A 121,032-nucleotide genomic window follows, 5' to 3' on the forward strand; every position below is an offset into this window, starting at 1 on the left:
AAATTAAATTTGTTGTGTGTAGGTGTTTTTTTAACGACTATCGGCGAGGAACACAGTAAGAGGTATATTTTCGTCGACTATTTCATTAACATTAAATGTAGTTTATATAGGGAATTGTTATTGGCACTCCAAATTCTTCATTCTACACTCCAAACTTTCTATATTTAGAAAGCAAAATACACTTGTGAAAAGTGTAAAATGAGATTTTTGGAGTGTCAATAACATTTCCCTTTATTTATTTGTTTTTTAGCATTTATGTGATACAATTTATTTGTACACAAACATTTTTGTACGAAGTTAAGTATTAACTTCATGCATTATTTTCATGAAAACTTAGTTTCCCATTTGAGAATTAGTTGGATTTTCCGCAAGTATGCGAAAGCATGACTACGGTCCAATTAATTCTTGAATTGTCCCAATTTTTGGACAGTTTGGGAATGCACAGTTATGTGTCGTAGTTTGCGGTTCACAGATTAAAGTTCGATAAGGAGAAAATTGGTAGCATGTTTGTGTGTTCTTCGAGTGTTGTGTATGTATTTAGTACATATGTATCACACTTGAAGAACTGTAGGGATATGCTGCCAAATTTTTTCAACGTCGAAATCTAATCTGATAGCAGTAAAATACGACATGTACCCGCGCATTCCTGAATGGGATAAGACCCTTACCGGAGGCATAAGGTGGCATGTTATAATTGAAGTGTTTGTAACCATTGTGATTTTGTTTTTTTTTAGTAGGCGATATGGACAAACAATGGATACATAATCTTAACAGATGTGCAGACAAATACTTGGATGGAATAAATCAGTTCATTGATTTTGCAATGGCACACAATCAGGGTTCACCTCTAATCCAGTGTTCGTGTAGGAACTGTAACAATTCAACGGTTGAGTATTATGAAAATGTTCAATACAATTTAGCACAACATGGTATGATGGAGACGTATACCACTTGGAATCATCATGGGGAATGATTAATACCTCCTTCATTTTCACATGTGACCCCATTAGTTAAGGCAGTTGAATCTTATGTTGACCAAACAAACAAATTATGGATATCCTAAATGATGCTTTTCCAGGCATCTCGACCAATTTTTTATTAGGAAGGGGGAGATGACCTCCCTCGAAGCATGGATAGTGGAGCTTTTAAAAATTATGAAAAACTATTAAAAAGTGCCAAACAAGAATTATACTCCGGTTTTCGGTATTGACGGCTATTGTGGAGATGATGCATGGAAAAATAAAATTTCGTATGTCCAATCAGTACTTTGATTAGTTTTTGGGCCTTTTCAAGAGGATGCTTCCAAAAGACAATTGTTTGCCTTAAGATCACAAAAGTGCAAAGAAGGTGTTGAATCGTCTGTGATTGGGCTATGAAAAAATTCATGCGTGTAAAAATAATTGTGTGTTGTTCTATAAGGAGAATGAAACGCTAGATAAATGCCTTATATGCAAAGAGTTGACGTTTAAAATGACAACTCAAAATAGAACGATGAAGATTTCACAAAAGGTTATGCATTATCTTCCAAGAAAGCCCAGGCTTCAGTGTTTGTATATGTTGACGCATACTACTAGTGACATGACATGGCATAAGGATAGACGGGTGGATGATGATTTGATAAGGCATCCAGCTGATGGTGAGGTATGGAAAGAGTTTGATCGTTTATACCCCGATTTTGCACGAGAGCCGTGAAATGTAAGATTGGGGCTGGCCATAGACGGATTTAATCCGTTCAAAGTATTAAACGAAAAACACAACATTTGACCAATCTTCGCAATTCCATACAATTTACTGCCTTAGAAATGCATGAAGAAAGAATATATGATGATGACTATGTTGATAAACAAGGATCCAGGCAAGTCAATCGATATTTATTTGAGGCCATTGGTTGATGAGCTGAAAGATTTGTGGGAAAACGGAGTTCCGACATATAATAAATCAATTGTGTAGATGGTCACCTTGCGAACAACAATGATGTGGACTATAAACGATTTTCCCGCATATGCTATGATGTCAGGGTGGAGTACTAAGGGTTATTTGGCATGCCCAATTTGCAAGGCGGACACACCATCTTCTTGGTACGCCGGAGTTTGTTACCTAGGTCATGGTTGTCGTGGGACCACGAGTGGCATCAGAACGAGACAACATTCTTCGACGGAAAAGATTCAACCAAACCTAGAGAATGGTCCGAAGAAAATATTTTAGCGCCCTTGAATTGTTTGGATTTTGGTTCGTTTGGCAAATCGGTAAATAAGACCTGACCGGACATCTAAACTGGACACAAAAAATAATGTTGTTTAAGCTACCGTACTAGTCCAAATTTGAATTACACCATAACCTTGATGTTATGCATGTTGAGAACATGTTTGATACACTGGTTAGAACTATATTAGACATCGAGGGAAAGACGAAGGACACGATCAAAGCTTGCATCGATTTGGAGCAAATAGGAATAAGGACACATTTTTGGATGACGAGAGAGGGTGAGATAGCCACAAAGTGGCTAGCTTTTTTTTTTTTTCTTTAGTAAAACCGAAGAAGAGGAAAAAGTTTTTAAAGTTTCTATCCTTCGTAAATTTCCAGATTGGTATGCTTCAAATATCGGACGATGTGCAAATGTAGATGGGGGCAAATTTTCTGGGCTTAAGACTCATGATTGTCATGTCACTGCAACGTTTGCTCCTGATTGATATTTGACACCTATTACTAGAAGATGTGGTGAAGCCGATTATATTGTTGGCGAGGTTTTTTTATTCAATTATCTGCTAGGATGTTGTAAAAGTCTGATGTACAATGGTTACACATTGACATTGTCGAAGTCTTATGCAAGTTTGAACAAATATTTCCTCTTTCTTTCTTCACAAGCATGATCCACGTGATGATTCACTTGCCAAATGAGGCATTACTTGTCGGACCCTTCAACTATCAATGGATGTATCCAATCGAAAGGTATAAAGTCCTTAGTCATTAATTAATATGTGATCAATTGACGATTTAACTTATTTGAATCATCAAAATTTTATTGTTGCAAATTACTAGGTAAGTTAAAGAATAGTGTAAGGAACATGACGAAGCCCGAAGGATAAATTGTGGAGGCTTGGGTGGCATTTGAGACAGATACATTTTGTGCTATGTACTTACAAGACGTTGAGATGGTGTTCAATTGACCACACCGTAATATTGACGGTGGTGTGAAAAGGCAAAAACTATCTGTGTTTGCCCAAATCATACAACCATTTGGCGAACTAGTACGAGGCAATTTGTTTACCGGAAGGGACATGCGAGTAACTCATTGGTTTATACTTAACAATTGCGAAAAGATAATTGAGTACCTGGATGAGCATGAAGAATTGATGGAGCGGGAACATCCTTTGCATTTATATGCCATGAAGCACCGTGATCTGTTTCCTCGTTGGTTTTGCGAACAAGCAAGTTATTTAGGTTTTTTTTGTTATTTTTGTCCTAAAATATAATTGCATGTTAGTTGTCTTATAAAACCAACATGTCAGTTTTTTGGTATAAATTAGGTGAAAAAATTGAAGGAAACCAATTATCCCGCGTATTACTAACAAGTGTGGTTCAATTGCTTTACAAAGACCGTTGTCAAGTCATCATTTTTAAGTGTCGTTAGTTCGATACAAACCCTAGTAGGAATGTGAGTGTTAAACGAGATGATGGTTTACTATCGGTGAACACTACAAGATGTTGGTACAGTGAAGACCCATACATTTTGGCAACTATGGCCAAGCAAATTTTCTACATCGATGATCTAAAGGCTGGGAAGGGATGGAAATTTATTCAGAAGATTGATCACAGAGGGGTGTATGATATTCCGAACCAAGATCCTGACAACAACGACGATGATGACAACTTTGCCGACCAACTCCTCAAAACTTCAACAAAAATTGGGGTAGAAACACTTCGGGATACTAATATTGTCCAAGAACCATTTCAAGTAGTTGAAGGTCCTCAAATTGAAATTCTATAGACTCAATTACAATTGATCTTGGAAGTCTCCCAAGATACAATCCACCTGAAGGCGCGGATGATGTTGTTGATGTACCAACAGATGAGGATGAATGGGAGACTGAAAATGATCAAAGTAAAGATAGTGATATTTATTGTACCGAGGATGAGGATTAAGGACTTTTGACTTCTATGCAATGCAATTAAGTGTATTTAATTTTGTGTATATAAACAAATTTTAATTTATTAAATTTGTAATTAGATAAAGGATTAAAAAAAAAAAAACAAATTAAAGTCAATTCAAAGCGACGAACACTAGAAAGTCGTCGCGCATAACATAATAGTGCGACGAAAACAAAAAAATTCGTCACTCAAGGTAGGTTTGAGCAACGCAAGGGATGCATTTGTAGCATTTGGTGGTTTGCGCGACGCGACAAATTCAATTCATCGCGCAAGGTCTTCAAAATTTCTCAAAATCAAAATATGGGGGCTTTTTTTTTTTTTAAATGTTCATTAAACATTGGGCGGCGAATGAGGGTAAATCGTCGCACAATACCATATTGCGCGACGAATGGGATAACTTCGTCGTTACAGGTTCTTCAAAATTTCCAAATTAAAATGTATGTGCCTTTTTTCTTTTTTTTTTCTTTTTTTTTTTAAATGTTCATTAAATATTGCGTGACAAAATATGCTATATTTGTCATGCTTTTTACTTATACATGACGAATGTTTTCCTTTTGTCGCGTATTGATCTCAAATTAACCAAAAATAAGGTGGTTTTTTACAAAATTCATTAAAACTGAGCGACGAATGTGTTTGTCGCGCAAAGTCCTTCACATTATTAGTTCTAGAGAGCCTTTCTTTCTCTCATTTTCTAGAAGCTCTATCTCACTCAAACTCTATCTCCCTCCAATTCTCTCTCTCCCCTTTGAACTCCCCTCGAACTCTCTCTCAACTTTGAGGTAAATTTTTTTTTTCTTCATTTGCTAATTATTTTATATTTATGGTTTTTGTGGATTGATTACATATTAGGGTATTAGGCATTAGGGGTTACAGATTTAGGGATTTGGTCAATTTGGGGATTTAGGGATTTTAGAAATAGGGAATTTAGGGATTTCGAAATTTGGGGAGTAGGGCTTGGGTGGGCATCAGGGGGGGGTGAGGGAGGGTGGGGGTGGGGGTTGGGTTGCGGTGGTGCAGGGATGGGTGGTGCGGGGTAGGGGTTGGGTAGGGTTAAAATTTTAAATTTCATAATTTTTATGCAAATTTCATTTAATTTTCAATTTATTCAAGTTTACTTGTTCATTTGTTAACTTTAAAATTATAGGTTTAGAATTTTAGTTTAATTTTTTAATTTTAGAATTAAGATTTTAGTTGTAGGTATAATATTATTAATGTAGGGTTAAAAAAAAAAGTTTGGACGAAGTAGTTGGGATTGATTTGTTAAATTAGTTAATTTTGTTAACTTAAACATTTATAGGTTTACGTTTTTAATTTAATTATATGATTTTAGGATTAATATTTAGGTTGTAGGTATCAATTTGAAATTTTTTGTATTAATTAACTAATTCTAGGGTTGCTTTTACAAGTTCATAAATTTTGTGTTACTTGTAGAATTATAAGGTTCAATTTTTACTTTTTAAATTTTAGGCTTTTGTATTGATTATATAAATTGGTATTAATAACATAGTTTTAAATGTTGGTTATTCAATTGGATTTTGTAGATGTTGCAGTTGATTAAGCAGCGTAGGTCAGTCAATAGGTCCTTTCCGACACCTCAACCACATATTCACTAGTAGAAAAAATAGCTTGTGCGACCAGATTTTGCGTGATGAAACAATTTTCATTGCCTAAGTGGCACCTACGCGACAAAAAAATATATTCGTCGCGCAAAAATGGCATGATAGAAAAAATAAATAAACTTTATGTGGCGAAAACATTAGTCATGCAAAGTTTCATTGAAGCGGTCAGATAACCCTTCAACCGCTCCCATTTAGTGCGCATTTATAATGCATTTTGCTCAACAAACCACACATTTTGCGCAACAAAAAAAGCGGGAAAAATATTTTGCCGCCAAATGTTTGTGCGACGAAAATTTCTACATATTTGTCATCCCAATTTTCATTGAAATGATCAGATAACCCTTCAACCGCTCCCATTTAGTGCGCATTTATAAGGCATTTTGCTCGACGAACCACACATTTTGCGCGACGAAGTGGTTCATTGCCCAAAGTGTTACAGGTTATATATAAACACAATTTCAGAACCCTACTTTTCAAAGGTTTTGTTTCAAAGGCAAGGGTCGATTCGGTTCCTGATCCAACGAAAAGTTGAGTGGGAGAAAACTCTTGCGAAGGGAAAGGTAAAAAAGAAATTTATTGTTGAATTAGTTGTTTTAATATTTGATATGGTTGAAATCATTTATTACTTTTAAAATTTTGTGGTAGAAAAAGATATGAGGAAAGGTGTGAGATCCCACATCGACCAACGGAGAGGGGGTGATGTACCTTATATGTACATGCCCACCTCCTTTAGCATGAGGCCTTTTGGGGACTCACTGGTTTCGGATTCCATCGAAATTTCGAAGTTAAGCGAGTTCGGGCTAGAGCATTCCTAGGATGGGTGACCCACTAGGAAATTCTCTTGTGAGTTCCCAGAAACAAAATTGTGAAGGTGTGGCCGGGGCCCAAAGTAGACAATATCGTGTTACGGCAGAGTCGAGACTGAGATGTGAGAAAAGGTGTTGCGAATAGAGAGGTACCGTCGTAAGCGAGTGCCTTACTTTGAAGACAAAGGTAGGGTTGATGCGTACGCTGAACTTAAGTTTGATATTGGGGGTTTGGTGTGGAGCCAATGTTCTACCAAGTTTAAGTCTTGGAAAATGGTGCCTGAGGAGTTGAAGAAGTCCATGGTGGGGAGTTATCGGTAAGTTTGTATTAAAAAATGTATAATTATTTTTGTTAAAAAGTATTATTTTTTTAATTACTAATTTATTGTTATTGACATTAATATAGGTTCATTGAATCTGGGTGACCTTTTCAAGATGCATGTCCAAGAGTGGAAGTTCGATGTGCTACAGGATGCGGCGTGTGGAGGAGTTCCTGATGCCGCCACTGATGCTCCGCATGAGGAGGATTGAAGTTTATTTGGATTTTTTTTTTATGAAATAAGATTTATTTGGACGTTATATTTGACTTTAATTAATAAATTTATGTTATATGGATGACTATTAATATTTACATTAGTTATAATATGTATTTAGGATAATAAATTAGTTTTATTAATTATTTTGGTAATGTTTAATTAAGTTTGAGTTTCTTATTTAGATTAAAATAAAAATTTACATTAGTTAAAAAGAAAAAGTAAAAAATGAAATTTTTTTCTTTTTTAAAATATGCATGTTGCGCGACCAACAGAGTATTTGTAGCGCAACTTGTTTACATTAATAAATAATAAAGCAACCGAAAAAAAATAAAATTTAGAGTTGCGCGATGAATAATACATTAGTCGCGCAAATATACTTTGTGCGACAAATAGTTCGTCACGCAAAATCATTCATGCAAAAGTAATCTTGATAATCTAGATTTAGCTACAAAGGCAGAAACTGCTGTAAAACTGCAGAATCTGCCTTTGCACCTCCTCCCCTTTCGTTTTTCTTTAATCCGGCATCTATCACTTTCATTTTCTCTCAATGTCCTCATCTAATATTCCCTCCATCTTCTTCTCCAGGTTGATCGAGCTATCTCGATGTGTCTGGCAAGTGTTTTTTTTTTTTGTTAGGGTAAAAGTATTAATGTAAATTCATACTAACACCATGAAATTCATTGTCTATAGGGATATTGTGTGTGATTAGCGATTGGTGGAGAACGATTTAGAAGGTATTTTCTTTGTTTTATTTAAAAAATATATATATATATATATAATTAATTAAATTATGTTGGAACTATATGTTGTTATGTTTATATTCTGTTGTACAATTAACTGCGTACATCACAACACATATTTGTACGTCACGTGCAAATTAATTAAATTATGTTGGAACTATATGTTGTTATGTTTATATTCTGTTGTGAAATTATATTTATATTATGTGTTAAATTTGCACGTGACGTACAAATATGTGTTGTGATGTACGCAGTTAATTGTAATTAACTTCGTACTTGTTTTTTTTTTTTTAGTAAAACTTAGTTTCCCATTTGACGATTAGTTGGATTTTGCGCATGGATACGAAAGCATGGATTTCGTGCATGGATACGAAAGCCTGACTGCAGTCCAATTGATTCTTGAATTGTCCCATTATTTAGACAGTTTGGGAATGCACAGTTATGATGCGTAGTTTATGCTTGAAGGATTAGGTTTCGGTTGTGAAGATTTCGGTGTCATCTCTATACATTATTCAACTGGCACATAGGTATTTCATATCTACGTCATCCATTTGAAAAATTGTACCTGAGATGCTGCCGAAATTCCTCCACGTTGAAATCTAATTTGATGTAGCCGTAAATTACGTGACATAACTTTGCATTCCCGAATGGGATAGGGCCCTTACCGGAGGCATAAGGTGACAATATCATTTGTATGAAGTTGTTGTGATTGTTGTACTATTATTGTGGTTGCAGGAATTATGGACAAAACGTGGATACAGAACCCGAATAGATGTGCAGACGAATACTTGGTTGGAATCGAGGATTTTATTGACTTTGCACATACACACAACTCAGGTGCAACTAGAATCCATTGTCCATATAGGAGGTGTAACAATATGTTAAGGGACACAATTGAAAATGTTCAGTTTCATTTCGAAAGGAAAGGAATGGTAGAGACCTATAATACTTGGAACCATCATGGGAAACAATTAGACAATGCTTCATCTTCAAATGCCACAAGAGTAGGCAATGTTGAACCTAATGTGGATCCTAATGAACAAGTCATGGATATTATAATGATGCTTTTCCATTTGCATTGACAAACACCAATCATGAAGGGGAAGATGACGTGCCTACACCAATGGACAGTGCAGAGTTCGAACAATATGAAATACTATTAAAAAATATCAACCAAGAGTTATACCCAGGGTGTGAGAGCTTTTTGATTCTCATGGTCATTGTGGAACTAATGCACGGAAAAATAAAGTATCGTTTGTCGAACCAGTGTTTCAATTACTTTTTGGGGCTTTTCAAGATAATGTTTCCAAAGGACAATTGTTTGTCGAAAAACCATAGACATGCGCAAAAGGTGTTGAATGATCTCAGATTGGATTATGAAAAAATTCATGCTTGCAAAAACAATTGTATTTTATTCTACAAAGAGAATAAAGCATTGGATAAATGCCCTGTATGCAATGTGTCGAGGTTCAAAATGACATCTCAGAATAAAATGACTAAGATCCCATAAAAAGTCATACGTTATCTGCCTTTAAAACCTAGGTTGCAGCGATTGTATATGTCAACGCATTCTGCCACCGGCATGAGATGACATAAGGAAAAACGGGTAGACGACAATGTGATGAGGCATCCTGTAGATGGGGAGGCATGGAAAGAGTTTGATTGAACGTTCCCCGAGTTTGCTACTTATCCCCAGAATGTTAGATTGGGACTGGCCACTGACGGATTCATCCGTTCGGGGTTCTAAACTAACACCACAACACTTGGCCGATTTTTGTATTTCCATATAATTTGCCACCTTTGAAATGCATGAAAACAAAGAATACATGATGATGACTCTTTTGATAACTAAGGATCCTGGTGTAGGCACGTATGATAAGTATAATGGGAAGATGTTCACTTTGCGGGCAACAATTATGTGGACTGTGAACGATTTTCCTGCATATGAAATGGTTTCTAGGTGGAGCACTAGGGGTTATATGGCATGCCCTGTATGCAATGATGATGTAACATTTGGTTGGCACACCGGAAAAATTTGTTACCTTGGTCATCAGAGATGGTTGCCATGGGACCACGAGTGGCGGGAAATGGATAAAGAGTTTGACAGGAAAACAGAGCATCACCTTAGACCTAGAGAATGGTCCAGTGATCAGATTTTGGAACAGCTTAACCGTTTGGATTTTGCTCCGTTCGGGCAAACAGTGAGTAGGACCAGACCTTCTGCACATGTGAACTGGACGCATAATTCTATGTTTTTTGAGCTCCCGTATTGGTGGAAACTAAAATTGAGACACAAACTCGACGTTATGCATGTTGAGAAAAATGTATTTGACACATTGGTGGGCATTATTCTAGATATCGAGGACAAGACAGAGGACACGATCAAGGCTCGTCTTGATTTGGAACGAATGGGAATACATAGGGGTTATGGATAAATATCTTGCATTTTTTTTCCATGAAACCGAAAAACAAAAAAAAGTTTTTAAAGTTTTTATCGTCAGTAAAGTTTCTCAATAGGTATGCTTCTAATATCGCACGTTGCGTGAATGTTGACGGAGGTAAATTTATTAGACTAAAGGGCCATGATTTCCATGTGGTTATGCAACGCTTAATTCCTATGGGTATTAGACACCTATTGCCAAAAGATGTAGTGAAGCCAATCATGTTGTTTCCCAACTGACGTCAAGAACGTTGTGAAAAACGGACGTTAATCAGTTGCGCCATGACATTGTCCAAGCTCTCTGCAATTTTGAGGTGATATTTCCTCTAGCTTTCTTTATAAGTATGATTCACGTGATGGTTCACTTGTCGAAAGAGGTATTGCTTGCTGGTGTTATCAACTATCGCTAGATGTACCTCATAGAAAGGTATATAATCTTCATCATTTGTTTATTCATCATTAACTGACGCTTACTAATTTGTATCGTATCATTTTATTTTTGGCAAGCTTCTCGGGGAGTTGAAAAAAAGTGTACGCAACATGGCAAAGCTCGAATGATCAATTATAGAGGAGCCTTGGGTCCAATATGAGTCACTTACATTTTTTGGAATGTATTTAAAAGATGTGGAGACGACTTTCGATCATCCTCAACGAAATAATGACGCTGAGGGGGGTGTGAGAAAGGAGAAACTTTCTGTTTTTGCCCAAAGTGCACGACCCTTTAGAGATCTTGTACGAGGCGAGTTGTTTTCCAAAAATGACATGGAGGTAACATCCATCACATTTGTATGCCAAGAAACACCGTGAATTGTTTTCACAGTGGTTTCTTGATTATGTAAGTTATAAGTGTTTTGTATTTGACATATATATTGTACTACTTATTTTTCTCAAACTAACAGGTGTATGTTTTTGTATAATGTTAGATGAATAAATTGAAAGCATCGAATTCCCCACCTGCAGTAAAGAGTTATATCACTTGGCGTTCAGACCGATTTGCGATAAATTGTTCTCAGGTTACCATGTTAACGGCGTCAAGTTTTTGGGGGACTTCACGAGATGCCAAGTTGTGTACACAAAACAGCGGTGTCCATGTCCCAGGTGAGGACGAAAGTACATACATTGATCTCTATGGCAAACTAACAAGTGTCATGCAATTGCTTTACAAAGACCGATGCCAAGTGATCATGTTTAAGTGTCGTTGGTTTGATACAAACCCAAATAGGAAGGGGAAGTGTTAAAATCGACCATGGCTTATTATATTTGAACACTAACAGAACTTGGTAAGATGACGATCCTTACATTTTGGCAAACATGGCAAAACAAATTGTGTATCTAGATGACCTTAAAGCCGGGAGAGGTTGGAAAGTTTTTCAGAAGATAGATTAGAGGAATGTGTATGCTATACCAGAATAAGACCCTATTGATGACGAAGTCGACAACGTCGCTGACCAACTGTTGGAATCTTCGATAAAAAAATGATGCGAAAACACTTGGAGATACAAATCTTATCCAAGAACCGTTTCAGATACAAGGAATGACTTCAATCGAAATACCGATTCAGTCAATTACAATTGACCTCGGTAGTCTTCCGTGACACGATGTTGCAGTGGGCCCGAACAATGACGGTGACGTACTTATCGAGGAGGGGAATGGAGACTAAAAATGATGATAGCCCTCTCTCACTAAATCTCTGTCACCCTCTCACCCCCTCACACTCTCTCTTCTTCCTCCGACAGCCCTGTCTCTCAGTCAATCTCGGTCACACTCTCTCTCAGAGGTAATGTTTCAATTTACTTAACTCTAGTAAAGTTAGCAATTAGGGTTCTAGAAAATTTTAGGAATTTGTAATTTTAGGATTATTTCATGCTTTGATAATTGCTTTATAATTAGGGTTCTAATCTTCTTTGATTTTTATAATTAATTGCTTTCTGGTTGCTCTAAATCTAATGCTTTGATAATTGCTTGTTAGTTATTTTTATTTATAAAGTATACACATAATCTGTCGAGTGCAAGGTTTTATATATAATCTGTCAAGTGTCAACTATGCCATTAGCTTTGACGCAAACGTGTTCCCAACCACCATTGCAGCCTTGTAGTGAGTGAAAACTGTGAAATTTTCATGTGCTTTACAGGTTTGATCTGCTTGTAGTTTTGCAATTATTATAGCTTTGTTATATGTGTGTATTTATACTCGAAGTTGAATAAGTTACCATGTGTGTATGTATGACGCTGATGAAGAATCTCCCATGATCTCTATTTTTATGATCTCAAGTAGGTCGAACTCTATCTGTAACTTAACCACACAAACGAGAGAGAGAGAGAGAGAGAGAGAGAGAGAGAGAGAGAGAGAGAGAGAGAGTATAATATGATTGGGACTGAGGGAGTTGCTTATGTAAGATATATATACATACAAAGCTTAGTTTGCAGGCTAGAGATCGCAGGGAGCTGAGAGACTGAGAGGATTAGAGGACATTTGTAAATGACCATTTCTTTGTCTTCTAACCCTCTCTCCTGCAGTATTTTGTCCCAAGTCGCATTTAGGCAATACTCTCTGTTGTTTCTCAGTCTCACTATTTCCAAAACTTTTGGAAAAGTTTGAGCCATGGATCATAACTAACTTGATTGTGGTCTGATAATTAACTTCACAACTCAAATGCACATTAAGAACCATTAAAACTCATTTAGTTTGATTTTACCTTAAGCCATCATCACCACTACCAATCTCATCTCTATATTATGGTGATATTAAATTAAAGGGAATTGTTATTGGCACTTCAAAATTCTCATTCTACACTCCAAACTTTCTATATTTAGAAAGAAAAATATACTTATGATGAGTGTAGAATGAGATTTTTGGAGTGTCAATAACACTTCCTAAATTAAATAGGTCTTAACGGGTACACATTAACAACCCAATGACTTAATTTGTCACCTCTACTTTTAGGTTATATCAAATTTTTTTTTTTTTTTTATGAACCATACTGAAAGTTTAACACGCATACAAAGTTTTGAATATATAGTAGTACCACAGCCAGCGTTGTTCTGCAACACGTTAAGCCCCTAAAAATTTTCTCATGAGGGTGAGAACTAGAATTCATTATCAAACGGAAGCACAAAAAAATAATATATATTCAGAAAAAAGAAGATCCAATTGAATATTAAGATATCATCTTAAACACATATATGAAGCAAAATAATGACGATGATGAAGGAAAATTCTATCCCCTTAATTCCTAGGGTCCTATATTCTTAACAATTTAACAATATCAAAGTTTCACCTTTAATTTGCGATTAAAACAATAATTCTCTGCTTAAAGCCAGCAATTAATAAATCATTATATGAAAAAATGCATACATATGATGAGAGGAGCCATAATAATCACTTTAGAGGAGCCATAATAAATCATTATTTTGATCTTCGTTTCGATATTTCCTTCTGAAGTGATTATTTATGGCTCCTCTTCTATTGTTGCCTTACGGAAGCCCTTGTGCTGCAGTCCAAATCCCTTGGCATCCGATCTCTTCATGATCCTCAGCCTCTTGCATGACTCAACAAACATCCTGCAATTAAATGACAAGCATAATTAATCAGATTATGAATTACAAGTTTGATATAGCTAGTTAAGGGGTCCGGCTACAATGGTACATACACTACTAAAAATGAGGGTTAATAGCGAGGGTTGCCTTGGCCACAGATTCTCTTGTGAGCTGTGGCTTTATGCAAGGTTTCAAAAAGCGTTAGGTGTAGCGCCTAGGCGTTTAGGCGGTGGCTTAGACGGTTTTTTTAATTTTAATTAAATTTATTATGTAGTATATAAATACATATTTACTTATATTTAAAGAAATACATAATTATATTAAGATAAATAAATTGTAAAATAGATTGATATATAAATTATAAAGTATTAGACATATCGAAAACATGGGTAACAAACATGTTAGTCAACACTTAAATAATAAATCAATCATCAATTTTTATGTCATTTAGTTTACAAAATATAATCTCTACGTCAACTTCTATGTTTATTTGAGAGTTTGTATGAAAAGTTTTCAACGAATTGGTGATCGTGATTGACTCGCTGCCTACGGTCTCTTGCTCGTGCATGACACGCCAGAGGTATTTATTCCAGACGTGCTAAATTTTCTTTTAAATTTTGTTTTTATTCTCTTTTAGGTCAAAAAGATGATGGTTGAGAGTCTGGTACTAATTTTGCGTTTTTGTGGTGTCTTAGGGCGATTTGTCATGATTTTGGCAACGAAGAGGCAAAGGTAAATGATTTGGGATTTTTTTTGTTTCATTGGGATGTCTAATTTCTTTTGGAAATATGGTTTTCGAATCTGATTATTTCCGTTTCCGTTATTCTTCAGGTTTGAGATGATGAGGGTAGTGAAGAGGGAAGGGATAGTCAGTCGTTAACATACGAAAGCAGGTCTGGCAATTGGACTTGGTTGGATCAAGGATTTCATTTTTGTTTTTGGTTGGAACGAAGGACTTGCCTACATATAAAAGTTTCAACTAAAATGGTGAAACATTCAAAATACAATATATTGCCTTTTTGAAAAATTTAAAAATTATTATTAAATTAAAAAGAGTTTAATTCAACACATTTTAAATTTGGAATGAAATTAAAATTTTAAACTTTAGGAAAAAAAAATAACAAAAACAAAGACCCCAGTTATGGGCGTTGAGACTTGATTAGGAAGAAAAAAAAGTAAGTGGGTGTTTCGTTTTTTTTTTTTGAATAATTTTTTGATAAAATATATATAAATAAATAAAAATCTCATTTTCTAAATCATTTTTTTAGTAAAATTCATGGCCGGATCCTTTCCATTAAATCCACCAAAGCACACAATCTGAGCCTTTGTAATTTGATCCAACGGCTATAAATAGGGGCCCACTTTAATAGTTATAATAACTATAGCCGTTGAATCAAATTTCAAAAGTCCGAACTGTGTGCCTTGATGGAAATGATCGGGAGAGGATCCTTTCCCAAAATTCTTAAATAAAAGCTTAATTAACAATTGCCTAGTTTCTTATGATTGGAAGATGGTATTGTGAAGGACATTTAAAAATAAAAAATAAAAAAAAAGAAATTTACCATTATAAAGATATATCAGATTCATATATACAATATTTAACCGTTAATTTTTAAGCCACCTTCATATATACCATAAAGAAAAATTAATAATTAAAATCAAGTACGCGGGTCCTAATAAGAAAACGATAGTTTTTTTTTTTACGTTTTGATTTCAACTTGGGAATATGTTGTACAAAATTTTGACTTGTGAAATACATTTCACTTCTACGTCCTCTCTAAAATAATGTATTGCCATGACTAGGCCGTACGAAAAGGACAATTTGGTATTATTCTTCCCAACATCATCATAAGAAATGCTTATGTCGGCAGTATGACTATGCGGTCAAAATATAAGAAATTCGAATAATGTGAGAAATCATGGAAAGACGCATATAATTCTGTCTCTAATCTTTACAAGGATAAAAAATTAATAGCATGCATGCCTAATTAGTGCCGGTTTTATGGACCAATTAGTGTTAACCCAATACACTTTACGACTAATACTTGGCAACCAATGTTGATTCTAAACTTATCATGCAATTAGCAAAGAACAAGTCCAGTTGTAATCCAAGATCAACTTTTATTTATGTACTACTTAATGACACTTACTTTTCTAATGTGAGATTCACATTCAACAAAATTCCACATGAAAATATAGTTAGTCTAATAGCTTTACTTAGAGGGGATTTGAAAAGTATCTACAATGGGCTCTTCAAATGAGCTCCTAGCTTAATTTTGGAGAGAATTTGGAAAAGTCATCTCTAATCACACTCACTATTCAATTAGTTGTATTATTACACTTAGTGTACTGAGTGTTCTTGGCACACTGAAAAATTTCTCCTAACCTAGAGTACCGAGCCGTGTTTCAGGCACACTAAAGAAATTTTGTAGGGAGCTCCTAAAGTAACTTTGTAGTCTTTTTAGTTAAAATTTAACTAAATATAGAAAGCATGATTGAAGATGCTATTATCTTTGTGAGCATTGGTTCAATTTAGTTGTCTTATAAGCTCAATTGGATCATGGAAATTTGTATACCCTCCATTAAAAATTATATAGAAAACTCTTCTAATCTTTGTATATGTTTGAATTTAGATTATCCAATTTTGCAGTTCTAATCCTCAATTAATTACAGGTCAACTTAAGTAACCCAGGTCTTGGTGCTGCCTTAGGCATGGTACTTAGAGAGAGAACTGGATACAATTTCATGTTCAATTTCATTAAGCAAGATTTTACATTTTTAATATATAAAAAACACAAGAATTCCTAATAATCCTGCAATTATTGTATTAAGTTCTCAATAACTGTAGCGCGCACTTGTAAACTGTAATTCATAAGTATAAAAAAATAGAAATTATAATTCATGTCATGTCATGTGTTGGGATTTTGGTGTTAAAAAACTTACTCCCAAGGAACGTCTCCCACTAGCATCCAGTCTCCATCTTTGTCTTCATAAATGGGTGCAAATTCACAGTTGTCTGCATCCTTCAACACCTCGCCTGTTATATATACGCGGACAAACTTTTAAGAACATTTCTTTTAATTTTACTTTACATTTGCATTTGTAATTCAAGTGGTAATTTCGGAATATGCATAGATAAAGGTTTGATTAGAAAAACTACTATTTCCTTCAAGTGTTAGTTGTTGTACTTACATATAAATATATAAAGAAAAGATATAACCACAACGTACTCACCGATGCCATAACAACCAAATAACTTCTCCAACGCCAGAGCAAGATCTGCATACTCGTTGTGCATGCTCAAGTCAATTTTACGAAGAAAGGGTGCTCCGTCCATGCTAACTTTGACATACATTTTCGACGTCTCATTCAAGCTATTAATCTTCATTCTGTATGAACACAATGGAGGCCACCCCACAACCTCATTCTTTGTCTGACCATTTTTCGGGTAGTCACCAGATGTGGTACTATACCTGCCATCTCCACCGTCAATCTTTGAAAACGCCCTTTTCTTCTCGTTTTTGTCCACTAAACTTGGACCACTACACAATCCCAACCTCAACTCTGTAATTTCAAGCCCTAAACCTTCTTTGGCCATTTGGGTTTTGAGGGTTTTGAGAAATTCGAATGTGTTACTTTGCTTTTCTGGATCAACTGGACTGGTGAGAAATGGTTTTTTTTTTATACAGTTTTAAATGAATAAAGGCAAGTTCTTATACATGGTGTGAACTATAGAAATATAGGACATGGTGGGAGCAATGACAGGCCAACTGTGCTTAGTTGGTCGGTCACATGAGAGGCAAAAGTGGGGACTATGTGCTTCCCTACAAGCACTAATAAAGGCCGGCACCATAAGTTGGATATGGGGCAGATCCTAAGGCTATTGGTGCTTTGAGATTTGGTGGGATCTGATCTTCACCATCTGATCTGCTCACTTGGAACAGGTCATGTGACTTTCTTAAGTGTGGTCGTGCTTTGCCTAATTCTATCTCATTTTTTTGGGGTTTTATTATAACAGGAGTTGGGATGTAACGTTGCATCATGAAAGATGGGATAATGTTTTTGCAACATACATGTATGGTCATCCCATTCGTCATGCATGCATAAGTATGAATCATGATGGAGAACTAGGGTTATTACGCGCCTATCTGTGAACTCGTACATTGGTACATGCATGAACGATGAATAAAATTTGTTTGTGCATGCATTGGCCAGTACGATGGCATGATGGTACATGCATATGTCTATAGCTGTGCAAGGAGTAACCTTACTAGTAACAAGTGTGAAGCCAAAAATAATTAAGAAAATTATGGAGATAACATGTGGACTTTTGGTTGAAAATGACAAAATTACCCTCAAGGCACACCGGGATTCTCATGCGCATGCAACGAACAATAACAGCTCAATCAAGGAAAAGTCAAAGGTGATCAAAATGGTATTTAGTCAAAACCCTCTCATCACTCCTCATTTCAAAAGGTAACTCCCAATTTTCCTATTTAATTTAGGATTAATTGTCATATTAATTGCAAGATATTATATATTTCACATAATATCTTGCAATTATTCACACAATTTCACCATATATGGCCAGCCACTATTCTCCAAATAGAGCCGGCCACTCCCTTATAAATAGCCTTGTTATTCCACTAAAAAACTGAGTCATTTGCTACCCACAAACTCCAAAACACATTCTTTTCAAAATTCTAACTTTGGCATTGGAAATTCTTCGGCCAAAGCCTTCCCATTTATCGTAGGCGGATGAGGCTTTTGACCTTAATCTTAGATATTATTATTTTGCAGGTGTATTTTCATCAAAGGAAAAAATAGCAGAAATTTTCATCCACAACAAAAGCCAAATTCGAGCTAATTTTTTGATTGCCTCGCTACAGCCGGCAGACACAGCTTATAAACGATGTCTTGTTCATATGTGTTGTAATTATTTGTGTATTTGGGTTGCATTTTTCTTAGTTCCACTTAGCTGACTGCAACCCTATCACTTTGCATTTGTAGCTACATGCCAGTGCTTAGCTTTGCCAGTAAGAGACTATTTGGAGGTGGGGCGGGTTGGGGGTTGGTGGAGCCTATTTCCTAGAACCACTCTTATATAATTAACCTACGTACGTGGTTAGACTGAGCTAAACATATAAATCAGTTATACTATGGTAATGTGTTTGATCGAGGAATTTCCATCACTAGAAAGGAATTTAGGTTAAATTGATCAATGGATAGAGATAACAGATAAAGATACTAAACAAAGGTTTTCTCAATGGCTCCTTTCACATTTATTATAACAAAAAACACATAAAAATAAGCGACCACTTTACAGTTATACTTTTATATATAAGTTATGATCTGGGAACACACATTTTGACACATGTTTTTGTGCTTCCCATTCAATAACTTTTTTAAGGATCCAAATCGTTCAATGATCGATGATTCACCATTCATAGATCATCTTTACAAAAAATTAGACAAATCCAAACCGTTAAGACATTCATTTATAGTGAAGAAAATGGATGAATACGGTTTTGCAAAAAAAAATTAAATTTAGTCCAATGGTCATATGGCTTCGAATTTGGGTGGGCTTTGGTAGAAATAATATTTGAGGGAAGACATAAAAGATAGACGGTTGAATCGTTGAAATATATTGTTACGGAGTGAGCCTCACAAAATCTGAGTCAAAATATGCGTATTCGGTTCCTACTACACACACATATATATAGTTGTATTTTGAAACATAAATGCAAAATGGAAGGATATATAAAATGAAATATGTATTTAGAGTTATTTCATATGAAAAGAAATCCATAGTTAACTTAAGAGTTATATAAAATGATATATGTAAAATAAAACATAACAGAATTGCCGGTAAGACCGTTTAGGGCTGCCTAGAGGTTTCACCGATTTCCTAAACATACATGCCCTAATTTGTCGGGGCATCCGACCTCCGTCAAGAGCTAGCTAGGATGCTTTTTTGAACAGTGATCTTATATATACAAAACCCAAAAGCGAAAGAAAATTTGTTTAGAGTACCATCTATACTGATTACATGCATGTGATACAAGTTACACCTCCCATGTTGATGGTTTATGCAAGTTAAGGACATACAAGAGAACTAATTAAAAGGATATACTGTAGTGATTTGCTTAGCACTTGTATTGTGTGTACATTCCAGCAGTTGTTGCCATAAATTTTTGTGCATGTTATGTGTTGGGAACGAAAGATATATCGTACATATATATGGTAGGAATTGGAAACCAAAGAGTCCAGTAGTTGAACGGGAGTTTGTTCTGTGCTGAACAAAACCAACTTTCAAAAAAAATGCCCTAGCTAGCTAACTAAAGTATTGAACTAACTATCTGGGTAACATGCAGTTGCTAATGCGCATCAATTTGTCTAATTAATTAAGTGGGCACTCATTTATTATGTCCCTAATGCGCTTATTGGGTCCCTGAATGTCCTCCTGTACATTGGCTCTACTATCCTGCAAAGATGCATGCATGAACTTTGAATTGATGTTTAATTATATATTAATTTAATAAATTTTGATTATGTCTCCTTACATAAGATGTTTTTGCTTCTTATTCTCATTAAAACATTGGGTGCTAGCTAGATTGGATTTTGATTTCTGTCCTTAATTCCTAGTAACTATATTAGTGTGAATTTATGGAGGTCATTATATTTGTATCGTTGTAGGTAAATTGATTCACATGTTTTTTCTTTAATGCATATGTTAATATACCAATAATAAGAGTACAATGTACCTAGCTATAATTTTATACATATGTACTATCAAAAACCTGTACCAATAATAATTATATTGATGTATAATACATATATAAGGGTAATGCTATAGGGAGACTAAAGTTGTAAACAAAATAACATGGAAGTTGATGACTGGATTATTACTTAAGTGTTGATAAATGTGCTGATTTCTATTGGTGACAAGTCATTTAGTTTGCATATTTTGTCTACAAATTTAGTATACCATTACCCTATATATAATTATGAGAAGGTAGAAATTTCGTAAAGGGCATTTTAGACTAAATTTGAAGGGTCCTCAAACCGAAGGGCATGTAAGTTGCCATTGACATTCACTCAAAATAATACTTGCCTTTGTGTAACTCCATTAGTTTAAAAATGGCAAGGGTAAGGGCAAGGGCAAGTACTATTCAAAAAAAAATTTTAATTTTTTTTTTTAATTCTTTTATGCTTTGAAAATAAAAAGATTGTTTAAAATATAGAAGATTGTTTATTTTTTTTATGCTTTGAAATAAAACGCTCGTTTATTTATTTATTTATTTATTTTTGCTTTCAAATACAAGACAAAAGCATAGCATTACAACAAACATAATTAATTTACAAAAATAAAAATAAAAAATAAAAAAATAAAAAAAGAATTGGAAAGTGGAAAACAAAAGTAGAAGATTGTAGTGAAAATGAATATTGAGCTGTGAAAGAAAATGAAGAAGATAATTGAGTATCTATGGGACAACAATATAAAAAAAAAAATCCTAATTTTTACTAATTTTTCTGCTTTTTTTTTTATATAATTTTTTTCTATCTTTAATGATTTTTTTAAAAAGGTTTTTTAATGTTGGATTAAACATGACCGTTGATTTTCAAATTGATTTGAAATCAAATGCATCAGATAGCGCCACGTGGCGCAACACTAATATTTATAATTTTTTTTACGGTTGGAAATCCAACAGCTTTAAATGGAGCCACGTGTACCTACCGTTGGAAATATCTGACTGCACTGCTGCAGCAGGGCCCACCTCTGCAGCCTTGTCGGCCACTCTCCCTCAGTCATGTGTGTGTTACACGCGCCTAAAAAATAAAAAAATAAAAAGGGCACTGACGTCAGCTTGCCCGAAGGTAGTAGGTTGTGCTTAAGATGGCTGGGCACTTGGGCTAGTAGTGGTTGACCCACCACTTACCCTTGCTTATTTGGATTGCTAGAGGTGTTTTTAGGTTGGAGGGCAACATTGTTGCTCTTGCCTTCCACCAATTAGTGGAGATGCTCTAAAAACTCAAAAGAAAAAGCAAAGGTCAGCATGACCAATAATTCAACCATATTGACGAATTTGTAGGTGAGATAAGCATGAGAAACATCAAATAACAAAAACACAAAAGAATTTCAATTATGGCAATTAGAAATTAATTCAGTCACTTCAAAAACATGAGAGATTTTGCACACAAAACTGCCAATATAACAAGTAAGGGAACACTCTTTAAATATAAGTAGTATTGACTTAAAAAGAGAAATTGCAAAAGAAATAAATAGTTACCGCTAAAATAGAGGTTCCACAGAAAAACACCACTAAAGACTCAACCCACAAGGAAAAATTTAACACGAAGAAAAGCCACGCTAATATATAGAAAACTCATATCACAAAGTGAATCTCAATCACTTGACAAGCCCACATTACCCAAACAATCTAAACCCTCACACAAAACCATGAGTACCACCGTTGCCACTTGAATGAAGGCCGTCATAGGACCACCCGCATCTAGTCAAGAAACAACTATAAAATCGGGCGGATTTGGGAAGGTTCAGTCTCTAATGATTCAACTTCATAAGTGGGAGAGGTATTAGATTTATAGGGTAAATTTTGGGAGAATGATTAAATTGAAAAGGAATAAATAAGAAGTGATAACTCATATTTAAGCATGGCTTAGGTAAAGACTAAGTCAACACAATTCACCATAATAGACTAGAAAGAGGAAAAGATGGAGTGGAGGGGAGATAGGGAAGGTAGGAGGAAAAGTAAAGGTGCTTCTCCTCTCCCTATGGCAACTTTTTCTCTTGGCTCTCTCTAGAAGCTAGGATTTCTCACGAGAAATTACTATATATATAAGAGCACTCAAGCATTATCATTTAATAACTTCATATGATGCTAACCACTTTTCTCGGTTTGCTCCACAAAATAATCTCTTGATACAAACCATTCATTTTTCGATTCTTATTCATAAATAATCTTTGTAAGACCTCACTCAAATGAGAAATAATTTAACCCTTTAACTATATAATATTTTATTATTTACGAAAACATTGTATACAACTATTTATCAGGGCACATTCAAATAACTCAAAAGCATCACATTTAGTGAACTTTTGCATAGTTGATCTTTTAAGTATAACCTACAAATGATGGGTTCCAATTATGAGAAAAATTGTGGTGTGGAACTAAATGAGTGGTTAGCACCTTATTAAATTATTAATTGGTTAGTGCTTCAAAGATCCTGTATATCGAGGCTAACCAGTTAATAACTTCATACGATGTTAACCCCTTGTCTCGATCTGCTACACAAAGGATTATCGTGATCTTGACCATTCATATTTACCATCATTATTCATTAATCATCCGTGTAAAACTTCACCCAAATTAGATTTAATTTAGCTTTTTTCATTAGGGCCATAAAATTTATTCAACATATTAAGTTCACTAATGATGTGATAATATTTTATTGATTCATATCTTTTACCCCCTCTGACAATCATTTATTCATACCAAAATAAAATTAATAATTGTTGCAGTCGTATTAGATTAGGAATGTGATTGTGTAAATCCTAGTGTATCTAGGAGTATCTTGTATATTCCTATTAGGAGTTGATTACCTATTAAGAGATGTAATCCTAAAAGGGTAATGATTCTACCTATCCTACTACTATAAATAAAGGCATAAGGGGGTGATACAACACACACCTCAGAATTAAATATCTCTCTTTTCACTTGTTGTCGACGGCCCTATCACCCTCTCTGTCCCTTATACAGTTCAGTCAAATAGGCCTACAACACTTTATCAGCACAATATTGCCAGAAGCTAAGGAACTGACGGATCGTAGGAGGAGGCTATCTTCTACAAATTCAAAGGCTTTCAATCGTTTTCTGCCAATCAGGTTCTTCTAAAATAAATTAAGATTAAGATATTTGAAAAAAACCTTGAAGCATGAAAACATTCCCCATGACGCATGAACCCCCTATATTTATATTTTCCTTCCAATTATACATATCGTATATATGTTCATATATTTTGTCAATATATATATAATTGTTCATGCATTACACATTTATACTATGTGGAGTTGTGAGTCAAAGAATCGAAATTAATTTAGAAGCAATTAAGGTTTTCAACCTAGAATTCAAAGAAGAAAAAAAAAAACAAAATTTGGGATTTTTGCGGCACCGACCACTGTCATGACCACCGCGCTGGCCTTAAGCCCAGCTGCGTGGACCACCTTGGGACAGCGTTACCCCAATGCCCTGGACCTTGCGCGCAGTCCTCTAGGCTCGCTACATCTCTTAGACCCAACCAAGCTTCGGCTTGGGTTATCTGCTACGGGGGTTTGTAGCCCCGGTCCAAACCCAACCCACACTCGCATGACAAAAACATGTTGGGCTTGTCCCTGACATGGGCCTGAAGCCCCGACCCGTTTACAACAGCCTCATTGGCTTGGTGGGCTTGTATTTACCACGGCCCACAATACCAGAAGCCAATCCAGATGGATGGGCTTGTCCGTAAGGCCCAAAAACCGAAAGCCAACTCCAGCTGGGGTTTCCTCGCACCCCCACAAGCCTTTGGGCTTGCCCCCCATGCATTGGTCTCAGCCCATAACTTGTTGCTGGGCTTCCCATCACTCGGCCCATGGCCTGAAGCCACGTATTGGGCTGCTCATAACAGTCACCCGAGCCCATTAATCCCTATAAAGCTTTGCCCTACTCACGGCACCCATGCCCATCGTGTTTGGGCTATATTTTTCAAATCCAATGCTAATATTTGGCATTTTAAATAATTTTAACCCGAATGTTATAATTATTTTTGCTTATATGATCGACCCCGAATGGTCTCAAACTTTTGAATTAATTAAAGTGACTAATAATCCACTAATCTGACAATTAATCCAAAATTATTGGCCAGAATCTCACTTTTAGGCAATTAACGATTCATAAATTATTTTGTCTCTTTGAATCTTTGACTATATTTCATAGTCCCGAAACATCACACTTGGGTTCCTGAAGCAATCCATAAATCCACTACACTTTATTGTATATTGTATTATGTATTCTTGTAGGTACCCCTATATATGAACTAAACGTTCATAACTAAATCGAACCTATAGTTTCGAATTTAGTGCCTTTGAAACCCAAAGTTTTCATTCAAAACTTACCACATGAAACCTGTATCTTTCATGCATAAATTAAACCAATACATGTCTATAGAACTCGAATATTCTACAATGTATGTCCATGGCTTTCAATATGACTAATCACGTTTTGTTGTACCCTCTGTTTAGGGACATGTCGAACTTGAACAAGCTCAATTTCATCACTCTGGAAGTCTCTGGAAGAAACTGCCTGAAATGGGTTCAAGACGTGAAGCTCCACCTCACTGCAAAGAGTTTTAAAGCTACCATCGAGGAACTAACTGACGATGCACCCGTTGACGAAGCTCAGAAAGCTACTACCATGATCTTCATCTGAAGACACATCCACGTACCCTCTGGCTTATCCTGGTGGATCGTTTCGATCACCATAAAGACATCTTCTTGCTTGAAGCAAGACACGATTGGCAGCATTTACGCTTCCAAGACTTTTAAGTCTATGAATGAATACAACTCTGAAGTTTGTAGAATCTGATCACTGCTCAAGTTCTGCAACGAGGACTTAACCAAACAGGATCTCCTAGAGAATACCTATTCAACCTTTAATGCCACCAATATTGTCCTGCAACAACAATATAGGACATAGAAGTTCACTAAATTTTCATATTTGATATTTGTTCTACTTCTCACTGAAAAGCAAAATAAGCTATTGATGAAGAATCATCAAGTTCGACCTTATGGCTCGCACGTCGTGCCTAAAGCGCACGCAATAACTTCTAGCAGCCACAACCGACGGAGATCCTATCTTGGTCGTGGGAAAGGGCGGCAAGCCCCACCATGGGCCCAAGGTCCACCAAATAGAGGCCCATCCAAGGGAGGAAATTTGACCCAGAAGCGCCAACCTCTTGCCCCTAAGGCTCCAAACTTCAAAAACAAGGGAAAATCTATCGTTTAATCGGATTCCACTGAATTGGACATGTGTTACCACTGTGGATCAAGACATCATTGGTCATGCATATGCCAAGCTACCTCCGAGGCCATTGCTAAGTATCATTCATGTCGTGAGTCCAACTTTGCGCATGTAGCAATTCCCGAAACTGCTACTACAACTTTAGAGGTTTCAGATTTTCTAGAAGAATAAATTTAGACATGTTTTTAGGGTGTTATACCCTAGTGACCAAACCCACTAGGAGTGGCCAAACCCTCCCCCTATTTTCTAATTTTATGGTTTAATTTTTCAGACAATATTTCTAAGTTTGGAATTATTTGTTTGGTTTGGTTTGTTTTGAACTTTGGATAATTATTTTATGGACATTGTTCTCTCGAATTGATTAATTGAATGAATGGAATTATATTTATGCATGTGACCGATTCAGTTAATTTATTTCTAGGCATGACTAGTGGGGAAGTTAGTTGTCTGGCTGATAGTGCAACTACGCACACCATATTGCGTGAGAAACACTATTTCACTAACTTCATACCTAAGAATGCACCTCTAACAACATTCTCAGACTCATCCAACCTGATAGAAGGATACAGAAAGGCCCGTACAATGTTGTCCAATAGTACTAAATTAACCATTAAAGAGGCACTCCATTCTCCACGTTCTGGAAGAACGCTGCTGAGTTTTAGAGATATTCGAGATAATCAATATCATGTTGAAACCACTGAAGAAAATGGTTTGGAATTTTTTTGTATTACTTCTTACAAATATGGCTAGAAGCATATTCATGAGAAGCTAGAACGTCTCCCGAGTAAGTTGTACATAACAACCATTCAAGCCGTCGAGACACACTATGTGGCCAGCCCTATGGCTGGGTTCCAAGACACTTTACTGCTTTGGCATGATCAAATAGGACACCCCGGAAGAAATATGATGTGCCGTATCCTCAAAGCATCTCATGGGCATCACTTGAAATCTTATCTCGGCTATCCGCTTTGCAAAGCATGTTCCCTGGGGAAGTTAAATACTTAACCCTCAGTTACAAAGATTATTCACGACCCCCCATAAATTTCTTCAGAGGATTCAAATGGATATTTGTGGACCAATCCAACCAACGTGTGGACCATTTAGATACTTCATGATGTTGGTTGATGCATCGACGCGATGGTCACATGTCTGCTTATTGTCCACACGCAATGCTGCATTTGCGAAACTCCTAGCACAAATTATTAAGCTTAAGGCTCACCACCCTGATTATATGATCAAGTCAATTCGACTAGATAATGCTAGAGAGTGTACGTCACAGACCTTTGACGATTATTGCATATCCATTGGGATTGAAGTTAAACATCATGTACCCCATGTTCACACCCAAAATTGCCTGGCAGAAGCTTTCATAAAATGCCTTCAAATGATAGCTCGGACTTTGGTTATGCGAACCAATTTGCCGATATCTGCCTAGGGCCACGCAATATTGCACGCAGCTATGTTAGTCTGCCTGAGGTCCACCGCTACCCAACTTTATTCACCGTTACAATTGGTTACTAGATACGAGCCGGATGTCTTACATTATGTGTGTTTGGGTGCGTAGTTTATGTGCCAATAGCGCCACCACTACGTACCAAAATTGGTCATCAGAGAAAAATGGGAATCTATGTCGGTTATGATTCGCCATCAATTATTCGCTACTTGGAGCCCTTGACAGAAGATCTTTTTACCACACTTTTTGCAGATTGTCACTTCGATGAGACAGTCTTCCTATCGTTAGGGGGAGATAAGATCACTAACGTTCCTGTAGAACACCGCGAATTATCATGGATCACTCCTAATATGTCTTATTTAGATCACCACATACCTCAATCTGAAACTGAAGTGCAACGCATTCTAGATCTTCAGAGCATCGCTCAAAGCATGTCAGATACTTTTACTGATCTAGCGAAGGTGACAATATCACATATACTAGCTGCAAACGCACCTGCAAAGATGGATATATTGATCATACGCCATAACATCGTCGTGGAAGGCTAAACTGTCCTCTAGAGTGGGGTGGCCACACCTCCCACAAGGCAAGGTACAATGGCGGCTAGCCAATCACCTGCTCCTACTCTGAAGCGTGGTAGGCCTCCTGGTTCAAATGATTCATAACCCCGAAAGAGGAAAACGGCACAAACTAGTGATCCTAGTCTGAATCTGACCATTGCTTACTTATCCATTCCAACGCATGAGGTTATTCTAGATTACAGTGATGTTTTAGATGAAACATGTCAATTTCCCGAGAATCGTGAGATTTCAGTCCATTACACAGTATTGGATGAGGTTTGGAATCAAAATAAGATGATTGTCGATGATGCATTCGCATATACCGTTGCTTCCAACATCATGCTTAGCAATGACATTGAACCACGCTCTGTTGATGAATGTCGACGTAGAAATGATTGGTCAAGCTGGAAACAAGCAATCCATGTCAAACTCAATTCGCTCGCAAAATGAAAGGTCTTTGGGCATATAGCTCCTATTCCACCACATGTGAAGCTTGTGGGCTACAAGTGGGTTTTCGTGAGGAAGCATAATGAGAAGAATGAAATAGTGCGATGCAAAGCACGCCTCGTAACTCAAGGCTTCTCTCAATGCCCTGAGATTGATTACGATGAGACGTATTCTTCCGTAATGGACATCATAACGTTTCGCTACCTTATCAGTTTGGTAGTTTCCGAAAAACTGAATATGCAACTTATGGACATGGTAATCGCGTATCTTTATGGGGATCTAGATACGGAAATGTACATGAAAGCTCCAGAATGACTTCCATTGACTGGTTCAAATAGTTTTAGACCACGAAACACTATCTCGATTAGATTGAAAAGGTCACTCTACAAATTGAAGCAATCCAGGCAAATGTGGTATAACCGTCTAAGTGAATATTTGACAAGTCAGGGTTATGTGAACAACGAACTATGCCCATACGTGTTCAAGAAGTCACAGTCCGGATTTGCGATCGTTGTAGTTTATGTTGACGACATGAACCTCATCGGAACTCCCGTAGAGCTTGAAGAAATTACAACGCACTTGAAATCGGAATTTGAAATGAAAGAACTTATGAAAACTCGATATTATCTCGGCCTAGAGATCGAGCATTGTTCGGATGGAATCCTAGTACATCAATCGAACTGCACCCAGAATGTGTTGTGACGTTTTAATGAGCATAAAGTGAAGCGTTCGAGTACTCATATGGTCATTCAAACTCTAGATGCTAAACGAGATCCCTTCCGTCCAAAGAAGGATGAGGAAGAGATTTTGGAGCCTGAAGTTCCATACCTAAGTGTAATTGGTGCTTTATTGTACTTGGCTTAATGCATTAGACTCGACATCTCCTTCCCTATTAATCTTTTAGCTAAATACAGCAATGTGCCTACATGCAGACACTAGAATGGTGTTAAAGACATTTTCCGCTACCTTAAGGGTACGACGGATTTGGGCTTGTTCTACACCCACGAATCCTTGAAATGAACTGTCACCTCCCTCCGTCCTCGGGTTAATTCTCACCTCGTTGGTTACATAGATGTTGGTTATCTGTCTGACCCACATAGGGCATGTTCTCAAACGGGTTATGTCTTTACCGTTTAAGACATCGCTATATCTTGGAGGTCTACCAAGCAAACGCTATTTGCAACTTCTTCAAACCATGCTGAGATTCCGCCCTGCATAAAGCCTCGCAAGAGTGCTTTTGGTTTAGAGCAGTTATGGAACATATTCGAAGCACTAGTGGTCTTTCTTCCGTCATTGACCTTCCTATGATGATTTTTGAAGACAATGCAGCATGTATCGAGCAGTTAAAGAAGGGATACATCAAGGGAGACAACACCAAGCACATAGCGTCGAAGTTCTTTTATTCTCACCAGCAATAATAGCATTAGAACATCGAAGTCAAGCAAATCCATTGCCAAGACAACCTGGCCGATCTCTTCACGAAGTCATTGCTCAAGTCTACTTTTCAAAAACTCGTCTAAGAATCGGTATGCATAAATTATCTGAATTGAATCGCTTGTAGTCTTATTTGTAAGTTATGCCTAACTCAAGGAGAGTATCCTGAAGCATACTCACTTGACCTTAATGTACTCTTTTTCCTACGATTAGGAGCATTTTTTTCACTGGGTTTTTGCTACCTAATGAGGTTTTAACGAGGCACCCATCCTGGGATGATCATACTCTGTTGAGTTCACTACTTTTGTCCTATTTGACGTTTTTTTAGACATTATGCATACTTCTCGCTTTTCTCCTTAGTCTCCGGGTTTTCCCCATGCCTTGAGTTTTACCATAGCGAGGTTTTGTGAGTTTTACTACCAATGCATACTTATGTTTCTTATATTTAAGACTCGCGTTCACCCGTTATGCCGACGACTTCATCAAATGTTCTACCTCATCTACTGAAGATCTGATGCAACGTTTTGTTTGAGTTTTCACACACTCAAGGGAGAGTCCTATCGGATTAGGAATATGATTGTGTAAATCCTAGTGTATCTAGGAGTATCTTGTATATTCCTATTAGAAGTTGATTACCTATTAAGAGATGTAATCCTAAAAGGGTAAGGATTCTACCTATCCTACTACTATAAATAAAGGCATAAAGGGGTGATATAACACACACATCAAAATTAAATCTCTCTTTTCTCTTGTGTTGCCGCCGGCCCCCTCTCCCTCTCTGTCCTTTATACAGTTCAGTCAAACATGCCTACAACAATAATGGCATACATGCTAAGAAATGAATTTTTTTTTTTAAAAAAAAAAAACAAATTAGGTGACGGGAGCTTTACTGATAGTATATTTGGATATTAAATATGTTACCAAGCATCATTGATGATTATATTGGAACATGTAGAGAGAAAAGAAGTGTAAACTTCAAGAAGTATCGCACATGTTGCGAGTAACCAATATTTCTGCAAATATTGAGTCAAAATAGCAAATTTAAATCATCAAATTATCCCTGCAAACTGCAGACAACAATATATCTCCAGAAGATCAATTAAGAATTTGAAATGAGCAGAAAACATGCACAATGAACAGGATTCTCATTCGTTCAATCAACAAGACCTTGCGATGACTCCCCCAAATAATTCACGATAAATAATTGAGTGCTTAGTTAGTAGAAGCTCTATTATCCTAACATCATATGACCATTAGAAAATCTAAATGTTTAAAGTACTGCACATAATTCATGCCTATATATCTTTTGAAAGATTTTGGTAACAGGATGATCAAGTACATAGTTGAGTTTGAAGTCTAATTATGGAATGGTTGTATGGTTGATGTTGGACTAAATCAAAGATAACCTAAACAATTTAATAGTGCATATGACGCATGTGAGTAATTAATAATTGAGATTATGCGAAGAGACACAGACTTAAACCAACACTATTAAAATAAAGCATTGCCCGATCGTTAGGGTTACAATAACTTAACAACAGAAATACATTCTACCACATGCTCATCATTATTAATCATATTTTGTTCAATATTTAGGTAATTATTGATACACCACGAGAGCTAAATACACTGTAAAAATTACTTCCCATACCACAGTAACGACTAACTTATTTTATATAGATAATACCCTTGAGTAAAGTACTTTATGAGGTCACCTGAACAAGTTTTTGTGCTGCAGCTAATCGGAGCATATGCCATGCCATGGCCATAGCCAAAAAACCATAAAACTTACTGGGAGAAACTTCAGATCTTTGAGATTATGGATGTACAATAAATGGTTGAAATAATTAAAAAAGTTCTCATTGTTTGTAGATTGAGAGAAATATTTGCATGTATAAGGATTCTCCTTTGATTTATTTGGTGTTGGATCTTGTGCATATATCATGAAAAAACTTCCCCTTGGGAGTTTTTTTTTTTTTTTTTTTTTTTTTTAATTTTTAATTACAGATAGTCTATACTAAATTAATTTAAATTACAGATAAAAAAAATCAAACTTAAGTGCAAAGACAATAACACGCTGTTCTAGTCAACTTGATTAAACCCAAGTCTACGCTTTGTTTTAGAGTTTAAGTGTTATGCATTTTGAATTAGAGTTGAATACTGAAGATAGATAATTTGCTAATTAAAAACCCAAATGTGGTAGCGCACATCTATTAGAAATGGAAATAATTTTTTACACGCCATTTCATTAGCTTTTCACATCCCTCTTTATTTTTTTTAACACAACCCTCTTTATTTTTTTTTCTATTCAATAAATTAAATGAAAATAATCATCAAGATTAAACAAAATTGTGTAAGAAATTAAAAGGTGTGTGTTTATATTTTTTTTTTTTCATTAGAAATAAACGCATAATTTTTGTTACCGATTCAGGTTAAAGTTTCGGATGAAAGTTCAATTTTATTTATTTTTATTTATTTTTGCTAATGCCCATGTTAGCTTTGAGACTATCTAATGGCTGACTTAAGGATTAAGGCTTGGACAAAATGTAATAGAGTGGTTCCTTGGACGCCCATTTTTTTTTTTTTTTTTTTTTTATCTTTGGACATTCATAAATGTTTTTATTTTAACAATCATTGTATCTCATTGTTAAAGTTACTAAAATACCGAACTAAATCTTAGGAATTAAGACCCCGTTTGGTTTTTTTTTTATTAATTTATTTGTTCATCAAAAACTACTTTACTTTACAGTTAAGCAATAAAAAAGATTTTGATTAAAATAAAATATTGTGCTTATTTTTAAAGCAATGGCCTACAGACAACCGCTTTTAAAAGCAACCTGTAGATAGCTTTTATAAAAAGCAGAGTTGAACCTTCAATGAATATTTTTTTATTTATGTAATACCTTTATAAAAAGTAGAGTTGAACTAGTTGAACCTTCGCTGACATGTTTGCAGTGGAATATAAAATAAATTAGACACAATATTTACAAGGTTCAGCAAGTGTGCCGATGTTCTCAGAACAGCAATAATGGTTTCTCTCTTTACACGAAATAATAGGAATCAAGCCAGTGATTATTTTAAGTAAATCATCATCCATCAAGCCACGGTGTTCTTTGACATCATTGCATATGTAGGAATGAGGCAACCCATATATACTTTGACAATCACTACTTTATTGGTGTTTACACCATTCATCCTTTGGTAAAAGTCCAAGTATAATCTCTAGGATTTTTGGGATTATTTTTGGCTCCACAAATGTCCCAATACCTACTGTGCTGTGTAAAGGAAAGCGTAAGAGGTGTAGAAATCCCAAGTTGAGTAGGCTAGCCAAAAGTTGTTTAGCTTGTGTTTTGGTGGCCTTTGTGCCAGTTTATCAATTGGCTTCAATGTTCTTGAAACTTTTCTTGCTTAAAGCATCTTGCAAAACGTTTATCCATAGAGTTGCGAACTGTTCAGGTGACTTTGATAAAAGTAGGCGATCTTAGCAGGCGTGTCTAGGTCGTGAGTTTTGGCTTGTTGGAGTGTGTTGAGTTCATCGTGAGTAGTTGGATACGCCTGAAAGAGGTTCTGGTCGTGATGATGGGATGTGGGCTTCCGAATTGGTAGGTGATGTTCTATGCATCTGGGTAGTTGTCGCCATGCGTTTAGTTTCGTCCCATTTAGTGAAGTAGTCGGTCACTACGATCATAATGCATATGTCTTCAATAGCAGACACCATTGGTCCCACCAGGTCAATCACCCATTATATGAATGACCAAGGGCTCAAGCGCTTTTATCCAAGCATTGCACCATCCTTGGATGTTTCTCTGTGGACTCCTTTAAGGCCTAGTTAGTGATCAGTTGAGAATCTGAATGGATTGCAAGCTTCTTTACTCCTAAGTCTTTTGCTAGCTGAAGGCCTGCTACTAAAGACTACTTCGTTGTTGGACACTTTAAAGCTTAGAGGGTCATTAGCCTGATTGATGCGGCCAAGAGCTGCGGGGCAGAAGATGACACAGTAGGGACCCGTGGTGCAGGATTAGCATGGTGAAGAACCATAGAGATAAGGTCGACATAGCTATGAGCTTCCGAGCTAGGGTTGGCTTGAGCCAGGTCGTACGCAGCAGGAGGATTTGGGCCACTTGCTCGCAATGATGGGATGTTGGCCGTAGGCTGTTCTAGTATGGAACCGTTTGAGTTATGAAAACAAGATTCACTCTCAATCCCTGGTGGTTTGAGGAACTCTCATGTAGGTTGGCTTGGTGCGTCATTATGGTACTCATTTGCCCTCGAAGCACCGTCAAGCTGAGTTTCCACGTTCATCGAAATGTGAGTAAATCAGCTATACAGTGCCGAAGTGCAAGGCTGGCGCGACTAGGAGCTGCGGTGCAAGTGGATTGGCCAGGACCAAGTCGCAAGGGAAGAGACATTAAGCCACTGTAATAGGTCGGCCCACAAGAGATACAAGCTCATACCTGTGCGAATGAGCTTATGTGGTTGGACCTGCGTTAAAGGCAGCATACCTTAGGCTACTGTAGCTCGTTGGGTCGCCCAAATGGGCCATCTGTGCCTGGGCTTAGGCCATTGGGGGTTGGGCCAAAGGTTGCATGGCTAGCACACAAGTCTATTGCCATTGCTTCTACCTTTGCTGGAGCTAGCGCTTGTTCACTTTAGGCTACACGACTGGGGTTTGGAATGCATAGATGTGAGCTTGGGCTGATGTTGCAGCACTTACTACTACTGTAATGGCGAAGCCTTGTGGCTTGGAAGGTTGGTGCTCCATGTGTCATTGCTGAGCATGCAAGGTTGGATTGCAATGTAAGCTGTAGATGCTATGGCAGTCATGGCTTTTGTCAATGGGTGAAAACCTAAGCACGTAGCGTGTCATTCGTCATGGTTTCAGAATTTCCAACCATTGTACCTTTTCTCCAGGGACTAATCATAGAGCTTTAAAAAAACAGAGACTATGAGTGCTCAAGAAAATCAACGTGGGGCAAATTTCTAAAAGAAATTGCAAAAGCCTTCTTTGAGAATTAAATTGAATTCTCAATGAAAGCACCAATTTGTGGTAGCAAAAATTTGCCGTCTTCAATCTTGACGAATTTGTACCTTTGGCTTTTCTCCACACCATGGGCAAGACCTTCATGAGGTTGTGTTGTGAACTGGACGATATGTTTGCAGGGATGATTTATCTACAACAATCACTAGCAAAGTGGAGGATGTTGTAGATAAATCATCCACCAAGCCATGTTGTTTCTTGACATCATTGCATATGTAGGAATGACGTCACCCATATTACTTTGACATTTACCACTTTGTTAGTGTTTACACCATCATTCTCTGGTAAAATTTCACATGTCATTTTCAGGATTTTTCAAATTATTTTTGCTCCACGATATGATCAAGTTTTTTATATAAAATATTTTACTAGATTTCGGAACTTGCTAAATTTTAGTACCCTTATCAGTGCGCGGGAATTGCAGTATGCAAACAATTCATCATATATATTGTTTTGTGAATTGAGAAACTATAAATATAATCCTAATCTCTGAGACCAGGCAGAGGCAGTAGAACACGAGTTCTAGTAGGTCCTCATCGACACCATTGTTCCCGTGGTTCGAATCAGTGTTGTCTATACAAGGTTATCGGCTGGTCGGCTTTAGATCAGCAGTTTCAGATGCCCCTGCCTCTAATGCTAAGTTGATGACAGCCAAAAAAGAAAATGAAAGGTACCCTTGACAATTACAGGAGGGTCATTTAGCCTACAAGGCCTCATAGCTAATATTTCAACTGCTGGTGTAGTTAAAACTACATTCTACATCAGGAGTTAATAAATATTATGTTATAATATAAACCCTATGTAGTATGTATAATATATATATATATATATGCACTCTGCACGTAACTAGTATATGTTAATAACTGATCAGGAGACCAGCCCAAGACGTAACATATTTCTACTTCTGACAAGAAGTAATGATCATGTAACAAGTGAGGTGATCGTGTATAATACAATATTGTGTATACAAATTATTTGTCCACTTGTCTTGGTATATATTATATATAGTTGACCTGTTCATAGCCCTTAATTTAAAAAGTGAAGTGTTTGATTCCAACCGAGCATATGTTTCCCCTGTGTTATACAAAGCAATATCCTCGCAAAGAGGCAAGCGTGATGGACTTGTCTCCGGGACATAACTGGGTCACATTAGTTTGGGGTTGATAACAGAACAAAACACTGAAGATTTGCCTTCCAGGAGATCGGTAACGCAGTGCTCATCATCTCATGGTGTGCTTTGTGTTTCTTACTTTTGGTTTTAGGTAGGGTTTATTGTACTTCGACATTTGTTTAGTTTTTTCTTGACTTCTATTTTGGTTGCTATATAGTTTTACTTTTTGGTACTTTAGTTATAAGTTTTACAGGAACAAAACAGAAGTATAAGTTTTACAGGAACAAAACAATCCTTCATGTAGTTGGTCGACTACGTACCTAGCTAAAAACTCCTATTTTTCTTTTCATTGCAGTATATATGAACATGTTCTTGGATATCAAGTCTTTTTCTTATTGGTTATAGCAATGATATTCACGATGGTGACAGCCATGACTTGATACGGACCTAGAGCAGCAGTCTAAAAATGATAAAAAATAAATTACTATTTACTAATGAGACCATATCAATTAGTATTAGATAAAAATAAATTATAGACACGAATATCAATCCCAAGTAAAGATCAATTCAAGATCATGAGATGGGCTAGCTGGCTTACTAGCTTTTTCGAAAGTGTAGAATTATCAGAGAAATGGGACGAAGGCCCATTTCCAACCACACTGATATTATCCCCAACTTAATAATTACCACCTGCATAATTCATCAGATGTGGGGAAGGCCTCAGTATTAGTTGGAGTGGGGTTAGATATTTAAACTCTTCTTTTCTCATAGATACAGTCGATGTATGATATTTCAGCATGCCCCCTCACATGAGACACAATTAGTGGGTCACACGTGGGAGATTCACACATCGACAACCACGTGGAGCCAAGGGGACTCACCCTACATGCTTGGCCAAGTGACCCACCCATAACGTAGAAGTACGGGCCCGCTCTCTAGCTCTAATATCATGTAGAATTATCAGAAAGATGGGTCAATAGCGCACTTTCAACAACCTCAATATTGTCCCCAACTTGGTAGTTATCAATTGCACAGTCTGTCAGGTGTGAGGTTTTATCATAAAAGGCATCAGTATTAGTTGGAGTGGAGTTTGGATATTTAAACTATTCTTGTCTCAAAGATACGATCGTTGTGGGATATTTCAAAATATAGTTCTTTGGCATGCAAGGTTTAGTCCTCGCAAGTGTCATCTTCCTTGTTGGTTGGATGTGGGTCCTCCATCACCAAGGAATTATTTTTTATATTTTATGAGTTTGTAATTATGAATTTGCATGTTTCTTCAGGGATGTGTGGCCTCTTGCTCCAACACGAGAATTCGAATGCGGTTTTTCTAGTTAAGGTTCTCTAAGGCCTAAGTTTCGCCTGCTTAGACCATCTCCAACTCTTGGGGATAAAGCTTAAAAATTTAAACCAGAAAATTTTAAGCCATAACTCAGGAATTGTTTTTCTCCTCCAACCCTTATGGCTTAAAATTTTAGCTCGAGATTATTAAATAATGATTTTAGCCTAATTTTTTTGTTTTGGTAACTTTTTTTTAAAATAAAATTTATGTAGATTATCCTAATTTATTTTTATGAACATTTTAATATAAAAATATATAAATTCCGATAAAGTAATTAAAAATCATAAAAATATATAGGTATTTATAAAGTTTTAAGTTAAATTTGAATTAAATAATTTTTTTAAATAATTTTAGAGTTAGATTTAATTTTAGACCGTTAAATCTTTTTTTTACCCTTAGATTTGATCTTATTTGATCATAGTCATTAGATTATAAGTAAAAAAACAAAATAAGGTCTTAAATATGACAGTTTAGTGAGTCCAAAATAATTTAAGTCAGACGTAAATCTAACCAAAGATATATTTTCTCTTCATAACTTATTTTAGCTCAATGGTTGGAGATGGTTTTTGTTGGGGGGGGGGGGGGGGGGGGGGGGGGGGGGTGAGGTGTGTTATATTTTAAGTTTTATCCCATGAATTAGAGATGGTCTTATCCCGTCTTAATCGTTGTTAATGAAGTTTGATTTGATCTTTAACCAAAACCAAAATCTTAAAGTACTTTTGGATGCAACAGGACTGAAGTCGAGAAAATGGAGGTCGACTTGACCTATGGAGCCCTTATTAAGTAATGAACTCTGATGTTCTCTCCTCACAGTACACAAAACATTGAGATACGACGCATTTGGATCACATCTGAATTCTTCGTTGTTGGAGGATGAAAGATATTTGAATTGTGGTTGCAATCGTGAAGACTGTCCATTTGTTTACATACTGCTGATATTATTTTTCCCAGGCCTTAAATGATTCAAGCGTTCAAGCCACCAGGTTGTTATTTAAAAATCAAAATTTACAAAAAAGAAAAAAAAAGAAAAAAAAAGAAAAAAAAAATGCATATTATGTTCTGGACCTCCACATGGTCATTTTGCCCTCAAAACGAAGCAAGTGATCAAACTCTACTCCATCGTTAAGAGTACTGGAGACTGGACTGATCTATTCCGTCTCTAGCAACTGCAGTCAGAGACTCTAGTATGTTGTCCCTCCTACACTCTCATCAAAACTTCATGTTAAGAATGAATCACACATTGATTAGAGGATGAACTTTGAATATACTTATAAGTAGTTGGGCTACTCTCCATATTGTCAATTTGTTTTATGGTGGAACCTCAACTTCTTTCATGGAATCAGAACAGGTTGTCTCACGTGTGAAGCCCAACTACCACACGTGCTCCGCGTCACCTAAATTATGTTGTTCACGTGTTCGGCTTGAAATTTTATCACATGTGGGGGGGGGGGGGGGTATGTTGAAAATGAATCAAATTGGTTTTATGGTAGAACCTCAACTTCTTCATAGTATTAGAGCAGGTTGTCTCACGTGTGTAGCCTAATGACCATACATGCTCCACGTCAGCCAAGTTGTATTGTCCAAGTGTTAAGGCTTGAAAATTCGTCATACGTGAGAGGGCATGTTGAGAATAAATCCACATTGATGAGAGGATAGACCTTGCCATATTATTAATTAGTTTTATGGTAGAACCTCGACTTTCTTCACTCAAATGTCATAGTTGGAAAGCTTTCGACTGTCCAATATTGAGACAATAATGCTCTGATAACAAGTATGATTGTGAATTAGCAATTAGAAGAGAGTAATTTTACACACCTCTTTTTACCCTCCACACACTCCTCTTAATTTTCAGCAGTCAAATCAAATGAACTAAATCGAATCAAAAGATAGGAAAAAAAACTAAGAGTGTGTGAAAAATAAAAAGGAGTGTGTACATAGCACCACCAAAAAAAAATGTCTGGAAATGAAATAACGAAAAACCATATTTTTACACTAAAAAGTCAATCCTGGTACTATTCATTTTACTCTTTATTTTATCCTTATCGTTAAAACTCAAAATTTTCAAAATATTTTCATTAATTTTCCTTTCTGTTTTAAGCTCTCATACCTACACTCCCACCTATTGTAGAAAAAGTTTGAGCACTAACTACTCAAAATATAAATACTCACACTTTGATGACATGTGCTTATATTTAAAGAATCAAACAATGATTCGATTTGTTGGAGGATCCACATGATATATGATTTCATATTTTTATTTTTATTTTTTAATTTGCACCAATTTGAACGCTGTTATACTGTTGGTTGAACTCTAAACTACGAGACAATTCTTCAGTAGATATCTACCGAAATTGTGAAGACATTTCAGTGAAATTTTATTAGAAAGTGAAGACATCTCGACAGATCTCTATTAAATAAATAGAAAAATGTTAAGTTGTCAATTGATTAAAGCATCATATTTTGTAAAGGAACATATGTATAGTCTAAACAAGTTGGAAAAATGTAAAGGGTTCTAATTACTCCTTTTTATTAAGAAATGTGATTAGTTTTTAAATTTTAAAATAAAAGCAGTAATGAAAATTGGAACAATGATGGGGCAGTTTCTTTGGGATTTTTGTATTTATTTATTTAATTTTTACTTTTTAAATAGGGTACATATGTTTACATAGATGTGAGGTTGGTGTACAAAATTGCAAAACTTCTGTTGCATGTAACTACTAATATTGCCCATATTTTTCTTTTTATTCAGTTTTGGTGAGGGAGTTAGAATGCTAATTATTTAGAGTTTTAGTTGACAAACAATAGATAGTTTAGATAATAAAGTTAAAAACTAATGAAAAATAAAAAAATAAATACAATGCGATGCATCACCAGCCAATTCCTTTTATTTTTTGGGTAAATTACACTTTCATACATCAAGTTTGAGGTCTATTTCAATTCCTTACAACATCTTCAAAACATTTCACTTTCATACCTTAAGTACTATTTTATTTCAAAATAATACATCCGTTACATTTTTCATCCATTGATCTGTTAAATGCTGACGTAGCTGCCACATATATGTCACGTGGCTACCAAATGTCTGCCACGTGGTAAATAAAATAATTTTTTAATTTTTTTTTTTAAAAAAAACCTAAATTTTCTTAAAAAAAAAATTGGAAAAAAAAAAAATGAAACCCACTATCCCTCCCCCCCCCCCCCCCCCAAAGCGACCCACGTCCCTATCCCTAATCCAAAACCCAAAAAACCTACTGCAACAGCAAGAAGAAGAAAAAGAAGAAAAGGGAGGAAGAAGAAGGAAAAAAAAAAAAAAAAAAAAACCTACAGCAGCAGGAAGAAGAAGAAGAAGAGGGAGGAAGAAGAAGGAAAAAAAAAACCCCAAACCTAATTCGTCCCCGCCCCCCCTCGCGACCCACCTCCCTCCCCCCAGGCGCCACGCAACCTCCCCCTCGCGGCACCGCGCGACCTTCCTCCCTTCCCCTCCCCCTCGAGTCAGGATCTCGTGATTTTCAGTATGGGTGGGTTTTGAAAATACTTTGAGTTTGAGATAATTTTTGGACTGGTTTTGTGGTAGATCCACCTAATCTCGGGTGGAATTTTTGTGGGTGATGGGGGATTTTTGGGAGAGGTGATGGGGGATGGGACAAAGGGGTGGCTCGGGTGGGACAAACTAGGGCTTCTTGTAGGTTTTTGGGTTCTGGGTTAGGGTCGCTGAAAAGAGGGGGGGGGGGAAGGCATTGGTTTCCTTTTCTTTTTTTTTCTTTTTTTTTTGAGAAAATTCAGGTTTTTCAAAAAAAAAAAAAAAATATTTTATTTGTCACATGGCAAACATTTGGCAGCCACGTCAGTATTTAACAGATCAATGAATGGAAAATGTAACGGAGGTATTATTTTGAAATAAAATAGTACTTAAGGTATAAAAATGAAATGTTTTAAGGATGTTATAAGGAATTGAAATAGACTCCAAACCTGAGGTATGAAAGTGTAATTTACCCTTATTTTTTTAATTAAATGCTTACTTTACTCTTCAATTCATCGAAAAAATTGACAGAATTAACGAAAATGACTATTGTTACTACATGGTACACAATTCGAGGACACGAACAACTATTATTAGAGTTCAATAATCTAAACACATAAAGTAAGCGAGTTGAGTCGGGTCTTGAGCTGGTTCGAGCAGGCTGGACTGAAGCTTGGGCTTTTGACTCGAGAGTCGCCGAGTCGCGACAAGCCCGTGTTGGTGCGATACCTCCAACCAAATCAAGTAAATATCAACCGTCCATCAAAACCAACCACATGATGATATCACCCTCGCTATCCAACGGCGCAAAACCGCTCGCAGTCACTGCCCCCAGCTCATCTCTGACCTCAACGTTTACTCTGTCTCTCTGTATCTGATGAGTTTGCGTGAGCAATGGAGAAAAAAAGCTGACGTTTTATTTTCTCTCTCTCGAGAAAACTGAAAATCCGCGAGAAAATTAAAAGAAAGGCGAAGAAAAAGTGAGCTCTGAAGCTTCTCTTCTGACTGTACTACTCATTGTATCTTTTATATCATGTATATTTGATTGAACCCCTGCAATTTCTTCCTTTTTATATCATCATTTTTGGGTTGTAGGGTTTTGACTTATGTGAAATTTGATTATTTTTTTATTAATTTTGTTTGATCATTAGTGGGTTTTTAAGTTTTAATTCGATTCGATCGATTTGGGACCGTGAATTTTTGGAAGATTTTAATTTTTTATTTAGTGTAATTTAGTGAATTTAGTGAATAGATGAAGTTTTTCAGACATGGGTTTTGCTTCTCAGATTGAAATAAGGCTCTGATTTTCCGGGATTTGATTTATTTTGAGTTTTCACTAAGTGGGTAACTGTGTTTTGATGCTGTTTTGTGCATTGACTTGTGTTGTACTACTGGTTTGAGACCGAAGAATTAGTTGAAAATGTAATGCATATCGGATGAACTTATAATTGTGAATGCTCACCCACTTAGGAAGAAAATTTGAGGCTTTTATTGTGTTTGAGAACAATTCTGTAGTTTTAATCGGACGGGGTATAAGAGGTTTCTTCATTTCCCGCATGTCCGGTTGTACCTTGTTGTTAAATCTTGGTTTTGTTTTTAATGTCTCGTTCTTGTTTGTTTGTCGTGGTGATATCCCTGAAAATTTGGGAGTAATTTAGTAATGTATGAACGTCAACTAGTCATGTGAACCATGTAACCCCCCATCTGATTGGTTGTGTGATGTTGATCATTTTGGTAGGCTGGCATTGCTCATTTTACCAATTATGTGATATTGCAATCCTGTTCTGCTGCATTTAGTTAGCATTGTTCGATTTATGTTTTATAGAAATGATTAAGAGAACTAATCATAGTTCTGATTTTGTTGCAGCTTACAGCCTTGGATATGAGATAGAAATAAATTCTTTGAATCTATCAGTTCCAGACTGTGCCATGTATTGCGAGTAAGAAAGAGGACGACTTTTTTATAAAGTGAAAAATCTAAAAAGTTGAGCAAAATCTATGCATTCTCACCTTCCAATTTGGTTGGTGGAGTTAGATGGATGTTCCCTCTGCAGAACCAAATAGTGACACCCAAGGTGACCAATTTCCTTTGCTACTAGAGCAGATGGAAAGTCATAACAATCGTGTGCACGTAATTGATGTAACAAGGAATGATGATGCTTCATCAAGTACATCTAGTGATGACCAACCTCCTAGAGTGGACATGCCCCAGCATGAAGACAGATCATCAGCAAGTACACATGCCCCCACTTATCAAGCTGCTTCCTCAAACAGATTGAATTCTAGGAATTCCTCATTTATGAGGAGAGGTGATGGGTATAGTCGTCGCCGAAGAAGCCCTTTAAATTCAGGGTTATGGATTGCTGTTGAGCTTGTTGTCACTGTGAGTCAGATTATAGCATCTATTGTTGTTTTGTCACTGTCAACAAATGAAAATCCACAAGCCCCTTTGTTTGCATGGGTTGTGGGTTATGCATCAGGTTGTGTTGCAACACTTCCTGTTCTTTACTGGAGGTTCCGTAACCGCAATAGGGGTTCTGAGCAAGAATCGATTCAATCGCATCAAGGGTCTTCTGAAAGCAGTCCTCCTGAACCAACGTCTTATACAGCTATTTCAATTACACAAGCTTCTGATGAAGAGCACGGTCGCACCTCCGAAACAGTTACAACTAACCCTCAAATTGGAGGACCCTTAAGTGCAAGGTTTTCCATTTCTTTGATCTTCTCATTTTATGTTTAATTGGTGGGTGATGTCTTGCATTTTACTTACTTATATTGTCACCTCACCTGTCAGGTTTCCTAGTGAACATGCTTTTAGGAGAATGAATTTAGTTTAGTTCATTAAGTTGTGTTTGTTCTGATAATTACACACACGTTTCATAACTTTTCAACAATATGTCCCAAACAAGGCAAGTGTTCTCTAAAAGTTGAAATGCACGGGCAGCTAATAAAGATACACAAGACGGCAGAATCACCCAACTCTCTTTTCCTTACAAATATTGGCCACTGTCTAATTGGATAATGAAGAAATAAATGATTAACATTTGAAGAACCTCTTCCATTCGTGTTCTTAACGGACCAAGAAGGTGAAAGACAACATACAGGGCCTCTTCTGTCAAATAGTAATCTTAAGTATTGAGCCTCCTTGAGCAATAATGCAAGCAAGTATTATACCTTGCTAGGAACCTTATGCCTTCCAGACATTGAAGATGGACTGAAAGGGTATATATATGGTTTATCAATTAACCAAGTGATATATGGTACTTGAAGGATGAACTACCTCTCATTTATTCACAACTCAATAATTTTGATAGGGAAAAATGTGTCGTAGTGCATGCTAGATCACCAAGAAGTGGCTTGCATAAAATGTTACATATTAAATTTCAGTTTTGGGTTTCTTGTGCGCTGCAATTGTTGTAATTCTTCTCTAATGGTTTTCCTACTTGGGTTTCTACAATTTTACCGGTTGTCATCCATGCTGACATAAATCAAACTTTTGATAGGCCGTATTAGAAAATTAGTTACTTTGGAGAGTGAAATCACATGGTTTATAATGATCAATTTTTACTTTAGCATATGTACATATGAATTAGACAATAAACTGAAACACGATGACAGCGCTAAGATTTTAAGGCCACTTTACATCAAACAGTTTAAATACTACTTTCTTGTATCTATCTTATCTTCTCTTTATATCTTTCTATGTGTTTTATGCAATTTATAGATGGTGTCATGAAGTGAGGAAGCTCATTCAATTTTGCAGAATTAATGGGTTAGTGGATCATTTCAAGATGGCCTTAGATTGCTTCTTTGCAGTCTGGTTTGTTGTAGGCAATGTGTGGATTTTTGGAGGTCACTCTGTCCCTTCTGATGCTCCTAAACTGTACAGGTGCATCATGTTGCTATATACTGTGTTCAAGTCATCTAACATTTCCTTGGTTTCTTCTTGGTTATCGAGTCATTTAACGTATCCGGTGTTTCTTATAGGTTATGTATAGTGTTCCTTACCTTTAGCTGTATTGGATATGCCATGCCATTCATACTATGTGCAACAATTTGCTGCTGCCTGCCTTGCATCATTTCTGTCCTCGGATTTCGAGAGGATCTTTCTCAGGCTAGAGGAGCCACCGTGGAATCAATTAATGCTCTCCCGACATACAAATTCAAGTTAAAGGAAAATGTGACCAATGATGATCAGGAGGGCAGCCCAGGTAGTGAAGGTGGGCTCTTGGCTGCAGGGACAGAAAAGGAGCGTGAGATATCTGGAGATGATGCGGTGAGTAAGTTCTGTCCCTGCCGAGTTCATGGTCTTGAAATTAAACCATGCTTAATCAAATTTGATTCTCATGTCAACTTTAACGATCAAGTTCAGGAAATTCTACCTAACAGTAAATAAAAAGACATTATACTTATTACTTATCACCTAACTCATGTGATTAGTTATTAAGTTAGGTGGAGGTATCAGATATTCGAACAAATAGAATTTTATTTAATCTTATTATAATATTTACTGTAAACCAAAATATTACAATCAATGATAATGGTTAATTGGCTATAATCACTTTCTTGGTTTGCTTGAAGTAGAGTTATATGGTTGCGTATTGGTTATATATAGCTTTTCGTTTGTTATAGGAAACGAGGCTTTATACATTCCTAAATTTTTGGAAAGTGCAAGTAACAACGAGACCGTTTCCTTCTCTGCAATTGTCATTTGATCGATTTCTTTTCACCTTCCATACGGTGCAGGTTTGTTGTATTTGCTTGGCGAAGTATGCAGATGACGATGAGCTACGGGAGCTACCATGTTTACATGTCTTTCACGTGGAGTGTGTTGACAAATGGTTGAAAATCAATGCATCATGTCCCCTATGCAAAAGCGAGGTCGGAGAGAGTAGCGGTGGCTCGCCATTGGCGAGGGACTCCAGCCAACAGTAGGGTAAGCAAAAGATGAGATCAGTGATGGCCAGGGACTCCAGAATTCAAAATTTTCAAACGTTTAAAACCCAATTCGGGTGGTTCATCCAAGTGCGGAAATTTCCGTATCATTTTACAGAGAGATGCCTTTGGTAGCTGAGACTCGTCTCGGGTTCTATTGCGTGGACTTGCAGTTCAGTATATCTGTAAATTTCATGTATACTATTCAAAATATACCGTGAGTTTCGTACTTTGCCCTCTTATTTTTGTGGTTGGCATCCGTTGCTACGGAGAGAAAAAATTAAAACGTATTCTACCTTCTAGTAGGCATGCCACCTCAGAAGCGTCCTTAAACTAGATCAAAATTCCATTGCGTGCAGGTACCTGTATTCGGCTGTCGGGATTTGAACATGTCAAGATGTCCCGACAGCTGAATATAGGTACCCATAGTTTTCGGTTTTATATTTGAGTTCAAATAGACGTCCATTGGGTATCGAAATTTGGAACATCACCTGGATTTGTAAGAAAATCATATGATAAGATTCATATGTAACACAAGAAAATGGTCCTTTGATCTTAAATCTTGTTGCAAAACAAATGAAAGGAAAAATAGACAATAAACGCGTTGATCTTGAAGTAATATCCATGGCAAAAAATTTGAAATAATCTAGTGTTCATACATAATGAAAGGAAATGGAAATGAAATGGTAAAAGTACAACATTGCTCCTGTGGATCTATTCCGACCGGATCTAAAACCATCGCTAAAAAAAAATGATATTCTGTAGCTCCTGCGACCTATTAGTAAAGCTCAAGCATACAAGCACGTACCAAGAAGCAGACTCAAGACCCTCACAAAAACGCGAGCACATTCAAAATTCAGAAAGAAAAACCAACCATAGAGGCACAATAGAAAGTTGATTATACACATTTCCAAGTAAACCTGATCTTCAAGCAAACCATAACTTTGCACAAAACTGCGGTATAGTTATCTCAAAAAAGCTGGCAATCCGATCTACCCTGCACATACGCTTCTCAACTGCAGCTTGGTTTTGTGATTTGTCAATCAAACACTCTGAATTTGCATGTTTCTCTAGTTAATGTTTCTATTCAGCTTCGTGATTGGACCGTAAGGCCTTTGAATGCCTCTAAGTTTCCATTTACTGCAATGGAATCTGCACTTTGCTCCCCTTCCGTATGGTTCGCCTTTCCATTTTGGTTGTATGGTGAGTTGGGTACGGCAGAGCTGCATTTACCCTCAAAGTATGTTGAGTAAGGGAAATACTCAGCACACCGTGTTTTCCATCCTACAAAAGAAACAAAGTATTAGAGGAGCCCATGTCTTCAACCAGATGAACATTTTATGGATACAAATGAAGTGCTCTAATATACACGCAATACAAAATCTAACTATTTCCAAACCAAAAAGTGTCTTTGTAACATGGATTACTACCAGGGAGAGATTCAAACACAGAAAAACATAAGGTCAAGAGTACAGGTTACAAATTTTTGGAACAAACACTTTTTACTTAAGTGAGACAGACTGGAGCACAATCCAATGCGCCATCTGATACCAAATTACCAATATCTCCCATTTCGTGAGAAGTAACCCAACCCCATGAAAAACTCCTTTAAATATTTTTAGTACAGAGGAACAAAATACTCTTACTCAAAGCAGCTGCAGGGTCACCAAGAATTGTTTCAAGGAGTTTGTTGACTGTAATACAATCTTTGAGTGTCCACTCTCTGACAGGCCCAAGCGCTTCATTTCTAATATGGTAATACATGCAAAGATTTACGATAATTACTTTTAAAGATATGTAAACAGGTAAAACAATTTTCAAAGAAAAAAAAATAAAAGAAATGGAACATGGCATTACTTGGGCACCATATTGTTGGTTGACTCTTCTATTAATTTAATAGCCTCAGATTTCTTGTCAGATTCCAGAGCATATAGCATTTCTGCAACTGCAGCTCTATGCATTAAAGAATCTGAAAAGACGAACAAAGAATGTCATAAGGAAACAATTCAAACAATAATGAGCTCAAGCATTTATCAGTTAAAGTTCAAAATTAATAGTCACCTTGATGTTTCTCCAAGAAATTCTTGTTTGCCTCCACCAAAGACTTATTCTGCAATTGACTATAGAAAGAATAAAAACAGATCTTCGGTAAGTGAATTGAAATTTGTCACACGAGAGAGAGAGAGAGAGAGAGAGAGAGAGAGAGAGAGAGAGAGAGAGAGCAAAGTGCACATTCAAAGAAAACCTGATCATTGGGCGCTCAGCTTCCAAGACACTCCAAATGAGTTTCTCACTATCCGTCACAGGAGCAGGCATTGAACCCACTTTATGGAAGAATTTAATCTGTAACATAAAGTCTTGCAATAAGGGCCTCTGAAACAATCACAACATATATGTACACACACAAACAAGCAAGACACGATGTATGACATACCAAGGAGCGATGTGAGTCTGGGTGTTCAGCATTTAACCTCAGAAGCTGCTTCAAAGCCTACAGCCAAAAGAAAACTTACAAAAATGAGTATAAAATTGTTCTCCAAATCAAACGAATGATTTACCTAAAACAGGTCAATTATCTTCCAAAATCCAAAGTGATTCAACTAGCAATAATGAAATTTCATTCCTGGCAGAATGCACTTTGTTATAGCTGGTAAAGTAACAAGTACAAATTCCAGGTACTCCTATACTCCAGTTATTTGTGACAGATATCTTGGATATTAAATTCAAACTCTTCCAACCATGAAACAAACAGGGAGTTGTTCAAGTAAACAAAAATCAATGAGAAACATCTTGCTCAAAATTACCTGAAAGGCAAGCAAAATCTTCTGCTTCCTCATATTTACTTCAAAAGAAAGTAAGTGCGTCTCCAAGGAGTCAGGTGAGTTCTTCTGAAGCAGCTTCAAGTACTTCGTAGCTTCTAACATCGGATCCTCAACCTGAGCAAATATTTAAGAGTGTAAGAGAGAAATAAAACACTAATTACTATGTAACAGCAGTATATAGCGAAATCTAAAGATGACTGTATAGCAGTTGGAAACATGAAGCTAAGGGGCAAGAAGCAATTGCGAATTAAAAAATAACCTGCAACAACTTCTCCCCATGCGGATCAGGATCGACAGGCTTTACATTTCGTTTCCCAGACTTAGAAACACCACCTGTACTGGATTCTTCATTTTTGCCCTCTGCCTCCTAAACAAATGCTGAGCATTAGGATGGTCAAAATAACAAGGACAACCACACACTATACAAAGAAAATACAATACCTTCTTAGCCCGTGCTTCTGCTTTTCTCTGTTTTTGCCTCAGCTTCTTTTTTTGAGAAGCGGGCAACTTAGACATCTCATCATCTTCTTCCGATGTAGATTTCAAAGGAGAATCATACAACTTCAAATAGCATCTGCATGTCAAATTCAATAACCACAAATATTAACATGGACCTAGAATTAAAGTACTGCATATTATTCTATTTCAAAGTGAATGACAAACTACAAACCAACAAAGTTTATATGGTGTAAATAACAATAAATCTTGGATGAAGCTGTGACATGGAAATAACCTCATTTGCTTAAATTGTATATGAAAAACTACAAACCAATAATTCTACTTCACCTGATTGCACCAACCGCTGCTTTGTGAAAATATGCATGTGAATGCAATCGATCTTGAAATTTAAGCATTTCGACATAGGCACGCAGCGTCATTTTCCTTAAGCAATAAGAATGGAAGTCAAACTGATCTTCTGTAATATCAGCATAATGCTTCTCCACACCTAAAAATTTTTTCAAGGCTCGTCCAAGATCACCTTGGCGGAAATAACTCTCGCCGGAAGCAAGTTCATACCTTCAAAAGGACAAAATATGGAATATTAAGAATTCCCAACCAAAAGTGTTATTTCATGCAAGCAGTAAATGGTCCCAGAAAAAATTGACACAAACCACATGCACTGCATATCATGAAGGTTGTTGTGCTGGTCACCATCTTTTGTGAACAGTACAGCAGTTTTGTCTGCCAAAGGAACCTTGAAAAGGAGGGAAATAAACATGAAAACAAGCTCAGTATTAAGAGAAACTATATAGAAAAGGCCACATAATTCAACAACAATTTCTATGATAAAAATGCATACAAAATATGGCTCCCATATATCGTTTGTTTTGGTACAAGTCTGGCATTATTTGCTTTATTTTAGGTGACTTGGTTAATGGACCCTATGTCCATCCCCCCTTTTGCAATTATGTTCCGTTCTTTCTACAAAAGATTTTCCGATGAACAGAACAAAGAGATTAGTCATAAAAAGTGAGAATTAAAACCTGATCAGCCTGCAGCATACGCTTAACACAGTCACTATTTATATAGCGATCTGCAAGATCCATACATCTAGCTTCATCTGCCAGTGCAGCAGCAGCAGGCAAATCACCAGCATGCTTCAAAACCCGACTCTGTGAACAGGAGACAAGACAGAACTAGTTATTGATACAAACAAATGCTTTCCAACAGTACATGTAAAACATTATTCAATTAAAATAATCCATCACTTTTTTGTGCACATCAAAGACAGAATATGACAAGAAAAACAGTACTACCCAAGGATGCTAATTTGGATAGTTTAAATGAAGGCAATCCTTAACAGTGAACGGATGTTAATACAAAACATAAATAAATAAAAAATACACTAGCAGCCCAAGAATAAAACTTAAAACAGTCTGCATAAGGCCTAGCTTGTAGTCTGGAAAATTGTGGGACCCCAATATAGAGGGGTTAAGAATTTTATTCAAAGCCTTCCAACATATAGGAACCGACCAGATACAGCACCTACAGTTGACCTTTCAATATGGCATGTGTCCGAACTCAGAAGTTATCAAGGCTTTCATCTCACTAATAAATTTTTCTGTTACATGGATCTCATTTTCACCCCACATTCACAACTCAGATTAAAACTCCCAAAGAAACATAAATATGCGTTAACATAATACTAAAATAAACTATCTTGACAACTCAATAGTTTTAACCGATTGCTATGTTTTGCTCGCAAATAGCACAGAGAAATAGAGAATAGGAACACCTCAAAAAACAATTATTTAAAGCCATGGCAGGTAAAATCAAAAGACGGTAATAAACAGCAAAAGAACAGAGACAGATGGCTCAAATCAACCTTTGCAGAATATAAATCAATCACAGTTGGAGTGTGCTCTATGGCCTCATCAATTTTCGATAGAGCCATGTCATATTGACCTCGTCTATCATAATGCTGCATCAGCACAAAATCTATAAGTACATGTGAATTCAAAGCATTAAGAATCAAAGGTGTAGATAGAAGCACCAAAGAGAAAAAAAGGCCATATATTCAAAGAATGACAGTCAACCTGAGCCAATAAAAACAAGGCCCACAAAAGGGTCGAAGGGGGATCCTTCTCTACCCTGCATCCAAGATGAAAAGAAACAGCACATGAGCGTAAACAAATACTAAGAGAACCCCAAGACACAATATACAAAAAAGTGTACACATTAAAAAAACGAATAGGACCAGAAGAGATAATAATATTGAAGGAGTCTAAAACCCATTACACCAAGTTATAGCTTTTCACAGTCAGCTAGGAGGGATTCGACAATAATGATGTAATGCTTAGCCAGATGATATAGTTTATACCTAATTCATAATTTCACATGTAATAATTACAGCAGCATATTACCTCCCAGGGTATCGACCAGTCGTCCTAACTGACTGTTCCAACTCAAGAATAAGTTGTTCCAGAATGTCTGCCTGGATAAGAGTTTCCAAAATAAAAATTTGAACCCAATGAGTTAATAACCCCAAAAATACAATTTCCTTCCCCACAAACTCCTCAAAATTCAAACCAAAATACCAATTGATTAGACTAACCTTTCCAGGGTGATCATACAGAGGAGAAAGATCTGAGAATAACGAAGGAACTCCCTAGAAACATCAAAAAGATCAGTCAACATTTAACTCCAAAAGTTGGGCAGTTGGATAAGAACTGCATGCAAATGACTGTAGCTACCTTAGTCAGGAGAGGCCTGATATAATTATCTGCAGCTTCTCGAAACTTGTCACCTTGTAAGAAATCAAGTGGTATTCTCTGTTTGAAGAAAACAGGAACGTTAAGACAGTAGAGATAAAATAAACATGATATTAAACAAACACCACACCCCAAAATTGGAATAATGTGGGAACGCCAAGATAGTATAAGATAAAATAAAATTTCTAAATGAGGAAAAAAGAATTAGCATTAAAAACATCAATAGAGAGAATGTGTTACCTTAACAGCAGACGACCAACTGTATTTCTGCGCAAGGGATTTGTACAAGGCATCCAAGCGTTCAATTTCATCAAGTGAATACTGGGCATTCTCTGCATACAGCCCAAGACATTTTTGCAGGCCTTGATAATATCTGACCATGAAAAAACAACTAATTAAACTCACCTTAAACAATAGGGACTGTGTAAGAGAAAGATTACATGATACATAGTAATACTTTCAGCCAAAATCCTAGTCAACAATATTAAAAAACCTAAAGCAGAAAAGATGGAACACTATCATGAGATGACCAAGGTCACACACCATTGATTGAGGGCATGTTTATTGGGAAGGAGAAAGGAACCTGTTCAGTATTTACTTTCAATAAAAGAATCTAAAGGCATGTGGGATCCACAAGAACCCACATAAATTAGGGATCTCATTCTCGTTGTTTCACTCCTGTTGGGGTACTTGGGATTGGGAATCATTCCACCAGGAGTCAACGTTATTGTAATACCAACCCCAAGTAACATTCTTCCCTTTAACTTGCTTAATCAATAAAGTTATTGTTCTATGATAGCATAGCATCAGCAATACTAAGGTTCAAAAATAAAATAAAATCCGACTACTGTTCTCAAGAATCTCAACTTAAATTAAGCACATGTCGTTCCTCCCACAAAATTCTTGCACCTCATCCAAATACCTAAAAAGGAATTTAGGACCTGTAAATGGTTTATTAAATGCAAACATGAAAAGTGAAAAATGGACATTACCGATAGTTGTCAGGATTCATGGAAAGCAATACCCTATACAATTCAGCACCTTTTCCTAGGTGACCAAGCTTCACCAAAAGAGAAACCTCTTGTTCTTTATAATCTAACTTATCAACCTAGAAAACAATCAACAAAGAATGGTTACACCCAGAAGCCACTAATATTCAGAGCATGAAATGAAACAGCCCGTATTGACCAGAAAAATTGAAATACACACTTACAATTCTTGACTCTTTCTTGTGTAATTCCTCAAGAGCTCTCTCAATTAAGCTACATTCCTCTAACAATGAAATCTAGAAACATTCACAGACAACAATCAAAAACTTATGAGGCAGCCACCAAAAATAACATTAATTTGCATGAAAGTAGAAAGATCTGGTACCATAACAAGCTAATGGAGTCATGCTGGCAGAATTATGAAGAACTAGGCATGATTATGCAGAAGGAAATTTTCCAAATTTTGAATTATTCCTAGCTTGAGCAATGGCACCATTTATGACATGAACAAAAAAAATAAAAAAAGTTTCCCAAACCACTTTATATGATTTTTAAGAAAGATATATAGAAAGCTTTACTTCAGAAAGGATAATTAAATTGTTCTGGCTATTATTAAAAAGAATGATGATTGAAAGGTTACGACCATCATAAAATATGTTCTTTTGATGATATCGCTACCAGTGAATAGAAAGTCAGTCACTACAAAGTAGAAGTCTTTTTTTTTCCTTGTGGTATAACAGCTCAGTAGTGATCAAAACTTGACCTGACAAACACCAACTTTATCTTCCAATTTCAGCCATTTAAGTTCTTTTGAATCTTTCCATGGCTTATACAAACTCCAAAACATATTCATCAAATACACTTAATATAAAAAGAATTACTTATAAATTATGCTTAAAATAGTTAACTAATTTCAAACCAAATTGATCTAATCATAGTAACTCATTACTTCTGACATGTTAACAGTATAAATATATTTATATTAAAGGGCACGCCTCCTCTCCATTTGTATAGGAAACGAAGAGGTACAATTATTTGATACAGACAGTTTAGTGAACAGATCCCCTATACTGGAAGCACACCCCTCTACAGGACCCAGACAATTCACACATGGACTTACAATTCCAGATCATACAGGTATTCTCCATTTCATACTGCAAACAGAAAGCAGTTGAACCTATAGGAAAAGCATCAATGAAAAATACCTTATATAAAAGCATCTCCCCATGTTCACAACGCTCATTATCTGGAGGATAACCATCTTCTAGAGTGCCTTCATATGCTTCCAGAATTTCAACAGCTTTTAAAGCACTAACAGAAAACAAATAAATTTGTTTAGTGTACTACTCACTGCGAAATTCAAAACATCAAAGGTTATAATCCATACTTTGAATTTAAATGATGGGAAACAGCAAAGCCAATCCAATTCATGCGATGATTTGGTTTCAAAGTCAGAAGTTGCTGCCTTGTCTCAACAAAACCACTCAAATCCCGCATTTGAGCCTGTAACATGATGGGAAAATGCATCAGTAGCTGATTGAAATTTGTATAAATAAATCAAACAAAATAAGCCAAAGTTTGTAGTAGAAAGCACAATAGAAAGAATAAAAATGTAACAAAAGCATCACATCAGTAGCAATAAAACTAGTGACACCAGTAAAATGTGTATGTGAAGCAGAAAAAAACCCTGATGGACTTGAGAATTAACACGAATACACAGAACTTTTACACCCCCGTCCTGAAAAATGTTTGAAGCTGCTGTGAACCTGTAAGGTAGACTCATCTTATAAAGGTATTGACTGGAAGCCTGATACATTACCAAAATCCTAATGCGAGAGATCAAAATATTTTCTTATATAAATTCTCTTTTCTACAAGTCTAATAGATCCCAGGCGACAAGTATAAACCTATTTATAATACATAGATTTACACTTACATATATATATATATATATATATATATATATATATAGAAATTAGCATCTCCATACATTAAAAATAAGCATGTCCTTATTGTCCCACTTCCTACACAACTGCACCAAATTGCAAAGGCGAGGATTTGCATTCCACATAACATACAGGTGGAATTCGTCCTTAATGAAATGTAGCACAATCCCCTTTGGTGGTAAAGTCCAGAGATCCATAAAGAATATTAATTTAGGTAATGACAGATAGCCAAATAATTCATCAACTGTGGACCAACTCTCCAATAGCAGCCAAACCTATGTGTGCTGTTTAGCCACTTCTGACATTGACTTCATTTTGCACCACCCTTGAATTTGCGTCAAAAATGTTCAACACTTTATGCATTACGCTTTCTCCTCACATATAAAAAAACTTATTCATGTTATTCCAAGTTTAATTCAAAGCTTTATTTAGAGCAATGAGGTCACAAGATTTGGAAGCTTTCTCTCCTCTCAGCTATCCCAAACTCAGTCACCTTTTTATAAAACCTTTTGTTAATTCTACACAAGTCTGACTTTATAATAGTCAGTAGTTCCTGCAAATATTTTGGCAAATAAAATCTCAATGAATCTAAACAATCATTATATGGTACCCATAATGCATCCTGTTACTTTTCCAGACATGTATTAACTTCCAATACCGGTATAATGAGAGAAAACAGGAAATATCATCAATTATGCAAAAACACTCTTTGACACATAACATTTCAGTTTCAAATAACAAGACATATGTAGCTATCGATAGGTTGGAAAATGTAAAGTCATGCGCCAATGTCAGACACTGACAAGTTACAATGGCTCTGTTTTATGTTTTTTAGCAACACTATCGTCTTGTTGCATGCAAGTTGATAAGAAGAATTCAACAGAGGCATTTACTTGGTTCTAAGCTTTAAGTGACATCTATGTATACCTGTAGGAGTGACAGATCACGAAGTATTTCAATATTGTCTGGATCTATCCTCAGAGCATTTCTGTAGCATTTTATTGCCTCCCTGTATTCTCTGTCTGACCGATAAAGAAGACCATAAACATGCCAGCAAACATGACTTTTCAGGTCATTCTGGGTAAAGAAAGACATAAAGGTAAGTCACATAAATTACAGAGTAATTAGGAATTATCTGGGAAATAATACTAAAGAGTTGAAACAATATCCTGACCTTCAGTCCTATCCGGACAAGTTCATATGCTTCAGATTTGCGGTCCATGCAATTTAATGTTAACCCCTTCATTGATAATGTTTCTGAAAGGGTAGCATGAGTTCATAAGTTTGATCTTTTATTTTATCAGGGATCGGAAACAGAGTGTTTTTCTAACAAAAAATTTAGTATATTACATTCAAGGTCAATATCAGTCTACCATAGACAAAAACAGTGAGTAAAATCAACTAACAACTCAAGAAACAACCCTTTTTTTTCTTTAAAAAAACAATCATATATATGAATGGTATGAGTGTTCACAAGAAAATCACAGCAAATTTTTTTTTTTTTTTTGGGGCGGGGGGGGGGGGGGGGGGGGGGTGGGGAAGAGGACAAAACGAAACTTTTGGGTGCATAAGTATAATAACATAGCCCCAGTAAAAACAAATATAGCAAAACATAAAAAAAACACACACACACACTAAGCTCATCGCCATCTCCAATATCTTCAGTTTCATGAGCCACATGCTACACAGAAATATCTCATCAAATCCAAACTACAGAATCATCTCTTGAAAACTATATATTTAACAACGGAAAAATACTACACAATCAACAACCTAACTAATGACTTTAATATCACTGGCATCATGCTTTCATTATCAGTCTAATTTTCTGATAAGTGCTAATCATCAGTCTAAAAATAACCATTTGGACAAAAGGGATATGTAAAGTATTTTGATGTTAAGCAATCATCTTTGAGCTCAAGAACTTTAATCATCCCACAGCAGAGTTCGCTAATTCCCATAGAACGCATTGAACAAGTCAATGAGAATGTCTAAATAAAAAGCTCATCTAGTACTGATGAAACTGAGACGTAATATTCGGTGGGGTTACATAAAGCATTGTCGCCAGACTATCAGAGTTACATATACATTTTATGTAAATTGAGCATATTTGAATTAAAACAATAAATCAAAGGAATCAGTAAAAATACAAAACAGATCATTTACTTGGGCCAAAGGATAAGCAATTTTAAATTAAACATAACATTTAGTAAAGGCTGTAAGCATACCTCCATGGTCTGGAAACTTTTTCAATATGGCGTCTGCTGCCTTCAGTCCCTTCTTATATTGTTTAGTTTCATATGATTTCTACAATAATGCAAATAAGTAAAAACAGGTTTAAATTAGTCGTAGCAGAAAGATTTCAAACACTAATGATGTGTGATACATAAATTATAAGAGATATAGATCGCATTGCCAATTATTATCACCATAGTAATATAACAACAAGCTAAAATAACAAAACCCAGCATCATAATCATAGCTCAAGTGGAAAAGTCAGCAGGTAAATAAAAATAATCTGTGCTAATAACTTGGATACTAATTTCAACCAAAACAAAATTTATGTAAAACTTTCTGGATGTATCTCTTTCTTTTACCAAGACAGCTCATATAATGGAAACGAAAAGGTAAAACTATATGAGGATTTTTTGTTACTGTCCACAAAACAAAACCAGAGGTTAAATGTATGGTAGTGCAGTTGTGACTCGTGATAAGGTCAATCTCAGTTAAAGTCTCTGTAAAAGGCTTGCATTCCATGCTAATAATCCGGGATTAGAATCAGCACCACAAGGATAGACAATATTTAACCAACTTTACGTTCACCACAGAGCTTTGGAGTGCACATTTTCTCAATTATGCTTAAGAATGTAGCACCGTGGTGCAACAAATTACCAGAGACGGTAAGTTATTTCAAATAAATTTTTATTTATTGATTTGTTCATAATAATCACTACCCAGTTCAAAATCTCACTTTTCAATCGCTTTCTTCTACTAGAAAACTCAATCTTTTAACCGATGCAGTACCAAAAGTAATAATCTTCACACTCACTAAAACCAAAGAAAACTAATAAAACTTAACCTGGTATCCCTCCCTACCAACGAAAGCCAAACAAATCAGCTACTGCCGGAATTACAGAATACCCCGTAGACTTAACCATTCATTTAGTTCAAAACCCCAAAAATAAATCAGAAATAAACCCAATTACTACACTTTACTGAAGCTCTTTAATTCCTGAGCAAGATAGAATACAGTATACAAGCAAAGCACAGAATCGCACACAAAATCTAGGGTTTTGCTTCCTTTCAACTTCTGCGATTGCGTTAGTGAGAAAAAGTGATCAAACTTGAATCCTAGCGATTATCAGTAAGAGAGAGAGCGGAATCGGAGCTTACGACGATGAGCTTGAAGAGGTTGGCCTCTTTGGGGGGGAGTGACGCTCCCATTGTTGCGGATAAAGAGAAAGGGCCTCACGTCCTAGAGTGCCCGGAGAGGGTTCCGAGAGTGTGGCGTTCGGCGGTGATGAGCTGCGTGCAGAGAAAAAAGAGGAAAATGGGGGCGTTTATCTGCTGCAACCCTACGGTGAAGGAGAAGCGCAGAGAGAATAATATAATAAGACCTCGAAGTTTTTAGGATTTTACTTCTCTTTTTCCTTTTCTTTTTCCTTTTTTTTTTTTTATAATTTTTGGTAGCAGAAGTTTGGGAGTTTCTACAAAAGAAGCTTATGTATTTTGTTTTCTATTTGTTATGGAGTGTGAATAGTACACATGTTATTCACATAGAATTTAGTTGGGTTGCGGGTAATGGAGGATTTCTTTTTTTAAACTCATCATAGGGTTCTCACTTACTGATTATTTCAACTAATTCCTGAAAATCAACAACAAAGCATAAATTAGAACACTAAAATGAGTGAGTTTATTGTTAATAAGAGTTAGGATAGAGTTTGTCTTTCTCGAGTGTCAGACCTGGATGTTGTGGGAAAAATTTGTATGGTGCCTATTTCTCTACAAAATAAATGTGATTGTTTGGTATGAAAACACTCATCTACTGGTGCATTCTCAATTAAGTTGGTGACTTGGATTCAAAGTAATAATAACCAAGAAGTTAAAAGGCAGAAGCTCCTTAAGGAGATATAGAAGTTAATGATACCTCCCAAGGTAAAAATTTTGCATGGCTTCTTACTCATGAAAAACTTCGTACTAGGATGAGATTGAGTAAATTCATTCAGAATATTGACAAATTGTGCCCTATGCGTGGCAATGAGGGTGAGACTCAAAATCACCTTTTTCTTAATAACGAGCACGCTAAAGAAACGTGGAACCTTTCTCCGGTAACTCCTTGGAATAATAATTTGACTCAGTTTATTAATGTGTTATTGGATGGAGCTAATTGGCAATGTTGAATGCAATGGTTTGAGTGATCTTAGTAAAGCTATTTTGAATTATTGGCAAATGTGAAATGATAGAAATAATAAAGTTTTTAGAAGTATGATTCCTAGTCTGGCTAGGAGTGTCTCCATTGCCGCAAGTGTAGGCCTATCTTTTTTTAAGGTTAATTGTAAGAAGATCTCTATGAGTAATCCTTGCCACCAACACCCCATTTGCTAGCCCTCCTCCTCATGGTTATGTGAAATTAAACTTTGATGGGTTGGTTAGTTTGAATCGTCCTGCAGCTGCTATTGGTGTTGGGGCATTGAATCTTGATGGCGCCACCACTTCGGTTGTGGAGGTTGTTGCTTTAAAGGAAAGGCTTGTGTTCGCCAAGCGCAAAGGTGTGAAGAAACTAATGGTGGAAGGGGTTCCAAGCTAGTCATCCAGGTGGTGCAAGATGTTTGGATGCCATATTGGCATCTTAAACCTATCATAGAGGACATCAAATGGTTGGCATATGGATTTCAGCATATCAGTTGGAAGCATATTATAGGGAGACTAATTTTGTGGTGGATGCATTAGCTCATGTGGGCCTCACTGTTGCCAACCCTCATTTTTTGGATTACTGTCTTCCGATTTTGACTATAGGGGCCTTTAATTTTGATTGTATAGGGAACGGTTGTATTAGCGGTTTAAATCCCATATAGATTTGGTTATAATTATTCTTTCCTTACCAGGATTGTATTTACTTGGGAGTATAAGGACTCCTCTCCTCTTTACTACCATAAATAAAGGCACAGTGTAAGGAAATAACATATCTGATACACACAGAGAAATCCCTACACTTTCTCTTGCCGCACCCCTTGCTCTCCTTGTTAGATAAATTGACTGCAACACGTTATTAGCACTTTCCTCCGCTGCGCTAGGAAATCTAACGTGGAATTTTTTGCATCAAAACAACAATGTTTATCTCGATATTTTTGCAGTCATAATAGCATGAACATTCACCATAATGCATCACTTAACTTTACGTTTACAAAATTTAGATTTTGCATATATTGTTGATGCATTACATTCATAATTGTTAAATTATACAATTTGGAAAGTGAAAAAAAAAAATTTAGCATTTCGATGGAAGTCCAGAGAGCAGCGGTGCGACTTCCTGAGTTGAGTCGCGAGACCAAACCACACAACCACAGGCTCCAGGTTTTGCAACCAAGAAACCCAACGTCATCCATGGCGTCCTTGTCATTGACCACCTTTGGTCATTGTCACTGACGACCAGAATGCGTCTTAAGCGATTATCTGACCAAGATTCGTTCGAATCTCATTGGATTTTTCAAAATTCCAATTTGAATTTTCTAGGGTTTTGGTTCTTAAATGTCGAAATTCACCTTTCTCCATTCATATTCATGATCAAAGTTGTATCACAAACTCGCCTCGAGTTTTTTCGACAAAAAAAGGTGCCTTAAGCGGCAACGCATGTTTTCTTCTCCAGCGAGCACACTTAGCAGCTGCTGGGATGTTTTAATGGTCCACTACGTCTTAATTGGGCACCTGGCACCTTGGGCCACAACAACTGAAAAAAAAAAAGCTTTTTTTTCTCTTGGGCTTGCTTATAGCAGCCCACTGTAGCTGCTTTGCTCGGCTCACATTGACACCAGCTTGTGTGGTTACCATGTGCCCCTGCGCTGCATCGCTCTAGGTCCCAGCCCGTGTGGCTACGACACCAGTGCACCGCAAATCACATGATCACTGCCATAATCTTCATTCGAAGACACATTCATAACACACTACAAACCGAGTACCTCGCTAAGGAAGATCCACGAGCTTTATGGGTCACTTTGGCGGATGGTTTCGATCACCAAAGAGACATCTTGTTGCTTAAAGCAAGACACGATTGGCAAGACTTGTGCTTCCAAGAATTTAGGTCTGTGAATGAATACAATTGTGAAGTTTTCTGAATTCGATCATTTCTCAAGTTCTTTAATGAAGACTTGACCAAAGATGATCTTCTGGATAATACCTATTCGACCTTCTCTGTGACCAATATCGTTAGGTAACAACAATATAAAGTTCATAAGTCCACTAAGTTTTCAGATTTGGTCTTTGTTTTACTTCTTGCTGAAAAACAGAATCAACTTTTGATGATTAATCATCAAGCTTGACCTATTGACGTGACCATTGTGCCTCAACCACACAATAGCGAGAATCGACTCCCGAACTACCGTTCTAGGCGTGGTAGGTGCGGCTAGAAGCCGTCCAACCAAGGTCAACAAACCCAAGGCCCATCTAAGGGAGGAAACCAAGCCCATAAGCATTTTAACCTCGTTCTCAAGGCCTCAAACTTCAAGAATAAGGGCAAAGCACCTACACCATGGATGCAGACATATGTCACCGATGTGGTTCAAATGACCATTGATCCCGTGTTTGCGGAGTTCCTCCCAAGGTCGTAGCTAAGTATCATTCTCATTATAAGAAGTTTGAATCAAACTTTACTCAAGCGGAATACAAAGATAGAGGTTTCTGACTTTCAAAATGAAGTTGTCCCAATGGAAGATAGATTCTTAGACATGACAAATTTGGCCAAATTTCTCCCCTTGGGGTCGAATTCCACTATGTGGCTGAATTTTACCCATGCAGCTGCCTTGCACAATCCTGGCCCATAAGAAAAGGTTTAATTTGGCGGAGCCAACAAAGGTAGTCGATTAGAGTGAGTTTGAGCAAATTGGTGGTGTTGGAACGGGGAGGAAAGAAGGCATAGCAGCAATGGAGGTCATAAAAACAGGTAGAGGATTGTGAGGTAGATGTAAGAGAAATATGGCTGAAGCCTTGCGATATATCACTTCTCGAGGTTCATTGATTGAATTACTAATATAATATATAGGGGATACTGACCTTTTTATCAGTAAACCAAGTTAAAATTAACAACTACAGTCACCAAACTATAACTTGCTTTTTGTTTAGGATGCTCACTTTAAGTACAATATTATAAAAAAGGGTAACACTAAGGAGATCAAATTTGCAAATCAAATTATGTGTCATCAATGGAAAATAAAAACGTTAATTAACACTTAAGTAATAATCCAATCATCAACGTCCATATCATTTGGTTTACAAATTTGGTCTTCCTAGCATTACGCTTTAAAAAAAGATTAACAAAATTGAGAAAACACGCAAAATCCCTAATTGCCAAAAATCGCAAAGATTTTGATGTGGGGTTTAAGTGGAGAAGGTGGGGGTGTAGGAATAATATTGGGAAGTAAGTGGGGTGTATTAAGATAAACTTTAATTAAAAAAAGTAAATATGATGTGTATTAAGCACATTAAATGTAGTCAACAAAATATGAGAGGTGTATTTAAAACAAGATGTAGGTTTCCTTGTTCTCAAAGAATTATGTTTACCTATTTGGTATTATTTAATTAGGCTTGTATTTTGTTGTCTACAGAGAAAATCATAAATGTTTGTTGTTTTAAAATTAATCAATAAGCTTATTGCTTGGTTGACCTCATCTTTTATTTTTATTTTTTTAACACATTTACCTTCCTTGGTTCTCTCTCTTTTATTTTATTTTTTATTACAAGTGATATTTTACACTACTCTTCACTAAAGGGACATAAAAGGGTTTGAACTTAGAACGCAGTGGATTTAAGAGGAATCTCCTAACCAAGTTGGAAATGATAATGTGGAAAATCTATATACAGGATGGTGGGTACCTATTTGAATTTTCATCTAAGATTAGCAACATTCAGTATTATAAACTTCTAAACATGCATTTTGGTGATTAATGGCTCGTTTCGAAATGCTTTTAACATGATTGAAACCTTTTTTGGTACAAATGCTTTTGAGTTTTGAGTTCCAAAAGCTCTTGAAGTGCATTTTGAAAGAAGCACCAATTATATGCTTATTGCAGAAAGCACTTACATTTTTACTAAGATTGGTTCCAAAAACACTTTCATTAAAAATGCTTTCAGTCATTTTAAAAACACTTCCTACAACAGCCTAAGTTAACGGTCTTGTGCTTCAACCACACAAGATAATACAAAATCCTTCTAAGCATTTTATGCACGCGTAAGAAAAGATCCATCCCTTAAGAAAAATTTGCGAAAACATTACAGTTATTCATCTACATCAGAGATGGTTTAAACAGCATTAGGGATCTTAGAAGCTACATTATTATATGCATGGTCTATTTCCTCCTCTGTCATCTCAACTGTATCATCGCTGTCGTATCCTGCTGCACCACTGCATATGCCTTCAGTTTTCCCACTGTCCCTCTCTTGTCTTTCCACCTTTGGTTTTTTCTTTGAGGACTCATCACCTAAACCATTAAGTTCTGCCTCGTAAATTTGTTTACAGTCCACAGCCTGTTTGCAGAGATCTTCCTTGAATACTGCCGCAGAGTTACTTCCGGTGCCCTCGAGCTTTGCCAACTCTTCGACTACACGAGGAATGAAATTCCACTGCTCAGTTATTTTCCGGACATCCTGCGAAGTACAAACAAAGTCATCAAACAGAAATTGGATTCGAGGATGAAGCAACATTGTTTTGTCTAGTCACAAATGCCATCATTGAACTTGCAACTGAATAGTGGAGAGCATCAATGGGTATCTGTTGAAGAAATTAAACGATATAGTTTTGTCACTTCTTAATAAGATCAATCATCATGTAACAGGATGACCGCAAATCCTATTTCAACTAGGATGTCATCAAGTTCATGCTCTAACAAGGCTAACAAATCAGTTTCAGGAAATGCAGAAATGCGGAATGTGAGTGTGCCCAGCTTTGAATGATCTAATGATCAAGTCAATTCCCATGGATCCCATATTTAAAGAAAAAAATGGCCCTGTTTAATGGCTTTCCCATTTTCAGTGGATTGAATCGAGCACGGCCCGAATTATGCATACACGAGCGCAAGCTGTCTTTACAAAATAAATGCAGACATAGTGCGCTAAGAAAAGAAAGGTATAAGGAACTTATGATTGGTTTTAATCAAGAAAATATAGGATATTGATCACCATTGTAAAAGTAATATATATTAGAGAGAAAATATACGAAGTATTGGTCACTCTTGTGAAATTAAAAACAATTGTTGTGCATACGGAGATCAAAATTCTTAAAATGTATACCCCATTGATTGTTTCAATATCAGATAATGTGATTCAACAGAGATGTCACTGCCTACAAATGGTGAAGGGAAACAATTTGATACGTGTTTCTGACAGGATCCAAACCCCCAAATTACATGTTCACTTTCCATGTACCTCCGACACAGGGTCTAAATTAGTTTCCTATTCCCTTTCTATTTTCACACGAGTGGGTGGAGGGGGAAGGGACTGAAGTATGCAAGAAAAAAGTTTAGCACTAGTTCAAAGGGACAAAGTGAGTTTCTGTAGGAATACCTGTTTTTGTTCAAGAAATTCTATTGCATCTTGTAAACAAGTTAAAATCCCTTCAGCTGCTATTTGCTTTATCTCATCAGGCTCTGGCTGTAAGAGGTAGAAGAACAGAATAAAGATCAGATTTATCCAGAAGATAAGGTAAGTCTCGTATACAATTGAAAGAGGAAAAGAAATTAATAAATATCCTACACCTCTCAACCACTACTCTATCAGCGGGTCGAGAGAAGACATTATTTCCAAGAGGGACATCTATAAATGACAATTGTGAGTCCGTGAAATTCAGCGGCTGTAAAAACAAACATGTGCTAACACACACACACACACACAAATAGTAGAATGCCAATAACCTTTTCTTCTTGACTCTCCAGCCACGATATTGTCTTATTCAAATCATCAACTGCCCACTTCTTCACTTGAGAAGGAGAAAAGCACTCTTTAACAGTATTAGAAGCTTTTATCTGCTAAATATATACACAAGAAACCGACATTGGTATATTAAATTTCCACTGGCATCAAAACTACTAAAAACTAAAAAAGTAAAATCTGACACGTTTTATCATTAAACTAGTCAAAACATACCTTTGAAGTTGCTGGGGCAGTTGATTTCAATGGTGTTTCTCCATCTTGCTTCTTAGATTTACTAGGTCGGGATACCTTTTTGTCTGCAGACAGTCACTAGAGCATTGATAAGCTATAAATGCAACAACAATACGAATCTAAGACCAAATAGTGACCAACTAAATTATCCTAACTAAGATTTTGAAAAATTAAACTCAACATGAGGTATTAAAACTGTAGTAACAAATTAAAAATAAATTAAATATTAAGACAAGAATACTTTTTGTTGTACAGAATTATCAAACCTAGCAGATATTCTTGCTCGAAAAGTTAGAATTCCACTAAACATTCTTACACCTTGGCTGTTTTGATGGGAAACACTGCTTTTACGCCAGGGTTTTCCAGCATTCATAAGGTAACTTTCAATATCGACAAGCTTCTTTTGGGCGTAACATTCTGATATCCAATCCTAATATGAACAAAATAGACACCTTTAAATAACCACAAAGTATAAATTATCATTCAGAAAACAATTGTGGAAGCATCAGCATTGAGTGTGATTTTTTTTTTTTTTTTTGAAACTAGTGTCTCCGGATCTTTGACCCGACTAATTGCTAGGCCCCCCCCTGCCTGACCCCACAACATTTGGGAAGCAAGAAACTCTAGCAATTGCTAGGTGGGTAACTTGAGGGGTGTCGAACCCCAGACCTCTTGGTAGCAAACCAAGGGCCTGACCATTAGACTAAACACTCTTAGGTGCATTGAGTGTGATTATAGAAAACTAATTTGCTCTTATCTCGTGAAATGGGACTTGTATTTAGCATAAGAGTGCACAAGACAAGCTAATGAATCTATAATAACAGAACTGAGCACTTAGTGACTTTAGTGCAGCTTGCGGAAACAAAGAAGAACCAACAAAACCAGTCAATGGCTGAAGACAAATTATCATTTCGGACAAGATATTAATACGACAGAAATAAATAATCAGTGCATCACATATACCATAGAAGTTTTACTTTAGTTTGGCTTTATGAAATACGAAACAATCTCTTAATTTATTGTAGCCTGCCCTAAATAACAAACCATCTCAATTGACTAAAAAGAATGCATTTCTATACAGAATAAAAAATGCATACGACACACAAGTCAATGGTCTATTTTTGAAAGAAAAATTAGAAACCTTTGAAACTATAGTTCCACAATCTGCCTCAACTTGTCGAAACTTTGGGGTGTTTGGAAATGCACAAACTAAGAGAGTGCAATCTGAACTCCAGTCAGGCTGATATTCCGCTCCCATTTCCAAAGCCTGTGACCGCAAATTGCTGCGCTCAGGATTAACAAACCCAGACAGCACAAACACTACTCCTTCCTGGTCACATATGAGTTATGATATTATCCTCACATTGTCAAGTCAAAAGACAAACAGAACAATGCAGCTTGATAAATCTCATTATTCCACACTATCTAGTACCATGAATTTGGAAAAGTTTGCAGTTCCGGAACTGGATGCAGAAGATTTCTTGATGTCCTTAGAAGGCGTACCCCCGCACCCCCTGGCTACCCTTGGCTTTCCTTCCTCATTGCTTTCTTCACCTTCAGCAGCCCCAGTTAATTTCTTTCCAGGAGACTCACTCTCATTGTCTCTTGAACTAATCCACGAAGGAAGGCTTCGCTTCCCGGCCTTATCAGAACCATTACCCTGGCTGGCTTTCGAATGAGACATTTTTAAAAGCAATTTAAATCCCCAAATTGCTTCCAATCAACAGCTATACAAAATTTACAGCAACCCAGTTAGGCTAATGGAAAAACATCACAGTTTCCACAAGCTCCACCGTGATAATATATATATATATATATATATATATATAGATATATACCTACAATTGGTAGCATGTTCAAGTGATATTTATACAATCACAGGCCAAGAAATATAATTTAAAAAAATTAAAATAACAATTAAGTATAAAAGTTACAATCTTGACAGTTCATGCAGTAAGAGACAGCATCAAATAAATTAGAATTCCCAAATCAAATCAAAATACAGAGAGAGAGGAAATTGGGGGAAAGTAAAAACCCTAGTTGCAGGAAGAGAGTAATTGGAGAACCGTTGGCTTCTCTTTCACTTGGGGGCCCTGCAATTGCTTCCAATTCCGTACAGAAATTGGGTTTTGCTTCGATTTTCCTCAGCTGCTTTCTCCTGCCAACGAGGAGTGGCGTGGCCCAGTGCGAGTGGTGGGCTCTGAGGAGCGCACGGTCAAAACGCATAACTTGAAGGGCACATCTGCAAAATAATAAAGTACAAGAGTTAGAAAAAAGTTCACTGTCCTCTTTTTCGCTGTCCCCTCCCTGTACCATGCTACCGTGGTGACACGTTTGACACTCAAAACGTTTCTATTACGTTAGGACAGGTGTCATCAACGGAAGCAATTGATACGGAGGAGACAGATAAAAGCGGGACACGAGATTTGTACCTCCGATGCAACTCCCGCTCAAGTTCCAAAACGATGTCAGTCTCTCAAAATTTCAAAACTCAAATCCTCCTCGCCTCTTCCGTCTCGCAGACCCCGCGAGAACGACACAGACGGTAAATCGCCTCCGTCGTCGCCCTCCTCTCGCCTCCGTCGTCTCCCTCCTCCTCTCTCCTTCTCTCTGGAATCGATCCATCTTTTCGAAGAGGATAAACAGATCTGAAATGGTGTTTAGGTACGCAACTTCTTTGCCGTTTTGTTTTCTATTTTTGATTAAGGTTTTTTTTTTTTTATTATTATTTTTTTTTATTTTTAATTCCCATTTCTGAAATCAATTCTTGCTATTTCTTCTGGGTATTTGCTGTAATTTGTGTTCACTTAGTATTATAAGTGAAATAAATTGTTAATTTCGACCACAATTACAAGGGTTAAGGGTTTGCTCGGGTTTAAGGATTTGGTAAATTGTTAATTAAGAACTTTGTAGCATTTAGCTGCTTAGTTTGTTTAAAGTTAATTTGTGGTGGAGTGTTATGGTTTTGATTATTGCTGGTATAGCAATATACCATTTAATTAATTACCCAAAACAAGCCCTAAACCCTGTATTTTGTCTCTTCTTCTCTCATAGGGCTCTCCCTTCGGAAAATTGAATTGTGAGAGAGAAAAGATGAACGACGCTTGGAACTCCGATCCAGTGGATCCGCTGCAGGGTTTCACAGGCCTCGCCCTCTTCCACCAGAGCTGCAAGGCTATTCCAGACAGTTCAACTTCCATTCCATTTGATTTCGACCGCGACCTCCAAGCCATCCATTCCCAATTCAACTCCACGGTACTTGCTAACACTGCTCCACTCTCCAAAATATAGATTTGAGTTCAGTTTTTATTTTGGGTGAAAAGTTTTCAGTTTAATTATATTTCTGCTTACTGTGAGTTTATTACTTTCTATCGGGTAAATATTGTTTTCTTTAATTTTCTGAAATTTTGTTGCAATTTTTATTTTTAAATTTATGACCCAGAAAGTATAGGATTAGTAATTTCATTTTTGTTTGGAATCTTGTATATTGTTTTTATTATCTAGTTGGTTGAACTCAGTTTGACTATTTTGATGTGGGTGCTTAATTGAAGCCTATATTTCTGTTGGTTGCTGAGAAAACTAATGGAAAACGTATAAATATACTTTTGGCACTTTGTTTTGAATTAGAATTTGAGAAGCTGAAAATCTGACAGGAGTTTGATTTTCTTTTCGGAGTTTTTGGGATACCTTGGAAAGCTGATAATATTATTTATGTTATTTTATGATTGTTTTTGTTAAAATTCAACAAGCAGACTGAGAACCAATTTAATTTTTATTACTGAACTTATAGCTTAGTATAATGCAAAACTGGTTCTATAAGTATGTTCTCAATGAAATTTTTTGTGTTCAAGTTTCGTCTCAAATGAGGTCTTTCTGTATCTGATCTCTTGCACAATGGAATTCTATCAGTGGGTGGAAAGCATTCGTAGTTAATTCTTTCTGGTGGTTTTTCAGGCCTCACAAGTTAAACTTGTAGATCAGGTAAAAAACATTTTAAGTGATACTTCAAAAACTCTGAAGTCTGGTAATCCACAAGCAACAAAACAGAAAAGTGAAGGTTTTCCTGAAAAGGCTAGGTAAAGTATATGGCTGGTGCTTTCATTTCCTTAAGTACTTTTTACAGATATAGGTTGATATTTTATTATACTCATTTTGCAGTCAACCTAACATGAGTTTGCTACCGTCTTTTGATATCAATGGGCTTGAGAGTAAGTTGCACTCCCTCTGTGTTCCTGAATTTATACTACAAACCCTTGTGCAACTGTAAATTTTAATGCTTTCTGATTGGTGCACAGATGCTAGAAAAGCAAAAGAGAATTTTAGGGGTGGTGCTGCATTGGATGCAGATCAGCAAGCTTTCCATATCCGACTCAAGTTGATGGTGCTTAGTCACACATCTTCATCTCATTTTTTTTTTTTTTATTATTTTTTAATCTCCATCTCAATTTTGACCCACTTACTAATTCTACTATATCAAATAAAAATTTTAAAATTACTTTTATTTCTGCTTAGTCTCAGTTTATCTAAGGTAAATATTGTTTTTCTTAACATGCTACCTTTTCCAGTGTACTTATTCCTTAAATTTATAACTGGGAAAACGAATGACAAGTAGATAAAAGCATATTAATATGGGTTTTTTGACAATTTGTTTGAACCTTGTAATTGGGTGGTATGAAAATTGGAGTGGGTTGAATTTTTTCCCTTTCAAAGTTTTGGCATTTTTAATCTTGGGAAAGCCCCCAGAATACTATTTATTTATTTATCTTTTTATTTATGATTAGGTTTGCTAAGTTTTAAAAAGTGAATTTATACCTTATCATCTTGCATACAGTGGGGGACCGACTCTATAAGTACGTCCTCATTATAGGGTTAATTTTTGTCTCCAATAAAACTTTTTATATTTAATCATTGTTATACATGCAATGCAATCATATGTACACTGCAATTTAATCACAAAAGCAATAAAAGTTAATTCTTACGGCACTTTTTTCAGGCCTCACAACATAGTCCAAGTAAACTTAAGGATGAAGGGGAAAACATTGTAAGTGGTACATCAGAAATTCTGGAGCCTGGTAATCGACAAGCATTGAAACAGAAAAGTAAAGTTGTTACTGAAAAGGGTGCGGAAAGTCCCCGACAGAGAAGACCAGCCTTGGGTCTTAAACGTGCTCGGTTTTCTATGAAGCCTGATTCCAGGTAATGCTAATGGTTGGTGCTTCATTTTATTAAAAAGTACTTTTACTCTTTTACATATAGAGGTTGACGTTTGTTACATGCAGTCAACCTGATACGAGTTTGCTACCACCTTTTGATGCCCAAAAATATACAGACCCAGAGGAATTGTTCAAGGAACTTGAAAAATATGAGAGTAAGTTGCACCCCACTTGTATTTCGTAATCTTTGCAAATCCTAGTCCAACTGTAAATTTTACTGCTTTCTGATTCGTACACAGATGCTAAAAAGGAATTGGAGAAACTGAAGGGTGGTGCTATGTTGGATGCATACAAGCACAATCCATCCCCAATTAAACGGACCCGTCGACCATCGATTCTAAGGTAATAATAAATTTTATTTAATGGCCATAAAATAAATATTTTCGTCTATATGTTCTTTATGCCTGCATTGGTATGTAGCATGCTTTTTCTTTTTGTGATTAGGACATCATTGTTTTTTATAATGCAGAAAGCGGGCTAAGCACAAGCATTCCTATCCGCTGATGGATTTTGAAAGTAGTGAGAATGGTAGTCCACTGAATCATAGCACACGAATAGAACCTAACAAAAATGTTGCACAGGAGGAGATGGATTTAGCTGGTAAGAAAATCCTGTTAAAGAGGTCTTTAGTATCTACTGTAAATCACGATCTTTGCGAAGTGTGCATATATATTTTTTCACTTCCCATCCCCTTATTATTCATTCCTAGGGGCATGATAACTCTGACCATTACAGGTTCATTAGCTGAGGAAGTGAACGATAGAAATTTTGATGAACTGCTGTCTCTAAATACTGAATGTCTAGAAGGTGATGGGGCGGTTACTCATGTACAGAAGTGTTTGAGGATGCAATCAATTGAACCAGAGAAATCTGACCTCCCAGAATTCCAAAGTATCCCTAAGGGTGACTGTTTGACAGACATAGATAATTTGTTAAAAGGGTTAATCAGTTCAACAGGTGCGAAGCATAGAAAGCGGCCAGAAGGGTCTATTCGTTTTGCATCTCCAACACCACCAAAAAGCCCCTTTGCTTCAATTCTGGATTTGCATAAGAGAATTTTACATTCAAGTCCATCAAGCGATCCATTTTCAGCTCATGATATTGATCGGTTGCCAGAGACAAATCCTTCATCAGTTGAGAACTGCAACAAACAATCTGAGCTGGTTGACATGAGAGAGCAGATTACCGTTTCTAATACGTTGAAGTCACCTTTCATTGAACCAAATGACAATATTGAAGTTGCTGTGGTAGGTGGTACATCTGATGTGGATATTGAAGAATTGAGTTATGCATTGAAAAGATCTGTGAGTGAAGATTCAAGTAAACATGATGTGAGAATTGATGTTGGCTCAAGTGGATCTCATGTTGACCTTGAGGAAAACATTGGAGGGAGTAACATGCATAACAGGGTTATAAATGACACATCACATAGCCCTGGTACCGATACGGATGCTTGGGACAATGGGGACAATGGAGATAATGATGGGGATGAGGTCTGTCTACCTTTTGGCTTTTTACATTTTTTGTTTATGGAATTGTAAACCTTTTCTGATTTTGTGATGTATTGTGACAAGATACAGGTTGAAAATGAACATGAGGAAGCAGTGGCTAGTGCGGAGCCTGAACTTGATGTGGCAGATTCAACTTTGGGAAAGGCGGGCAGCACTCTGAATGACAATGTGCACCCTGATGCTGATACAGATAATAGGGACAATGTGACTAATGATGGGGACCAGGTCTGTTTACCCTTTTGGCTTGTTTATATTTATGTTTGAGCTGTAAACATTTGCTGATTTTGCGATGTATTATGACAAGATCCAGGTGGAAGACAAACATGAGGAAACATTGGCTAGCGAGGAGCCTGAACTTAACGTGGCAGACTCAACTTTGGAGAATACGAGCAGCGCTCTGAATGAAAATATACAGATCAAAGCAAACTCACGCCCACAGATAAAACGGAAGAGTAGAGAAGTTTCTAGAAGGAAAAGTCTAGCAGGTGTGTACTCGTGCATATGTGCCAACATACTAACATCCACTGCTGCTGCTGCTTCTTTACTGCTATTGTTAATATTCATTTTCTGTTTGAATATCAACTTCTTAGGGGCTGGTACAACGTGGCAATCTGGTGTAAGGCGAAGCACGAGGATCAAGACGAGACCTTTGGAGTATTGGAAAGGGGAGCGGCTGTTATATGGACGTATACACGACAGTGAGTATTTTGTTTTCACAGTCAAAATGCTCTTTGTTTTCATTTTTATAATTACTAGCTCTCTCACGTGTATCTGATTGCCGTTTCACTTTCTATTACACATAAGAAATCCACGAGCAAAACAAGTTAATCATAATCATACTGGATATTGCAGGTTTGGTAACAGTAATTGGGATTAAGTACGCCTCTCCAGAAAAGGATAATGGAAGAGGTCCTCTGAAGGTGAAGTCATTCGTCTCTGATGAATACAAAGAGCTTGTCGAGCTGGCAGCTTTGCATTGACATGGCTGATCACTTAAGAATACAAGATTTGAGATATGTATTGGCGATTCTTATTCGTTCCATCCCTGCAAACATTTTTTCGTTTAAGGAAGTATTTGTCGAAGCGGATGCCCTGTCTTATGAGTAAACTGGAAAGATTATTGTTGTAAAAGTAACCATTGCTGCCTTTGTACAACCTTACTCTCGATGATGATCAACATATGAAGAGTGATACTCGTTACCCTTTTTATCTTCAAATGCCTTTTGTTTCTGACTTTTATGGGGTTTTCGTAACGCGTATAGAAGGGTAATTTGGTAATTTTGTCGGTGCCGACGAAATTGTTTACATTTCGTCTTGCCTCTAAATTGGAGCTGCTAGTGCTAACAAAAATGGTTGCAAAGGTTTTGATATTTTGTGGCGGGACATGATATGATCAACCACGCAGTTTAGGAAAGGTGATCTAACTTGTATAGCTTAATGCATGTTTAATGAACATTGGACATTCAGTCTGGACCGTGGTTTCAATGCTTAATTTTAATGGCGTCGTAAAAAAGAAAAGTCTCGCTTGATTTTAAATTATATAACTCATTATATTTAGAGCATGCTGAAAGAGTAAATAAAGAGATTTTGTCCATTATCAAAATGGAAAATTAATCTTTCCTCACAAAATCGTATGATTGGATGGGATAAGTTTCTTTTATACTTATTCCGATTTAATTCCCATAAACAGGAAAATCATTCACAAGAATCACTATTATCTTCACGCACTTGCTAAATTATATGAGTTGTATAGTCGAGTTCAATCATAAGAGTGTATAGAAGAGTCTTTTTAGGGGACCAATTATATGAGTTGTGTAGTCATTCTCCTATTTTAGAGTGCTTTTGTAGGAAGTAATAACATCGCTAAATCATAAGCAGTTTCTAAAAAGCACTCTATAATAGGATAATGACTATTTATAACTACAATATGATTTTCTAAAATAATACCATTACTAAATCATAAGTACTTCCTACAAAACACTCTAAAATAGTAGAATGACTACCTAGCACTTAGTACCATTTGACGATTAAATATGTCATTAGATGCCTATATAACTGTCAGATGATGATAATATTAAGAGAAATTTTATTTAAATTTATATAACATTTTTCTATACCTAATTTACTTTTTACACCCATATTATTTTTAATTCAAGAATTAATCTCTTTCAACATAATTTTTTTACTTAAACTACCCTGACAAAGCCAATTCAAAATGTAAATTTATCTTTACACCCATTTAGAAAATAAAAACCCAAATTGAATAATTTGGTGAAGTTTCTGCTTGTTTATGGGAATGAAAGCTTTATGAAGTTCGACTTATGTGGACAAGTTAAATAATTTGGCGAAATTTCTACTTGTTTATGAATCTTTCATATACTAATAATCGTTTTTCTTTTTGGTTCCCCCTTTGGATTGTATGGCTTGAACTTGACGAACACTTCTATTTGTTGAGAAGACTAGATGTGTGGTAATGGCAAAAAAGTTAAAACAAACTTCAAATCAATTAAAAATATATCCAGAAAAAATATCAGGGTTTTTTTTGGTCGGAAATGAAAGAATATTAGGTTAAAAAGGGAAAATTCTTCAGCCTCCATCCTCATCTACTAGTCAATGCCATTGCAACTCCTCTATATACTTCTCCACATCTAATTAAAAAAAAAAAAAACAAGAAAGTAGGAAGAAGAAATAATAAGATTTCCTTCATAATGTTTGGGAGGGGAGGCTTTGCCACCATATCCACTGCTATACCCAAAATTCCATCTTCTCAACTCTAAAAAAATTGAAATCAACTGAATTTTTTTTTTTGCATAAATTGATTGATACCTTGGTTGGAAGATTCAAAACTTCAAAATTACCCTCCATCGATAAAAGAAAAGTTTGTTTTTCTCTATGAGAGCTCTTAGAGTTTTAGCCGAAATGAAGCAGGATAAAATTAAATACTGCCTAATGGTATGTTTAATTATTGAGTGTGGCCTTATTGATAAATTTTAGTTTTATTATTAATTTCATCTTGTACTTGATGGTAATCATTGCAGTGGGTAAAAAAGATAATTTATATTTAAAATTTAAGATTAGTGTAGGGAGAGGTTATATAGTTTAAATAAAATTTATCTAATACTAAGTACTTGTAAGTATTGTAGTCCAATCCATAAATTTTAAAAAAACTCTTTTAACTACTTCTATTAAGCACTACCAAATGCGTTTTTGTGATGTAATAGCACTTTTAACCATTCTAACTCGAAGACATTTCCCAAAAATACGGTTATCTAGAAGCACTATTTACCTAAACTTGTTCTAATGTTGCGAATTTTGTTCTAGAGAGGTCTGAATTCTGGAAAAAGAATGTCATATGGAAGATTAAGCTTCCATTTCACAAGTCAAGAGTCAGTTTTCTGCTTTGTTGGGCTTGAATTTGGTTCTAGATCTCTCAATTTCGGAAACAAAAGGTCATATTGGAAGATTAAGTCAAAAGTCAGCTTTTTGCAACTTGTCTTTGTCGGGGTTTAATGCTGCATTAGCTATGTGCTTACGCCACTCTTCATATTATATTAATCAAATTCCAACGAGCGATTACCGTTGTTGACATTAGCAATATGTTTTGAAGGGTAATGCTAGTGAGTTTAAATTTTTAACCAGATGACAAACTAAATGTTCTGTCATCAATAAGAAACAAGCAGGTTAACTGACGCTTAATTAATAATTCAATCATCTGCAACTATATCATTTAATTTATAAAATTTGATCTCCCTAGCATTACTTTGTTTTGAAATACATATTTTATGCTTTTTATTGGACGGAAAGTTCTTTAATTGACAAATTTCAAAGTTTAGTAAGTATGATCGCAAATCTGTATTATATCTGTTGTAGTAAAATTCACATTTCGTCTCTCGAAAATGTAAAACAAAATACAAATATGGTTTTTCGTATCAAATTTGCATATCTCCAATAAAGATGCTCTTATTGATATGTTCTATGAACTAATATTTGTTCTTTTGATTGAAGGGCAAACTTACATACATGTTTGAAGTGGCTGTAATTCTTATCAATTTCTCGTCTCAAAGTTGAGTAAAATTTGAAGACGTGGATGCAGCAACATTGTTTGGAGCAAATTTATTCCCTAGTTCGAATCACCCTTTTTGTATTTTGAATTTTGAATTTATTTGAAGCATAACATCGCTTGTATTATGAAGAGGTCCTAATTAGCTGAAATTCCTCCCCCACCCTTGATCAAAACCAAAAGAAAAAAAAGAAAAAAAGAAAAAAAGAAAGGCCTTCCCTCGTGCATTTTGACCAAATGATCTTTCCTTTCACATTTGAAATTAAATTTGGGGTCTTGAATTGCTAAAATAAGATACAAGTAAGAGGTGACTTGTCTTGCTTACACAAAAACCAATCTTATGTAGTAGATTCACACAATCTGGAAAACTTTGCTATTTTTTTGGGCTTTTTAGCCAAAATGCTTTGTGATTATGTCATAATTTTTTCTTTTGGTTTCTAAGATTTTTGCCATTCCATTAAAAATGTATGTTAAATTGAATATATTTTTATCAAATCAACCCCGCTACTTACTTTTTCACCCTGCTCTCTCATTTCCGTCCAACAAAAACTGCTATGCTGTTGATTTTGGCGCTAGAATCAAATCTTCGGCCATTAAAACAATTTGGCACCAAATTCAAGTAAATCATCACAAATGGTCTTTGAAAGAAATAAAATAAAAAAAATGATGAAAAACCAGTGCAGGGGTTAATTTCACAAAATACTCTAAATTTAATAGAGATATTTTCACAAAATAACAAAAATGATTGACCATAAACTCAATGACCACTTCTATCGTTTTTAAAGCTTAGGAACTAAAGTGAGGAGTTATGCCAATCTGAACTATTTTAGTTAAAAAGCCATATATTTATTTTATTATGTGAGTCTAGACGTACTGTTGGTATATATATTATTATTATAATTAATGTCGTCATCATTATTATAATTGTTATTATTATTGAGCAAAAACAATGTGTTCTTTGAATTGCAGCAGCTGCCCACCGAAAGTTAATAAACAAGGGACAGTTAAACCTGGACATGAAATTGATCTCCTCTCCTCTCATACACACTTTAAATATTTGTCAATCCGCTCAAAAAAGACAACAATTAATTAACAATTATTCACGCTAAAAGTTTAGTTAAACAACATAAATTAACAACTAAATAGTGTGAATACATGAGTCCGGAGAGATTATAATGGTCTCCCAAACGTACTAATCCATTTTTTGTGTGATCCCAATTCCATATTTTTTTTTCCTAATAAGTACATGTTTATGGAAGATTACTTTGTGCATTATCACTATTGACAAAATGTCTAGACAGTTTTCATCTCAAGTGCCGGTCCAGTTTAATTTCTCTATGCCAATATTACTTGTATAATTTAGTGGATCAATCAAAACTAATGAACTTTTGCTATTGATTTTATTGTCGTTATGTAATTATTGTTCGAAATATAGTGTTAAAATTGCATCCGTGATTAATATATTGTATAAATATATATAATTGTCGACATCAAGCCTTCAATTGTTTGATGTGATCGTAAAACCAACATGCATGATTGAATCGTGAGAGGTAACCATTAGACAACTAAATGAATTAAATTTGAGTGTAGATGAGATGTAGACTAAGTCTTATAATAGGCTATCGATAATGTAGTTCGAATTAACCTTTGATGAGAATCGAACTTAAAACTTCTCATTTATAAGTGAAAAGAATACCAGTAGACCGTAGTACTAAGTGACGTATAAATTGTTGTAGTGCTCATTGCTGATCAAGTAATAAGGTAATATGGCGCTAATAAGTTAATAAGTTAATAAAACATTAAACTGGCCGATTTCACAATATTTAATGATCTAAATCAATGACATTTTAGGTCATCATTAAAATATTAATCTTATAAAAATTCCCTTCAAATTATCTGCCTATAACCAAACAAATGAACAAATACAACGTTGTCCATAAACAAAGACATGTTGATGGCAATCATATTAAATGGCTAAACAATTTCAGTTTGGGTGAGCTGGTAAGGATTTTATTTGGATGAAAATATAAAACACAAAATTATGAATTAAGTCCAAACCGATAGCTAGTGTAATATTAACTTATTAATCAGTTAATGCTTGGATAATAATATATACTATATGGATCATGATGAATGGACCATGCAATCAATGAGGTGAACAATGTAGAGACAAACATTACGTGTTATCTACTGAGATGAGCGCTACACATACAACATATTATCTAATATTTATACAGACACACAAAGATGTAGAGACACACTGTGTAATCTGAGGACTTTATCTTAACGAGTTTGTCGCACTACGGCGTTTAGGCCACAAATACATATCCATGTGAAGGGAATTTATACGCATATCCCTTATATTAATGATCCTGGATAGACGATAGTAAACTTGTAAATTTTTTTTTAAGGCAATAATATTTCATTAATCAAATAAAACGAAGAACATCATTCACGAGAAATAAAATTTCATGATTACAAATGTTGTTAGTGCGAAAAATTGGTAATTTTTAACAAAATGCACGTGTCTGTATTTTTCTTAGACTAGGATTGATTTTCATATGTAATTGTTGAGTCTAAATATCTCCGGATTTTGATCTCAAGAACGTCAAGCAAAACCAGAGACATTGCTTTAGGTAAGTTTGTCATGTGCATGCATATATACTAGGTCGATTATTAGTTGAAGGTTAAATGTTGATTAACTAATGTTGTTAAATACAATGGGCTGTAGCTTTTAAATTGGTAATTTTAGTGTGTTTATTTGATAAAGCTTTATTGATTAGGTTAGTGCAACCCATTAGTATTGTAGCCGCATGCTAGGTTAAAATAAGAGGCAACATAAATATATGAGTGCGCGCGCGCGCATTAAGGCCGCCGCATGTTTGCGTGGACACTGAGAGCATAACATTGCAAAGAGGTTTTTTTTAGAGAAAAATTGAGAAATCATTCATGGTCTACTTTGTGCTTTAATCTTAATATCAATATGAGAATGTTTCTTGTGATTCTCGTAATTGATTTATTGTGTTAAATCATTTATATCATTCATATTGTGTGATCGCGGATCTCTTACGCGTTTGAGAAGTATTGTGCAAAGTTTGTGTTGGAGTAATCGACAACCGCGACCAGTTTCGTGGAATTTCATGTGGAGAAAGCAAGTTGCATACTCAAGTAGCAAGGCTGCGGAGGATGAAACTGCCTTCTAGTACATGTCTAGTAAGATCTAGTTTATGTCATGTCCATTTTGTATTTGTTTGACTTATAGTGGATTGTTTTCTGCCTAGCAAAGTGCTGGAAGATTTTCATAGTGGTGGGTTTTACCTCGTTAATCCTACATGGGTGTGTATTGTGTGTTGCCAATTGATTTTATATTCCGTTGCTGCTAATAGGATTGCAAGTTTGTTTCAATCCTATGTTCTGATATAAACGAACATGTGAACCGTTCTAGTACTTTCAAATGCAACAAAAAGACATCCTTTTTTTATTTTTATTTTTTATAAAATGAATATTACTATAGTTTTCTTAAACAAACAAGAAAATGCAACAGAAAGACTATACAAAATTTACCCACATAACCATATCCAACCAATTGGAAAGATAACGCTCATTGGGACAAAACCTTGCATAATATTTTGATAACTTGCAAAAGACGTCACTCCTTCACTAAACTTATAACATGATAGTCTCTCTTGTACGTATAAGCAAGACCGAAATGATAGTATTTTATTTTCAAGATAGTCTCACATCTAGTTATATTGACATATTGTTAGCCTTCACACTTTTTTTTTTTAAACAAACGATATTATCTACACTAAGAGAAAACATACACATATTTAATTTCAAAACAAAATGCTATATGAAAACCACATATCCAATTGAAAAACAAAATGCTTTATAAATCCACTACCGTTTCTCCTATAAAAAAAACTTTATAAACCAAAAATGCACATTGTTTTGCGACCAAATAACGGCATCTGTATGGAACGGAAGCTCATTGTTTCCAAAACTTCCATATATATGATTCCTTGTGCACACGGTCTTGTAATCAAATAATGACATCCTACCTAGAATCGGAAAGTAAAATCCATCACAATTTGCAGAGGTTTCATAATTTTTTATGAAGTATTCTTGTTGCTGCCGAAAGGAAGTTGAGATTTTACTTTAAAATTAATTACTAATAGAGAGTAGCTCAAGTCTTTATAAAGACAGACAACGCACGATAAGTTTTTGATATGCTAGACATCATTTCACTACAGTCAAGCCAAAAGTTGATGTTATAAACACACGTTCTTAACTCATATTAGCTCTCACATATTAGGTGACTTGAAAAACGTATATTCATTAAGCTTCACACATGAGTAAAACTGCTATAATACTAAACTAAATGATGTAGGACAAGATGGGGGTTGATTAAAGTGGATAAAGTTAAAGAAAATGAAATGATCGAGCATTGGCAAGAGATGACGCATGAAAGGAAATTCATGTTCAAGCATATAGTATTTTGTGATAAAATATGGAAAGGCTTACTGTTCGAAAATTCAAGTTGCTTGAATAGTTTTGCGAAAGTTTGAGTTTTTGGTAATTTTATTTTTCCTTCTCCCATACGGATTAGGCTTCCATTTCTCCAATTTTTTTTATTTTTATATTTCCTTTATTCACTTGATTTCCAATTACCGCTAGATTAGGGTTTGATACCTATACAAGGCTTATCTTGGAGTTGTTATTCAGATTCTTCACATTATTATCAATTGAACTTTAAAGGTTTTCTATATATTTTTTTTTAATTCCGAGATACTAATGGATTTCAATTTATTCTATCCAATTTGATGCTTGTCTATTGACTCAATCCTTCCATCTTATTTTGTTGACTCGTCACTAAAATTTGATGCTATAAACACACACAAAATCTCTCACACATTCTAGCGTAAAACAACACTTCGATGCTAACAGCACTAATTTGTAAACGCCGGCCCTGACGTACGGGAATGGCTTGAAAAATTGTCCAGGTTTGAACATAATCCAAAGATGTCCTGAATATTCTGATGCTATTTTTGCACAGAAGCGAGACTGAATGATGAACTAACAAGTTGACTCCTAACAAACTTTCCTTTTTATTTATTTTTATTTTTTTATATTTTAAAGCCGCAACATGTTGCAATGCTTTCGTTTGACTTCAATTTGGTGAAATTACAAGTATTAATATGATTGCATGCACAAGCATACTTTGCTGGCCGATCATAAACAATCTAGCATCTACTCTGCCAGTAATGACCGTCTTTTGAGTAAGTTACATCGGTTCTAATTAAAATATAACCGACATTGCTTTCCTAGTCATATCCTCACCATGTGTTTATGTTTTTAAGTTGGTACACATATGGGAATCATGAGAACGACTATGAAATTCACATGTTCTTTAATCATCTAATAACATTTTCGTGGCTGATTATTATTATTATTATTTTTAATACTCATCTAATAAAATTTTCGTGGTTGATTATTATTATTATTATTATTATTATTATTATTATTATTATTATTTTTAATACGTTTTTGCGTCAATCTAAATCAAGAGGAGGGAGGAAAGTTTGAATCTGGAACGCAGTGAGTTGAGTAGAAAAGCTTTAACTACTAAGGCAATCCGTCACTTCCATACCATATTGTTATTATGGTTGGAATGGACCTTGTGAAATACTAATGGTAAAGATGTGTTAAGCAGTTGTTCAGTAATCATTTCGTTTTTTGTTTTTAATTTTACCTTTTGTGCTTGAAATAGTGGAAATATATATATATATATAAAAAAAAAAGGAGAGCCAAAGAAGGGTGGTAGAATAAGCGGAAATAGATGAATGAAGAATAAATGAAAATAATTAAAATAAATTTTGGTTTTTAGTTTTTATAATCTTCTTACATTTCATTCTACTTATCTCCGAACCGAAAAAACTTAAAATAAAAACGAACAATTACCAACGGGCACTAAGCTCATACCGATTGGACTTGTCTTGATTCTTCTTCTCAGCTGACTCCTCTTTCATGGCTTTGCTCTTGACAAACTTCCAGCAATGACCCTAATCGAGTAGCTCATCGATTTGATCCTGAGCGTGTGACAACTTAGGTGGTGTGAACAGTGCACTGGTGGAAGGAGTAGTATTCATTTAATTTTTTCTTGGCCAAATGGTCAGGAAGAGGTTTGAGCCTTTTGACGAGAGGAAGGTCGTGTATTCATTTTGCTTGGGTGGAGCTTGCTTATCCTTACATCCTCTTTTGTCATTCCGACGAGGAGAGGGAGGGGTATCTTGATCATCTCTTCTTCGGTTGGACCTCCTATCGTGATCCGGGTCGAGCTCTCTTTCCGAGTTTATCTCCGAATCGATGAGGTCATCAGCGATATCAAAGCACTTCGTCAGCATGGTGTAGTCATATTTCTTCTTTTTCAGCTTTTGGGAGAGAGGCGAGTGGATATAGAGTCCCTGTTTGAAGACCATTGTAGCGAGCCTGTCGTTCGACTTCTCGATCTTTACCAATTCCGCATGGAATTGCTTCACGTAGGCTTTGAGACTCTCATTCTTAGCTTGGGCGGTCATGCTGAAATGGCCTCATGGCGCTTGCGTACATTACGATGCACATAGTAGGCTTTCACACACAATCATGTATTCCATATAATCATCATAGGATGGTCTAGTGATCGGGGATGAACTTCAGGCTTGTATTTCACATGACACGTCCTGGTGCTGGAGAATTGCACGATAGTGGCCAGGAGAAGGCTGAAATACCTCTATAAGTCTTTCTGGTCCCCGAAAAGATAGACCGCCATGACAAAGTCACTAGCCGGTCCCCTTTGTAAAGAAAAAAAAAATGTATTAATATATTTTTCAATAACATGCAAAATGGACTTGAATTTTCTCAATTTTGATATTGTTTGGCAATTTTCCCTTCCACATGGCATCATTTGCATGTACTTCCAAAGTTTGTGAATGAAGACAAGAAAACCCTGCAAGCTACGTTGAAGAAGATACCGACTGCGGCACCCCAATTTCCTAATCCATAGTGTTTTTCCATTTTTATAATCTAATTAAATGTTGCGTGGGGACAATTGTTAGATGATGATAAATTAATTAAATTAAAATATAGGAGAATATTAATGCTGGCACATAGAGTCCGTTAATGGGAATGTGAAAATTGACAATATCAAAGGCCTTATTAAATTGTCCAAATCGACCAAACCTTTCTGTCTAGAACTTTATGTTTATATATATAAATACAATAAAACCGGTTGGAGGAAACATTAAACACTAAACCAGGACCCTCCCTTCTTCACAACAATCAAACACTATAAAAATTCCCTTCCAAGCAGTCCCAATATTTCAGGTTCAAAAAATCCCGTCTCTCAGAATTTATACGTCAAATTCTCTGTTGTTTTTGCATACCAAGTTTCTGCTTTTTGTTGGTACCAAATCTTGTACCATGGCGCTGATTTCTGGCCTGCCGGATGATATAGCATATGACTGTCTAAGTCATGTTGAATACGACCAGTTTCCGACAGTGGTATCGGTGTGTAAAGGGTGGAAGGCGGAGGTTGAGCTGCCGGAGTTTCTTCAGCATAGGAAGGTTGCTGGCCGCAGCCAAAGACTCATTGTGATGGTTCAAGCCCATGTGGTCTCAAACCATGGTGTCTTCAAGAGTCCGGATAGCCCGGTTTACCGGCTCACTATTTGTGAACCGGATTTGGGTAATTGGTCCGAGTTGCCTCTCCTTGCCCATTTTGCCGATGGGCTACCCATGTTTTGCCAATTGGCAGCAGTTGGGTCCGATTTGGTGGTGATGGGTGGCTGGGACCCGCTTACGTGGACGATCTCGAAATCTGTGTTTATCTACAACTTTGTGTCCGGAGCGTGGCGGCGCGGGACTGACATGCCGGGTGGTGGCAGGATATTTTTTGGGTGCGCGGCGGATTCGGAGCAGATGGTGTATGTTGCCGGCGGACATGACGACGAGAAGAATGCGTTGAGGTCATCAATGGCTTATGACGTGGCAAAAGACGAGTGGATTCCGTTGCCTGATATGGCAAGAGAGCGTGACGAATGTAAGGCGATTTTCCAGGGTGGCAAGCTCCACGTCATCGGCGGATATTGCACTGAAATGCAAGGACGTTTCGAGAGGAGCACCGAGACATTCAACATTTCCACGTGGCTGTGGAATCAAGTACAAGAGGGCTTCTTACAAGTCGCCACTTGTCCACGGACATGTGTGGACGGTGACGATGAGACAATGTACATGTGTCGTGGCGATGATGTGGTACAGCAAAAACACGACACGTGGAAATTCGTGGCCAAGTTGCCAGCTCAGGTGCGTAATCCCGATTGCGTGACAGCGTGGCAGGGTAAAGTATTAGTGATAGGGAGTGCTGGGTTTGGTGAGCCCCACAGGGCTTACGTACTGCATTTGGAAGATTACACGTGGACAAAACTAGAGACACCTCACAAGTACTCGGGCCATGTTCAATCAAGTTGTTATTTGGAGGTATGAGTCCAAGCTAGAAGTCTAGTTACTTGTCCCCTGAATTTGTAAAAATGAGTATCTGTCAAGTTCCTTTTGTATGTGTATAACTTATAGAGGAATGTGCTTTGCTTGATAAGCGATATCAAACTCGATATTTATTAAAATCGTATATAATATTCTCTCGTACAAATAAAAAAAAAATTATTAAATCGTAATACTAAGTTGAAAAGTTTTAAATATGTTATTGACACCAAATACAAATGATGGCGATTATTAATCCAACAAGAACAAATTTGGGCGTTGGAAGAACGATGACAGGACAACAGGAGCAAATTTGGGTGGGGTTCACTTTATTTTAATTTTGCTTTGTTTTTAAATTGATTTTTTAATTATTTTTATTTGCCACGTCATAAAAAATATGTGCCTTATATTTGCCACATCACTATTTTAACGGTTGTATGAAATTGAAATGAAATAGTAGTAAATGTAAGAGATTGAAATGTTTTAAAAATATTGTAAGAAATTGTAATAAACTCTAAAACTAAGGGGGTAAAATGTAATTTACCCTAATTTTAAAGAAATTTTTTTGTTGGTTAATTTGCTATAGAAACTCATATGGCTGCTCTCCAAAACTGATGAGGTTGTATAATCCCATTATACCTAAACAAAATGAGCCAACTTCAAATCCAAGCTATGAAGAAAAGGCATGGAAAGGATGAGATCCGAAGCTCAGTACGTAATTAGTTGTGGTCAAAGGTGGAGGCGAAGATCAGAACTATCCCATATCTGATGGAAATCGAAAAAGGTACACAAATCAGAGGGAAGACAAAATCAACAACTAAAATACAACTAGCGGCATAAAGTATCACAATTGCTCGTGAAATTAGGATCCCTGGAAATTGAAGATCGATCAAATATCGTCTTCGAAATTGACAACTGCAACTACTCAGTCGTCGAATTCCTTCCGATTAATCTCTTGTCATTTGAAAATTTAAAAAAATGGCGCCTAAACCTATTTAGGCATCCGCCTAGACTGCCTAAACCGTCCAGACCCGCCTAAGTACTCACTTAGGTTGCGACTCTTACTTAGATATAAAATAGGTAACTTTCATTTTGTTTTTTTTTGTAAAAGACTTATTGAATACTTAGATGAAAACATATCATAAGCCCCATGTTTTCATTATGTTTTAATACTTTATAATCTATATGTCAGTTTATTCTATAGTTTATGTATCCTAATGAAATTATGTATTTTAAGAATAAGCAGACACTTATTTATACGATATATATATAAATTTACTTAAATCCGCCTAGTCTGTCTAAGCTCCCGCCTAGCCGCTTAGGCGCTAGGTCCCAGCCCATCGCCGGACTAGTGCTTAGCATCTTTTAAAACCTTGGATGAGTGTGAACCCTAATTTTTTTACTTAGTTCACGTGTTTTCATTTTCTTTAAATATAACAAGATTATTTAACATCATTAATTTTGCTATCGTTAGATTAATCCAAGAGCTCATGTAAAAGAAGTCCTCATAATCATAGCTCCTCAAAATGAGTTATTTAATCTGCATTTTCCATTGCTTATTGCACCATAATACCACTATAATAATACAGTGGTCACAAGACAATCTTTGTCCTCGTTGGCAGAATCACAATTGAGAAGATTGTAGGAGTCGTATTAAAAGGAAAATGCTATATTTGTTTAAAGAAATCATATCTTAGCTATTGTCTCTTTGATTACACTAATCCAGTTGTATTAAAAATAGTTAGGTCAATTAAACCAAAATTGAATTTTGAAGTCAAATCATTTGCAGAAAGGTATTTTATTGTCATTTGGTGGCTGCGGAACAACGTTATTTTAGTTTATTAGAATGGAATGTCAATAGAAGTAAACCCTTGCGTTGTGTTATAATTTCTTCATCTCAACCGATTTCCGCCGCGATCTCCTCCATCTCCCTTGTTAAAAGAGACCAACCCCAGCCCATTCTACACAAATCTAGAAAATTCTAGCACCAAAGTCGGTGCATCATGCAGGCATGTAAATATGCTAGATAATTCTAGCATTATCCTATTAAGTCGGTGGGTGTGTGTGTATAATAATGTGCTAGAAAGTCCTAGCAGCTAGTACAATTGTGTGGCTGCCATACAAAGCCCAATGGCGGTGGGCAATTGTAGTCGGCAAAACCACACCTATAAATAGGTGTGTGTGCGTGTGTTGCTAAGTAACCAACCAAGAAATCAAGAAGTAGAAGTAGGCAACCAAGTGAGAGTGAGAAGAAATAGTAGTCTTGTAAGAGTGTGAGTGGTCTAGAGTTTGTCTCTAGAAAGTGAGTGAGTGTCATTGCTTCTAGAGTGTCCTTGATAGTTTGTGTGTTGTAATATTTTGTGAGTTAATACAAGTAATTTGTTTACTTGTTTTGTCTCTCCAACACTTGTGTCAGAGTTGTGTACTCTAAGATTTTCCCAACAATTGGTATCAGAGTGGTACGATTAGGGACCGTCTCTATTGAAGCTTTTGAGAATCGTGAGAAGTTTAGTACTTCGCAAGATTATTCGTTAATCTTGTTCGGCTTATCGAAGCTCTGCCGACATGATGGGAAACCTTTAAGTTGTTGGAGGAATAAAAAAGTTGAACAACAAAAATTACAACACATGGGCGACGTGTATGGAGTCTTACCTACAAGGCCAAGATCTTTGGGATGTCGTCAGCGGTAATGAAGTTATGTAGCCAGAAGAAGACACCAGCGGCGCTTTGAGTAAGTGGAAGATCAAGGCAGGTAAGGCCATGTTTGCCTTAAAAACTACAGTTGAAGATGACATGTTAGAGCACATACGGAAGGCCAAGACACCAAAAGAAGCATGGGACACCTTCGCCACACTCTTTTCAAAGAGGAACGATACAAGACTGCAGCTTCTCGAGAACGAGTTGTTATCAGTGGCCCAAAGGGACATGACAATTGCGCAGTATTTCCACAAGGTAAAGTCTATTTGCCGTGAAATTTCTGAATTATATCCCAGTGCTGCCATTGTAGAATCCAGGATAAAAAGAAATAATTATCCATGGATTGAGACCAGAATATCGAGGCTTCGTTGCCACTGGACAAGGATGGCCAACCCAACCATCACTTGTTGAGTTTGAGAATTTGCTTGTTGATCAAGAAGCTTTGGCAAAGCAAATGGGAGGGGTCTTGTTAAGAGGTAAGGAGGAAGCGCTCTACACCAAAAGTAAAGGCAGCTTTAAGCAGCATGCTGGTGGTCGATCTAAAAGAAATGGTGACAAGGAAAAAAGTCATCAAAGAGGAGGGAGTTCTCGACCAAGGGGAGCTCCGAAGTATCACGACAACCGTGGTTAGTCCCAGAATAATAAAAGATTTGAGGGAAAGTGCTACAATTGTGGAAAGAAAGGCCACATGGCGAAGGATTGTTGGTTCCAAAGGTTGCAGAAAGTAACGTCGCCAACTCAGAGAAGAAAAGTGAAGATGATTGGGATGCCATAGCGTCTCTAGCTATGGTGGAAGAATGGGACGCTGAAGCATCTTCTTGGTGGTGCTCAGAAAATGAGGAGTTACCTGACTCGAGAGAAGTTGAAGATACATTGTAGGAGAAAATGGGAGACCAAGCTGCCCAAATCCAATCGAGTCCAGATAAGCTTGAGGAATTGCTTGATGGTGACGATGTCAAGTAAGAAGTACCTAAGAGTCATTGGCAAACTGGTTTGTACCAACAACCACAAAAGTTAGACCTAGTGAAGTGGAAGTATCAACTCCACAATCACAACTAAGAAGGTCAACAAGAGTACGAAAGCCAAATCCTAAATATGCCAACGCTGCCATAACTGATGGAGCAACAAAAGAACCTGAGGCGTTTGAAGAGGCATCATAGAGTTCTGAATGGGTAAGAGCTATGGAAGAAGAAATCACTGCACTTAGGCAGAATCAGACTTGGTATTTGGTGCCAAAGCCAAGGGATGTGAAACCCGTATCCTGCAAATGGGTGTACAAGATAAAGCACCGTCCTGATGGTTCAGTTGAAAGGTACAGGCTCGGTTGGTGGCTTGAGGCTTCTCTTAGCAGTATGGACTAGACTATGATGAAACGTTTAGTCCAGTAGCAAAGCTTACGACCATACGAGTTCTACTTGCACTTGCAGCTAATAAAGATTGGAATCTATACCGGATGGATGTGAAGAATGCTTTCTTGCATGGAGAGTTAGATCGGGAGATCTACATGATGCAGCCAATGGGCTTTGAAAGCAAAGCTCATCCCGAGTAATTGTGCAAGTTAAGGAAAACACTTTACGGTCTGAAATAAGCACTAAGGGCTTGGTACGGTAAGATTGCAGAATTTCTAACATAAAGTGGTTACTCAGTGGCACATGCAGATTCCAGTTTATTCGTTAAAGCTAATGGAGGAAAGTTAGATGTCGTGTTGGTGTACGTGGATGACTTAATCATCACTGGCGATGATGAGGTAGAAATTCATCGAACAAAGGAGAATTTGTCAATTCGGTTTAGGATGAAAGAACTTGGACAACTCAAGCACTTTCTTGGATTAGAGGTTGATCGCACACAAGAAAGGATTTTTCTGTATCAACAAAAGTATGCAAAAGACTTGTTACAGAAGTTTGGGATGCTTGAATGCAAGCCAATCTCAACACCGGTGGAACCTAATGCCAAGATGTGTGCACATGAAGCCAGAGACTTGGAAGATGCAACAATGTATCAACAATTGGTAGGTAGTTTGATTTATCTGACTTTGACTCGACCTGACATTTCTTATGCAGTTGGTGTGATGAGTCGATACATGCAAAATCCAAAGAAGCCTCATCTAGAAGCGGTTCGACGAATATTAAGATATGTAAAGAGTACAATTGACTATGGTCTCTTGTACAAGAAAGGAGAAGATGGTAAATTGGTTAGCTATTGTGACACAGATTTTGCAGGAGATCACGACACCAGGAGATCGACCACTGGCTATGTCTTCAGAATTGGTTATGGAGTAGTTTCGTGGTGCAACAAGAGACAACCAACAGTGTCTCTGTCAACCACAAAAGCAGAGTATAGAGCAGCAGCAATGGCAGCTCAAGAGAATGCATGGCTGGTACAGTTGATGAATGATTTACATCAACCAGTGAATTATGCAGTACCATTGTACTATGATAACCAATCGGCAATTCGCTTGGCAGAAAATCCAGTCTTCCATGCGAGAACTAAGCATATGGAGGTACATTACCATTTCATTAGAGAGAAGGTCCTGCAAGAAGAGATTGAGTTGAGACAGATCAATACAGATGATCTAATTGCAGACTTGTTCACTAAAGGTTTGAGTACCGGCAAGTTTGAAAAGTTTTGTCGTCAACTTAGCATGGAGAAAAGAATGAGCTGGTGTTGAGGGGGAGTGTTAAAAGAAACCAACCCTAGCCCATTCTACACAAATCCAGAAAATTCTAGCACCAAAGTCAGTGCATCATGCAGGCATATCAATATGCTAGATAATTCTAGCATTATCCTATTAAGTTGGTGAGTGTGTGTGTGTATAATAATGTGCAAGAAAGTCCTAACAGCTTGTACAATTGTGTGGCTGCCATACAAAGCCCAATGGCGGTGGGCAATTGTAGTCGGCAAAACCACACCTATAAATAGGTGTGTGCGTGCGTGTGTTGCTAAGTAACCAACCAAGAAATCAAGAAGTAGAAGTAGGCAACCAAGTAAGCTTATAATCAAGCAACCAAGTGAGAGTGAGAAGAAATAGTAGCTTTGTAAGAGTGTGAGTGGTCTAGAGTTTGTCTCTAGAAAGTGAGTGAATGTCATTGCTTCTAGAGTGTCCTTGATAGTTTGTGTGTCGTAATATTTTGTGAGTTATTTTGTTTACTTATTTTGTTTCTCCAACACTTATGTTAGAGTTGTGTACTCTAAAATTTTTCCCCAACATCCCTCGCATGACCATGACCAATCTACGAGCACCACTCGCCGGAGAAGAAGCACCACTCTCCAATATCATTAAAGAAGCCGATACTGACCCACAAAAACTAAGAAACCTAGAGCAGCAAATATACCTTTACCGAGAAAGAGCCAGGCAAAAAAAAAAAAAAAAACAAAAAAAACAAAAAAAAAAAAAAAGAAGCAAAAAGTCGTGAAACCATAACTGATCAAGGTTCAGGGCCAGAAACCAGCCGTCTCCCCAAACCTTCTGAAAAGGTGGTGTATTTGGGGGAATTCACAGTGAGCTTCTTAACCCGAGATGCAAAGTTTGTCGATACAAGGTCACTCGAATTCGGGTTGCCGATACCAGTACAATGTTCCAAGGGATGCAAAAGTTAGAGAAATTTTTCATTGTGATTGGAACACCGATGGTGTACACTATGTGTTTTTATATAAATGGTGAGAAATTTTATATTTTAAGTTATTAACTTTTTAACACATAGATCTAACCATTTGTCTAGTGACACGTGGTGTACCATCCCGTATTTCGGTCACAGTGAAAAATCTCTCCAAAAGTTGGCCCTAGCGCTACTATGAATTGTAAATGCTGTAAAAGAGAAGGTGACTATCCTAGTACAGACGAGAAATTTTTCATTATGCGTGAAACACGGTGATACATCACATTTCATTATATAAGTAGAGAAAATTTTATATTTTTAAGTTGTTAAATTTTTAACACAAGTATTTCACCACTGAATACGTAGTGTATCACATCATGTTCTGTGTACACTGAAAAATCTTTAGGTAGAGAATTGGATTGGAGGTGTTGTTAAGAATACGACTTGTCGTGTTGGTTATAGCCACAGGACTGAAGACCGCCCCAAGAAAATAGAACAGAGACGGAGAATGATGATGATCAAGATGACACCCTCGTTTACAATATTTAGGCTACTAATACATGGTCATATGAAGAGAGTTTTAATTCACATAACCTTATATTAATGGCCCTGAATGAACGATAGTAAACTTGTAACTTTTTTTTTTTAAGATAAAAAGTATTTCATTAATAAAATAAAACGAAGAATATCATTAACCAGGAATACAATTATACAATTACAGACACTGATAGTGTGGAAAATTGACAATCCTAACAAAACGCACGTGTCTGTATTTTGCTTAGACTAGTATCAATTTTCATTGTAATTGTTGAGTCTAAATGTCTAAGGATTTTGATCTCAAGAATGTCAAGAAAAATCAAAGACAACACTTCAAGTAAGTTTGTCATATGCATTCATATAGACTAGGTCTATTATTGGTTCAAGGTTAAATGTTGATTAAATAATAGGCTTTTTAGCCAAAATGATCCCTAAGATTAGCATAACTCCTCACTTTGGTTCATGAAATTTAAAATCAATAGAAGTGGTCCCTCTAGTTTGTCTACCATTAATTATTTTGGTCATTTTGTACAAAAAAAAAAAAAAAAAAAAACTTCATTAAGTAAGAATAAAGTGACAAAAATACCCTCATTTTGTTTATTAAATTGAGAGTATTCTTGGCATCTTGGTACTTATTTAATAGAGATCTTTACGGAAGAACCAAAATAATTGATAGTGCACAAACTCAGGGACCACTTATATCGATTTCAAAATCTTAGGGACCAAACCAAAGTGAGGAGTTATGTTAATCTCATGGACAATTTTGGCTAAAAAGCCTAAATAATATTGTTAAATACTAGGGAGACCAAATTTGTAAATCAAATGATATAATTGTTGATAATTGAATTATTACTTAAGTATTAATTAACGTATATATATATATATTTTTTATTAATTATCTATCATTTAATTTACAAATTTATTTACAAATTTTGATCTTTCTAATTTATCGTAAACTAAATAATCCAGCCTCAGGCCCAAAACAGCAAAAGAAAACAAAAAGACGAGTTATTTAATTTGCGTTTTCCATTATTTATTGCACCAATAATACCCACTATGATAATATTGTGGTTACAAAAACAATCTTTCTCGTTGCAAAATCACTATTAAGAAGATTACAGGGATTTATTAAAAGAAAAATGTTTTTTTTTTGTTTTTTTTGTTTAACTAAAATCATCTTTGTTCAAAAAAAAAAAAAAAAAAAAAAGAAATCACATCTTAGCTATTGTTTAAAGAATATTACACTAATCAATTTGAATTAAAAATAGTTATGTCACATAACTGAAAATTGTATTTTAAAGACATAAATCTATTTTATTGTCACATGTTGGCTGCGGAACAACATAATTTTAGTTTATTGAAATAAGAAATTTGTTTAGACTTATTCTTTAAAGCACATGCTGAAACTATAGATATGTAAAGATCATGCCTAAAACTTCGTTTAAATAAAAGAGCAGCCTTTTAAGTGCTGATTTATACAACAAAATCCAAATGAAAAAAGGAAAATCCACATGAAATAAGGTAAACTAAAAAATAAAAAGTAAGGTTTCCAAATGAAAAAGGGTGAAAAAGGGAAAAGGGAAAAAAATCCAAATGAAAAGGGGAAACTCAAAATAAAGAGTGAGGCTTCCAAATGAAAAAGGGGAAAGGGAAAAGAAATCCAAATGAAAATGGGAAGCTAAAAAATAAAGAGTAGGTTTCCAAATGAAAAAGGGAAAAAGGAAAAGAAATCCAAATGGAAGAGAGAAACACAGTAACAAGCAGCAAGCAAGACCTTTAATCCATGAATTGGGAAACCTTGGAAAATTAGTTATTTATTTTATTGTTTGGATTAAAGCCTAGACCATCTGAATTGGGATATCTTAAGTTTCTTTCTTTATAAATATAGTTTGCAATTTAATATAGGATTTAAGTTAATCACAATGTAATCTTATGTGTTATGTAGTTGCCTGACGAATTTGTAAAATTCTCTTCGTTTCAATCAATAAAGTTTCAGAATTTGCTATTTGATTTTGGTTGTCGTAATTTGCCACTTCACTACCCTTATCCATTTATTAATTGCTTGGAAATTGCTTGCTTGGTTGTTGGAAATTGGGAAAGAGAACCTCTCTGGATTCTTTCCTCTTAATCTACCAAATCAGGGAATCTGTATCGTTTAAATTTGATCCAACGGCTGAAATTAGTATAACTTTTAAAGTAAGCCCTTGTTTGTAGTCGTTGGATCAAATTTTAACGGCACGAATTCCTTAATTTGGTGGATTAGGAGGAAGGGATCAGAACCAGATCCCTTTCCTTGAAATTGGTTTATTGTTTGGTTGCTCGCTTGAATCGCTTGCTTGTCTTGTCTACCTAATAAAACTCTCCTTGCCCACCTAACGAAGCTTGTGTTGCCTTGTCTGTCTAACAAAGCTTGTCTTCTTGTGTTTGCCTAACGAAGTTTGTCTTATCATACCTAACAGAGCTTGTATCCACATATGCTTGTTGGCAAACTCATGTTGTGTACCGCCATGAGTTTGACGACATGTTCGTCGAGGGTGTTGGAAAACTAGTTATTTATTTTATTGTTTGGGCTTGGGCCTAACCCTTGTGAATTAGGGTTTCTTAAGTTTTGTTCTGTATAAATATATATGTAGCTTGTAGTTTAGTATGAAAACTAATTTAGTCGCATTATAGTCTTACGGCTTATGTAGTCACCTCGGTAAATTTGTATTGTTCTCTTTCGTTTCAATTAATAAAGTTTTATTCATAGTTTTATATTTGGTTTGTTCTACACGTATTCAACCGTTGCGTTGTCTATAATTGGCAAATCAAAGATGTACTCTCCAAGGGCATTTCTTTCAGAACCGGCCATCCCAGCCGGCCAAGCTTTCTAAAGAGGAGGTGGTGCCCAGGGTCTCTTATTTCTTGGACTACCTTTACGAAGCTAAAATGGCTGCCCCAATAACAGACGTATTGATATGGCAAGAGAGCGCGACGAGTGTAAGGTGGTTTTCCGCCGCGGTAACCTCCTCGTCACAGGCGGTTGTGGAGGTGGCCTGGCTGGAGGATACAGAGGCCATGTCGATTGTCCAGGCATGCTTTTATCTCTTTGATTTCTTCTTTTCTCGCAAATATGCCAGAAACAATCACGAGTGACTCCAACATATAACCAGTTGTATAAAATTTGTGGAAACAAATTGTAGCATTAACCATAAAAAATGAAAAAAAAAAGTTCTCTAAGAAGTTCGCCCCGGGCTCCAAATTCACGTTCTTTTGCTTTGCCCAACTTCACGTTTTAAAATCTCTCTCGTCACGTAACACGCCTTCGTCAAAATATCAATCCTCGATATGTATCGATTAGCCAGAGTAACATACTTTCCATTAATTCCACTCACAGCATTCTCTAAAAATAAAAGAATGAAAATGTCATCTTAACGGTACCTGTGTTACTTGGGTCTCATGCACTTGAGGAGAACGTCTACAAATTTCTTGTACATGTGCCGCTTTAGGTACATCCGCTCTACCTTCTCTCGTCCCTTGAGTCCCATTTGCTTCCTCGAAACTGGGTTCTTAAGCAAAAACCGGAGATTCTCGGCGAGGCCACGAGTTTGGTGATGCCCCACAGGATGAAGCAGACCTGTTACATTGTGTTCAACAATCTCTTTTGTGCCTCCGGCTTCGGTTCCAAGCACCTGATCAAAACAAACACATAGGAATTATATTTGATCAAACGACCGAGATCAGTATTAATAATGCCATTTTGCTTCAAAAGAGGCTTTATCTTTTATAACTGTTTCTGTTGTTTTCGAGGAGAAACCGGAAAAAGGCATACAACGCTAAAAAACACCATTTTGTTTTCAAGATGCCTTTGCATATTTGAGGTTCGATTAGCGAGACTAAATGTTAGCAGCAGTACAAAAAAACTATCATCCAAGTGGGATGAGGAATAAAATGTCATACCGGAAGACCGAATGCCATGGCTTCAATTGTCACTCTCCCAAAAGTTTCTCCCAGTCCCTGTGCACCATTTGACAAACTGTGTTAATTCTAAATGATATAGAATAATTGATCAAATGCATACAGGCATAAATCAAGATTATAAATTCAACTGAAATGAGAAATGGGTTACAAACGCACTAAATTGGAACCGCTACATACATATTGAACAGAACAGTAACATTTGGTGGTATGCCTAGTTCATACATAACCAATGGAATTCATGAATACAACTTGTGCATACGGTGGACAGAGGTAATAACTTTTTGTTGCAAAGACCTCAAATGTAATAAAACAAAATGATATCCAGATAGAGATCAAAATAAACCATTTCATAACATTTATCGACAGTAGTTTCACTTTCACATGGTTTATAAGGACCTGAAATCTATCCGGTGTTCTCACTTAATACTGTCAAAGATACCATATCGTTACGTGTCTGTCTCAGTTGTGTTACAGATTAAAAACTAAAGACTCACAAAATATTTTTATTCAAACAACCAATACAAACATGAATGGTTGATTCTGTTATGACATGGGACTTCTCCATCAAAATCCATAATAACAAGTATAATTTAGGAGCAGTTATGCGTGTTCACATAAACTACTAAAAGACTAAGAAGATGGATCACCTGAGAGTTCATGACATAAACATCAGCTGCGGAGTATAATGCAGCTACACGTGTGGTTGCCGGAGTCCACAACACTGACTTTGACAAGTTTGAATGCTGAGATAGGAATCCCAAAAGTTCTTTGACATAAACGACCTTATTGCTCTTAGATCCAACAGAACCAATAAGAAATTTAACAGATTGTTTGAGTGTTCCTCCTTTATCTGACAACACTTTCCTCATATGAGTGGCATTGAAAGTCAAAGCACCTGTACTATCAACAGAGGTATAGAGATTACGTAATTGCAAAATTTTCTTCTGGGGTTCATTCAACTGGACATCAGATTCGTTGGACAGTGACAATTCATTTGATGATACTCCATCATCATTCAATTCTTGTAACAAAGCTCTCAAGTGATGTTTTCTACCCAAGGTAGAGCGGGCTTGGCGCTTATGTACTGGATTTTTTATCTTCGGATCATCTTTCGCAGGTTTTTCTTCGATCACCAAGCGTGCTGAGTCAAGAAGCAAGAGCTGCCCCTTCCCAGGGTTTATACTGCTCAGAGACATCACAAGCATATCATTATCTGTTAACCCCATTTCCTTTCTGACTGAATCTCGCAATAACTGCCTCTTCTCGAGCATCTTCTCAGTACTAGCGGATGGAGTATTAAGTGAACAAGCTATGCCAGCTACAAAGGCCAGTTCATCATTAATAGAGAGTGGTACAACAACAGGCGGAGACCTCAGCTTAATCTTTTCTTCTTCACACCAGTCTTGCCATTGTTTAGACTGTGATTCTGATAGAAAAACCAGCATTTTCACTTGGTTAAGCACAACCTTCGCGCGATCAAAGTATTCCCTCCGGTTTTCCATGATCCACCAAGCAATTTGACTTGCACCAGCTGGAAAATGATCCATGTATTGATCTGATACAAGCAAACGAAGCCAAATCAAATCAGCTACAAATTTAAGAATTCCAAAATATCAGACAAATGTCACTTAGTCTAAGAAAACCTTAATAGAAAAACACATCAATGCAAAATAAACTAATAAGGTGTTAAAAAGATGGAATTTATGTATTTACAAATTACTGAGGGCATACTGATTTCCAAATGTAATGATGCATAAACACATCCTTATAAGGTCAAGAAAAACCAGAGCATAATATGGCTATTTCATCAGGTTAATAACTTAGTCAATGTCATTGATCTCCTAGAATGGAAAAAAGAAAAAAACTGTCTTAATTACAGAAAACATGCATATTTCCTGCATCAATTAGCATGAAAGTGGATGAAGTATCGGAGGTAAGCAGTTGGTGAATAGAAAACCACATAATTCCAACACAGAATAAATTATTTGGGCAATACATGTTCCATCCATACAGTGCTGTAACTATTTACATGGAAATCACTCTTTAACATGTTGCTAAATGATAATCCTATCAAAAAATTCTACAAGAAACTGACTAATCTCCATGGGAAAGCATACTGTTTTTACATGTATAACCTGTACTTCAAGAGGCTAAAAAGGTACTGATATCCGTAACTAAACAAGCACAACACTCAACGTTAGATACAAAATCTATAGAGGTTAATACAACATCAGGTCACTGAAAACAATATGGAGGTATTGATAGTTAATGTTATACACTTCAAAATTTGTGAGATCAGCAAATATATTAACTTGGAATTTCTTAAAATGGTTCTCACCAATCCATGATGCACACACTGCTGACCCGGCGATGACGAGATCTGCCTTCATAGCAGTTTTGAAGCTTTGTTTTCCTTTATCCTCAAGCACCTTGATTCTTCTCCTAGCTAGCTCTGGCATCAAGCCACCCTTCTTGCTAAGAACTACAGCAGAAACTGTGGCTCCACAGCTCAAAAGCTCTGTTGCTAATTCCAACATAGAAAGTGGAGCCCCAGTCAGTGAAAGTTCATGGAATATTAATATAAATCTTCTAGACCAAACAAGACGTGCAAAGTCCCCCTTCCTGTCACAGGTTCCAGACCGCGTTTTAGGACTCCATTCTAAAATTTGATCCTCTAGAACGCCAAATGGACCAACAAGCATCCCATAAGTAGTATTTGTCTTAGGAAGGTCCATTTCCTGCTCCTCTGTCTCATGGTCATCAACCTGCACTGCTTTCTTCTGATTACCTTTCCCTTTACCACGAAGACTACGAACTCCTTTTTTACTCTTCTTTTTTGGACTTGCGCTTCGATGAGATGAAACTTCATTATCTTTTTTTGTTAAAACCACATCTATCCTTTTACCATCTTCCACCTGATTTTCAGTGGTCCCATTCTTAACTTCCACAGAACTGTCGCTGCCAAGCAAATCTCTCCGCAGATTCTGTTCATTGTCTGACTTCCCATTCCTTGCTTTATTTCCAAACCCCAAGAAGTTATCCTTGTTATTGCTATGAGCCCAACTGGACTGAAAATAAACTCCAAGATAAGCCCAAAGAGTAATCAATAACAACCAAAACAGTACCCGATTGCTCCGAAACCACTGCACACCTCCACTACTTCTACCTTCTTTTTGTGAAGTACGGCTAGAATTCAATCTCCGAAATGAAGGAGAATTTCGAGGACTGGATCTTCCTGACAATGTAGACTTAAAACTTCCACTTTCTCTCGTCGACTTATAATCCACTCTAGTGCTTTCCTCCATCGTTCTCTTCGAAGAACATCAGTTCCTTTTTAATTCGGTCTCTGCAGCAATTAAGAGTAAAGAAACCTGATTTTCTCTATACACAAGAATAAGTAAAGAATTCCCTCGGCTCTTGTAATTTTCTTTAAAATCTTATATAGCTCACAGAATGAAATTTTAATCCGTTTAGCGTTACTTGGCGCTCTCAGCAATCAAACGGAGTAACTGCATTCAGCATTTCACCATAAAACCGAAATAAACACGCAGATTCTATGTTAATTAAACATCCATATGCATGTCTAAAAATAGCATCCCAGTAATTTGTAATCACAATCAACCAACAAGAACATACAGGAAAATAATTACAACTAATTCAAGCATGCTTATTTTTCTCTACTAAAAATTAACAAAACAAAAAATCAAGATCCCAAAAATTTTCATTAATTTCACGGTCTTCGAAGTTATCGATGAAGATCAACTATAAGGTCAGAGCTGAATCTAAAATTTTCTCCGATCCTAATTCTCACTAACTTGAGAGACTTGATTCATTTTCTTTCGCTCCATTTTCTCGGCAGCCAAACAGACCATAAAAGATCCACTGATTACTACTTACCAAGAAATCATGCAATTAATTCGGAGCTCATTCCCTATCAAACCGCCCAACGAAAATATTAAAATTCATACATATACACACACATACATATAAAGAAAGATTTCAAAGATACGCATTTTTCTTTATTTCTGGAAGATTGGGTAAGCAAATACGAGCTTTCAGAGGAGAGGGAAATTACATGGATTTGCTGCATGCTCTGCCTCTGAAGCTGCGCCTCCAAGATCTCGACGGTTTTTCTTGAGAGAGAGAAGCACAAGTTGCAGAGTGAGTGAGTGTGAAGATGGCCGAGAGAGGTTTCAGAGACGGAGAGAGATTGTTGTTATGTGTCCGATCGCGCGGGCGGGTCAACTCGTGTAAACGGATTCGGAAGCAGGGCTGGGTGTGTACTCTCTGCCGCACGGACTACTTCAAAGCTTTTGCTCCTTTCTGGCTGTTGCTGTGTCTTGGTCTGGGGGTCTTTTAGCAGCTGACCTACGCTGAATAAAATTGTACGCTCGGGGTCCCAATGCAGCGTCGGTGGGTTCTCACAGCCAATCATGGCCCTCCATCTGTATTATGTTTCTGATTATCTTGGCCCCGCAAATCCTCATTTGTAAGAACTTGCGAGTATTCCGCAAGTGGTTCCAAGTGTCTTTTATTTTGGACGATTGCATATTCAAGCTTCATTCCGTTATTTGTTAGATCTTACGAGCAGTCGTTCACGTTTAACTCCTATTTACACCATGAATAATCATTTAGGGACACAACCGTGTCCGATTTAATCGTCAAAACTTCTATCATGTTGATGTCGCCTATTTCTAACTCAGATTTCAGTACCCATAAGCATTTGAATTATGCTGCAAGGAATATCCTTTGAAATGTTCGACAGCCTTCGATCCGCAGGACAACGGAAAGCTGGCCTCGCATGGACGGAGCCAATGAAGGCTTACTGAGGGCAGATGACCCCATTCAAGTAATTCGTTTGTTCAGTTGCAAACTACAGTTATATAATATATATATATATATATATATATATATATATATTATATATGCACCTTAGCTTTGGAGAAAATTATATGTATTTAATATTCAACATATATTCATACTACTTATACTTCATATCAAATATTATATGAGTAAAAATGCTCTTATTCTATCATTCAGACGGAAAAAAAAATCCTATTCCGCCTATCATGTATTAGTATATTTTTTATTACTTTGCTACTTTTCACTACTATATTGAAATTCTTGTAACATTGGAATTGTGATTCATCATCATTTAAAATAATCCACGCTATCATATTGAGTATAAGTCATACTATAATAAGGTTTTCTTAGTTGGCTTTCAGGTTGCCCCCGCTAGAAGAAATTTCTAGCTCCGCCCCTGTAGCCTTGCCTTGGTAGCTAACCTCAGACCCGGAGGCGGATTCAAGGCCGCCACCACGGTTGCCAAACTTAGACCGAGCCGATTCAAAAAAATAATAAATAAACAAACACAGATTACTCTTCCAATTAAACATGATTAATTCACATATCAAATATTCATAGCAAACAAGTCATTACAGTATCGATAGTTCAAGCAGCTTCTTACCCTCCTCAACTAAACAAGGGAAATACTACCACAAAGGTTTTTAACAACGTAGGCAACAAAAAAAATCCAATGCATCTATATGTAAAATGAAATAACTTATAGAAACCATCGCCGAGCGAACTGCTGCTACCGCACAACAATTCTTTGTATTTTTTTTCCATTTTCTTTTATATAGCAGTTTAAGTGGAAGCCCGTCTACATTTTCAAACAAGCTTTTCGATAAAAACCAAACCACAAGAAAACCTGTAGACAGAAAAAGCAACTGTATTACACAGCAGTCGATGACGATTCACAAGAACAAAGACATTTAAGTTTTTTTTCACTTTAAACGTTTCCTACCGAAATTGTAAACAAGGAATGGCACCCGTCAAGCTGCAACATTGATCTTCGATTAAGTGCAGCATGAGCAGGTGTTTGTCATACGTAACTGCAGGAACAGAGGAAAAAGAGGGAAACAGACAAGAAAGAGATATAAGCATACAACTAAATATTATTATAAGGCCGTAAAATACATTTGGCAATACGAGGATAAAACAAACAGTGTGTCAATCTTCCCATGGCCCAAGTACAGAATAAGAAAAACTAGTCACACTGGTGGTTCTAGTGCCCAATTCTTCGAGAATACAAACAAATGAAACACAGGCCTTTCCAAAATATTTAATTTAACATTTTGTTGGTTCATAAAAAAATAGAATGTCATTACTCATCGAAGCAACTTGGTGTGCTATCCTATCCAAATAGAATTATCACTTTGGGGTGTCAGCATTAAATACATGTAAAACCAAATTGACGAAAGACCAAGGATGACATACCTAAGATATCTTCGAAAACATTGGCCCAAAGTGCCCCAGAACATAGGCTGAAGATCACAAAGGGCTCAGACGAAGGCCTGCAGCACCAAATGAACAAAACTTAGAACTTTGCACTCCCAATATGGCAGAAAAGTTAAATTCGGACAAAGATAGAACCTTCATCTGCTTCTTCAAACAAGCTCCGTATTATTTTGAAGTACTTCACTGGCCACATTCATCTGTGAATATCTGCACTTGAAAAGAAAAAAGCATTCAGATTGCATGAAAAGGTAGAATGTATAAAATGCACCCTCTCCAATCTAACCCAACCCTGGGATAAGCGGAGCAAGTTTGGCAAATATATAATTAGTTCATGAAAATATGAGGTATGACTTGCCTACGAGGCTTGTTTTGTCGCTGCCCATACTCATCTCCCACAATCTCTGTAATGGAAAAACTATGTCAATCCCAAACCATAACAATTCATAAATTATTAAACGGCCAACTCAATGGCCAAGAGTGACAAAAAGGTGGGAAGCAGAGCTAAGTGTAATATAATGTCATACCAGGCTTTTGTGAAGGCTTCCATTCGTTATTGGTTTTATTTGCATTATTCTCTTTGCTGCAAATAAACGAAGATTATTCAGAATGGTAGACATAGATGTTTATTAAAAACATAATTGAAATGTAGGATCTCCTGACCATGTGGCAGTAGAAAGACCCGTTGAACAGTTATTTCAACTTGAACAAGGGAAGTTTAATCAAGAAAGATAGATAAATAAATAAAATAAGCGAAAAAGGAACCACATTGTATTGCAAGAGACAAATCTAACAAGGTAAGCAAGTTATGATAAACGAGAGACCATTATCTCAGAATCATAAATAATCAAAGAGACGCCATACAACCAACCTCAGGGAACCCACAGAAGATGTTTGTCCAGATGGGCGACCATGATAAGAACCGTCAACAGTAATATATGGAGGACAATATGTTGCCCCCAATGCTCCTGCAGCACCCGCCAATACAGGTAACCTAAAACAATTCAAACAATTATCACCAGAGATCTTTCTCAAACTAAAGGAATCACCCCATTAGATTGAACTCCATTCTCATAGCAATATTTGAAGATATTTTTCCAAGACAGATATGACACTGAAGCAGTTCCTACCTCCTCACAGAAATTATATATATTGAAAATATATTTAGGGGTAGTAATCAATAAGGAGTTTAAAAGAGTGTGAGGTTACAAATTCAGGGATATTCCATGGAAGTCCATGGGTATTCAACCAAGATTTTAAAGGAGTCCATAAAACTCCATAGAAATCTGGATGTATTCAATCAGGTTTTAAAGTAGTATAAAAATCCATGTGTATTCAATTCAGATTTGATTTTAAAGTACTTTAAAAAGTTAAAAGGATTTTGATGGATTTAAACAGATTTTATAGTGTATTTTAGCCTTTAGGAAGTCTTGCCTCTCCCCCAAAGATTTTGAATGAATTCACATGGATATATGAAACTCCATTAGAACTCCATCAAACTTCACAAATTACAACTCTCTTAAAATCTTTCAAAATCTCAATTAAATACACACCCCTTCGCATAATTCTCTTTATAGCAGACAATAATTCATAATGCAGAGTAGTCAACCACTAACTGAACTAAATAAGATATCAACTTCCCATAAGGAAGAAGAACAAGAAGAAGACAAGACCAACAGAAAGAACTATCATTAATACAATTCCCGTACCATGTCATTTCGCCGGAATTTCCTAAACCACCAAGTTGTGGCTGAGCAACATATCCAGGGAACGCCATGCCAACAGCAGGAACTCCCATACCCCCAGTATGCTGGCCCCCAAATTGCATGACTGCACAATCATCCAACCAGATAAGACCTCAAATCATAATCTATTGAATGATTATATGTTAGAAAAAGACACAACTTAATATGCACTAATAATTTAATCTGCAGCTACTGTCAATCATTATCGATAAGCAGTTCAGAGAACAACATTGCGGTGAAATCATAGACAGTTCAGAGAAGCAGTGAACATGTTTTGTTACGTTGACAGTGCGGGGCAAAAACAGATGATTAACCTTGATTATGTTTTACTTTGCATTCCCATAAAGGGAGATTGGGGCTTACTAGCCCTTTTGCAAATACACCAACAAAAATTAGCCCTGCTCTCAAAATGCAATATCTATTAGCCCTCTTTGACGAAAATACCCTCAAGTGAAAAGCCTCTTACTAAAAATTATGGTGTCAATAATGTATTAATATTGTGCCAATAATGTATTCATATTGTATCGATAATCTATCAGTATTGTGTCGATAATGTATTAATAATGCCAATAATATATTAACTTGAAGGCATTTTCATTAAAGAGGGCTAGTAGAAATTGCACTTTGAGAGCAGGGCTATTTTTGGTTGGTGGGTTTGTAAAAGGGCTACTAAGCCCAATTTTCCTTCTATAATTAAGGGCAACTCTATAATTCTACCAAAATGGTAATCCAATATGCTTACCAGGCAAAAACGCTGGAGCACCAGGGAAGTTCTGATCATGATTAACACCCATACTCCCAGTGGATACCGTAACAGGAGCTCCACCATAAGTAATACTGCCCCTTGCACTACCCTGAACACTGCCTTTTCCCTTTGCAACCAGGGCACCTTTAGATTTACTTGAATCTGAAGGTGATTCAACTTCTCCTGATTCCAAGGAATTTGATGACATGGTTGTTTTGGGTGGAGAGGAAGCCTGAGATCCACTTCCAGGACGTTGTCCCATCTGCTGAGCAGGACCTTGCAGAGCCAGTTGAGATCGATTTTGAGCAGGATTGCGCTGAACAGCATGAGGATGTGTGGATGGAGAAGCCCTTGTCATTTGGTTCTGAGACACTGGTTGATAACTCATTTGTCCTGAGATAACACCCCTTCCTTGAACCCTAGACTGAGGAGCTTGAGTAGTATTGACAAATGATGACCCAGAAGGTGACATTTTTATGTTGGTCAAAGTCTTCCCAGCAGCTGGATTGGTAGAGTCATTTATATAAAGCTTGTCCATACCGACAGATTCAGCTATGTTCTTACCTCGCTCCAATGCATTGGTTTGGGGCACATTGAAAGTCTCATGCACTACAGAAGACCGAAGGTTCCTCTTACCACTCCCAACCTGTGCATCCCGCTTAGGAGTAAGAGTTATACCTTTATTGGAACTGGAAGAGCCTGATGGGTAAAAAGGAGGAGAAGCTGAATTCAAGCTTGAGGCAAAGGAATTTTTCCTAGCAGAAACCTGGCTAGACTCTGCATTTGAGTTGGGAGTAAATGTTCTCGCTAAATTACTTTGTACGTTTTTCTCAGCAGGCTTTCCAGACCTGAAAATAAAATCAATGTGACGGCTAATTATAAAAAATCATGAATTAACGAAGACGTATTAGTACCATAAGAATACGTTGTACTCACTGTTTGTTATGTGTTGGCGGTGCCTGTCTGTTATTCCTAAAAGCCGGTTCATACCTCCTGGGCCCTCTCCCTCTAACACCCTTGGGTACCTGTCTCTGATTATTATTGTCATATTCTTTAGACCTGTCATATTCTTTAGACCTATTTCCTCTGGCACTCCCACGATCAATATCTTGGTTTCTTCCGCGACCTACATAAGGACCCTTTGAAGGTTTCTTTCCCTGAATTAGTAAGTAGTGCACATCAGAAAGATGAGAGATGCAAAAAGATCTATAGAACAAAATATTCTGCAGTATGACCATGTATACAACTATTACTTCTTCGTAGCGCCTTTCCTGAAAAGTAATCTCCTCAAACTTATCGTGCCCCCATTTTCTTTCATCTCTGGACTCCCACAGCTTCCTTCCACCATGTGTTCGCCTACTGAAAGGAGAATGCTTCAAATTATTACAGCGCTATACACCATAACTTGACCATGAAAAGAGAGAAGGGGAGGAGGAGGAGAAGGGGGGAGGGGGGGGGGTGATGCCGAAGGAAAACAATGATCCATAAAGGAGCTACTATCACAGCTGCACAAGTTTACTTCTATATTACAACAGTACAACTCGCCAAACTACACCTACATTCATATGAACGCAAATGCAATAAAAAATCATAAACAATTACCTGTGCCGACCACCAGAGTTTTCCCTGAAGCGGTCATCATGCATATAAAAAGCACCCGCTGTGGGGACTGCAAATGGTTCATTCTCCTTCTTCTCCTCCCCTTCTTCAGCCTGATTCCCCCCATTCTCATCCACGGACCCTTCGACAGACCTCCGACCATCACCGCTCGATTCCTTAACAGCCAAAACCTCAACCCTGCCACCCATCTCGCCTTCCCGGCCTCTCTCCTGATATCTTTCCAACTCCTCTTCTTCCACAACTTCCACAACTTCCTCCTCAAACTCTTCTTCTTCATCAATCTCTTCCTCTTCTTCTCCTTCTTCTTCTTCTAGTTCTTCGTCATCATCATACTCCGCCGCCCCACCCTGATCATCCGATTCATCGGAGTGAACCGCGGCCCTCGGATCCTTCCTCGGTTTCTCCCTCGCCTCCTCTTCACCTTCCTCATCGTCGCTGGCCGCTTCCCTCCTCCGCATCGCCAGAGATCGCTTCGTTACCTCCGGATCACTATCATACTCCACATCATCCTTACCCACAGAAGCCATTGGTTAAACTCTAAACCAACAAAAACCCTAAATCCACACCAATAAATATCCAACAAAAAAAACCCAAAACTTGCCTACAATAATCAAACACCAACCGCACAGATCTTCACTCAGATAAACCCCAACCTTCCTGGAATTCAAACGCGAATTCGAAAAAACCAAAGCCCTCAATCAAAAACCCGTAAAAATCCAAAATTTCCCGTGAACGAAACCCTGAATATGTACATTACCGCAAAATCGAAACTCTAGGAGCTCGAATTGGGGAAAAACAAGGGGATTTTATTAGGGATTTGGAATCTTACCCGTGAAACCCTAGAGAAAGATTTTGGGGCTTTTGGACGACGATGCCGTCATAACTTGAAAGTGGAAAGACTTGGGGAGGAGTCAAGATTTCAAGGAAATGGATAATTACGGAAATATCTGAAGCAATAGGCAGTTGTTCAGGGGTATTTGGGGGATTTAAGTAGTTGCGGTCACAAGTCAGGATAGAAAGTGAGGCGTCAGAGACATGGACTGGAGGGCATTGGAATCCACCAAAAAAGCAGTGTTGTGTTGGATTTAGATTCTGACACGTGAGATGCTTTATTCTCACATGTGAATTAGCTTGGGTACTCTCCACCAACCAACTTCCGCCATTTGTGTATCTCGGAAGTGGGATGTAAGCAAACTCAATACTTATTTTCGTTTCTTTTCTAGATTTCTTTCCTTTTTTTTTACCTTACTGTTCCGGACAATACTTGAATACTTCCTCGTTGCTACTTAAGTTTTACTGACCACTTACGTGGCCTATTAAGAATGTTACACCTATCCATTTAATTACCATAAGCTCTTGCTATTTTGATGCTCAAACATCCTTCTTTATGTCCTAACCTAATAACCAAACAATGTCCTCCTTCCTCTCATAACCTGACCAACCATGGTCGACCAACCCTCATTTCCTGCAACCCTTGCCCTTCTTCGAACCCACACTTGTCTTCTCCTCCAGCCTCTTCCACTTGACCCCACTTTGTCATATCCTCCAATCTCTCTCAATCGACCTCACCCTCAATCCATCATTTTTTTATTCTAAAGTAGTCATGGCAGCAGGGGAAGGAAGGTGGCGGTGATTCGCCAATACTCCGATGGCACTTTCATGACTTCCTTGGAAAATAAGATGTTGGTTTGATGCAGGGTCGACTGAGAAAAGTTAAAGGATGAGACGTGATAGGAGACCTGGAAGTGCTTACTGGTGCAGGGAGATGGAAGGCTGGGAAATATTCTGGTGATGGAGAAGAATAAAGTTTGAATAGTAGAATAATGAATGTTTGGTAATCAATTTTAATTAAGGGAGCATTTTTGCTCATCAGTATTAACTTTAGGGTATGCTCACACCTACCATATAACATGACATGTGTCATTTAATTCAACACTAGTTAATTTTGTAATTAGTTACTAATTATTTTATAACATTTTAACGTTTAAACTAAACATAAAACAAATTAAGAAAGTAAAACATTGTGGGGCCCATCCATCCTTACCTTTCTTTCATATTGCTAAATTTCGCACTGCTGTAGAATGTGAAGATGCTAAAATTTGTTTACCTATAGAAGAACCGTAAGCAAGCCTAAGATCAGAAGGTGTGTCGGTTAAAGACTCTCCAACAGTTATGTTAGTAATCAATATTAATACTCAAGTAATGGCCAAGAGAATAAGTATGCAAATATTGCATTATCCAAGATAAGCCCTAGAAAGGTGTATTTATACCATTCGAAGACAGGACCTCTAGGATAGTATAACCCTTCTTAAATCAGGAGAATCCTATAGGATATCTAAGAAGTAGATATTGCATCCTCTTAGAAGTGCGAATACTTGCGGCACACGTCAATCCTTAGATTGTAAAGACTCCAAGATTATAGGAAACTTATTGATTCCTTGTTGGATTAGGTTCTTGAATCTTGCAAAACAAGCATGGTCCATCTAGCGAAGTTGATGGACTTCGCTCATTGATTCCGGAACAGGATGATGGTGGTTTCACTAATCCATTTAGTCAGCTCTGCAATGAAGGTTGTTGAGTCCATGACCGCAATTCTAAAGTAGGCGTATATCGATTCTCCTTATCCCGGTCTTGAAAAAATCATGGTCTCACATTCCCCACTTCATCTATCTCCCCTTTCCCTCCCACCCTCGACCCCGAATTGCCATTCCCTGCTCTTTCCTTCTTCTACTAGGTAAGCTTTAATTTTTTTTCACTCGGCAAGCTTTAATTTTTCACTCTAATTCTTCTTCTTCCTTCATCATCTTCTTTTTTCTACTGGGCTCGCAACGGATTAACAGATCGGTGCAGGTCTGATGAACGATTTCGATAAAATTAGTGTTGCAAATCCAATGGGTGTCATTGCAAAGTCGTGTTGTCTCTTGCACAATAGTGGGCCATGAGGAACAACACAACCACCAACATTTCCACGCAATTTGGGATCACGATCGGGATGATCGCACCTGGTGCTTGGCCCCTTCCTCGATTACTCTTTGTTTGGTTTGATTGGGCTTGTCGTCTAAGGCAATTGGTTGGGATTAGACTGCAGAAACGAAAATGAGGGGTGGGCGCTGCAAGAAGGTGAAGTTATTGGCGTCGGCGAGGTGAGGTGATTAGTCTAGGGTGTTGGGTTGGGTTGGTGTCTTTAATGTTTTCAAAAGTCATTATTTTGACCTGCAACGTTTAAATAAATTAAAGTTGTCTTTTGCATTTAATCCCAACCAATTATTACAACAAAATTATGCTTTAGCAATGAATTTTTTTGCTGTAAAAAAACTCCTTTAAAATTTTAGTTGAATACACCTAAATTTTCAGAGAGTTATTTAAAATCTTAATTGAATACCCTTGTATTTGTAAATAGAATTATAATCCCTTAAAATCACAATTGAATGCACACTCCTAATTTTTCTCGCCAAAAGACAATTTCATTGGGCTCTCCAAAACATCTAATTAACGAATGGCAAGTTCCAACAAGTCACATATAACTTTTACAACATTCTTTCTCAATTACATGACAATTTAACAATAGTCTTATCAACTTTCTTTCTCAATTACATGACAATCTGACAACACTCTTAACAATATTCTGACAACACTCTTAACAACATTCTAACAACACTCTAGATTGGCAATGCTCGCACAAATAATGGCCGATTACAACTCTAAGATTTAATGTTTGAATTCCACAAAAATGTTATAGGTTCACATACGAGAGAACAACACATTGTCGTGTAGATAAACCCATACAGAGGCCTTATAGGCTGCCATGTTGAGCAACATCTATAGTGGTTCAAGTTTCTTAAATTGGAATTTCAACTTAAAAAATTTGGTGAGATATAAACTTATCATTGTACAACATCGTGTAAGGTTTCAAGAACTTCATGATCTAATTTAATATATTTAATTTATTAGAGAATAGTTTAATTTTGGAAAGTGATAGTTTTTTTCTTTATATTAGATTGAAATCCTCGACAAAGTTTTTTACTAAGTTCACTTAATATAACATATCCTCTAAACAAATAACATAGTTTTGGAGCAAAAGATAATCGAGAAAAATATGGAGGCGACATGTGGATTCTAGGGTTAAAAGGACAAAATTACCCTCGATGAATACCAGAACTCCTACGCATGAGCAATGGACAATCATGACTCAATAAAGGTCAAAAGTGCTCAAAATAGATAATTATTCAAATCTTATTTCATTAATCTTCATCAAATCTTCTCTACAAGCTAACCCTAAATCATTCCCTTCAAATTATATTAATTAGCTAATTAATTGATTTATTACTCAATTAATTTATTAATTAGCTAACAAATTATGAATCACACCCAAAAAACCATCCAAGTGGCCGATCCCCATCCTCCTAAAGGGGTCGGTCATACCCCTATAAATACTACCTCATTTTCTCCAAAACTCAATTCCAACTATCTTGCAAAATTCTCTAAATTCTCCAAACACTTTTCCCTCAAAATTCTAACTTTGGCATCAGAGGTTCTTCGGCCAAAGCCCCCTATTCATCGTGGGTGCATAAGGCTCTTGGCCTTGACCTAAGGTGTTATTTGTTTTGAAGGTGCAATTTTGTCCAAGAAGAAGAAGAAGAAGAAGACGGAAATTTGCATCCATAAATTGGTACTTTCATTGAGAGTTAAGTCACACACTCGTAGAAGACTCTCGCATCTAAGGTTTTTTGTTTCCTTACTTATTTGTAGATTTTTCATACGTTCTTATTCTTGGAATTTTTATTTCTAAAAATTCTTTGATAAATGTAAAAGAAAAGTACAATTACAAGAGATTCGACGAACAAAAATTTCAATATTCAAGGATTAGGACCACAGCGATCTATGAGGCTCAACACAACGATGAGTAGAGCGGCACCACCCCTACGGGGCACCACTGTGGCAACAACCATGGTAGTTATCCTCGACAAGGCCCACATCGCCATAACCACAGCCAAAGTCGTGCCATCAAGCCCACACAGGCCCAAGCCCAAGGCGAGATGGCCCAAGCCACTCAAGCTCAACGCGAACCTAACGCGTTACCAAGCGGAGCCCTAGCCTCGCACCCATGTGCAACACACGTTGAGTAGCCCATTCCCGTGGCCTAACATGCTCCCGTAGCTTAGCCTGCTTCAGTGGCTTCCAAGCAGCCCAAATCAGTCCAAGATTAGTTCAACCATTCTGGTTTCAAATTTCATGACCTATGATTGAACCGGGGACATTTTCACCACATTTCTTCGCGGACTTGACATTTCCTAACCAAATCTCGAGCCCGGAGTCTACCACACTTCTACTGCTCAAGGAGACGCATTCCTTCCAAACTCTTCTAACCCAAATAGAGAACAACACTTGTCTCGACAAGTCACATAATTAACGAACGTCAACGCACAACAGACGACCTTGGTGAATCAGCTTTTGTGGCATAGCGAGATACAACGTGCCCCAGACGAGGTGTCCCAAAGTAGGACAAGGGTAGATGAATAACCTCTTTAATAGTGTCCCGACAAGCAGCCACTAGACCAGCCACAAACCGAGCGTTCGAGCAGTGTACACTCCCGATTAGGCCCCCAAGATAACGTATACTTCCGTCTTAGCACGTGACAGAGCGTGCACTTTCGATTAGGCCCACGGATGAGCATACATTCACGGTTGGGGTCACACTCCGATAGTCAACATGAGTAACATTCTAGGTGAAGTGTTCATTCGAGGCTAGGCTTACAAGGAGCATCATTCACCTCACATCGGAGTAGGCAGCAAGAAGGACAGAGAGAAACAGTCACTAAGTCCGGCTCAAGCTCAACCAGCAGCCTATGAAGAATTCCCTCGCCTGCTAGGAACAAACCACATACACAGTAACCGTGACATAGGCGAGCCGAACACGTAGAAAAACAGCCTAGACTAGGTCACATGCGAGGGTAGCCGAGAGCTCCATTACCCTAACAAAGGCAAATTCAAGAAGAAGTAGAAAGACTCATGACCGAGCGAGTACACAATTTCCAACGCAACAAGGTCACTAACGAGGCACTACGATAGGACATGACCAACATAAGCAAGTCACTCTTCACGGATAAGATCAAGCAAGCAGAGCCTCCAAGCAAGTTTAACATGCCACATTTCACATCTTTCAAATGAGATGGAGATCCGGAGAAGCATTTGAAGCACTATCGAAGCACGATGGTCCTTTATCGGAACAATGATGCCCTTATGTGCAAGATATTTGCCACCATTTTACAAAGCGAGGGGCAAGATTAGTTTCACACTCTACCGCCACAATTCATCCATAGTTTCGATGAATTTTCTTTGGTTTTCACCATAGAATATTCATTATATTGCTTGATCAAGAAAATGTTCTACCACTTGTTCAACGACAAGAAAAACCCAAAGGAGTCATTTCGCGACTATGTGAAGTGGTTCAAAGCAAAAAAGGAAAAGATAATCAGATGCAACGACTCGATAACTAGAACAGCCTTCCAAAAAGGACTCCTAGCAGATCATCCACTGTTCAGAGAATGGATCATGAAAGAAAATCTAACTCTACTAGACTCTTTCGCTCTGGCAGAGAAGTATGCACTTTGGGACAAGGTTCGCCGATGCACATTCAAGGTAAATCTGAGCGATCTTGAATATGAAGTCCCCCACTACTCTGAAAGAGATTCAAAGTCTGACTAGACGAGCAGACGTATCTGAAGCAGCAATAAGCTTTACCCTCATACGAGAAGAGTTGGGGGCCCAACTACATATTCCACAGTTCAAAAGCTCTCATCGATGCAGAAACCAGCTACTAGAAATTCAAAAGCTAACTTTGGTGACAATTGTTGCAACTTGAAAGCTCAAGTTATACCTTCAGACGCACGCAGTCATCCTTATGATGCACTATTACGCCTAATCCAGACGTGCAACGATAAAGACGTAGACACTAGTAGTGCAAAGTTTTTTGATGAACGCAACAACTTAGCTCAAAAGGCACACCAAGGGCAGACGAACACTAAAAGGACACTCGAAATCAAGTTTTGTCCTAGTCGCCCCAGAAGATTTTACATAGGAGCAACATACACCAGTAAGTTGAGCACCATTTCCTGCTGCGCGTCACACGGCCCCAGCCGACCCTTGCTCCATAATTCAGCACTAGAGCGGCTCGATACTGGCAGTTGAGCATCTCCAGCTATGTGTAACATGGTCCCAGTTCCACGGCTGCCTACCGTGCTTTTACGTCTAGCCTAGGCAACGCAATAGAGCGACGCAACGATGCTCTGAAGGCAGCCAAGCATGCCCTAGCCACGCCTACTTCGCCCGATGGAGACTCTTGGCATTTGCACGTCGACGGCGCATCCAACTACAAAGGCTCGGGAGCAAGCATGGTTCTTGTGACCCCAGACGGTTTGATGTTTGGGCAGGCGATTACTCTAGGCTTCAAGGCATCTAACAACGAAGCAGAGTACGAAGCCCTACTAGCAGGCCTCCGAATGGAAAAAAACTTGGCAGTGAAAAAGCTTGCAATTCATTCCGATTCCCAGCTAATCACCAGCCAAACTACTGGAGTGTACATGGTAAGACATCTAAGGATGACACAATACTTAAAGAAAGTACGCAAGAAACTTGAGGCATTTTAGACTTACACCCTCACTCAAGTTTCGCGGGCAGATAACATCCATGAGGACGTACTAGCCGGCTTAGGCTCCGCCTTCGGCCATAAACTCAAAACGCTATATCCCGGTGAAATATCTAGATAAGCCAACCATAGAGGCGACGCCGGCAGTCGAAATGTCACAGGTTAGTACAACTCTAAACTGGCAAAGTTTTATTATAGACTACCTGTTTAATGGCACACTCCTCACAGAAAGGTTGGAGTCTAGAAAACTCCAAATAAAGGTAGCACGCTACTATATGTGGAATGACATTCTTGTCCGAAGATCCTATACTAGACCACATCTCCGTTGTCTAGCACCTCTAGACGACTTAAAGGTTCTAAGCTCAATCCACGAAGGCGTTTGTGGAAATCACTCCGGAGGTCGATCTTTAGCATAGATGGCTCTTAACGCATGCTACTACTGGCCTACCATGCATCAAGACACTAAAGAGTTAGTGCAAACATATGACCGCTACCAACGCTACAAGTCGGTACCAGCACTGCCTACCAATGAGCTATGATGCGAGATTTATACGCGCACAAATTAAACCCTCGTTTGACAATTGTAGTATAAGTATAAGTAGGGATCGTTCTAGACCGGGGATTAGGAGGGCTTGCTAAAACCTTCTAAATTGACTTAAAAACATAAAAACTAAATTAAAACAGATTTAAGACACTTGGGAACAAGGAAATAAAATGGGGGTTTTAGTTTTGACGAAGTTGAAATAAACAAACAAAATGCAAAAATGGACAGATTGTAAACAAGTGTTGTGAAACAAGATGGTTGGTGAATTAGCTAGAGGTTCTTTCTCCACACATGATATTTATGCATATGAATCAATTTCCAGTTATTCCTTCATTGAAATATGAACGACAATGCCCCAAATTAACCGTGACATCACTAGTTAACCCTCAGATTTTCCTTATATTATTGGATTGGATGGCATCATTCGACAACCCAAAACATTCTCAAAAGTTCCCTACATGTCATCATAATAGAGATACAATCGAAGATCATTAAGAATAATGAAAACCATAAGCATTGACAAAGCATTTGCAACTATGACATCATGTTACTCATGCTAAGAATTAAACTTAACGCGATCGTGACAAGCGACCTTCACTACTTTCAAGTATAAGTTAGTAACGATTATGTGAAACCTTCTTAAACTTTAGCCACATATTCATGCATGCTAATTAAGTGTCGACCCTCAATCAACAAACACAAATAAGTTAATCATCAAATAGTTAAGCCAATTGCATTCACGAATCAAGAGTTCATAACCGGAATTCATCAATTCATATCACATAAATAATCATGGTATTGAAATCACCCCTAGCCAAAAAGGGTTTAGTTCCTCATAACTTTGAAATCAAAGAAACACCTAAACATTCCAACAACTCAAACTTGAATTGTATGAACGTTTAGGCACTCTTCTCTTCCATTCCTCATACGTACAAAACAAAGAGAATTAAAATGAAACATTGAAATCAAAGAATCACCTAAACATTCCAACAACTCAAACTTGAATTGTATGAACGTTTAGACACTCTTCTCTTCCTCGTTGTTGTAGCACAAGGTTTAAGGATAGGTTGTGTGATGGTATGAAGTGTTTTGGAGGGATGGGAAGTGGTTGGATAGTGGCTGCAATGGAGGAGAAAAACTGCACAGAAATGGAAGGGGAAGTGTTTGTGTTGTGTGTTTTGTATGAAAAATGAGATATGCATGAATGAATGAATGCTAGGGTATTTATAGGGGTAGTGGAGGGAACATATGGCTGTTTGTTTAAGCATTTGTGTGGAGGAATGATGGAAAAACAGCTAGGACACATGTGAAAACTGGAATTGCACAAGGGGAGCAAAGGGAACCCACGGCATGGATGGATTTGTGCATGTGTTGGCTGATTAAGATTGTGGAAATACAAGGGAATGCACGGGTTAGTTTTGAAGAAAAGGTGTGTGAATGGGGTAATTGAATGATTAAAGTGCATGTGGGTTGGATATTAAAGGATGGAATGCATGTGAATTAAGTTGGAAAGCTGGAATGATGAAGTGGGAGTGCACGGCATTGAGTGTTTGTTTGATGATGATGCATGTGATGGGTGGGAACAAAGGGGGAAACATGGCACAAGGGGGCTTGAATGAATGATTAAATGTGTATGTGGATTTAAAGAATGAGTGGTGGTGTAATGATGAAGTGAATGCATGTGACTTGTGAATACAAAGAGAAGGGGAAAAACTGGAAATGCTCAAGGAGTGCACGGCATTGGGGGGGGGGGGGGGAAGAAATGATGGCATGAAAGTGAAGGGATTAGTGGTGCATGTGCATGTGAGTTGAAATGCATATGTTTAAATGGTTGAAATGTGTAGATGATTATGAGTATGATAAGTGATAAGTGAATGATATGTTAAGTGATAAATGAATGATATGTGGTGAGTGATAAGTGAATGAAAGTGATAAGTGATAATAGGGCTAGTTTAAAGGGCTAGGGTTTAAGTACATAGAAAGGGCCTAAAATAGGTTGGTTTGCATGGCATAATATGTTTGATTGGGCTAGAGGTTTTCCATGGCTCAAAGGATTTGTTTGATTAGGCTAGGCCCTTTGTTTGATGTCCCCAAAGAGCATACAAGGCTTCAATTTCGTCCATCCTCTTTGCTCCATGATTAAGCTATCCAATCCTTGCCCAAAAGTGCCCCAAATAGCCTCAAAATGCACTTTCTTGCTCCCTAAGCCCTTAGAACCTGAAAACACACAAAAGAAGCATAAAGGACTAAAATAACTAGAGAAACATAACGTAAATGCACGAGAACAAGCCATTTAAGTCGCATGAATATGCTTCTATCAAGCTACACTCACAGATGAGTCTTTAGCCGTTCATGCAGTGGGCATTCGACTTGGTAGAGCCAATATCACCCGATACTGGGGGCAGAGGCATGATGATCGTAGCAAATGATTACTTCATCAAATGGTTAGAAGTAGAGCCTATGACAACAACGACTCAAGCGAATATAGAGTGCTTCATAGGGAGGAACATTATTTGCTTATTCATCGTCATCAACAACGACCTGTAATTCGTAGGCAAAGATTTGGCAAAGTTCTTCCAAAAGTATGGCATCAAGCAGCACATGTCCATACTTATACAGTTTCTACCTTACAACTAAGATCTCGTTCGTTTCACTCGTTTTTCAATGAGGAATTCAGAAGTAATCTACAACTTGGCTTAATTGCGTGCTTACAACAACTGATCACTCATGCACTTCAAAATAAGACTGCACCCTTCTTAGGGACTCATCGCAGGAATTACGCCCCTTGAGGGACCAACCATGTTCTCCAGTGCGAGAGGTAAACTAATTCCTCAACACCTATCTAGGTCAACTTTCCATTGTGAGAGGATAAACTAATTGCTCTCCAGTGCGATAGGGTAAACTAATTCCCCGACACCCACATAGGTCTGTTCTTCAAAGCGAGAAAATAAACTTACACTCCGAATATCCAGACGTGGATGAGCCGGGCTGCCCTGGTATAACTAAGTGCACAATGGCTTACGCCAGGATTCCTAGAAGTAGCCACAATGGTCTTTTTCAAGGCTTAGCTAACTGAAGGATTTTGGGTCTCTTAGCCTAATCCGTGGGGAACGGGGCTCAGAGACGGAGGAGGCACATTACTCAGTACGCCCTATGGACGGCTGCCCTGGAACCCTAAAGCTACTACCAAGTGCACAAGGTAGCCTATGGTTTTCAGGAGACTGCTCACGGCTTGCCCTTCGAGCAGTAAAGCCACGCTAGACTTATACAACCTTACATTCTTGTGAAAGGTTAAACAAGCTAGCGTCCATATACGAAGCTTTATCCACTGCTAACATGCTACGTAGTCGATAAACTTCACCTCTGCTAAACGTGGAATGACCTACACTAAGTCCTAAAGTGTTGTGATACTTGCTACGCAACCTACGAAATTGGAGAAAGTCAAGGTTAACAGCCTAATGGTCACGCAGACTTGTCTGCTTGTGTAAGTAAGGCGTCCTGCTGCCAACCCTATGGCTAATAACTTTGCAAAGTTCTACACCAACGTCTGCCACTGGTCTATAAAGTCTAAAGGTTAGGGCATGAACAAAAGAAGCGAAGATAAAGAAAAGCGAAGGAAGCAAGTTTATTAAATTTTTTAACAAATTTGATAAACGACTAGTAAAGATCGAAATAGTTCAAGCAAAGCAAAAGCAACAAGGAAAAAAAATAAAATCCTAAATACTACATAGAAGGCTGCTCCTCAGTAACTAGGATGTTCCACGACTACTCGGTTGCCATACCTTCAGCAACGGCACCATCCATCACTTTATCCCCGGCTACCCCAACCTAGGCACCAACTTCTTTAACCACTTCACCAATGGAAGCCTCAAAAGTAAAGGCAACTAAGTTTCCTGGAGAAATAGAGAAGGTTTCGAAGTTTTTCCCAGCAAACTTGAAGTCAGATAGCCTACCAAAGAGATGATCAACATAACTTATCTCGAAGAAATCGGCATAACTCTGAACAAACGAAGACTCGAGCCCAGCTTTCTCACCCTTCATTTGCTTGTTTTCCTCGACTAGACCAACATAGACGCGCTGCAGCTCATCCACTTATTTCTTCAAACTTTCGTTGATCTTCAGTACACCTTGAAGTTCCAACACTTATGGTTCATGCCTATCAATAACATTCTTGAAGTAGATCACTTGGTTATAAGCATCAATTAACTCTTCATTCTTTGCATAAGCAGCAGAACAAAGATCAGAAACGGTAGCTCAAGATCTTGAATTAGAGGTATGTAACATCCAATCTCTTTCTCTGCACTTTTATACTTAACTTGGATCACGTCAAGCCTAGTTTTGAAGTCAACGATCTCTTGGCGAGCGGTTTCAAGTTGCAGAGAAATAGAGGCAGAGATATTAGACCCTTTTAAAGCGACGAGCTCAGATTCCAACCTCTTGATATTCTCGACAGAAGAATAGGCTTCGCCTGCCACAACTTTTGCCACCTCATTGGCAGCCTTGGTATCCTTTTTGTCAAGGAGCATATACTCGGCTGCTAGAATAGCCGTCTTCTGCATCATGGCAAGTATGGAAGTCTTCCTATACTCGGTCGTATGTTTTGCAAATGAACTTAGGCAAATAACCCTTATAACGCCAGGTCTTTAAGTAGATCTGGTTTCAAAAGTGCACAGATCTTAGTAGCCTCCCCAGAAGCAGACTTAGTGGATTTCTCACAACTACTAACGCGAGCAGCCTCCTCATTCCTACAGATGAATTAGTCTTATTAGTACGGGGAGTAGGCCTTGGCGCCGTTTTAGTAGTAGAGTCCACTTTATCGTTCTTCATAATAGCAAGCCTCTCTAAAGGTGAACCGAACTTAGCTTTCAACGAACGTCTTAGTACAAACTTCGGCACTAGGGGCATGATAGGACCTCTACGCTGAGCAATCATACTAGCTATTCTTGACATGGCAGGCGCCACATGCTCAGATCTAGCAGCCTTATTTTTCTTCCCATTGGAAGAATTCATGCCAATCACATGCCTCTTAGCAGCAGACGAACCCTCACTAGCAATGGAGGGAGGAAATCTTTAGTTTTTTCTCAACCAGTATCTCTTGAGCAAGTGAGGAAGATCTCTTCTTTCCACCTTCATTCATAGTAGACCCTATGACAGCGATCAGATGGGCCAATGTATTTGCCTTTATCCTCTTTACCTCATTTTTCGGGAGCAGCCTATAATTTTCTCGACGAAGAGGACTAAGTAGCCAATGCAATTCACAATACTCAACAAGGGAGCTCAACCCATACTGGATTTTCCCTGATTTTTCTCTCAGACTAGCAGGTAGGAGGCCTGCATGCCTAGCATTTCAGCAGCCCATGAGGCCCGCAACCCCCTCATTTCTCTCAATCGTTAGCCTGGCTCAGTTCTGGTCCAAGAGCCCAAAGGACATGAACCATACAGCTCGTCTAGCACTGCTCCCTAACGCGTCAATCCGCGGCCTCAGCCACATAAGCTGCCCTTGGCTCTGGCTCAGCCGATCAGCCCAAGCAGTAGTATCTGCCACAACACCTATTCGGCCCGTGCCGAGTCAACTTTTGGCCCCTGCCAGCCGACGTGCAGCACCACCTCAACGGCTGCCCTGTGATAGCACTATCCAAGAAGAAGACAAGGAAAATTAAATTTTTCTTACCTTGGTGCGGCGCGGAGAAGATGAAGAAAGCAACGAAAGGCAGTCCTTTGCACGAGCAAGTATAGAAGATTGCTAGGGAATGGGGAACACATATCCTTTAGTTTTATCTCTCATGTAGGGTAGAATAAATTGCTCTCTAAAGTTGATTTAATCATCTACTTAAGGTAGACTTAAATAGACTTTAGAAGTGATTTATTTTCCTCTTCTACAAGGATCAAATTTCTAATTAAAGAGGGAATCTACATCAAAATAGGAAACAATCCTATGTTTCCTAAAGCAAGAAAATCTCTACACCTGCTGCCCTTTCTTGCGAGCAGCCAAACAGGTGTGGCGGCATTTGTGGAGTAAATGATAATCGAGAAAAATATGGAGGTGACACGTGGATTTTAGGGTTAAAAGGACAAAATTACCCTCGAGAAATACTGGAACTCTTATGCGCGAGCAGTGGACAACCATGACTCAATCAATGTCAAAAGTGCTCAAAATAGGTAATTATTCAAATCCTATTTCATCCATTCTCATCAAATCTTCTCTACAAGGTAACCCCCAGATCATTCATTTCAAATTATATTAATTAGCTAATTAATTGATTTATTACTTAATTAATTTATTAATTAGCTAACAAATTATGAATCACACCCAAAAAACCATCCAAGTGGCCGGTCCCCATCCTCCCAAAGGGGCCGGCCATACCTCTATAAATACTACCTCATTCCAAAACTCAATTCCAACTCTCTTGCAAAATTCTCTAAATTCTTCAAACACTTTTCCCCTCAAAATTCTAACTTTGGCATCGAAGGTTCTTCGGCCAAAGCCCCCCCCCCCCCCAACATTCATCATGGGCACGTGGGGCTCTTGGCCTTGACCTAAGGTGTTATTTGTTTTGGAGGTGCAATTTTGTCCAAGAAGAAGAAGACGGAAATTTGCATCCATAATAGTATCCTATAAAGTTCTTGTTTCACAATGTTGAATAACTGTATTGACATTAGACATCATATAGTAACCTTTTTTTTTTATTAGGAACCAAACATATACATAATTGCTTTTATTTGGTAAAAAGAAAAGACAATTGTCTTTCATTCTGATGAGTGGCTCTTTGGCCTAGTACAAAAGCTTGTTATAATAGCCTAGTACTTATTTTTGTTGCACAACTTCGAGCAGTTCATCACGCAATGTTGCACTTTCTTTGGATCTGTAATATAAATAAATCATTTTATTGTGCAAATATATATTGAATTGTGAAAGAACTAAACCAATAAACTAGCTACGAAATGAATGTTTTTGGTGCATGCAGTCATGAGCAAATGTATTTGCAAATATAACTGTAAACATAAGAGTACAGAGAGTTTTATTCATACCAGAGCCCATAATTGTACACATAAACTTTGAGCAGCTATAAGTACAATTGCAAAGATTATCCGGTATTGACATTCCGTGCTTGCATTTCCCTACACAAAGGGAGGCACACCAAAGAGGCCTAGTCACATTGCACTTGGAATAGCATTTCCCGTAGCAATCTTTGAAAGCCGATAGAGCTTCTTTCCCTTCGACTGCTACAAGTATCAACAACATCAGTCCAACAATAATCACAAGTCT

At 37.1% G+C, this 121,032-nt stretch overlaps 9 protein-coding genes across 16 annotated transcripts; 4 read left to right on the plus strand and 5 right to left on the minus strand.

Annotated features, from left to right (window-relative positions):
- Positions 1–13,441: 13,441 nt before the first annotated feature.
- On the minus strand, positions 13,442–17,488 carry LOC137708499 (auxin-induced protein IAA6-like). The gene is made up of 3 exons (XM_068447591.1): positions 17,062–17,488; positions 16,771–16,864; positions 13,442–13,851 (listed from the first exon to the last, which is right to left on the minus strand). Exons 1-3 carry the CDS (start codon positions 17,423–17,425, stop codon positions 13,740–13,742), a joined length of 570 nt encoding a protein of 189 aa, XP_068303692.1. The 5' UTR covers positions 17,426–17,488; the 3' UTR covers positions 13,442–13,739.
- A 24,149-nt stretch (positions 17,489–41,637) lies between these two features.
- LOC137749183 (E3 ubiquitin-protein ligase At1g63170) lies at positions 41,638–45,985 on the plus strand. Of its 3 annotated transcripts, none has more exons than XM_068489296.1 (5): positions 41,638–41,789; positions 42,677–43,512; positions 44,534–44,698; positions 44,797–45,085; positions 45,556–45,985. In XM_068489296.1, the coding sequence occupies exons 2-5, from the start codon at positions 42,845–42,847 to the stop codon at positions 45,742–45,744; spliced, it is 1,311 nt and encodes a 436-aa protein (XP_068345397.1). In that variant the 5' UTR covers positions 41,638–41,789; positions 42,677–42,844; the 3' UTR covers positions 45,745–45,985. The 3 variants fall into 3 exon arrangements, with proteins under 3 accessions (XP_068345397.1, XP_068345399.1, XP_068345398.1); XM_068489298.1 differs by having other exon boundaries at positions 44,573–44,698; XM_068489297.1 differs by having other exon boundaries at positions 41,645–41,844.
- A 369-nt stretch (positions 45,986–46,354) lies between these two features.
- Positions 46,355–58,355, minus strand: LOC137749180 (N-terminal acetyltransferase A complex auxiliary subunit NAA15-like). 2 transcript variants are annotated; one of them, XM_068489295.1, is made up of 26 exons: positions 58,107–58,354; positions 56,942–57,020; positions 55,888–55,970; positions 55,641–55,790; positions 54,155–54,270; positions 53,973–54,078; positions 52,992–53,063; positions 52,771–52,886; positions 52,019–52,151; positions 51,761–51,838; positions 51,622–51,675; positions 51,431–51,501; positions 51,104–51,158; positions 50,893–50,988; positions 50,051–50,179; positions 49,679–49,761; positions 49,353–49,583; positions 49,008–49,140; positions 48,826–48,933; positions 48,549–48,680; positions 48,179–48,235; positions 47,990–48,087; positions 47,806–47,864; positions 47,602–47,713; positions 47,391–47,491; positions 46,355–47,028 (listed from the first exon to the last, which is right to left on the minus strand). In XM_068489295.1, exons 1-26 carry the CDS (start codon positions 58,155–58,157, stop codon positions 46,832–46,834), a joined length of 2,700 nt encoding a protein of 899 aa, XP_068345396.1. In that variant the 5' UTR covers positions 58,158–58,354; the 3' UTR covers positions 46,355–46,831. The 2 variants fall into 2 exon arrangements, with proteins under 2 accessions (XP_068345396.1, XP_068345395.1); XM_068489294.1 differs by having other exon boundaries at positions 51,431–51,675; positions 58,107–58,355.
- Positions 58,356–63,078: 4,723 nt separating this feature from the next.
- LOC137708487 (DNA-repair protein XRCC1) lies at positions 63,079–67,257 on the minus strand. Of its 3 annotated transcripts, none has more exons than XM_068447576.1 (8): positions 67,117–67,257; positions 66,514–66,808; positions 66,223–66,411; positions 65,400–65,511; positions 65,064–65,146; positions 64,832–64,942; positions 64,485–64,571; positions 63,079–63,569 (listed from the first exon to the last, which is right to left on the minus strand). In XM_068447576.1, the coding sequence occupies exons 2-8, from the start codon at positions 66,763–66,765 to the stop codon at positions 63,225–63,227; spliced, it is 1,179 nt and encodes a 392-aa protein (XP_068303677.1). In that variant the 5' UTR covers positions 66,766–66,808; positions 67,117–67,257; the 3' UTR covers positions 63,079–63,224. The 3 variants fall into 3 exon arrangements, with proteins under 3 accessions (XP_068303677.1, XP_068303675.1, XP_068303676.1); XM_068447574.1 differs by having other exon boundaries at positions 64,832–64,945; XM_068447575.1 differs by having other exon boundaries at positions 64,832–64,945; positions 66,514–67,252.
- A 274-nt stretch (positions 67,258–67,531) lies between these two features.
- Positions 67,532–73,022, plus strand: LOC137708665 (centromere protein C-like). Of its 2 annotated transcripts, none has more exons than XM_068447786.1 (14): positions 67,532–67,745; positions 68,136–68,336; positions 69,036–69,157; positions 69,240–69,289; positions 69,377–69,462; positions 70,075–70,277; positions 70,361–70,449; positions 70,534–70,636; positions 70,764–70,894; positions 71,030–71,787; positions 71,875–72,030; positions 72,110–72,290; positions 72,396–72,503; positions 72,658–73,022. In XM_068447786.1, the coding sequence occupies exons 2-14, from the start codon at positions 68,175–68,177 to the stop codon at positions 72,783–72,785; spliced, it is 2,277 nt and encodes a 758-aa protein (XP_068303887.1). In that variant the 5' UTR covers positions 67,532–67,745; positions 68,136–68,174; the 3' UTR covers positions 72,786–73,022. The 2 variants fall into 2 exon arrangements, with proteins under 2 accessions (XP_068303887.1, XP_068303888.1); XM_068447787.1 differs by having other exon boundaries at positions 67,533–67,745; positions 72,116–72,290.
- Positions 73,023–83,182: 10,160 nt separating this feature from the next.
- LOC137749317 (F-box/kelch-repeat protein At1g15670-like) lies at positions 83,183–84,407 on the plus strand. The gene has a single exon (XM_068489408.1). The coding sequence runs from the start codon at positions 83,324–83,326 to the stop codon at positions 84,383–84,385; it is 1,062 nt and encodes a 353-aa protein (XP_068345509.1). The 5' UTR covers positions 83,183–83,323; the 3' UTR covers positions 84,386–84,407.
- Positions 84,408–88,257: 3,850 nt separating this feature from the next.
- On the plus strand, positions 88,258–89,744 carry LOC137708965 (uncharacterized mitochondrial protein AtMg00810-like). Its single transcript, XM_068448120.1, has 3 exons — positions 88,258–88,399; positions 88,504–88,621; positions 88,742–89,744. The coding sequence occupies exons 1-3, from the start codon at positions 88,258–88,260 to the stop codon at positions 89,742–89,744; spliced, it is 1,263 nt and encodes a 420-aa protein (XP_068304221.1).
- Positions 89,745–94,516: 4,772 nt separating this feature from the next.
- Positions 94,517–99,525, minus strand: LOC137749390 (uncharacterized). The gene is made up of 5 exons (XM_068489481.1): positions 99,245–99,525; positions 97,508–98,515; positions 95,817–96,724; positions 95,149–95,205; positions 94,517–94,880 (listed from the first exon to the last, which is right to left on the minus strand). Exons 2-5 carry the CDS (start codon positions 98,472–98,474, stop codon positions 94,635–94,637), a joined length of 2,178 nt encoding a protein of 725 aa, XP_068345582.1. The 5' UTR covers positions 98,475–98,515; positions 99,245–99,525; the 3' UTR covers positions 94,517–94,634.
- A 1,024-nt stretch (positions 99,526–100,549) lies between these two features.
- Positions 100,550–106,486, minus strand: LOC137749391 (protein MLN51 homolog). Of its 2 annotated transcripts, none has more exons than XM_068489484.1 (12): positions 105,559–106,486; positions 105,210–105,312; positions 104,893–105,113; positions 103,954–104,804; positions 103,176–103,296; positions 102,338–102,460; positions 101,994–102,049; positions 101,825–101,870; positions 101,605–101,676; positions 101,449–101,525; positions 100,976–101,063; positions 100,550–100,879 (listed from the first exon to the last, which is right to left on the minus strand). In XM_068489484.1, the coding sequence occupies exons 1-9, from the start codon at positions 106,101–106,103 to the stop codon at positions 101,619–101,621; spliced, it is 2,124 nt and encodes a 707-aa protein (XP_068345585.1). In that variant the 5' UTR covers positions 106,104–106,486; the 3' UTR covers positions 100,550–100,879; positions 100,976–101,063; positions 101,449–101,525; positions 101,605–101,618. The 2 variants fall into 2 exon arrangements, with proteins under 2 accessions (XP_068345585.1, XP_068345583.1); XM_068489482.1 differs by having other exon boundaries at positions 105,210–105,315.
- Between the last annotated feature and the right edge of the window lie 14,546 nt (positions 106,487–121,032).

Source organism: Pyrus communis, chromosome 11 (genome assembly GCF_963583255.1).
Source record: "Pyrus communis chromosome 11, drPyrComm1.1, whole genome shotgun sequence".
In the NCBI taxonomy this organism is placed as follows: Eukaryota; Viridiplantae; Streptophyta; class Magnoliopsida; order Rosales; family Rosaceae; genus Pyrus; species Pyrus communis.

Coding starts and splice junctions, on each gene's coding strand:
- LOC137708499 (XM_068447591.1), bottom strand. CDS start 17,425: ATGGCCAAAGAAGGTTTAGGGCTTGAAATTACAGAGTTGAGGTTGGGA. Junction 16,865..17,061: donor ATTTGGTTGTTATGGCATCG/GTGAGTACGTTG, acceptor TATATATAACAG/GCGAGGTGTTGAAGGATGCA. Junction 13,852..16,770: donor GTGGGAGACGTTCCTTGGGA/GTAAGTTTTTTA, acceptor ATTTAATTGCAG/GATGTTTGTTGAGTCATGCA.
- LOC137749183 (XM_068489296.1), top strand. CDS start 42,845: ATGGATGTTCCCTCTGCAGAACCAAATAGTGACACCCAAGGTGACCAA. Junction 44,699..44,796: donor GATGCTCCTAAACTGTACAG/GTGCATCATGTT, acceptor TGTTTCTTATAG/GTTATGTATAGTGTTCCTTA. Junction 45,086..45,555: donor AGATATCTGGAGATGATGCG/GTGAGTAAGTTC, acceptor CATACGGTGCAG/GTTTGTTGTATTTGCTTGGC.
- LOC137749180 (XM_068489294.1), bottom strand. CDS start 58,157: ATGGGAGCGTCACTCCCCCCCAAAGAGGCCAACCTCTTCAAGCTCATC. Junction 57,021..58,106: donor ACCTCTTCAAGCTCATCGTC/GTAAGCTCCGAT, acceptor GCATTATTGTAG/AAATCATATGAAACTAAACA. Junction 49,584..49,678: donor CATGATATGCAGTGCATGTG/GTTTGTGTCAAT, acceptor GTCCTTTTGAAG/GTATGAACTTGCTTCCGGCG.
- LOC137708487 (XM_068447574.1), bottom strand. CDS start 66,765: ATGTCTCATTCGAAAGCCAGCCAGGGTAATGGTTCTGATAAGGCCGGG. Junction 65,512..66,222: donor GTGGAACTATAGTTTCAAAG/GTTTCTAATTTT, acceptor TGTTCATATTAG/GATTGGATATCAGAATGTTA. Junction 63,570..64,484: donor AATTTCTTGAACAAAAACAG/GTATTCCTACAG, acceptor TGTACTTCGCAG/GATGTCCGGAAAATAACTGA.
- LOC137708665 (XM_068447786.1), top strand. CDS start 68,175: ATGAACGACGCTTGGAACTCCGATCCAGTGGATCCGCTGCAGGGTTTC. Junction 68,337..69,035: donor ATTCCCAATTCAACTCCACG/GTACTTGCTAAC, acceptor GTGGTTTTTCAG/GCCTCACAAGTTAAACTTGT. Junction 72,291..72,395: donor TAGAAGGAAAAGTCTAGCAG/GTGTGTACTCGT, acceptor TCAACTTCTTAG/GGGCTGGTACAACGTGGCAA.
- LOC137749317 (XM_068489408.1), top strand. CDS start 83,324: ATGGCGCTGATTTCTGGCCTGCCGGATGATATAGCATATGACTGTCTA.
- LOC137708965 (XM_068448120.1), top strand. CDS start 88,258: ATGGAAGAAGAAATCACTGCACTTAGGCAGAATCAGACTTGGTATTTG. Junction 88,400..88,503: donor AGTTGAAAGGTACAGGCTCG/GTTGGTGGCTTG, acceptor TTGCACTTGCAG/CTAATAAAGATTGGAATCTA. Junction 88,622..88,741: donor GAAAGCAAAGCTCATCCCGA/GTAATTGTGCAA, acceptor TGCAGATTCCAG/TTTATTCGTTAAAGCTAATG.
- LOC137749390 (XM_068489481.1), bottom strand. CDS start 98,474: ATGGAGGAAAGCACTAGAGTGGATTATAAGTCGACGAGAGAAAGTGGA. Junction 96,725..97,507: donor AGTGTGTGCATCATGGATTG/GTGAGAACCATT, acceptor TGCTTGTATCAG/ATCAATACATGGATCATTTT. Junction 95,206..95,816: donor TTTATGTCATGAACTCTCAG/GTGATCCATCTT, acceptor AATGGTGCACAG/GGACTGGGAGAAACTTTTGG.
- LOC137749391 (XM_068489482.1), bottom strand. CDS start 106,103: ATGGCTTCTGTGGGTAAGGATGATGTGGAGTATGATAGTGATCCGGAG. Junction 102,050..102,337: donor TCTTCTGTGGGTTCCCTGAG/GTTGGTTGTATG, acceptor GTTTATTTGCAG/CAAAGAGAATAATGCAAATA. Junction 101,677..101,824: donor CGACAAAACAAGCCTCGTAG/GCAAGTCATACC, acceptor TTTCAAGTGCAG/ATATTCACAGATGAATGTGG.